The sequence below is a fragment of the Mustela putorius genome, unplaced genomic scaffold, assembly GCF_011764305.1.
Source record: "Mustela putorius furo isolate JIRA1106 unplaced genomic scaffold, ASM1176430v1.1 tig00000997_pilon_pilon_pilon, whole genome shotgun sequence".
NCBI lineage: Eukaryota > Metazoa > Chordata > Mammalia > Carnivora > Mustelidae > Mustela > Mustela putorius.
In genome coordinates, this window is record NW_025421527.1 from 3,360,215 (window position 1) to 3,499,490 (window position 139,276).

A 139,276-nucleotide genomic window follows, 5' to 3' on the forward strand; every position below is an offset into this window, starting at 1 on the left:
AATATGATCATTAAAACATGCCACGGCTCCCCCTTACCCCAGAATAATGGCCCGCCGCCTCCTACAGCAGAGCTCTCCCACTCTGTGTTCCAACCATCTTCACACATTGGCAGTCCCTTTAACGCACCAGGCTCTCTCTTCCCCAAGGGCTTCTTTCCTATAGAAGCAATTTAATGAGCATCCCGAGCTCTGCGGAGCGCCGTCCTGACGGGGTTTCTTCCAGAGCCTTCCACCACACTCTGGCTCAGATTCTATAGCTTTCTGCTCCCTTGGCTATCAAAAGTCCAGTCGAGTGAATCCGCTTTAAAGCTCCAATCTCATCCCACCCCGAGCTCCAGCCAGGCTTCCTGTAGGGCTTGGTTTGGAGAACTGGTGCATTCGGTCCTTCAGTAGAACTCTCACTAATTTAAACAAGTTGTTGCATTGGGAGCTGGAGGACTCATTAGGGAGGAAGGACAGGGGTTCCTTTACCTGACTGGGCACATAATTACAATCATCTGTTGGTTCTCTGCCTCTCAGGGTAAGGCTGACTGGTCATGGACACCTTCCACTGGAAAGATGCCCAAATGCCAGCTCTTACGGGCACACGGGTGAGTTTTCTGGAGGCTCTCCCCACTGCGTCATCCCAGAAGGGGAATCTGCTGCAGCTTAACTGTTTCCGCAAGCCCTCAGGCTCCCCTTTGGTGGTGAACAAGGCTCCCCGGGCTACCGGTTTTCTTGGGAGGAGAACCAGCAAGACGGCTCAGGCCCTGCTGATTTCCATACTGTTCACGTGACTTTCAGGAAACTCATAGATCCTTCTGCACCAGAGGATCTCCTTCCCACTGTGACTGCAGTAAGGGAAGCCCCAGCATCTCCTGTCCTCCACCACAGCCTCTGGATGTGACATCCTTCCTTCCTTTGTCCAATGAGCCACTGTTAACTGACCTGGAAGGAGTGAGGGAGCTGTGATGCGGGTCTGGCTGGGGCCCTTCACGCCGGTGAGGACAGGATGACGGGTGGACAGCTTCCTGGAACACATATGCCTATGCTGAGACACCAGGTAGAGTTCTCGGGAGCTACAGCCTCCTTCCTCTGTCCTCTCCCTCTCCACACCCCCACGATAGAGCAGAAAGGACAGGTTTGTCCCACAGGCTAACAGAAAAGTGCTGCTTGGCTTTCGGAGCCTTAGGATAAAGTTGAATATTGTTCCCAGGAGGCAGTTCCAGATAAAAGACCCTCCCATATCTCTGGCCCTGAATTGTCTGTTCTCTCCTTTACAACGGGGGCGGCAGTTTTGTCTGAAGAGCCAAGTTTCTGGGTTAACTAAAACTTGAGCTTACCCAGAGCATCACATTCTGCTGTTCACTCAACAAATGTATATGAGCATTATTTACATGCTAGTTTTCAGGGAAACTACGGCAAAGACAGTTCCTGCTCTCAAGTCACTGAGCACCAAGTACTCTGATGGGGCTATGCATGTATGGCTTGCAGGTTCAGGTCCAGGTCCCAGGGAAAATAACTGTAGCCTTAAAGCAGGAGCTGAGTGCACAGAGAAGCAGAGGGGAGAGACACAGAGCGGCAGGCGGAAGTGCAGAGGCCAGGCGGTGGCAGAAGCAGATCACCTTGCTGAGCGCCGAGCCTGCTGGAGGAGCCTTGCCCCTGGGAACGGGGCAAGTATTGCTTTGTTTGATTCTTACAACTCTTTGGGATCAGCACTGTGATGAACCCCATTTTATGGAGGCAGGAAAGTCAAGAAAACACTTGAACACAATCACAGTTTGCACAGTAAGTGCTGAAGCCAGGCCTCAAACCAGGAGTGTGAGTGCCAGCAGCAGCCGTTCGCCCCTTGGCCACCTGGCTCTGGAGGCTGGTGAAAATGCTCTTTGGAGAAAGAGGATGAGATACGTGGGAAAGGGGACAGGAGACTAATCGAGGCAGGTAGGCTCAGCAGGACGTGAATGCAGTTTCTACACCATGTGGGGCACTTGGACTTTATCTCAAGGTAACAGGAATGCAAATGACAGATTTTGAAGAGGAAAGTGGTCTGCCTTGTATGGCTAATACTCTGCTAACTCGAGAAGAGGGATGATCCTGGAATAAGGCTGCTGGAGAGGGCATGAGGGCCAACCGACCAACCCTGCAGGAGGAGCCAGGACCGGGAGATGAATGCTTCAACGGAGGAGGAAGCAGGAGGGTCAGGAGGAGGGGTGGGTATGGAGGGCCCTTCAGAAGTGGGGTCGAGGGGGTATCGAAACTGAGTGAGGACAGGAGCCAGGGAGGACGCGCAGGCCGGCTAGACTGCTGCGCTTCTTACTTTGGAGTGAGGACAGGGGAGAGGCAGACGGGAAAGGAAGGCCTAGGATGGGGTGGAGGGGACGGCTTGTGGTGCTCACGCTGCCCTGCAGGGGTGAGCAGGACAGGACCATGCAGTGGGACCTATAGCCTGGGGTCGGGGGTGCCATCTGGACGCAGGCACAGGACCACAGACATGCAGGCTGACACAGGAGAATGGATGGGACAAGCAGAGGAGACTCCAGAAATCAAAGCCTGGAGCTGGGACGGAGGGACCATGCAACATGCAAAAGGGCAGTGGATGAGGGGGGAAGGAGGGGCACTGAGGGAGGAGCAGTGTGCAGGGGTGCTGCTTCCAGAGCTGCGGGGCACAGAGCAGCTCAGCAAAGGGGCTGGGCGGTCCTGACGTGCCCAGATAAATGGGGAGAGGCTCGTACACTTGGGAGGACGAGACGGTTGTTGGCTCTGGAGAACACGGGCTGGGGGGTGGGCTTGGGCAGGGGATCAGAGTGGGTTTAGGTGCAGGGGTGCAGGGAAACAGATGAAGACGACTCTTATCGCTCACCTGGCTCTGATGGAAGGAGAGAAAACACAGCATCCGGGGAGGGTTTTCTGGTGGTTGGTTTGGTTTTTATAAGGTAAGAGAGACTTGGCTTGGCGTATTTGTTTCCCATGACTACGACACACTGCCACACACCTGGTGACTTGAAACTAAACGGATTTCTTCTCTTATGGCTCTGGAGATCATAGGTCTTAAACCGGGCTGGCAGGACTGCATCCTTTGGGGAGGTTGTAGGCAAGAATCTGTTTATTTGTCTTTTCTAGCTTCCAGACGCAGCCTGGACTCTCCGGCCCATGGCGCCTTCCTCTGTCTCCAAAGCCAGCAACGCAGCACCTTCCACTCCTCCCACTCTCTCCCTCCCTCTCCCTCTCTCTGTCTCTCTGCTTCTGTTGTCACATCATCTCTCTGTCTAACTCTTAAAAGGTCTCCTGTAATTACATCCAGTCCACTCAGATAATCTGGGACAATGCCCTCGTTTCAAAACCTTCAACTCAATCGTATCTGTAAAGTCCTTTCACTGTAGAAAGTAACACAGCCACATGTTCGGGGGACCAGCATGGGACATAAAGTCGGGTAACCGTCACACAGCCGACTACATACAGTATCTGCCTGGTGCATAGTAGGTGCCCAGCAATATTACCACGAATGGTAATATGAATATTCCTGTGCTGTGCCGAGAAAGAGCCATTGGAGACATTACAAATGAACGTGAGAGACTCAGAGGGAGAAAGCAAGAACCCTCGGGCCAGAAGGGTGTGCCCACACTGGAGAAGGACTGTGGATGGCATCATCATGGCTTCAGCCTGGCATGATGGTCGTGTGCGACATGCCAGCTTCCCCCAGATCTCCCTTCTGATTTATTACTGTTTCCCCCAGCCCCAGCCCAGAGCTCCTGGCTCGGCCTCTTCTGCAAATCCGCATTCGATACGTGTTTGGGATGAATAAGTAAATGAATTGGTGGAAGGACAAATGTGCAAACTTAGCAGGCCGGGGGGCAAGGGGGACTGTGGGTTTAGGTGATGAGGACAGAGCAGCTTCTAGCCATGAAGGCTCCCTGCGGGAAGGCCCGTGTCTGCTGGGTCAAGGGCAGAGAGCTGGAGGAGCAGGAAGGAACTGCTGCAGGTGGACACAAGAGGTGGCACTTGGGAGTCAAGTGAGTGCTGGCCGGACCGAGGGAGCCGGGGGCGAGCAGAGGCCATCAGCAGCCCCGCGGGTGAGCGTGCACTGATACCAGGTACATTAAGGATCATCTGGGCTTCCGAGAGATGTAAGAACAGAACCACAGTACAAAGAGCACTGGAGTAAGAAGAGCCCCAGGTTGGATTTTTTGTTTCTCTCAAGTTAAATGTCTGGTTCTGAACTGATTCCTGCATGACTTGGAGCAAAGACTCACACTCTTGAGCCTCAGGTGCCCGAGAGGACTGAGCAGGTGCAGCCCTTCGCCCCGCAGCCAGGGTAAGGAGAGACAGAGGCGCTAAGGGGTTGCTGCTGCCGTCTCTGAGTTACCGCTTTAAATAAAACGATGTCGAAACACTAAGGATGTGTCTTCATGGAGGCTCCGAGAACGTTCTTTGCTCTCTTCCCTTTCAGAAGTTTAAAGTGCTCTACACATACACAACAACAACAGTGACAAAAACCTGAAGGCTCTCGGTCAGCAGGGCTTGGGACAGGCCGGAAGCTGGGAGGTGAGAAGGCTCAGGGGTCGTCGTCAGGCTTTGCCGGAGAAGGAGAACGCGTAGGGGTGTGTGTGTGTGTGCGTGGATTATGGGAACTGCCTCCCTCAATCAAGTAGGCAGTAACGTCTCCCGATCTGCCCTTGGGAGTCAAGGGAGACCCAGGAGAGCTACTGCTGTCATTCAGTCCAAGTCCACAGGCCTGAGAACCGGCGTCGTGAATGCCCAAGGGCAGGAGATGATGGACGCCCCCGCTCCTGCAGACACCACAGAGATGGAGGCAGGTGGAAGGAGTCTCCTCTGTAGCAGATAACGCTCCATGTGCAGCCACAGTGGGCTTCCTCATGGGAAGACCGGGATCAGACTGACTCACCACCCCATCCTGTTGGTCGGTGGAGAACCACAGGCCTCTCCTTCATGAGGTAAGCTTCCGTAAAAGTCACGGGAAGGAGCAGACCCGGTGGGTGCTCTCTCACCGGGGAGAGGGAGTGAAAGCCGGGATGCCAAGAGCCTACGAGTATTGGAAACAGGGTCTCTGCTCCAAGACAGAAGACCCCAGGAGTGCGGAAAAAGTGTCCCTCAGTACCATGTCCGAGGTCTTGTTCTCTCCTCGGGCGTCCCAGGCCATCCAGAGATGCTGACCCAGCCAGTGGGAAGCCCAGTGTGCTGTGCGTCAGTAGCGTTTCCCCCGGGGATGCTGGGGGCCCTTCACAACTCGGGGACTGAAGGGCCATTTGGTCTGCACGTCTCTGATGGTCGGTTCAGGGAGTGGTGAGTGGCTTGGCCATTTCCTGCAGGTCAGCTCCCAACCAGGGAGGTGAGGGAAACCGGCAGGCCCAGCACTCCACCGAAACCTCTCAGGACCCCTCTAACAGGGGTACGGGGCAGCCGGTTAAACCACCACCCTGAATGAAGCCACGGACTGGGAAATGAGAGAGGAGTATGAGAAGTAACAGACGGCGCAGCCCAGTCTGGCTGAGGAGTGGAGATGAGCCCAGTGCCTCTGAAACGAGGAGGCAGAAAAGACAGACTAGAGTGCTAACAGGCAGGGCCTTCTTTTGCGGGGGATGAAGAGATCCTCGTATTGGACTGCGATGACACTTGGACAGTCCTGTGAATGTACATAAAAACATTGAGCTCTGCACTAAGTGGGTGACTTGTAGTGAGTCATACCTCATTGAGGATGTCTAAAAAATAACAACACAACAGAGATGGTGTGCTTTAGTGGGTGGACTAGCGGAGGAGAGGCAGGGTCCCAGGCCTTCCCTTGTTGGCCCAGTGGGTGTGCGCCCTCGGTCACTCCCCTTTCTCGTGCCTCAGTTAGCTCCTCCGGTAGGTGAAGGACGTGGACACATGGTCTGCAGGGTTCCTGTATCCGTTTCCAGAGGCTGCTGTAGTAAGCGACCACGAGTGTGGTGACTGAAAACAACACAACTTTATTTTGTCCCGGTCCTGGAGGCCAGATGCCTGAAATCAGGGGCTGTGGTCCCTCCAGACACTCGGCGGGGAGAATCCCTTCCTGGCCTTTCCACACTCAGTGGCTGTGGTTGTTCCTTGGCCTGTGGCCGCCTCTTTCGCTCTGTCTTCCCTTCTCCTTCTCGTCTGTGTGTCTGTCTCTCCCACAACTCCTTCCTCCTCTTTCTTACAAGAGCACATGTGGTGCTTGGGACCCACTACTATAACCTCTGCAGAGTGCCTCCTCTCGAGACGCTCAGCACAGTCACGTCTTCTGTGCATTAGGTAACATCTGCACGTTCCAGGGAGCTGGAGCTGGCACAGATCTCCCGGGGCTGGGGATCCGTTCACAGCACTTTGAAAGTTCACAGTGCCTGGACAGAACCAACCTGCCCTGCCTTGTCCCTCTTCCCTTCCCTCCCACTCACCCCAGCTCTTATTTAAAAGAACCTTTTTTAACTGTAACATTGTAGCATTTGTATACAGTTGCACCGCTTGGAAGGTTATTAGGCATTTATAAGCTTGTTTCAGTCCCATGGAAACCTATAATCTTGCCTTACCACTATCATCGCATCCCTGAAGAGTAGATGGAGGCTCAGAGACATGACCTGACCGAGGTCACAAGCCCTGGAGAGCGAGGCCTGGGCTCCACCCTGAGTCCTCAAGCCACAACTCGTGTGGCTCTCACTGCCCTCACCTGTTCTGAATCCTGATGGGGCGTCAAGGTGTTCTGAGGCCCTGAGGGAGGAAATGCGTCAGGAGTGCATTCAGTTCTTCCAGTTCCTCCCGTGAAGCACAAACCCTGGATGTTTTATAGGAAAACAACGCAAGAAGTTTCCAGAAGGTGAGAAGGGGAAGGCAGACTGACTGGGACCTTCGAACCCGAGGATGGACGTGGCAATGAGTTCCCTGAGTTTGCTTTTTGACTCCTACGTGCTAGATTGGGTGTTGGAGGAACGACCCAGGAATGCCCATGGGCACAAACAAAATAAAGTCTTGGGAAAAGCCTGCTTGTCTTTCTGTAGCCAAAAAACCAGGGGGAAGGCAACCCAACAAGACCTAAAACTTTTAGACAATAGTTGCCAATAGTTACTCTAGCCAAACACCATGGAAAACCTTGTGGCCCCACCCCCACCTCTGAGCAGAGCCCAAGGGGAATCCCAGGTCCCCACCCTTGCCCAGCTGGAATGAAATACCCTTCCCCATGCTCCACCCCAGGGAGTATCTAGTAGTATCAGAGAAGACAGAGTGGGGATCCAGGACTTCCATTCCTGCCCAGAGACAATGAGCTCCCCATCCAGACATAGCAAAGTGGCCTTCCCTGTCTTTGCCAAAGTGTCAGAGGAGGCCACCTTGGGGGTCTGAGATACCGTATCCACCCAGCAGGGAGGCTTTACCTCTCTAACCCTGGGTTCATAAAGGAGGCTAAGCAGAGAACCCAGACCTTCACCACTGCCTGGCCTTAGTGAGGTGACCCCTCCCCACAACGGGCATGATGTCAGAGGAATCCTGCTAAAATAGAAGATTTAAATAAGATCCAGAGTTCCATAACACCTAGATGCCCAGCATACAATCAGAATCATCCATCACACCAAGAACCAGGAAAATCTCAAATTTAAAAAAAAAAAAAAAAAAAAAAAAAAAAAAAAAAAAGATGCTAATACCAAGATGGGCAGATGTTCGAATTACCCGACAAGGATATTAAAGAATCATAAAAATGCTTCAACAAGCAATTATGAATACACTTGAAACAAATAAAAAGTAGAAAATCTCAGTGAGGAAATTGATGATACAGAGGAGAACCAAACGGAAATTTTAGAACTGCAAAATAGAATTACCAAAGTAAAACACTGGGGACAGAGGAAAAGAATCTGTGAACTCAAAGACGTAATAAGCTGAACAACAGTAAGTGGGGTCAACGCAACAGACCTTCCTTCTCCTCTTGTGTTCTGTAAATCATGTCTGTTGAAGCAAAGAGCATAACATGGCTGGAGGTCAACGTCAACATATAGAGAGGAAATATTTAATAAAATTGTACTGCAAGAGGAGGAGGGTGGAAGGAGCTTGATGAAGGTGGGTTTTCTGCAACGTCTCCAACTGGTAGGATGTGGACACCATTAGTCTTTCTAGTGACAGAGTAATTCTGTGTCGTGATTTCAGTGGTGGCTACAGGAACCTGTGTGTACGATGAAAGACCATAGAACTACACGCGCATGTTTGTTCCAATGTCTGTTCACTGGTTTTGATTTTGTGCTATAGGTACTCACGATTAGCCATTGGGATACATGGGTTTTCTGTTATCTCTGCAACTTCCCATATGCCCCTAATTATTTCAGAATGAACAGGTCATGGTAAAAAGGGATTGAAGGGGCATCTTTGCAAGCAATTGGGGAGCCCTTTCCAATCTAGAGGCCGGACATGAAGGGAAGTGGGGCTCAGAGGATGGAGGTCTCTGGACTAGAACCTTCAGTCCAGACCCTAGGCTCACCCTCAAGTGACATCACAAAGCCTCAGACGCCCCACCCAGGACCTGGAAGTCTTACCAATCAAGCCATCATCTGAGCACTGTATTTGTACTGGAAGCAGTTGTTCAACATCGCTGAGCAAACTTCCTTGCCCACTCAGTTGACATCCAAGGAAAATGGTGCCACGTGAGCAACAGGGTTGAATAGATGTACGACGTAGCTCCACACCCAGTTCGAGGACATAACAGAGAGCCGCCTGGTTCTCTTGGTGTGTAGCCACTGGGGCAGTCTGCGCAGACCACATAGCCCAGCTGTCTTCAAGAAGCCCATGTCTTCCTCACAACTCCCAACCTTCCTATGGGACAAGGGCACTCTCACCACCACCACATCTGATCCTGCTTACCTGGTGAAGGTTCTCTTCTTCTTGGCACTCCTGATGACGCTCGCCACTCTACTCATCCTGGTCTGGAAAGTAACCAAGGACAAAGGCAACACGTTCAGAGGGCCAGACCCAAGAAAGGAGGAAACTCTGCTGGCATGAACATGGACAGCCCCTGGCGAGGACTCCATTGAGGGGAAGACCTGGAGACTCAGGAGGCAGGGCCGTCCGGGAGCCTTCTCAGAGCCAGAGACTGAGGAAGAAGAGCTGCTCTGCCCCCCCAGGTCCCCCCGCCCCATGCCAGAGCACCCCCCTGCCTTCCTCCCTCCTCCTCCACTTCAGCTATAGTTCACGCTCATCTTGCTGTTCTCTGGCTGGTCCCCGAGGCCGGGGTTGCACGTCTTCTCTCTGTGGATCTTCTCGACTGAAACTATAAATGGCTGTTGATTTCTGCATTAACAGAGGAAAGAAACAAACACGTGGAGGATGAAAAATTGATTACAAAGCCCAAGTTTTCGTTTCTGAATCGGGCATGTGTTGACTCTGGGATGTAGAAATCACTGGGAGCTCACAGCATCTCCGACACAAAACGATGCTATACCAGCAGTTCAGTTCCAGAAGATCCTTGACATAGGGCAGCTCACCTACCCCCAAGTTCTAGGTAAAATGCTCCCTCCTTTTCACCTAATTCTGCAAATAAAAAAAGTATTGCCTCTCCAAAAGTGATCTGAAGCATCAAATACTTTTCTCTCCTATCTCCCATCCTCCAATTTTGTGAGTCGGCAAACTTTAAAAATATCATATTCTAAAATAATGATTTTATTTCAAAATATCTTTTCTGAGGTTGGAATGAATTCCCTTTTCAAGTCAAATCCAAATTAAAGAGGCAGTATTTTGAGAATCCATAGTCTCACTCAGGCTTGGGTTACCCTAAGGAGCATTTGACGGTTTGCTGGGAAAGAGTTAGTAATTTTTTGGAGAAACACGTCTATATCCAACCCCACTGTTAACCCTTCCTCCTAGAAACACCCCATCATGTGTCCCCTTGTCTCCGTCCACAGGCGCTTGACCCCAGGCAGTCGCAAGCCAAGAGCTCCTTCCTCAAAAGCTTTGCATTTTGCTTAGAATCATGGGACTGTGTTAGTTGGGACCATGTTGAGTCTCCTTGGAATCTGGGCTGTGTATTCTGCATCTCAACCATGGGCACCCATAGACTTCGACTGCAGCTGCAGAAGTTGAGGAGTTTGGTCATTCAGTGCTGAGGAGAGGCCAGGATTGCTGCGAGACCCATGGGGAGCCCCTCCTGGTCAGGGAGCGTTCCCACCTGCCTCCTCCAGTGGCTGATGGGGGTGTAGCGTTTGTCTCGTGGTTGACCAGCTCCAGCGGAGACCCATCACAGCTGGCCAGCAATGGGACTGAAAGCTTCATGGCCAAGGAAGATGTACCCCTCTCTCCTCGGCAGCATGGGCCCCTTTCTCCAAGGCCAGCTGGCCTGCCTCTCCATCTGGTGACACACCCCTTCTCCATCCGACATGTCAGCTTGGGAGGGAGAGGACGGGGTGGGGTGTTGCCTCGAGTGTGCATGTTTTCCACACGTTGCTCACGGAGAAGGAGCTCAGAGTCGGCAGCACGGTCCTCAGCACCCCAACACCAGCAGATCTTCCCCTCCTATCCTGCAGGCGCCTGAGTTCATCCATCGGATGTTTACTGAGCTCTTGCCACCAATCAGGCTCGGTCCTGGGTGCCGGGGCTACAAGAGGACGGGGCCCTGTCTTCTCTCTTCTGGACCCTGTACAGCACAGTGAGAGATGGATGCCCATGAAGGGGTCATGTAGGTTAAGTGTAAACTTCCATACAAACATTACAATGGAAAAGAATTGGGCGTTATGGGGGCAGGTACAGAGGCAGGTTTGGAAGAGCCTGGCCCGAGCTGGAGAAGGCGCGTGGGAGAACGCCGGCAGGCTGAGGCTGCGGGACAGGCGGACGGTCCGCACGGCACAGGTACAGGCAGGCAGCCCTGCATCCCAGAGGGAGACCAGCGTGGGTAAAGACCCATAACGGGAGGAGTAGAGAGAGCAGAGAGACGGCAAGCACGAGAATACTGAAGAAGGAGAGCTGCGTCAGAGGTGGGAGTGGAATTCACAAAACCCCGGAGGGCAGGCCTCTGAGCCCTCTGAGGTTCCTTTGGTCAAAACCCATGTTGCGTGTGTGACAGGCCACTTCCTGGGGCCCTAAGTCACCCTCCTCCCCACTCTTCATGTTCCCCAAATCTGTTTTACCGACAAACCAGCTGGGCTGCATGGCAAGCTTACGGCCACCCGATGGCAGCAAAGGGCCAGCAAACCCAGTCCTCCGGCCACACTGGGCCCAGGGACCCTCCGTTCCCCACTCAGGGCAGCAGAGACCCTAAGGGACTGTGACCATGTTCTCCACCACAGCGGGAATCTCTTTTCCTCAAGATCTCCTGGCTGGTGATCCTTTTTAAAACATGCTGTATAACAAGGATCAGTTATATGCTGGCTCTTAGCATACGGTGTATCTGTTCTGCCTAAGTACGCCGAGGACAGGACTCTGCCCCGCATACAGACCAGAGGGTGAGGCGCTGAGCTCAGAGAGGCTGGTCCTGCCGGAAGTCTCACAGCAGGGCGGGATTACCGCCCCCTCCGTGCATTCATCCGGGAGTAAGACACCGGGCCTGGAGGCAGTCCTTCTTTCCCTATCAGACGCTCCTGCTCTGAAATGCCACCAGCATGACAATGTGTGGTCCCTCGTGATGAGGGCAACTGTGTCCTCCTCGGCCTCTTCCACCTGCAGAGCGGTCTGTCTGCTGCCCCAGGCCCTGTGCCTGCAGGGACCAAACCTACAGATACCACAAACCCCATAAAGCGTTCAGAGGGTCATGGGGACCGGAGGGAGGCAGCCATGAAAGAGTCTAGGATGCTGCTTCCTCCTCCAAGGAGCTGCCAGTCCCCATGTGGCTGAGGACCGCCCTCGGGACAGTAACCATCTGGGCTGATTTCTGAGAAAGGCCAAGGATGGGTGCTAATGGGTTGCTCTAGGCATTCTGAAGCCTGAGAGACCCCTGTGGGCTGGATCAATCAGGGAGGGCTTCCTGAAGCAGGTGACATGTTAGGGTACCAGACAGGTCTTAGAAGCAGAAGGAAGCACGTGACATGCATGACAAGGGACAAGTAGGAGCTGCATGATACATGTAGGGACTCTGGGCAGTTAGGTCGAGAGAGAGCACCAGCGGTGTTAAAGGTCTTGAATGCCAGACGAGGGTTTCCACACTGGACCCCTAGGAGTCAGGGAAGATGGTCCACAAGGGGACGACAGCACAGCTGCGGTGCAGTGACAGGAGCAGGAAGAGGCTGGGAGAGGGTCCTCGAAATGCCCACTGGACACTGACTCTTCCGTTCCCGGGCCTTCCCTCGTCCATGACGTCACGAATCCCGCTCCTTCCACCTGAAATGCCCTTCTGGGGAGGCTCTGCTCAGCAGTGTGTGAGCGGGGAGGGGGGGATTCCCAGCTTCACAGGGTCTGGGACCGCCGACCGCAGCCTGGTCCCCAGCCCCCCCACCCCCCTGTCCTGGGGACGGGAGGCTGAGTCCACAGCTGAACCTGGTGACAGCACGGGTGGGGGTGGGTAGAGGCTCCTTTTTCCTCGAAAAAGTATAGAACCCCGAGCTCTCTTCCCAAGAGAAGGAGGGTCGCTGTTCTAGCCTCGTGGCCGGCCCGGGAGCTGCCCCAAGCTGGGTGAGGGAGGCTCAGAGCCAGAGGGCTCTGCGCCATGGAAAAGTCCACCCTCATCTTACAGAGGAGCCCCTGATGCCCCGAGGGGTGAGTGGGGGGCCGGGATCTGGGGCGGGGGCCACTGAGGCAAGCCCGGGTGCCTCCCAGCTCTACCACCTCAAACGGGCTGGGCAGCCACATGCACATTCGTTAAGCCAGGGACTCTCAGAGTTCCATCCGGGGTGCCTGGGGGTCCCCCAAGACCCTTTCAGGACCTCCACAAGGTTGAAAATTACTTCCATGCAAACATTACAATGTTATTTGCCTCTTTATATTTTTATATTTTTGGTTTTTTAAGGACGCACTATGCCTGACACAGGCTAGAACACAAGACCCTGAGCTGGAGAGCCTCGTGCTCGTCCCACGGAGCCGGCCCGGTGCCCCCGGGGCTCCTTTCCTCCTCCCCTTCTTCCTGCCCGTCTTTCCGGGGCGCAGCGCTTCGCCCAACGCACCCAGTGTTACAGAGATTTACAAAAGCGATACTGTTCTCCTCTCAAAACATTTTTCATGTTAATATGTAATAAGTTTAGTAATGTTATTTTTAAATGAATTAAGTGCTTTTTGAAGTTTGTTGTTACTTTGTAATACGGCAGATATGGGTACATACAACCCGGGAAACCAAATCTCCTCCCGGGGGTTTCATAATTTTTTAGAGTGGACAGGGATAGCGACCGCGAAGTCTAAGAACCGCAGATTTGAACTCTGCCTCTGTTTCCTTATCGGCAAAACGGACATCGCACTTACCTCATGGGATGGCGTGACCCCTCAGGTCAAGTGTAGAGTGTGTGCTCCGGGCGAGGACAGGTGTTGGGTTTCTTGAACCAGCACTGGGCCAGCATCCCCTCAGGGCTGCCCGCGGCTGGCTGAGGTCTGGGGATGTAGCATCGTTGTAGCCTCTTGGGCTGGGAAGATGGTGAGCGGCTGGAAGCCGAGGCCACAGGCACAACATCCCGTCTGTGCCTGGGGCGGAACCCTCAGGCAAGGTCACCGTGCATGAATGACAATCCTACCAGACCGCCTGCCTGCTGGGACCCGTGAGAACCCAGAGGGTGTGCGCACCTGTCAGTCACACGCTCACCACCTGAGGGCAGCATCCCCTCGAGGAGGACCTCGGAGGGGGCCCAGGACACAGAACGAGCTCCTGGGGCTTCTCTGGAACAAGAAGTCACTTCAGTTTCCCCCAAAGCCTGCTTTAGAGCTGTGACATTTCCCAGCCTAAGGAAGTACAGGCAGCCGACTCAGCAGCAGGATGATCAACCAAGGATAAGGAAAACACCGCCAGGGAGTTCCAGCGACCAGTTGTCCTTCAAGTGAGAAGGACTCCGCTGTTGTCTTACCTCCCCAGGCCCTTTGCATCACTGCGCCCTTCCTGAGCCTGTCTTCACTGAGACGGAACTGAGTCCCAGGAAGAGTCAGAAGGTTCCTGCGTCCACGCGATCACCGACGCTCTGTGTGAATGAGCCTTAGTTTCCTTATCTGTGCCCGTTTCAGAGGATTCCGAGACGTCAAGTAGGGAGATTCGAAGGGTATTTGTCAAGTCCGAGGTGCTGTGGGCCCTTTAAGAATGAAACATCTCTGTGAGGAAACGCCAATTGGGTCAACCCCTTCCTCCCGGAGAGGGAGCTTCTCCAGGCTCTGCAGAAGACGCCTGCTGGCTTGGGTCTGAGAGGTGAGCCACGGAGGAGGGGCAGGTTCCGTGGACTCTGCGGGTCTCCTAGAATGAGAGCTCCGTCCAAACAAGACGGCTGCCGAGGACAGCCACACACACGTGACCCGGGAAAACCTGTATTTTCCTGTTAAAAAGAACGAACAGCTGTACCCCACCCTAGTACTTACAGACGACCCCTGAGAACAGAGGGGAAGGAGCTCATTCTTGGTGCAGGAAAGAGGCTTGACGCAGGGAAGGAGCGCTCCAGGCCCCACAGCGAGTCAGGGGTGCATGCAGACCCTGGGGCCCCTCTGTGGGGTCCCGAAGAGGGGGTGAGGGAGCCCCTCCACCTCAGCTCCCGTTAGCCAGCCTGCGCATGGAGAGCCAACGGCTTCTGGCTCCCACTTCCTCCCCCCTTGTAAGTGCAGTGGCTTTTCCACATCCCCCTTGACAGCAAGCCACCCTCTCTCTCCAACTTGAAGGAGCCGCCCCCATGCCTCTGAGCCCAGTGCCTGCCGGCCATCAAGCCCAAGGCCTCGAGAGCAGAGCCGTGTGCACCCACGAGCCACGTGGAGCCACACAGAACCGTGCAGGTAAAGCAGACACGCGCACATGCAGTGTGGAGGGATGAGGAGAGCCAGCCGGACAGAGGGGGCCGTGTTCTCCGCAGAGGAGGAGGGCGGAGGGCGGGGTGGAGGCCCAACGAGGTGGAGATCGCCTGGAGCAGGGCCAGGGGCACCAGGAGCCCGAGCCCTGCTTCTGTTGTCTTTTCCTTCCGGTGCTCAGGCGGCTTGTTCAACCACCATGGTTCTTGGCTGCCGTGCTCAGAAGGACACCCGTATGATCCAGAAGGCCCTCGTGGGCAGACCCTCTGTGTGTCCATCTCTCGGCTTCCAGCCGCTCTTCATAATGCACACAGATGTTTTCAGCCAATTGCATCTCCTCTTAACCCGAGATGCCTGGGTAGGTTTTGGGGGCGGTGGTCTGGGGACTTGGGTGATGGGACATATTTTCACCAGCTCTGAACGCATCCAGGATTTCTCCACCGCACGCCCCGTACTGCCAACAATACCTGGGATTCTGTCACTAGTAACACCCGTGCTGCCAAAATACCTGGGGTTCCGTCACTAGTAGACACCCGTACTGCCAACAATACCTGGGGTTCTGTCACTAGTAGACACCCGTGCTGCCAACAATACCTGGGGTTCTGTCACTAGTAGATACCCGTACTGCCAAAATACCTGGGGTTCCGTCACTAGTAGACACCCGTACTGCCAACAATACCTGGGGTTCCGTCACTAGTAGACACCCGTACTGCCAAAATACCTGGGGTTCCGTCACTAGTAACACCCGTGCTGCCAACAATACCTGGGGTTCCGTCACTAGTAGACACCCAGGTGCATTCGTATTCCACCTGCAGCCGCAGCCTCCGGAAACTTCCTTCATCTCCTCCCGTCTCGCAAATTACGGCAGTTATGAGATCCACTGCTAGATCTGGTCGTTGAATGCGTCGTTGAAGAGCGTGGTTGATTACTGGGTCGTGCATTTGTTTGTTTTGATTCTTTCAGGAGTGGTTTGTCAGTAGAATTGGGTTCCTTTGCAAGCCCACATATCTCAGTTCACGCATTTGGCAACATTATGATGCGGGAGGCAAGGGCAGGCTGCCCCGAGATGGGCCGCTTTGGCGGACGGACTGCTCTGCGCTGCAACTGTGACCCTGCAGGGTCAAGAGAAAGTTTCACCCTTCCCTTAACTACACAGAAGAATCTGAACTGGGGGTCTTTCCCAGAATAAGGGTTACTAGCAGAGATGAATTTTATCTGAGTGACCCTTCTGCACGGCAGGGCAGACCTCTAATCACCGAACATCTGCTCTTCCCCGCACTGCCCTGTGAACTACCTCCTTCCCTCAGAGGTCCCAGACCCCTGCCGCCTTCTCCTTAGTCTGGGATGACATAGATACCTCATTTTGCCCCATGGTTTTTGGAATTTCTGTGTCTGTGTGGATTCCTCATATACATGCTATTAAATTTGATTTTCTCCCGTTAATCTGTCCCATGTCAGTTGGACTCTGAGTCTGGCTAGAAGGTCCTTGAAGGGGATGGGACAGTCTTGCTTCCCAACAGTGTGAAGGAATCCGTAGACTTCAGTGGACTGCCAGAAGGCTCTGGCTCTAAGCCCCCTGTGCACAGAGGGACGCGGCGGGGAGGCCGAAGGGGGAATCACCTCTCTTCTTGAGCTCCTACACGTCTCAAGACTTGCTTTCTCATTACACCCCCATGAGGATCTGGAGAGGAGCAGACCATGCGCACTTTAAAGAAAGAGGCACCAAAGCTCACCCAAGAAGTGTCCACCCCCTGCCCCTCTGGGGCTTCTCGGCCTCCCCACAGAGCCCGGTCTCAGGACGTGCAGAGCTGGGCTCTGGCGGGACACAACCAGCTGTGCTCTCCTCTCCACGGTGAGCAGAAACGCCGATTCCATGGGCTGTCTCATGGGGACCGGGGAAAGCACCCATGTGCAGGGCCTCCCAGGGTCCTAGACCTGCTGGCTGGATCCTGGAAAGCAGCCCTCCTCGCTGCGGCAGACGTGCAGCCCGCGCCCAGCCTCTGGGCTTACGGTGCCATCCATGCAGGGAAGCCAGTCCTAACGCCTCCCCCCACCAGCAACCAGGAGCTCAGGCTGGAAGGAGGCGGTAGAGGTCCGGCGGGGACGTCTGGCGGATCCAGGCAGGTGGGCCGTCCAGGGTGGCCTGGCTGAGCGCCTGGGGCGGAGGGCAAGAGCGCAGCCCCGTGTCTGTGCGTGCGGGATTCATTTTCCTGCGTGGTGGGGGGCGGCTGGGGCCTCCCCGCTGTACCTGACAGATAATTACGCCAAGATAAATGTCTGCCTTACCCTCTCCCGCTGTGTGTGCTGGGAGGGGTGCAGGCAGAGAGCTCAGGAGGGGAGGCCTGGCTGGTGGCCCCTTCCTCACCTACAAGCCTGGGGGTGGGGGAGGATACAAAGGGACCCTGACTGCACAGCCAAGCTCTTGGACCCGGGAGCGGCCCTCCTCCAGGGTGACAGACAGGGACAGCCTCTCCCACGCAGGCCCCAACCTGGTGGCTCTGTAGGAGGCCAGAAGCCATTCCCCACACAACCCGGGCTGTGGGGGCCAGACTCGAGGTTCTCTGCTGCACCCCTGAGCCTGGAGGAGCCCGACGGTGCATGGCCCGGCTCCGGGAGCTGGTGGGAATCCCAGTCCCTCCTGGGGCTTCTCCCAGGCTCTACCCCATGCCTCCGCCTCATACTTCTTTGCCTCTTTCCTTCTCTTTCCGATTAAAACCTTTTCTATTGCGTGACAGGATTTTTGTAATGTTCCCAGGAGAAATATGGGAGGCAATATATATAGGCTATGAACCTCCTACACTGTTTTTTTAAATTAAAATGGTAGTGGTTTTCACTGTAATCTTGAATTTATAATTATTTTATGTTGACCAGCATGGAAGCTAATAACAATAAATCAAACCAATAAACATATTAAGCTAGTTTTTTTTTTTTTTTTTTAAGAGAGAAACCGACTGTTCCGGCTGAGGGATGGTCCAGCCTCAGTTTTACATCCTCCTGGAGCCGGAGGAGAGCTTGATGCCCTCATCAGTACGGTGGGAAAGGACCACACTCCCCAGAGGGTCTTCCTGGAGCTGGACATGCTGCTACCTCCGGGGGCTTGTCTGTGGGGCGTCCACAGGGCCCCTGGCGTGTCTGGCTCCAGACATGACCTGGCCTGGCCCGTATCCTCAGAGAGCCCAACAGGAAGGTGCTGCGGCCCCACCCAGGCAGGGAGCATCCCCGCCTCCACCGAGGGGCCTGGGGAGCTGTGGCGAGGGGCTTCTGGGGTCCACAGCTCTGTCCTGGGCCGAGCCCTTCCTGGCCCTTCTCACAGCTGCTGTGTGGTGCACCTCAGCCTCCAGAGGGTTCTTCCCTCCGCGTCCTCGGACCCAGGGAGAAGAGCGGCTCCCCTCAGAGCCACCGTGAAAACACCTGCGGTGGGTGGTGTCCACTGCCCTCCCCGGGCTGGTCTCACAGGGGCACCAAGCAGGCCCCCACCTGCACGCGGGCCACCGGCCTCTGCTTCTCAGAGCCATCTCCATGGGCTCCGTCATTGTCCAACCTGCCCTCCTCTTCCGCCCTCCTTCCCGCATGGCTGGCTTCTGCTCGCCCTCCTCTCTGCCCCTGCCTTTGGCCCTGCTCCTTTGTTCTCTTTCCTGAATCTGGGGCTGAGGAAAGGTTCCTCCTCCTTGTCAGGCTCATTCATCCTCCTGCCGCCTCCCGCCTGGCTGGCTCTGCGGCTATCACTCACCTCCCCCGGGTTTCCTGCCTTCCCTTGGCTCCTACCTCTTTTCCGGAGCAGTGGCTGGGCCCTGGCAGGTGCACCTAAGACCCCCTGGGCCTCAGCACCAACCCCGGTGCCCACCCTCGTACCCTGGCCCCTGCGTGTCCCCACCATGATACAGACCTCTCAGGCGCTCACCCCAGGAGACCCCCGCCCGGCAGGGTCTGGACTTCACCAGGGATGCGCCTCTGGTGAATGAGAGGGCTGTGGGCAAGCCCTCCGCTGCGGCAGGTGCCCACCTGGAAATGAGGGCAGGATCCCGGGGGTGTCTTCCCACGGGCATCGGGATGGAGGTCAGGGTCAGCGAAGAAACGGATCAGGAGGGAGAAGAAGGGACAGAGATGGCCTAGGGTGGGACGGAGTGAGCCGGAGTCCCGAGGCCGCGCCCCCGCAGTGAGGGGTGGGGTGGTTGCCGCCCGCCCTCCAGCCCTCCCACCCCACCCCGACCCAGCACTGAAAGGAGCATGGTGGGAGAAGGAGCCACGAGGCTCAGGAACGAGGGGCAGGAGGACAGAGCGCGGTGGGGGAAGGGAAGCCGCAGGAGAGGAAGAGTGAAGGCCACAGAGACCCCCTCCGTGCAGCCCCAGCCCTCACGCCCGCCCTGCCTGCCGCCACACTCCAGCACAAGCCATTACAGAGAACAAACTACCTTCTTGTCTCCGAGATGGGTCCCCGGGGCGGGAGGCAAATTGCCTGCCTCGTGCATAATAAACCAGGCGTGGAGAGGAGGCCGCAGCCCGGTGCCTGGAGCCCCTGCCAGAGCCTGGGTGCCTGCGGGGGCGGGGGCGGGGGCGGGAGCACCTCTGCCAGCCCGGGACACCGGGTGGCGCGTCCCCGTCCCCACACCCAGGCCCCCCCACCAGAAGCTGGGTGACTGCAGCTTATTCCAGGAACACCACAGCAAGCGCTGGGAACCTGCCTGCAAAGCCTTCCGTCCCCAGGAGAAAGTGGGCAGAGCCTCTCTCATCCTTCCCGTCCCTGCTCAGAGGTTACCTTGTCCTCGCTTTGAACCCTCAACAGTTACGAGTAACGGCTTTCTCTCCCTGCTAAAGCAGCTCTGTGTTCAGAGTCCTAGGGTCTAGAGACCACCCCGCAGGTCCGAGGGTTTGCAGACAGGTACGTCTCTGCTCTTGGATGGCACATCCCCGAAGGACGGAAACCGTCGTGTATGTGTCTCCACACCTCCAGAGACTTGGCATAGAGTCCCGGGCTGAAGGGCTGAGTGTTTAAACAATGAAACCGGATGCCTGGGTCGCTAGTCCGTCACACGTCCCTCCCCTCCACTCACGGCCGACTTCCCACCTCTCCTGCTGTCCCGGGGCCGAGGGGCTACCTGGGGGGAGGGGCTTCGCTCAGGTGCTCTCCCTTGGGAGGGAGGCTGGTCACCCTCAGACGCTGTGCAGGAAGAGGACCCTGATGGGGGAGAGGAGGGTGTACCGAGCCCAGTCCCTGCCCGCAGTGGGCTTCCAGTCTCCTGACAGAGAGAGAAAGAGAGACAGCAGCCAGCGCGCCACGTGCACAGAAAGAGAAAAGCAGGGAGCCCCAAGCTTTTCTCGCGATAAGGCAATGGCCACGAGAGTGCCTGGGACCCTGAGCCCAGGGAAGGATCACCTGCGCAGAGCCCGTAATTAGACGGAGCGGGCGGGGAGAACCTCTTCAGGGAGGAGGCCAAGCCCAGTAACGGGACTTTTACAACGAGGAGGAGTCAGCGAGGGTACGAGAAAGGGAGAGGGACACTGTTTTGAGGAGAGGACCACCTGTTCCAAGGAGGCAAGAAATGGGGCGTGCCTCATCCCCAGGAACCGAGGGCAGACTCACAGCTGACATCCTTAAACCCCGGAAAGGGACTCGGGAAGCCGTGAGACTGGACAGAGCGGGGTCAGGTCAGGGAGGCCCTTCACCCAGTTGTTAAAGGGCTTAATTTTGTCCCGACCTCGACGGGGAGCTGTGGAATGACTTCAGGGACGAACGTATCACATCAGATTTGCATTTTGGAAGGATTATTCCCGCAGAATGGTCAAGTACGGTTTAGACGGGGTCAGGCTGGAGACGGGAAGATTGCATCGGAGGCTGTCCCGCTCATACAACAGGCAGGAGTGGAGAAAGCCAAAAACCCGTGCAGAGTCATGGAAGGGAGAGGAGAAGCCGGTTGGAGCATGCGCGGGGAGGGCAGAGTCAGCAGGTCCGGGTGGCGGATCCGGGAGGGTGAGGAAGGGCAGAGAGCTCGACACGGGGCTCGATCCCAGGACCCTGAGATCACGACCTGAGCCGAAGGCAGACACTTCACCGACTGAGCCCCCAGGAGCCCCGATATTCATTTCTCACAGATGAAAGAGGTGAAGGTGTCCTTGGGGCACGTCAGCACTGCTGGCAGACCTCAGGTCCCGGACTCAGACCCTGCAAGCAGCCCTAGGGCCTGAGCTGAAGCACAAGACTTTTCTCCTCCGTCCTCCAGAATGCCAGTGTTTCTACACACGCCTTCAGGTTCTTTCCCTTGCAAGATTTTAAATCTGGGAGGCACCTGTGCCCCGGGGCCGGGGTCCATGTCCTCCCGTGAGAACGGGGCGTACCTGAGCAATGAGGTCTCAGCCTCTTTCTCTAGCCTGGGGAAGGGCCGCCCTCTCAAAGGGGCATCTGGGATGCCGGCTACTTTTCATGGCATGGAGCCAGGACCAAAGGGACAGGCATCAAAAAAATGGTTTTAATAACTGAAGAGACTGTTAATAGCCTTTAGGTTATTAGAAGGGGAGCTGGAGCCCCAGGGGCTCTGAGGCCAGAGCTTCCGGGGCTCGGGTGCGAGGCTCGTCGCTGGGCGTCCGCCGGGTGCTGCATGAAGGACAGGTGTCCCCTTAAAGGTGTGGCTCCAGGGGCCCATTCCTCTGAACGCTGCACACAATCATACGTATGAGATGCCTGGCATTTTACGCAATATACAGTAACTTCTTCCCCTCCTGAAGCATCCCCAGACTCTCAGAGGTGTCTCTGAAGGAAGGGGTCCAGCATTTCACTCGGAGACAGGACATCCCTGAGAGCAAGGAAGGCAGTCATGGGAAGTGACAAAGGCTGGCAAGAGGTAGACGGGCGGCCAAGGTGGGGGGCCCGGGGGACCCGAGGAGTGTGGACTGTATCCTGCACGTCGTGAAGCCGTGAGGTCCGAAGCAAGGGAGTGACGGGGGGTCATTTACACTTCGAGAGGCTTCCTTCGGTTGTGTGATTTTGGTGGGAGTCCGGATTTCTGGCCTTGGTGGTAGATTGAAGATCGGGGGCCTTTTCAGGCGGGAACAACTCCTCAGAGAACGGGTGCTGCGGAGGACAGTTTCTGGGGCACAAAGTAGGGAAGCAGGGAAACCGCTTAGCCACTGCAGGGGTTGGGCCGCCCTGAGGGGCCTCTGGGCGAGGAAGGGCGGTGGAGGCGGTGGTGGGACTTGGGACACATGCTCATTGAATACTGTGCTAGCTCTCCCTTCGGCGAAGGAAGGAGGTTGTTATCCCCCTTCAGGGATAAGAACACGGAGTTTCGGGGCGCCTGCGTGGCTCAGTGGGTGAAGCCTCTGCCTTTGTCTCAGGTCACGATCCCCGGGTCCTGGGATGGAGTCCCACATCTGGGCTCTCTGCTCGGCAGGGAGCCTGCTTCCTCCTCTCTCTCTGCCTCTTCTCCCCTGCTCGCTCTTTCTTTCTCTCAAATAAATAAATAAAATCTTGGAAGGCAGGCAGGAAGGTGGAGGAAGGAAAAGAAAACGGAGACTCGGGAAGTTCGGTAACTTGTCCAAGGTTGCATGGCTCAGCAGCGGAGGTTGCTCTAGAACCCTTGATTCCTGAAGCTCAGAGCAGGGAGCACAGATGGGATCCCGGCAGCCGGGTCTGGGACAGTGTGATGCCAGCACCCTATTAAAGCGTTCCACGGAGACCCACAGCCCAGAGCACTCCAGGTCTCTGGACAGCCCGGAGAACCGAGGCTGTGGTGCTGGGCTCAGCTGCGGCAGCCCTCTTACTCCGTGTCCCCGGGGGTTTCTGTCTGAGAATCTGGAACGTCCTCCTGCTGCAGTGGGCAGCGGCTCTCAGGGCGCTGGGGAGGGGAAGCGGCCCCCTTCCCTCCTGGGGAAGAGCCGGAAGACAGCATATTCACTGGAAGTGAGCAAGTGAAGGAACCAGAGAACCCTGGCGGGGCTGGGGGGGCCCTCCTTGATTAGTGGGGTGCAACGGGAAACACTGCCTTCCTACGATTGTTCAGAACTCACTCTGCGGGCAGGGCGTGGGAGAGGAGGGGACTGGGGGAACCCTGTCGCAAGAGAGAGGTTTGCAGAATCAGAAATGTTGAACTCCGGGAAGAGGTGTCTCGGGAAGAGACATGACGTCATGGCAACAGCTACGGCTCCATATCAAACGGGCCGGTGAGGAAGGGGGCTGGGCCCCCAGACAGCGGCGCCCTGAAGGCTGGACTGTAGCCTCCGTGTAAACGGCAGGGAGACGCGTTGACGCTGCACAGAAAGAAGAAACGTCTTCCAATTAATCCTGCCAAAATAATAGAAAACCCTGTTTTTTATAGTGGTGATAATAAATTAGCAATACTGCACGTTTACATCTATTAGGCTGAACCGTATAAAATGCTGATGTTCAACCATTCCTGACCTAGAAAAACAGTCGTTTCATACGGCTTGACTTACTACATTTTCCCATCTCAGAATAATTCCCCAAGTCCTGTTTCATGGCCTGCGAGTCCTCCCAAGGTCTGTCCCAGCCGCCTTTCCAACAGGATTTGCTGCCACTCTCAGGACGCCCACAGCAGGCTCCTGGCTGGGTCTTGAACCCCCAAATCTCCTTTCTGTTCCAGGGTCTTTGCAAATGCTGTTCCCTCTGCCCAGCCTATTCTTTGCCCCAGCTCACCCTTCCTCTTCTCTCATGGCCACGTCCCTCCTCCCGGCGCCCCTGCCACCCCTCCACCTGCCACTGTCCATCCCTGTCCTGTGAGGGCAGGCACCCCGTTCCCCCACAGCACCCCCAGGGTCTGGAGTAATACCAGACATGTGGTAAATGTTCAATAAATGTTTTTGGCATGAATGACGGAATGACTTCTTAACCAATGAGCAAACCGAGGCCTGGAAGGGTCAAATGATCTTTCCCAAAGACTCAGAGCCCGTGTCTGGAGAAGCCAGAGGGACATCTCAGCATTCGGGTCCCCAAGGCCAGACTCTGTAAAAAGTCAACCCGTTTTCCAGGCTCAATGGTCTTGATGCAGAGCCTTTCTCTGAGACCAAGTAGGGGCTCCTGCTTCAGGTCCCTAGTGGGACCAGGTGCCCCAGAGGTACCCTCGACTCCTGAGTGTGTGACCCATGGGGCCACATGCTTCAGAGAAGGCTCTGAGAAGGACAAAGTGTTGACCACCTCCCGGAGTCGCGCGGCTGGGGTCCTGGACCAGGAGTGTGGGCACGATGCTGCCTGAAAAGAAGAAGTCCCAACCGGTGTCTCTTTTGGGAAGCTGGCGCATTTATCTGAGCCTCCAAATACGAAATATTCCTCAGTTTGCAAATGAATGCAGGATGTGTTTACATAGCGACCACCAGGAGAGCAGTATTATGTGGAGAGGAACAAAAAGACAAAGCTGCCCGTTCAATTCTGGGAGCTGATGGCTCTGCTCTCCCCGGGAGGCTGCCTCTGTGCAGCTAATTACAGTGAGTAAGGAAATGGAAAAGTGAGGAAGTGATCCTTTCCTCCCCCAGGTTCCGGCTTTGCAAAGAGCTGGTCTTTTGGTTTCAGAACCCCGGGGGCCGGACGGACGGGCTCTGCCAGGCACGTTCCCTGCCATCAGGACACTGCGAGAGACAGTATCCAACACGCGTTGGGGCGGGGGGGGGGGCGGCCTGAGGGACGTTGGCGGCAGCAAGGTGTGTGGCCGGATGTTCCTGAGCGGGGGTGGGGTGGAGGTGGGACCCCGCTGTGTCAGGACCAAGGCAATCGAGGTGCAGAGGGTGTTGTGCATCTCACTACATTGACAGCTCACAACATTTTGCAAAGAAAAGGAGCTCAGAAAGTGTGCTGGCCTGCAGGGGGACGGGGCGGCACTGCTGGGGGCCAACTCGTGACCGCTCACGATGTCCCTAAGGAAAGGGGCACAGACAGCTCCTGGGGCAGCTGCCCACTGCTCCCCTCTCTCCAGGCCAACAAAAGCTACCATTTGCTGAATAGTCATGTGCTAGGAACGCTGCTAGGCACTTTGTGGTGCATGGGAGCCGTTGTCTGTGTCTCAGAGCAGAAGAGCAGGATGTAGGGACCTGAGGTCAGGCAGGAGGAAGCAGAGAAGGTCTGCATTAATCAGGATGGGTCATGTCGTGTCTCACTAACAAGCAGCTCCACACTTTCCTGATCTTAACACAACAAAGACACATGTCCCCCGCAAACTCCACGTTCATCATGGCCTCGGGGAGTCACCCAGGGACCCAGGCGGAGAGGGACCCACCATCAAGAAGCCGCACCATCTGGAATAAATGAGCTCTTGTTGCCAGACAGGCAGAGGAAGAGCCGGAGGGTCTCACACTAGCAATTAAGTGCTTTGGTCTGGAAGTGACATGTCACTTCTGTTTGTAGCGCACTGGCCCGAACGAGTCGGGCTGACCTCCTCCAGCAGTCGGGGGCTCGGGGAGACTCCATGTCCGTGGCTGTTGGCAACGTCCAGCCTTGGGCAAACTCACGTGAGCGCCCCTGCGTGGAGTCCCCACGCTGTCCTGCTTCACGAGACACTGTGTCCTCGAGGTGCTGTCCCCACTCGGTGCCTGTGTGCACAGGGCTGCTGGCTTTCCCCTCCTGCTCCCCATCCATGTCCCTCCAGCCCACACGGAGCCACAGAATGCCAGGCCCTCTGTCGGCCGCTGAGGGTACTGAAATAGAGCATACACGGTCCCTGTGTTCGAGCAGCTTTACTTTAAGAGGACAGTGCGAACGTGTCCCACACATAACCCTGCCATCGGAGCAGACAGTGCGAGTGAGTCAGCCCCATACAGCCCACCTGTCCCAGGACCTCCCAGACGGAGCGAAGGGGAATCAGTAATGAGTCCGGCAAGGCTTCCAGGAGGAGAGGGCCTTTGGGCTGGGTCCCCAAGATGAGTACGATCTGGAAGTGAGGAGGATAAAGGACAGGCTGGCGCATCCCAGGCAGACAAGGAGACCAGGGGCCTCAGCGCAGAGGCGGGGGGAGCAGGGTACGTCCCCAGAGCAGCACTCCATCTAAGGGCAAGAACACTGGGGGAGTCACAGGGAGAGCTGAGTGAGCCCGTCCTCTGGGAACATGTCTTGTCGTAGATCAGTGGGGACCCTGAACTTGACATACGGGTGAGGAAGGGCAGACAGGAGGCTGTGTGTGCCTCGGGCCAGAGCTCGCCAAGGCAGAGGACTTCACAAGGAGGGGGCAGCTTTCCAAACTCGGCAGAGCTTGGCGATTACCACTTGTGCTCAAGCTGGGGGTGACTTCAGGGAGTGGCTGGGGCCCCCCGTCACAGGCAGAGGCCTCGCACGTGGGACAAGCTCCCGTGGCCTTTCTTCTGTCAGGAGCAGAGTGGAGCCCTCTACAGCTCACAGGCTTGTCCCCAGGACCCTGCCGGCCCCGTGCTGGGCTCCGAGGATGCACAGAGGAGGCGGGTGTGCGGACCCAGCCCACAGCAAGCAGCCGCCGCTCACCGCTCACGGCTCTGCCCGGCGGACTCACCTGCGTCTCCGAGTCTGCACACTTGCTGCTTCTCCTCTGCTTCTCTGCTTACTCTGCTCCGTTTGCTTCTGCCCCCACCCATCAGGCCAGGTTTTACCTGCCACAGTTCAGCTTACCTGGCTCCAGCCCCCTGCCCCACCCGAACCTGGGTCTCCCATTCCCACCCAGGAGGGACTCGCCTCCAGCCACCGACGGGCTCGGGTCCTGGACACGGCGTCTCCCCACGGCTCGCAGGGCTCCAGCCTCTCTGGCGGTGGGGCCTCTGACTGGGACCTGCCACCGTCTCGGAAACGGGTAGCATTACCTCTCAAGTATTTTCAGCTCCCCCATCCCTACGTCTGTCTCTGGCTGTGTCCTGTGTCCCTTGCACACAGAAAGGCTCCCGTGGACCAGCTTCCGTTTGCTCGGGGGTCACATAGGTGATGCAAACAAGAAAACCTTGTATCTCTCTGATGATTTATAGCTTTCAAAAAACAGGATCTGAAAACAGCCCTTTCCCGCACCCCCCACCCCCGGTGATCCTCAAACAGTCCTGGGACATGACCAAAGAGAAATCCTTGCAGAGGCCACTACACCCCAGGCCTCCCAGGTTCTCAGCGGGATGACCTGTGCGGGCCTCCCCTCTCCTCCCTCAGAGCCAGAAGGCCACGGGCTTGGGAAATCTGCTGTTGACCCAAACCTCTACCTCTTAATAAATGGAACCCATCTGGCTCCCACCCTCACCCAGTTCCTTCGGGATCTGGACCCCGGGTTCAGTCGCCCCCTGACCTGCCCCATCATCGGTTTTGGCCCCAGAGTTCCGGGTGCATGTCCCCGTGGCGGGCCCTCCCGCTGTTTGTCTGTCCTCTCCCAGGTGCCAGCTTCTGTCCCTCAGGGCCCGGGACAGCCACAGATATAAGTAACTGCCCGAAGGACCACACAGATCCTCTCTGCAATGTCCGCCCCAAAGTCCAATTGTCTTCCCCAAATGTGACCATTTCACCCCAAATCAGGCAATCTTTTAAGCAAGAACTACTCATGCCTTCAATAACACAAAACATGGTACTTTTAAAAACATTTATATTTATATATATAAAAAAATTAAATATATATAATATATAGTGTGTTTGAGACTAAAAATATAGTACATAATATTTAAAAAAAAGGAAAATGAAAACAGGCAGAATAGGAAAAGGCGTGAGGACACACAGACACACATTGCTAAAAACCTACGACGGTTGTTCTAACAAAAATAATATTTTTTTCTCTTAATTGTCATCATGGACCCATTTATTATTGGGGTTTGGGAGCAGAAAACTCAACCGCAGCCCAGAGTGGAGGCTGTGACCCCAAGGGTGGTCGGGGCGGAGAGCGTGACCACCGGGCCGGGAGCTGGGGGTGTTCCCGGGGCAGCATCTGGTCTCCAGAAACAAGTAGAAGGCCCCGCGGCCTGCCAACCCTCGAAAAGGCCCGTGGTTGTGGCCCGAGAACAGCCAGGGGCGGGACAGGAGGCCGGCGGGAGCGGGACGGTTCTACGATTATTATTATTATTATTATTCCTGTTATTATTTGCAAGGGCAGCTCCTACCAGAGCCGCCCATATGGCCTGTGACTTCTGCGCAGCCTTCTCCAGGGACGGGGCCTGGAGCTCCCTCACAGTGACGCAAGGAAACGGGAACCTCCCCCAGCGCCCGGGTTCCGGACTCTCCCCGGCCGCCTGGAGGCAGGAGGAGGCCAGGCGGATGGAGGCTGGCCTCCAGGAGAGGCAGATACTGGGGGGCGGGGAAGGCAGGGACAAAGGAGGGGGTGTTTAAATACTAGTTTCCCAGCCTCTTCACAAAAACAGATGCCTTTCCAAACCACATCCCTCGGGCTGTGGAGTGTCTGCTGACCACCTCTTCACTGGTCCTGCCAGAGGCAGGGGCTTCACGAACGCCTTCCGGGTGACTCCCTAACACGAGGCACAGGGCAGCGACCCACCAGGGACGCCCAGCACTGGAGTGGTAGGGAAGCCTGGGTTTCCGAGGTCGTGGCGGCCCCGGAGAGCAGCCCTGTGGACGGAAGGGTCCACCCAGCCAAGTGAGGCCGCGACTGAGCCGTTTCAGTCCAAGCGGGGTCTTGACTTTGATGTGCTTTTCTTCTGACCTGAATGGCCCAGCACTGCTGCCTGCACGGGTCAGGTGGGCTGAGGGACCATTCGGTTCCATTCTAAGGAGCCCAGAGCCTGTGGTGCCCCACAGAGCGTGGGAGGAAAAGGGGCTCCAGGGCAGGGCCCTCCCTCAGAGCGATGGGCTTGCAGGTGGGGGGTCAAGCTGACCCTGTCCACCCCGGGCATGGCGTTCTGGGGAGCACCACCGTTCCTGGTGGCCCCCGTTCCTGACCCCACAAGGACTCTGGGGCTGGGCTTCGAGGGATCCAGGAATCAGGACGCAGTCTGAGCCCCCAGGAGCTCACCCACAATCACCAGAGTCACCTGCTCTCCCCTCTTCTCTCTACCAGCGGCCTCACAGAGGGTCAGCCTTGCTCACGCTCACTACCTGCCTTGAGAAACCCTGGCCGGCAGGTTCGCCTCCTCGGCGAGAGGACAGGACAGAAGGTGGCTGCCCCGACTCCCCCCCGCCCCCGGCCCCACGCTCGAAGCTGCCCGGAACCAGGGCACCCTGGAGGACTCCCCACGCCCCGCCCGGGCCACAGACACCTTTGCCAACCCCGCAGAATTCTGAGAGGGCTCCCGTCGAGAGCGACTACTCCCAATGGTCAGAGGACAAGCCCACAGCCATCTCAGGGAGGCCGAGGGTGAGCTCCCGTCGCCGTTCCGCATCCAGCAGACCCTGCGGGAAACCCGCTTGCAACACCTGCGACAAGAGGCCCGCAGCGCAAGCTTTCCTCAAGAGAGAACCTTCCACCGCTCCTCCCCGTCCCTGCTCACGTTCCGCTCCCAGCTCCTCCCCAGGGCTGGCTGGGCCGCCGCCTCACCGAATGAATACAGCAAGAGCAGAATCATTCTAGGGCTGTGCAGCCCTCCCCCTGTTATAAGGCCAGAACATCGGGGGTGGCAAACATGAAGAGGTTAGGCCCAGGTCACTCAGCCAATGGCAGCTTCAGGAGGAGGCTCCTGATCTCCTGACCCCCTCGTGCCTCACTCTTCCCACTAAGATGAGTGTATCAAAGGTGCTCGGGGTCACCGAGACAACCACACCACGCACTCGGGCACCTTGCTGGAGGAGGCCCGCCTCCAACGGCAAAGCTCTCCTGTGTTCAAGGGCGCCTTCCCCTCCGCGGAAAAGCAATTCTGTCTGGCCCGACAGGCAGGCTCCAGTTCTGGGGGTGATTGGACGAGCGGTGTGCAAATTGCAGAGGGCAGAGAGGGCCTGGGGCGCTGGTGTCTCTCTGTGCCTTGCCCTGGGCACGCTCCATACCCAGGAGTGGCCGGTTACGGCGTCCAAGAGCAGAGAGCAGAAAAGTAAGCTGTGTTCACAGGCTTCTGAAAACTAACGGTCCCCGTAGCGTCAGCTGAGCCGGCTGGTGACCTCGGGCCCTCCTCTTCATCATCTCCACAGAATGGGCCCCGCACGAAAACAAAGCCAAACAAAAGGAAACAGAATGTGGCCAAACCCCAAATACAAATGAATATTTTTTGGAATACTCTTGTTTAAGAAGCCATTGCCATCTTTAGACTTTAACTGTTCGATTACCCATGGCTTCTGTTTCTGCGAAGAGAATCAAAATATGCGTGAATTCATCTGCATGGGAACCTGCATCCTTAGCAGACCTTCTCCCGGGGGCTCACATAAAGGACTCAGTACGGAGGGGTCAGCTCCCAGGGGTAGGGGTAGAATGCAGCTGGAACCTGGGTGATGTCCCCCCACCCCAAAGAGACACCCAGGATTTGCCCCTGATGCCGCAGAAGGGGATGTAGAGGCAGCCTGCCTGGCTGCCACGGAGCTGCCTGCTTCCTGGGCATTCGCTGGACCTTACCAGCAAAGATGGGGAGGAATGTCACCCCACAGAGCCATCCGCAGGGGTGGTGATGGCCCGTGGCTGATGAGCATGTAACTCATTAAAGCAAACACGACTAATGAGTGGTGACCAGGAGAGAGGGCAAAGCGCATTCCGGGGATCGCCCCAGAGACCCCGCCTGCCGGGAGAAGGGGGCAGGGGCACAGTTCTCTTTGGTCAGAGGTGGCGGCTGAGAATGGCCATGTGGAATGTGTGTGTGGGGACAGCATGGGCAGGAGTGCCTGCAGTGTCCTCCCGGGCCACCTTCCTTCCTCTCCAGGCCCCCCACCCGCCGTCCCCGAAAGTCAGCAACACCTAGCGGCGTGTCTGGGGCTCGCGATCCCAGTCCCCCGGGGCCCCCTCCCACAGAGCCAGTCAACCAAAGCTGGACACTCAAGGCACTGAAAGTGGAAGGAATCTGATTGGTCCAAGAAAAAAAAGACACTTAACAAAAAAACCTGTCTGCAGAGACTATCTCCCATGCCCCCGGAAGGGGGCCTCCCCGACCCGCTGGGGGGCAGGACAAGCAGTCTGAGAGCGAGGCACCCTCCCTAAGCCTGTCAGAGCCCGTGGGGGACAGGTCTTACCACCTGAATGTTTAAAAATGGATTCAAAGTGCTTGGAAATTCAGAGTAATGGACGGTGCTAGGAATCTGGTGAACAGGTGTCCCCTTCCCTTCCCATTGGGACTTTGGGTGGGGGATTCCCTACAGCTTTTGTTTTTTCCTCCCCAAGTGAGGTTTTCATTGTTTTTTGCTGTCTTTGAAAAATAGCCTGAGGCTTCCCACCCTCTCACCACTCGCCCCAGATGGGCTCAAGAGTGAAAGCCAGGATGCGGGACCGGCTGGGGAAGGAAGGGGCTCCGCTAGAGGGGGTTCTGGAAACTGCTTTGTAGCGCACAGCCTTCCTGCTGGTGTGTCAGGGCAGGGTTCCCCCACCTTCTCTTCTCCATGGGGACCCTGATCTAACCTGCTGGCCCTGCACAGAGGACAGAGAAGCTGGGTCCTCTGCCCACAGGTGTCCACAATGAGCAGCCAGGACAGCTGGCCCTCTGATCCCAGCTGAATGAGGGCTGGATCTGAACTCAGCGCCAGGGCTGCTCGGTGGACCCCTAAAATCAATCCGAGGTCCCTTCTGCAGTCCCGGAAGGAGAGATGCTGCCCGGGTAGGAATGGAGGGGGGGCGGCGGGCAAAGGCGTCTCCGCATATCTGCGCCTGAGCCTCCCCCCATCGCCCCACTGCGTGTCCCCCAGGCCAACCCCTGCTCATCGCCACACACCCCTGCCCACTTAGGGGAGACCAGAGGGGTGGGGCAGAATGGGAATGCTAAAAAATGTCCCCTCCGCTCTCCACAACCTTCGCTTCCCTGTCCGCCTGCTGCGGCCAGGAGAGAGCCCAGGTCAGAAGAGACATGTCCTCCCGAAGAAGAGGGAAGGGCAGGCCCAGGAGGCTGGGGCATGCACAGAGCACCATCCTCGGGACGGGGTGTTTCCGGGAGACCTGCTCCCCACCTGCCGCGCCGGCGGAGGAGGACGAAGGCGGGGCCGGGCCGGGAGCGACGCGCAACGCCCCTGAATATCAGGGAACGGCTGTGACAGCCTCGTCCTCTGCCCCGCAGAGGCGCCCGGCCGGCCCCGGGCCTACACGTGAGTCTGCATGCGCTGCTGGAACCGCTGCCCGTAGTCCGAGTGCTGCGAGGTGTAGGAGAAGCGGGTGGCCGTGGCGTACTTGCCGATCGGGTCGTACGCCTCGAACGGGGTCCGGTCCAGGCCCGACGGCGGCGCCTGCGGGTAGCCCAGCCGGTAGGTGGGGTAGCCCGCCGCCGCGGGGAACGGGTGCGGGTTGAACTTGTCGTAGTTCTCGTAGGACAGCGTGCTGGCCGAGTCGGCGCCGGCCGGGGCGGCCGGCCCGGGGGCGGCGGGCTCGGGGCCGAAGTCGGACGCGGGGGCGCGGCTGTAGGAGCTGAGCTGCGCGTAGCCACTCGAGTGCGAGAGGCGGGAGGCCGGGCGCCCGTCGAAGCGCGCGGGCCCGGGGGCGCGGTAGTCGGCGTAGAGCACGGCCCGCGACGCCGGCCGGTCCTCGTGGGCGCGCACGTTGTAGTAGCCGTTGGTGGGGTCCTGGGGACGAGGGACGAGGGGCGCGGTGGGGGCGCGGCCGGCTGCCCCTGCCGGGGCCCGCGGGGAGCCCGCGCCCCTCCTCCCCAGCCCGCCCGCGCCCACCCCGCGCGCACCTTCATCTCGTACTCCTCCCGCGTGTCCAGGGCCTCGCAGCGCAGGTCCTGCTTCAGGTCCACGTCGTCCTTGAAAGACTGCGGAGCCGCAGGGTGGGCGTCAGGGCCCGGCGGTTCTCATCCCACGCCGGCCCCGCCCCAAGCCCAGGGCCGCCCGAGCGGTATGGGGCCCCGGGCACAATCGGGTTCTGAGTGTGCGCCCAGCCCGGGAGAGGCTCTGGGGCGCGGGGCATGGCAAGAGGTCGGAGATCCGACCTGGCAGCGGTTTTATGGCTGACACACAGTGTGACCTTGGGTGTGTCACAGCCCCTCCCCGGGACGGTCTCCTCCTCCCCCTCTGAGCTATGCGGCAGTTGGATCAGAAAACTTCTAGGGGTTTCCAAGTCTGACTGTGTGGGAAGGACCAGGCCAAGCCCCGGCCCAGGGAAGGTCCCACTTGCCTGTCCTTTGCGGCACAGAAATTAGCTGGGGAAGAACGTGTGCGTGCCCGTGTGTGCGTATGTGCACGAGCATGTGTGCGCCCGTTTGTGCACATGTGAGCACGTGGGAGTGTGTATGTGGGGGGGGGGTGGCAGGATCAGAGCCCATCACCAGAGGGAAGACAGACGGTGGTTAGCAGAGCGGGGGGTGGGCCAGGAGGAGGGGACCCTCACCGAGTAGATGGCCTTCATGACCCGAGTCGCCGTGGACACGCTGGCAGTGTCCTCCTCCCGGTCTGAATGCATCGTGAGTGGCTCCCGGTTCACAGTCTCCACCTTGATGTCCAGCTTCCTAAGGGTCACGTCCTTGCGACCTGCACAGGGAAGGGCAGGTGGATGCACGCTGCTAGCTTCTGCCGGCCAGCCCTGGGGCCTGGGGCGCCGCGGGGCTTGTCTGCTCGGGCAGGGCAGTGGGGGAGCCGCGTGCGGGTGGGAGGCCCGGACTCACTGCCTTTGCGGCGTCGGTAGAGGAAGAACACCAAAGCGATGAAGAAGAAGGTGAGCAGCGCGCCCGCGCCGATGGTGGCCCCGGCGATGATGCCCACGGGCAGCACCTCTTCAGAGAGAAGGGAAGGCTGGGGTGAGGCCGGCGGCTCATGCGGACCCAAAGGCCAGCACCAGGGCCCTGCCGGCACCCATGCATGGGAATGGCATTTGCCTCAAGTCAGGGGGAGTTGGAGAGGAAGGTCTGCATTGGGTCTGGGGTTAGGTCTGAGCTTCAGCTTAATCCAAGTTGGGAGCATGGTCATGTCCCCTCCCTGCAGCTGTGACACAGCATGACCCTGGCCCTGGGTGTCCGCCCACCCCTCTGCAGCCCACCTGCCTGCGAGGCTTGGCTTCGCTTCCTGGGCTGGGATGGTCTGAGCTCAGCCGTCTCCACAAACTCAGACCCGCCACCCGTGTCCCCTGCATCTCTCCACCACGCCACCTCCTCACCCTGGCCAGGGCGGCCCCGGCACCTGCCTTCCCAGGGCTCCAACAGTTCTCCTGGGCTGCCCTGCTCCCCAGAGCTAAGCAGGACCAGGGAACCTCCTCCAGCGAACTCTCCCTTCCTGGCAGTCCTGGATGGACCAGATCTGCGGGACGCCCTCACCCTCCTGGCTGGGTCCTGCCGTACTCCCTCCACTTCGTTCTTCCCCACCACCCCTCGCTGGCGCTCTCAGCTAAGACACACTGGACGGGAGCCCCCACTTGTCTCTCCCTCCTCAGAGCGTCTAGCAAAGTCAAAGGCAACGCCTCCTTCCACATGCACTGTCTTACGGGAGGAAGCGCGTGCCTCCTAGCAGAGGAAGGATTCTCGAAGAGGCGGGAACCACTAGCTGCGGCCGCCCACCATGTGCCTCCTCTCTGCACGCTCATGCCACCCCAGGGAGGTCACCCGTCCACGAAGCATCTGATTTTTCCCCACCTGAAGTCCTTCGCTTCCCCACTCTGTTCTGACCCAACAGCCCCTCTAGGGCCGGGGCGGCGTCCTGTGCGCAGCCTTTCCTGCCGCCCCGAGCGCGCGGCAGACCCAGAGGGGCCGCTAGTGCACTTTGGGAAAAGGGGGTGGGCTTCCCCAGCTGAGCACAAGCGCAGGCTCTGGAGGGCAGGCCCCCGAGAGGGTCATCTCCCCGCGAGGACCGCCGGGGAGAGAGGAGGGAGCAGAACCCCCAGCGGTCCGCACCCCAGCCACAGTCACCTCGCTCCTCCAGCTGGATGATGGCCGTGCCGGGCCCGAAGCTGTTCCAGGCCGTGCAGTTGTAGTGCGTCTGAAAGTCTGCTTCCATGACGTTGTTGATGGTGAGCGTGGACAGCACGCCGCTGCCCGAGTTGGTCCTCTCCACCGTGTAGCGCTCCAGAGTGCCCGCCTCCAGGAAGTTCTCCTTCCAGGCCCAAGCCTGGGGGGACAGAGCGGGGGGGGGCACGGGGGGGGACAGAGCAGGGGGGGGGGCACGGGGGGGGACAGAGGGGGGGGGACAGAGTGGGGGGGCACGGGGGGGGACAGAGCGGGGGGGGCACGGGGGGGACAGAGCGGGGGGGGCACGGGGGGGGGGGGACAGAGAGCGGGGGGGGGCACGGGGGCGTAAGGAAGGGCTGGTGGCGGAAACACCTGGCCCACACTCCAGGCGTTCCTGTCCCATGCGTCTCGTGCGTCCCTCAGCCCAGCCCAGCACTCACCCTGCAACAAACCCAAGTCACCCTCTTGCCTCAAACCTTGGCAGGGGCTCTCCAGTCTAAGGGAAACAGCGGCTCCCAGCGTGACGGAGATAGGAACGTGCCGATATGCCGAGGGACATTCTTTAAAATGCAGATTCTTGGAGCTTAAGTCTTAAATGTGCATCTCCAGAGGAGAGCTCCAAGATTCTCTATTTTTATAAGAATCCCACCGATGTAGATGTGGTTGGGCTGGTGAACCAGCGTTTGGTAGCCCCTGATGTCCTGGATGGGGGGTCCACCCTGGGCCCTGAGCCTGGCTGTCCCTTGAGCCCCTGTGTGGCCTCCCTCCCCCTCTCTGGGCCTCCGGGTCCTCATCTGTGAAAGCAGAGGACCAGGCTGGAGTTGGACGCCCAAGATTTGTCCCGCTCATGACTCAGACTTTAGCCTCACCTCTAGCCAACCCGCAGGCATCCCCACCTGAACCCACCTGGGAGGTGCTGGAGACCCATCCCCAGACTCTTAAAACAGGGAAGATCCCTCACAGAAAAGGGGTATCCGCATCCTTCTCCGTCCCTGAGCTCCCAGCCGGGACACCCCCTTCATGTCCCCTCCCTGAGTGGAGCCCGCGGGAGGGGGAGTGGCTGAGCACTGGCTCCTTTCCAGGGATCAATCCTCCTAGCTCTGCACGGGGAGCCCCCCGGGAGCCGAGCCGCCCGCTGCCCAGGCGGCCGTGGTAATGAAGTGTCCCTGGGCAGCCCTGGAGTTAGCCAAATGGTCATTAAATGTGATGAGGGGTTTGACGGTTAATGGTCACGGGAGGAATTAATGGCGCATGGTGTGGGGACGAGGAGAAAGCGTCGGAGGAGGAAGACAGAAGGGGGCAGAGGGCCAGGGAGCCCAGGGGCAGGGTGGAGGCCGGCGGGGGGGGGGGCAGGGAGGCTGGGAGAGGGAAGGAGATGAGGCAGACAGAGCAACCCCGGCCTCTGGCACCTGTCGCGACGGCCGCCCCACAGCCACCCGACCAGGCGGGGACACCGACCCCATTTTGTGGATGACAAAACGGAGGTTTGAAACACTAAGTAATTGGCTCAGGGCCATTGACAGGTGAGGGAGGAGGGGCTGTCCTGTGAGCAGGGATGGGGGCAGGGGGACGCAGCCCCCGGGGCACTGGCCGGGACGCAGGCGGCACTCACGATGCGGTCCGGGGGGGGCGTGCTCCCGATGAAACACTCCACCTTGCCCCCGTCGCCCCTGACAGCATACTGCACCGCTTCGCTGGAGATGATGGGGGGCCCTGTGAGCAAGAAGACGCAGTCAGGCCGGCGGGACGCGGCAGCACCTGCCCGCCCAGGCCCAGCCCCGCAGGCCGCTCACCGTTCACGTAGAGGGGCACCTCCCTCTCGGCCACGCCGATCCGAGGCACGATGGCCCGGCAGGTGTACGTGCCCGCATCGGCCTGGGTCACTGACTTCAGCAGCAACTGGTTGCTGTTACTCAGGACCTGGGCAGAGAGAGCAGCCTCGGGTGGGGAGCCAGGAGGCCTGGGCCCCTGGGTCCAAGCGGGGCCCCGCATCGGAGGCATTGGGAAGAAAGCAGGAAGGGCCACAAGTGAATTCCCGGAAGGGCAAAGGCTGCATCCCCTGACTCTAAAAAGGGCCTCACTGGGGCCCTGGGTCTCCACTAGAGTGAGCTGCGAAGGGCAGAGGCCGACGAGGGCAGCCGGAGCTGCGGTGACTTCAGAGAACGCAGCCTCTCGGTCTGTTCTAGAACTTTCCCTGCCAAGCAAGACAGGGAGTCTCACCCTGACATCCCTCTTCCTGCAATTCCAGCCCAAACTATCTCATGCAGGGATCTAGAGAGCTGCAGAAACCCCTCCCTCCACACACACCTACGTCCCCGTGTCCCTCCCACAGGCACTGAGTCGCCCGCTGTTCCACGGCAAGAAGGGGGTTGGATCCCAAGCACTGGCCTCCTCCTTCAAATCCCAAGACCCTAGACACACCGTGGCTCCGACCGGACAAGCCACGGTGCACCTGCCCCGCCCCAGCCCGGCTCTCCCACCTGGGACCGACTCCTTCCTCCGGGCGCTCGAGACGGGCCGCAAGCGTCTTACCATGTTTGAGTCCTTTTTGGTCCAGGTGAGGGTGAGGGGGGGGTTCCCCACCCAGACGCAGGTGAGGGTCACGTCAGAGCCAATGTCTGTGGTCGTGGGCTTGGGGTCAACTACGATCCGGGGGGCAACTGCGTGGAGAAGAGCCCTGGCTAGGGCCTCGGTCTCGTCGGGGCTCAGCGCCGGCCGCCCTGCTCTTCCTTCCGCCGCCCTGCCACCCTCCCGGCCTTTCGCCTGTCCTGAGCTTCACGGAGCCCCCGCCCCTACCCCTGACCCTTCAGGGGTCCCTGCCCGGGCAGCACTCACAGTGGACGTTGACTAAGGTGCTGACGTTGGTGCTCCCCACTTTGTTGTGGACTTCACAGGACACGGGCTCCGTGAAGAAGGAATAGTCGACGTTCGTCTCATAGCGACTCTCGTGCGCGTCTTCAATCAAGAAGCCGCCCTTGGCCCACCTGGGGTGGAGGCAGCGCGGTGGGGATCAGGCCCTGGGCGACTCTCACCCGCGGCCGGGGCGCGATGCCCCCGGCAGCCCCCACGCCCGGCCCAGGCTGACCCCAGCCCCCACCCCTTGCACCTGTAACCCAGAATCTCGGGGTTGGCTGTGGCCTGGCAGGTGAAGACGACGCGCTCCCCCTCCTGTACCGTCTGCGGCTCAATAGACAGGGTCACCGTGGGAGGGTCTGCAAGGCAGGGGACACGAAAGGTCTTTTCTGTCCCTCAAGTGTCTTTCTCTTCGTAACCCACACACCCAGCCCTCGCCCTGGGCAGAGATCTGGGAATTGGAGTGAAGGGAGCACCAGGGCCAGTAAGAAGGCATCTTCCTCACCTTTACCCCGGGGAGCCTCCAGGGGGCCGGGCTAGGGGCTGCCTAGGGGGCGGGGACCCAGGCTGCCGCCTAAGGGACACTTAGGGGATGTAAAGTGCACATTGGCTGCAAGAAGTCAGGGCAGCCTGGCGGGGCCCACTGAAAGGGCTGCAGGTGGGGCATCTCCGGCCCCTGCCCATTCCCTCCCTTTTCTGGGTGGAGGGGCTGTACCCCCCCCCTCACCCCACGGCAGTAGGCTCCATGCTGGCTGCTCTGACACTGTCCTGTCCAAGTGCTCCCTCAGCCCCAACAGACGGCAACGGGTCCCCAGTCCCTTCTCTGAGCCCCAGGGGATTAGATGTATTTCAGAATTTGGAGTTTTCCCCATTTTAGAAAGGTGCTGCTGTGCACAGACCATTTTGCTACGTAAGACCCCCAGCGGGGTCTGGGCAACACCTCATAGTGAGATACCGGTTAAGTAAGAGACTGTGGAGAACCTTAGTCCATGTTTTGCCAGCAAACAGGATTTAGTTTGGGATTTCAGAGAAGACCCCGTAGGGGTCTTTCCTCATGTACACAGAGTTGGGAGCTGAGGCTCAGAGAGGTGAAGTCACAGCCCAAGTCTCATGCCGGGTCTGACCCAAGAGCTGCCTGACTCCCAGCCCGTGCCTCCCCCACGCCCCCGGCCCCTGCAGGATCGGCATTCGGGGCTTCTCCGAGGTCGCCCCACACTCTCTCCCCGAGCCCAGTCCTCCCCCCGGCGCCGCGGCAGGACCCCCGCTCACGGTGCACGTCGAGCTCGATGGACGTCTCCTTGCCCGTGGGCGTGGCCTCGTTCACGCTGCGGCAGGTGAAGACGCGCCCGATGTCCAGGTCTGTGGGGTTGATGAGCAGCTGGCTGACGGTGGTCTCCCTCTTCCCGTCCTGCAGCAGCTCCTGGGGTGGGACAGCGGGAGACCGGGTCAGGCTGCACCCCCCACACCGCGACCAGGGTGACCCCGCAGAGACGGGCTTGCACTGGGGAGGCAAGAGGACTTTAACCGGAGCTGCTGCCCTCCCCGCCCCAGCCCCAGCCCCAGCCTCTTAAAATAAATAGACTCTAATAAAATAAATAGACTTTATTTTTTAGAGACGTTTTAAGTGTATGGAAAAACTGAACAGAAAATGCAGTGAGTTCCCATCTGCCCTCCAGGACCCACAGTTCCTGCTCGTGAGCACGACACATGAGGGCCGAGCACACGACTGACGGACCCGGGTCGGGCCACGGCTGCTAAGTGCTGCGCCGTCGGAGCCCAGGCTACATGGCCTGCCGTTCCCCGTGGTTCGGAGCCTCATTCCGGGCACTCAGGACGGCCCAAGTCCCTCCTCTTCTGCACCGTCTCTGCAACCCTCCCGTCCCCAAGACCCTCCAGCTCGGTCTGTCCTGCTCTGGGCACAGCAGCTTCACCTGGGGGGCTGTGCGTGAGCTGGGTGCTGGGGTTCTCCTGCCAGACTGCAGGCCCCTGGAGAGCCGGAAAGCCCACGGGCTGTCTCCCCGGCTCAGCGAGGGCCGCTGAGGCCCTGAGGCCTCCAAACGTGGTCACCAGAACCTGTGAGCTGTTTTGTGTAAGGCAAACCACACCACTGCTCTCCGGCAGCAACACGCAGGCCTCTGCTGGGCAGAGCAGGGCTGGAGCTGTGCAGGGCGCAGGCTCCCCCTTCCCCCGGCTGCTCGCCCGGGACCTGCGTCTTTAGAAAACCGGAGAAGGGACGTGAATGACAAATGGCTGTTAACAAATCAGCTCGTTTGGTTGCCAGAACATTTCAATATATGAAGCCCTACAGGAGAAGAATTACAGATATCTTGTGCTAAAAGGTTAAGCACCACTGAAGCCGGAGTGTCCTGAGTCAAATGGGGAAACCAAGGCCAGAGAGCAGGGAGCTGTCCAAGGTCACCCAGCCTTCAAGGGCAGGGCTAACCCGGTTCTGCCTGGCACTGCTCTCGGAGGCACACAGGTGATTGGGTCTCCCACAGCACCCAGCAAAGGGCTGGGCACACCTGTGTGTTTGCCCGCAGCTGGCAGAAGCACCTCACACTGGAGAGGTGGATGTTCACTCCAGCCAGCGCCACCCAGAACATCCCCTGGTGACTCTGCCATAGCCTGCTCACTCAGTCGTGCCAACCAGAGGCTGAAGGAGAAGGCCGAGGGGCTCAGTGGAGTGCAGCCTGAGCCACGTGCAGACCCCAGCTCCGCTGTGCACCAGCCCTGTGACCCCGGGCAAGGCATCAGCCTCTCTGACCATCGGTGTCCCTCTTTGGTGAGTTGGACAGAACACCAGCCTTATGAAACTCCCTTGAGGATCCAGAGGGACTGTCCATTAGGAGCTCAGCATACACTGTGCCCAGCACACAGTAGGCGTTTAATCAGTGTATCTGGCATTAGCATCATTCTTCATCTCTGCTAGCCACTGAACGCAGCAGCGCACCATGAACGTGGACGCCCCGTCCTTTCCTCTGGATCCGAGCTACACAACGAGGGTTTTACCAGATGACGTACGAGCTCCCCCGTCACATCTGTGCCCCCCGAGTCTGGGTCAGGCCCACCTGGGATGGGGCTGAGGGGTCTGGGGGAGCAGCAGGGTCTCACCGTGCTGGCCACAGCGCCCTCTTGCTGTGTCCCATCCCGGAACCAGATGATGGTGGCGGCCGGCTTGGCGTTGAAGGCTCGGCATGTGAGATTGTGGGGGGTGCCAGCTTGCAGCAGAATCACAGGGCCGCCATCGATCCTGGTGTCCTCTGGGGGGACTGCGGGGTGATGAGAGCCATCAGTCAGGGTGCGGCTAAGCCCCTGACCCTGCCCGCTGCGCGTCTGCTCCGTGGACGGCCGCTGCCGCCTGAACTTGCAATCTGTACACCTGTTGCCACCAGCGCAGCCCCCAACCCCAGCAGGTTCCTTCCCAGCCCGTCTGGTGGATGAGGGGTACTCATCCGCAAACTGGGGAAGAGCTAGGCTCTCCAGGACCGGGGTGCAGCTCACACTCCGGGGGCCGCACGGGGGGGGCCTCACCCTGGGCCAGCCCGGTGAGCCGGTCTATCACAGCCGCCTCCCGAACCGACTCCCGGCCTCCAGTCCCCCGGCAGACGCATCCATCACCACTGGCAGGTTATTTTCTCCCGCGCAGCGAAGACGGCGCCCCCTCCTTGCCCAGACACTTCGGAGGGCTATGAAGTGCCGTGGGGGTGCTCACTAGCGTCTCGGCCTGCCGCTCAGGGTTCCCCCAGGCAGCCCCGCACTTTCTCGCGTCCTCACCTCTGCTGTCCCTCCCGCAGCCTGCTGCACGGGCCCTCCCGCCACAGCCGGCCCAGCGGTGGCACCAGGCAGGGGGTCTGAGCTCCTAACCAACCTCATATTGGGGTCACTTAGGATGACTGCTCGGGCCCCCTTCCCAACCAAAGCTGTTGTCCCCTGCTCCCTGGTTTTCTACCAACTCCAGGCCTAGAGGCGGCCACCGTCAGCTCCTGCTAACTGCTTGAGGGATTGAATGGGTCCAATTTCTGACGCCAAGAAATAGGCCTCTTCTTGTCCTATCCCCACAGGCTCCAAAAAGCTCAGACGGTGAGATGACACGTTCCTTGAAGGCAGGGCTGCTTCTTTCTCTGAAAGCCCGAGGTTTAGCCGAGCTCGGCTGACAGCAGGTCCACGGGGAGCGCAGCTGTAGGAGTAACTAAGGGACTGAAGCGGCAAAGGCGGGGTTTCGGGATTTCGGTGACCGTCCTTCTGGTGCCCCGGTTGTCGTCAGGCCGGCAGTGGGAAAGGGCTTGGTTTGCCTTCTGCTGGGGAGACCCAGGGAGGGCTCGGTGAGGAAACCGTTGAGAGCAGGTGCTGGAGGCCCACAGAGCCTCACGGCGGGCAGGGCTGCCCCGGGGTGTAGGAAAGGCAGGTCCTATGCTGCAGTTTCTTCTAGAAAGGAACCACCTGCACCGTTTCTTTTCCACTCAGCTCACACACACAGAGGAGCAGAGTTTCCGAGCAGGCTGCCCTGATGTTACACCCCTGTGTCCGGCTGGTCACCTGTCGTGTGATCTTGGGTGAGGCCTTCAGGGGAGAGTCCCTCTTCAGCAGGGATGCGGCACTGCCTAACCCGGGGGCCCTCGTGAAGGTCAGCAGGGGTGCTGGGTACGGACTGCGGTGTGCAGGCCTGGGTGACCGTGTGCTGCGTTCCCGCTGCTGCTCGGACGAGAGCCAGCAGTGCCCCCGGCTCCGGGCCAACAGATCAGCCGAGGCCCCGCCGCCTCCTCTTTGCTTAGGGCTCTGCCCTGTTCCCCTGTGCACATGTGGAAGTGGGGTGAGAAGGAGAGGCGTGGATATAGAGCCCCCACTCGGGGTCTGCTGGTCTGCATGGGCCCCTCTGAGGTCACACCTGCGGTCTCACCCAGGAAGGACATCCTGGATGGGCAGAGATCCTGTCCAAATGCGGGGTCAGTACGCCCTGGGTCGGACGGAAGGCGCCGCCTCCCCTCGGCTCCCCCCTCCCTGGAATGCTGGCCCTTTCCCCTCCTTCGGGCAAGACCATCCATCTGTCGCTGACCCGTCTTTCTCTCCGTTTCTGGGGCAAAGGAGAATTGTCTGCTCTGCTGTCAGAGGGCATGTCCGTGCGGCTGCTTGTTTACAAACACATTTTCCTAATTTGTGGCAAATCTGTATGTAGGTCTGTGGCCTCAGTTTCCTCGTTTGTAAAGTTTTAAAAATAACATAGACGACTCTTCCCCAGCGGCGTCGTTGACTGGAGATCCCAGACGTGCAGCCGATGAGCTGTGACGCGATCCAGTGTTTCCGCCGCTCGTGGGAAGCCGACCAAAGGGCCCAGTTCCACACGTATGTGACCGCGTCTGACACTCTCTGCAAAGCATACTTCATTAATCCTTTCGCGGTAAATACCTGGACCCCAAATGCCAGACGAGGTCCCTGAGGCTCGGAGAGGTTACGGAGTGTGCCCTGAGGCAGGAGAGGGAGTTAAGCGGCAAGGCTGGTGGGGGCCGGCCCACCGACCCTGGGACCCTAGAGCCCTGCCACTGTCCCCACGGGGCAGGGGGTGGGAGGGTGGGCTGCAGGCCTGCGTGTGGGCGCTGTGTCTGCAGGGGAGTGGGAGGCCGCTGCTCAGCCCTGCCGCAGGGAGAAGGAAAGGCTGCTGCTGCACGAAGAAGGCAGACTGGAGCGGGGCGCGCAGACAAGGGCTGCGGCTGCAGATGGGGCGGGTCTGCCGGGCACTGGTCGCAGGCCACTGTCCACTCTGCTCAGTCTCCAGGACTGGTACCGTGAGCACCGGCGTACAGAACCGGGTGAGCAGGGAGCGTGCGAGACGAGGCCTGTCTTCTTAGCCTGCACATGGCTGCCGGTGGCAGGGGTCTAAGAGAGCAGAGCGAGCACGAACCTCTCATTCTTTTTCTTCTTGGGGACTGTCCCTGCCCCCCAGGCCCCCCAAGCCCCCCAGATAGGCTGGGAAGTTCCACACACTGCACACAGACCATGCCCTCCTAATGAGCCACCCAGCGTCCCCACCCCCACCTCGGGCTCTCCCTCAGTGGCTTGCAAGCTCTTCAACAAGGCACTCTTCCGTTCATATTCCTCTTCCAGGAAGCCTTTCTTGAACAAAACAAGCCACTGGATGCCATTATAAGCCCCATTCCTGCCATGCCTAGGGGCTTAGCTGTCGTTTTCTCATCTTTGCTGCTCTGTCTCTGGGGGTCTGGGGCAGGAGAGGGGAGGGGGGCCAGGGGCTCCTTGTTGGGGTGGGAGTCCGCTGGGTGAGAAGGAGGACCTCCAGGATCCACAGCAGAGGCGGTTAGGGAGGGAAAAGAAGACAGACGGGCTGCCGAGAATCTCGGGGTTCCCTTTGATGGCCTGGGCTGGCGCGGGCTCACACTCACCCAGGAGGGATAGGAGGTGCTGTCACCCCCGTGGTGCCCCATGCTCATCCCCGCCAGCCACCCGCCTCTCGCCCTGACCTCAGGCTTGCACCTTGCTCACGAGCGAGGAAGTGCGAGCCCCCTCCCCCCAGGCTAGAGTCCTTGCTGCCCTGACACCTCCCTGCCCAAGCCCCAGTGGTTCACAGCTGCCTGGGCAGAGCGGCTAAGAGAAGGCTGATGTCACCATGCTGCCTTACCGATGAGCAAACTGAGACCCAGGGTTCGTGACCCCTCGGGGTCCCAGTGCCAGAATGGGCCAGGGCTCCTGACCTCCAGCTCCCAGTTCAGCCCTTCCAGACACAAGGACGACTTCCTGCGCCCCCCTCACCCCCACTCTCCTGCTGGGTAAAACCTTCCTGTGTGCAAGCTCGCGGCCTCAGTCCCGCTCCCCCCCAGCCCCTCCAGGGGCTTCTCCCACGTTGCAGGTTTCAGGCAATAAGATGGAACAGAGCACACGAAGGCAGCGGAAGGACCGGGCCAGCACGGACAAAAGGGAAGAGGGAGGTCCCGGGCAGAGGAAGCCCAGCAGAGGCAGAGGGAGAGCACCAGGCTGGAGGGAGCCAGAGGGCGTGTCCCAGCCTGTCTCCTGCAGGGGCCAGTCCCCGCATTATGCAGATGGCCCCGGGGGCTCTCACAGAGGGACCTCTGCTCTGCTCCAGCAGGACGCAGCCCACCACCCCAGTTCTCAACCCTCCAGCTCATTCCTTCTGGTCTTGCTCCCCGGCTCCCAGAAGGGCCTCCAGGGGACTCTCAGTGGCCAGGGAGGAAGAGTGGTGAAGGGGAGTATGGGCTGAGTGAGGAGAAAGGGAGCCCTGGGGCAGCGGCTGGGGCTGGAGGCAGCCGTGGGGAGGGCGGGAGAAGCTCTTGACCGACAAGCCTGGGCCAGGAGCAGGTGCATCTCCACCCCAACTCTTCTGCCCTGGGGGAGTCCTATGTCCAACCGATAGAGCCCAACCCACTGGGCACAGAGGATGCCAGGCCTCACACGCCCTCGGTCCCACCGTGGGGGCCCACAGCCCGCTTTACCCTCTTCTGCTGGACTTGGCTTTGCACAAAGTTTAGAGAAAGATGCGGGAGGGCCGTGGGGACGGACAAGCGGCCAGGAAGAAGGGAGGGGACACGGGGATAGGAGGAAAGAGCGGGAGGAGGGCAGAGCTTTACTGAGCACGGTGAGCTTGGCCCGCCGCGAGCGCAGGGCGGCCTCTGTGGCCTGGCACTCGTAGGAGGCGTCGTCAGACAGCTCGGCGTCCGTGATCTCCAGGTTGTACTGCCCGGCATCCGCGGAGCCCACGACCCGGTACCGTGGCCAGGCTGCAGGAACACAAGGGTGAATGAGGTGAGCCCTGCCCCAGCCTGGGACCCGGCCTACCAGGGGCCCCTCTCTCCCCACGGCTGCACTCCTCCCGCCACCCTGGCCTGGGACCCCGTCCACAGAGCCCCAGCTGTCACATTCCCATGTCACAGCCTCCTACGGACAGGCTGGGGGCCCTGGAGCAGGAGCGATGGGGGACACAGAAGGGGCAGAAGAGCGGAATTTCTGGAGCTGTTTCCAGACCAGCGACCCTTGTAATAACAGGAAAGGAGCAGGAAAAAAGCTGAGGGAAGGGGAGACGGGGAGAGCATGTGGGTGCTGGAAATATAGGGCCTCGCAGCACAGACGGGACTCCCGGGGGCCGGGGGGGCGGGGGGGCCGAGGCAGGCCAAGGCCATGTCCGCACTGGCCATGCCGGGGATGGACGCGGCAGGGTCCCGCCCCTGAAGGAGGCCTGACCCACACAGGCCCTGGAGGAGCCACGGCTGCTGCGGCAGGTGGGTCTGGGAGCCGCTGGCCCCTCCGCTCTGCCCTCCCCTGCAGGCTCGCCGACCCTCTCCCCCGGGCTCCCCACCGGCTCGCTCCCACTATCTCCTGCTGTCCACAGCTTATCGATCCTTCTCACTCCATATCCATTGATCTCTCTCCCAGTTTCTCTTTCTTTTCTATCGTCGATAGAGCCACTAGCCCGTCTCCCGCCTCTGCACGGACAGACTTCCCTCACCTGTGCTAATATGCAGACCCCTCAGCAAATAATCTCAACCCCTAGACAACAAAAAGAATAAGAATGTGCAGCCCTTCCTGGGCTTCTGGCCTGACGCCGCTTCCCGGCGGTCTCTCATTTGGCCAGAACTCACGAATGCCGCGCTGGATCCTGAGTTCTACGGCTGTTTTCCACGGTGGTAAACCGAGACCCAGAGAGGTGCCGCGACTTTCCTAAGGTCGCCCAGCTCACCAGCCGCAGAGGCAGCCCCAGAGCCCAGGGGACATCCTCCTCCGCCGCGGCCAGGAAGCCTTCCCCAAACTGCCCTTCCTTGTTCTGGAATAGAGGTCATTGGTTCGTTCTGTCTCCCTGAATCGCCTCGTAGCTTGGGCACAGGCTGCCCAGCACCCGATAAAGGCTTCTCACACAAACACGGACATCGGCGCCCAGGCTGACGCTACCCTGGGGTTTTGGCCTCAGAGCAGACGTGGCCTGGGCAGGGGCAGGAGGGAGTCGGGAGCAAAGCCAGCCTGGCAGGAGGGACAGAGGGTCTCCTGCCCTCTGGTCTCCTGCCCTCTGGCCTCGCCTCTTCCTGCCTGGAGCACCTCTCCCGGTGTCTGTCTGTCTGTCTGTCTCAAGCTCTCTTACGTAAAGGCCTCTCGTTTCCCCTCAGTCTCTCCGGTTCCTGTTGCCTTTCTTGAGCCAGTCGGCAGCCGGAGGAAACGCAGAGCTTCAGGCGAGGCAGAGCTTAGGAGGGGAGGGCAAAGCTGGCCTCACAGAGATGGGGCAGGAGAGGCTGGAGCTCGGAGAGGTAAGGGCCACGGCCCCTGTGGGGCCTATGCTGGGGAGGGGCACAAAGACAGGACGTCCGAGGGCTGGGCCGGTGGGCCACCCACTCACCTTTGAGGCCCTGGCCCATGCCCAGCGCCAGCCCGTCCTTGGTCCATTGCACGATGCCGGAGTAGTTGAGCAGCACACAGGGGAGCACGGCCCGCTGTCCTGCCACCACCGTCTGGTCAGCCGGCTCCTGGCTGAAGCGGGTCTGGGTCCCTGGCAAAGCCAAGCCGGCACAGAGTGAGGACGTGCGGGAGGGAAAGGCTCCACGAGGGGCCGCCCTCCCTGGGCCCCATCCCTGCCCCCTGTCCCTGCCCCACTCCAGCCCAGCCCCTTCCCGCCACGATGCCCTATGCTGGCCCCGGATTCCTCCTCCTCACCCCCACCCTGCCCCCGAGGGACGGGTTTCAGGGAGGGGGCGCTCAGCAGCGCAGTGTTACGGAGGGCTTGAGATGAGGCTAGTCCCCTCCTCCCGTGCCACAGACAGGACACTGAGGACTGGCGTGGGGACAGGTGAGGGGGAGTGAGGGGCAGAGTGCGGAGTCGAACCTGAGCCTTGGCCCTCCAGGTCCTGGTCCTGCCCCGCCCCCTGCCGCCTCACCCCCAGCCCTGTTCCCAGGTGCTGCACCCAGGAGCAGAGCCGCTGGCCCTGCACCACCCCTGCAATCCCAGAGTGGGGCTAGGGCATAGTACCGCTGCCCGCACGTGTCCTGTGAGCCATCGCGGGCAGCACACGGGTGCTTCGGGGACGGCGCACCCAGCGGGCGCACAAGGGCAGACTCTGGGCGGGCATCGCACAAGGGTGAACACCAGCGTCCTGGGGTCGGAGCGTCCACAGCAAACCTCTGAGCCCACTTCTTGGCACTCCCACCCCGCCCCGCGCGTCGGCCCCTTGCCCCCGAGCTCCAGGGCACGCGTGCGAACACGCGGACACACGGACCGCACTGTGCCGCCCGCGCGGTGGGAGCCAGGCGCGCGTGTGACTTTGTTCGATCCCCCGCCCCCCCACCCCGTGGCTGTGGAGCCACACATGGCTGCCCGGCTGGCAGCCCGGCCCGGAGCGTTTGATTAGAGAGCTGCAGAGTAATTGCCTTTAATTGTGGGGCCTAAATGGAGCAGGGAATTGGATTGTGGCAGCTCCTCCCCCCTGGGCTCCCACCCCCTGCGAGCGGAGCTGGTCTGCTGCTGGGGCTGTGGGAAGAGGGGAGACAGCAAAGGGAGAGGTCTGGCGCTTCCGAGCTTCGTCTCAATCTGTCACACTGCTGCGACCAAAACCAGCTTTGTCCCAGCTCAGGGGACTCTGCTCTCATGTTTCCCTCCCCAGCTCCCGAGGCTCTGTGGAGACCACAATCCCCAAATCCAACCCTTTCCACAATTTCTCTGAACCTCCATCACTCCAGTGTGTAGGCAGAGGGAACTTGTCGCTCCCCCTCCTGCGACCTCCCTCTGAGCCACCAGCCACAGGACCCAGGTCTCATCCCCTCCCTTCTGTTTCCTCCTCCAGCTCCATACCCCCTCATCTTTCCAAATTGGCCCCACATTCCCTTCTTCCAGGAAGCCCTCCTGGATTGATCCCTTAGCTCCTTGGACAAACAGCTTGTCCCATCTCCCAGCCCTGCTGTCACAGCTCTATCCATGCATTTCCTGTCCCAGACTCTAAGAGCCTATGCCCATGTTTTCACTGCGAGGTAGAACGCAGTGGGCAGGCGAGCGTGTTGGTCCTCTCCATCTACCAGAAGAGGAACCTGTCCTCCACAGCCAAGGCCCACATCTCCTCCCTCTGAATCCCCCTGGAATCCCCTGACATCCACATTGTCTGCTGCGCACAAAGGGGACCGAGAGAGGGGGCAGGGCCGGGAATGATGGCCAGCGTATGATTTAATACAACGAGGCAGCCTCTTTACTCTCGGCGAAGCGCACAAATCCAGTTCCTTGGGTCTGCAGGGGCCGGGAAGTTAGCAAGAGGGTCCCTCCCCACACTCCACGGGCTGCTGACTCGGGGCCGACCGGACATCCTTCCGTGGCTCCTGAAGAGGCCAAGGATAAGGCTGGCCCACATCCCCAGGGATTCCGGGGCAGGTGCTGAGATCCTGGGGGAGGGGCGGGTCAGGTGAGCAGGCAGCATTATTAATTCAGGCATTGCCCTCATTATTATTCAAATTTATTCATACCCTTGCGCATTCTCTAGTGCAGCTCCATGCTGCAAGGTCCCCGCACGTTTCTCCTTCCCACGGCCCCAGAACCCAAGTCAAGGGCTTGGGAGTGGGCTGGCCGGCTGTCCCCGGCTCAGAGATGAGACTCTGTTCTCGGCTTTGCTGCACAGGCCCGGACACCCTGGTCTCCTGGCGACGTCTCCAGCAGACACTGAGTTGCTGCTCTTTGTCCACAGGGCACAAGCAGGCAGGATGGAGGGGGTGCCCTTGTGGTCAGAGTCAGAGACCAGGGACAGGGAGCGGCCCGAGGGGGGAGCGTTATGGCTGGGGCGTGTCACTCACCCACCCCCCAACACCCCGGGTCTTGCTCACCTGCACAGCCAGGAGTGTGGACAAGGACTGCAGGGGGCCTTTTAGGAGCTCAGGTGTAGGAGACAGACTTCAGTTTGCATAATGCCTCTGCCTTTTCCTGACCATGACCTTGGCCAAGTCCCTCTCTGAGCCCCACCTCCAGGGCTCCCTGAAGGTTAATGCGATGGGGAGTAGGACGGGCCTGCGACAAACCCTTGCCTGTGCCCACTCACTGGTCGCCATGCCCCGTATCTATCCCGGGTGGCTACAGAGTTAGGCGTCCCTGGAAACCCCCACAAGGACATGAGAGAGAAGACAGTTTAGTCGGGAGACGGGTGGAAGCACAGACTGTGAAGTACCCAGAGAGGAGGGCACACCAAGAGGTCTTGGGGACTGTCCTCAGCGGCAAAGACCCTGGATCCTGACCCTGCAAAACTCCCAAGTGAGTTTGTCCCCAAACAGTCCCCACAGTCAAGATGGTGCCGAGACAGGCCCGGCTCTGCGGGTTGGCTCTGGGGAGGGGAAGGCCCCACGCTGCTCTCTCCTCTGCACACCCCAGGCTCCTGTCACCCTTCCAACGCCTTGCACAGCCGTTCCAGGGCTGGGGAGGGTGATCGGCTGCCCCTATTCCCTTGGGATTCGAAGAGTTACTTCCTCTGGGAAGTTCTCCCCGACTTCCCACGTGCCCCGAGAGCCCCTTTTACTCATTTCTTACCTCTGCGGTCATACATCCCCCCGCGGCACTGCCCATCCCTGCCATGAGCCCAGGGGACTCCAAGTCCAGGTTGGGTCCCTCAGAGCTCTGGCTCCTCACCCAGCACAGGCCCGGCTGGCAGGCCCCTGGGTGCTCTGAAGCAGCGAGCGACCCTGCTATGTGACCCACGCCCCCACCGCCCCCCAGTGAGGGACAGGAGGCAGAGGGGTAGTCACGCTCCCAGGCTGCAGCGGAGGCACGGGTAGGGCAGGGACATAGAGGGACAGGCTGGGCTTCTCCCTGCAGGAAGCTGGGTACAGCGCTGGGGGCAGGGGTGCACAGACAGTCCTAAGAGGCTCCCTGGTGGAGGGAGTGTGGAGCCGAGCTGGGACCGGAGGGGGAGGCAGGACCCACAGTTCTACTGCGATGACGGGACTGCTGAGGAAAAGCCTAGGAAGTGAGCAGTGAGGGGAGACACTGGACAGGGCACCACGGCAAGGGCAGACGTGTCCTGGTGGCCTGACGACAAAGAAGGAGGTAGGGAGTGATGTCCCCGCATGTCACAGAGGCACCAAGAGCCCATCCTGGTGGCCTAGCAAGGACACACACGCGCACACACACACACACACACACGCACACACACACACACACACGGACACACACACACATGCCCCCAAGGCCCTGGGGCCTTGGGCCTCCACCATCTGTGCCTGAGCAAAGCCCGCACTGCAGGTGGGGGCCAGACGGCAGTCCCGCCCAGGGCCGGCAGGAAATAAAGCCGGCAGGAAACAGAAACACAGGAGCATGGCTCAAGGCAGCAGCGGGGGACTCGGGCGGGCCTGAGCGCAGGCAGCCCACGACCACAGTCCTGCCTCGCCCACGCTGCTCGCCCCAACTGGCAGCCCTGGCCTGCCCCCCCCTCCCCCCGCCCCACACGAATCTGCGGGTGGGCTCTGGAATGAGTTCCCACGGGCTGTGATCCGTGGCCACCCCATCTTCACAGGCGTGGGGAAGCCTTAGCAGCCATCACGAAGACAGGTGGGGAAGGACACGTGGCCACGGGCACCGAGCCACACAGACGCACGGGAGGCTGGTGGGGCAAAGCCAGACACCCACACAGAGGCTGGGGAGAGCCAGGGACCGTCCTGGGACTGGGGAGAAGCACCAGTGAAGGCAGATCTTGGTGAGAAGGAGGCCGGGAGAGGACAAACAGGCCCAAGGCAGTGACCCGGGGGGAAAGGCAGCAGGCGAGACCCGGTGACAAGAAGACCCTGAATGTCACAGGCCAAGGCAGAGCAGCAGGAAGGCTCAGGTCCTTAAAATGGAGGGAGAGAGGTGGCGAGCAGGGGCATGGGAGCCAGCCTGGCCACGGGACAGGCACCCCTACATTCGGTGCACTTCTCTCCTTTAGACATGCACAGTGAGGCTGGGGTCTCAGACTCCTGGTGTTCCCCTCCCCCAGGGGCCCACGGGACGGAAGCTCCCAGGAGGCTCAGCCAACAGGCTGGGGAGAGCAAGGGCAGCACGGAGGGGCCTGGGGAGAAACGAGGAGTGTGCGGGGCGGGAGCATCATGGGGGGGCTGTGCTTTTCACACAAGCTGAGGAGGGGTCAAAGCTGCAGAAACCCCCATTCCCACCTTCCCCACACCCCTTCCCCCATCACTGCCAGCCCCACCCTGCCCGGCCCCCACCCCAACTCAAAGCTCCTGGGCCAGACGGGTCACAGCTCCCTCCCCCATTCTTCCCGCATTGTTTGGGCTCCTGGTTAGAGCCCTTCTCCCAGCCTGCCTTGGATTAAAAGTTACTCATGTGTGCGATTCTGTCTCTCCCACTCTGCTGGGAGCCCCTGCAGAACAGAGACGCTTTGATTTACCTTTCTTGTCCCCTCAATCCGAGCAGCGCCCCTTAGTAATGATAACTCCCAATTATGCGACGCCCGCTACGTGCCGGCACCAGGCAGGTGCGCTACAGACCTCACTCCCAGCATCTCCGGCCCTGCTCGGGGCGGTGCTATGTCCATTCCGCACAAACGGGAAATGAAGCCCCGGGCGCTTAAGACAGAGATGTTATTTAGCGGCGGAGATGGGAACAGACTCGGGGCTTCTCGGCAGCAGGGCCACCGAGCCACGCCCCGGGAGCATCCAAGAAGCCTTCCTTGGAGGCACCGGGCTCAGGCCCCTGCCCACTACTTCGGGTCCCCACTCAGAGACTCCCACTTCCAACTTCATCCTGCTGGCCTCTGGGGGGTGGCCAGGACCCCGAGGCCACGAGGGAGCTGATCCGCAGGCTGCCACCGACCGCAGGAGGAGCTTGACCTGAGCGTCCTGACGCGGAGGGACAGTGGCTCCCAAGGCCGAGACAATGCCAGTGGCATCCGGAGAGGTCTCAGTGATTGGAGAAACCGTGAGCGCTAAGAGCCAGTGTCCACCTTCGGGAGTTGCTCGCTAAGAGCCAGTGTCCACCTTCGGGAATTGCTCGCTAAGAGCCAGTGTCCACCTTCGGGAGTTATAACAAACACCCCTGCTGACCCAGCCAGTCCCTGGGCCCAGTGCCGCCCGGGGCACGCCACAGCCTGTGAGGCACTGCCAGTAGCCTCCCCAGTAAGGATCTGAGGCTCAGAGAAAAGCAAGTTCCCTCCAGCCACATAGCTGGCGAGTCGCGTGGCCAGTAAGCAAAGCAAGGGGCCGGGACACCTGGCTCTCGGGAGGCCACCACACCAGCCAGGCTCCCGCTGCCTTCCGGCTCTCACCACCCCCAGGACCTCCTGGCCCAGACCAGCCACTGTGCAGACTGGACCCCTGGTGCCTTGGCAGCCCCCCTCGATGCCGCCCCCCTCCCTGGAGAACCTGCCCTCCTCCCCGGCTCAGCCCACATCTCCCTGGGGACACGGCCTTCCAGCTCTGCTCCCAAGAGTGAGGCCAGGAGAGGCTGCCTGCCCCCAGGGTCCTCTCTCGGTCCTGCTGGGCCTGGTGAGGACAGAGGTGGAGTTGCACTTCTGATTCTGGCGGAGAAGTGATCTCCAGCTCTGTCCTAGAGGATGGAGATGCTCACAGATCCTCAGACACACCCCACACACGTCTCGTGGGCACGCACGTACCATAACACGTGAGCACCCACGTCCCCGGGTGCACGCACGTGTGCATACCCGCTCTTGCACAACCGCATTCGAGTTCACGCTTCGGCGCTCACGTCCTGGCAGCCCATGCCCTGGTGGTCACATTCCCAGAGCCCTGCCCGCCAGGCCAGCCAGGAACCAGAGAGGGACTGGGGCCGAGTGCGGGAGGAAGCTGAGGAAGCCAGGCTGCAGGAGAGGGGTTGGTGGAGGCCAGGCCTCGTCTCCCCGGATTTATCAAACGCGCAGTAATGAGCCCCCCGGGCGGAGCGGTCCCCACGTTCTGCACTCCAGATTGCTGCTGGTTCAAAGGAAAGCCTTTGATTCGCACCGACAGCTTTCAGATGGAACTAAATCTCCCCACACTCCACCCCTCCTCCTGCCACGCGGCCCCCTCCCCGCTCTCACATCTTCGCCGCCTCTTCATCCCCCTCCCTGGACGTTCTCCCCCAGCCCAGCCATTCCCTTCCTGATCCATGAAAAATACAACAGCCCGGGAGAGCCCCCCCCCCCCCACGGGCTTCTCTCATCTCACGGAGAAAAGAGGATTGCGATTCTCCAGGCTGGGCCGGCAGAGGGGAAAGAGAGATTTGCACTTTCGATAGAAGAGAAGATGGGAGAAGGGGGGGAAGGGGGGGGCAGGAGGGGCCCCGGCTGGGGCGGGCAGCGCAAGGGCACGGGGAGAAAGACCGAAGGCCAGGCAGCACACAGGGACACACGGATGCAGACAGGCGAGGCCTCGGGACCCTGGGACCAGAAGTTTCCCGCTGGCGCTGACGGGCGTGGGGGCTGGGCTCTGCTGACCTGGGGCATTCGGTGTCCAGCCCAGAATCAGACAATGTCAAAATGTGGTGTGGCTCTCGAGAAGCTCTGACAGGCGAGGAACCAGGGGTCAGGAAGCGCCCCCGCGGGGAACTCAGGTGTGAGTAGACACCAGGTGCTACGGAGATCGGAGATCGGATGAAGCCCCAGGCAAGTTGGCGAACCTTCTGCCTGTCACCACCCAGCCCTGCCGCCGGCCAGGAGTCATTTCACCACGTGAAGCTAAAACGTCGCCCTGGGCAGCAGGAGCCCCTGCCCTGACGACCGACCCACCAACTTTCCCCACCTTCCCACCTGGACGCCAAGCCACAGGCAGAAATGGTTTGTCTCCTCCGCCCGCCCCCGCCGGCCGCCTGCCTGGCCGAGCCAGCCGGACGCCCAGCTCCAAGGCTGGGGTATGGTGGGGACGGCCGAAGGGGAATCTTTCCAGGGACCAGATGGGATTTTACAAGTGGCCACAATCTGGCCCGGTTTCCTTGCATCTGAGCAGACAGCAGAGGCTGGTTGCGGAGACGGGCCCCGGGGCCTGGCAGGTACTCCCAGAGACGGGGAGCCTGAGCTTACTGGCCTGGGCCACTGGCTTAGTCACGGAGAAGCAGGAACAGAAATCCGAAAGAGGCAGGGGAACTGGCCCGGCACCACCTGCCGGGGAGGGACAGCCATGCTCTGGGCCGGGAGTCAAGAGATGTGAGCTTATCTGGTCCTGCCTCTGCCCCCATCTGGCTGTGTGACTGTGGGGCGGTCACGTCGCGTCTCTGGTCTCGGTTTCCTTAAACTGTGAAGCGAGGTTGCTGAGCACTGGGCTCCTCAGGGCCTTTGGTTCTGACATTCGAGGATTCTCCGGCATCGCGGGCCCTCCTGGGGCCTCAGCCAGACCTCGCCCACCCTCACTTCCCCCTGCAGGTGTGGAGGGAGGTCTGTGGGTTTGTGACACCAGGACAGCGGCTCAGAAGACCCAGATGGTGACCCAGCAGAGGGAAGGAAGGACACACTTTGCTTCCCTCGCCAGGCGTTCCCCGTCAGCGTTCCTGAGCTCCCCTCCGCGCGGTTCGCTGTGGGGGAAGGGAGGGGGAAGGGCAGGCAGGCGTCCTGGTCTCGGAAGCGACCTGCCAGCCCAGGCCCACTCCCAAGGACTTGGAGCTCCCGGACTAACAAAGACTGGCAGGTGCAGCTGGAAACACGCCCCTCCCCCACTCCCATTTGGACCTCCAGCCCCCTCCGTCCTGCCAGCCCGGTGACACCTGGGCCAGACCTGATCTGACAACTCTATGCAAATGTGCCCTGGCAGGGGCCCCTGAGAATGTTTTACGGGAAGGACAAGGGCACGGGGAGCCCAAGTGGGGTTGGCTGGAGCAGGTATGACCGCGGGAGCAGGAAGGGGGGCGGCGGGCGGGGGAGGACGGTTCTGCTGAAAAACCGAATTCCAATCTGGCTTCAGTGGGAGAGGGACGGGCAGTGCGGGAGAGGAGGCAGGTGGCTGGCGAGGACTTAGCTCTGATAGGAGACAGAGGATAAGGGGAAGGCACACAGACAGAGGGCAGGAGGGGGACATCAGGCCTGGACAGTCTCGGAGCCAGAGGCCGAGGACACGGAGCCAAGCACCAGGAGCTGGGGGCAGGGCAGCAGAGCAAGTGGGCCCTCTGCCCCGGCCCCGGCCCCGGCCCCGGCCCCGGCCCCGTCTTGCACCTGCTGCTGCCCGCCCCCCACCCCCCCGCAGTCCCCAGGCCCGTGCGGTGGGAGGAGAGGAGCAGAGACACGGACCGCGACAGAGGACGGGAGCGGAGGACAGCCACAGACAGAGAGCGGAGAGCAAGGCAGGTGACGTGGCAGCTGGAGGCAGGAACGGGGGGCGGGGAGGACTGTTTCATGGGGCGGGAAGGAAGGAGCTCAGATGCCGCCGGGGCACGACAGAGAAGGGAACGAGGCAGGAAAAGGAAAGGAGAAAATCACATCCGAAAGAGAGTCCGGAGTCAGAGTAGGACAGGGCCTTGATCACCAACGCCACACCTTCATTTGAAGACACGGAGGGTCAGCTAAGACAGGTGCTCGGGGGGGACCTGTTCCGAGTCCCCGGTGGCTCGTGAGCCAGGCTCCCAGCTACCGAGGCCGGTCTGCCGCCGCCCAGACCCTGCTCATCCCGCGTGGGCGGATGGCCGAGCAGGAGGGGGCGCCCAGCCCTTCCCTGGAAACCCTCCTTCCCTAAGCCAAGGGAGGGAAAGGGGCAGTGAGAGGCAAGTTACGGGAAAGAAGGCAGGAAGACGGCTGGAGCCGGGGGTGAGGGGGCAGGAGAAACAGTCCTGAGACATCTGGGAGAGGCAGGTGGCCGGCCGGTCGGCGAGGGGAGGGTCGGAGCCCATCCTCCGGCCTTGTCTGGAGGCCTTAAGCAATCAGGTCAAAGGAAAAGAGGGAAATCCTTGAGAAAAGGAAGGGATTTCTGAAGAGATTCGCCAGGGAGGTGGAGGGCGAGAGCATGAGGCGTCTCCGGGGCGGCTGAGGGCCAGGCCTGGTCTCTCCCCACAGAGCAGACGGTCCCAGTGACTGAAGCACCGTCTCCCTCCTCAGGCCTCCTCGGGCACCTTCTCTCGGGGAGGGCTGGTGCACCAGGCCTCACCCCCCATGCGCCAGGCCTCACCTCCCACCACGCTGCCTGTCCTGGGGTCCAGCCCCATTCCCTGCCCAGGGCCCTCCGGCACGCGGCCACAGGGCCTCCCCACAGACAAGAACAATCTCTACTTCTCTGCCGACTGCAACGTCCTGTTGCCCTCTTATGAACGTGGCTCCTTCCGAGTACAGTCTGCGAGCAGCCGGAGTGGGGCCCCCAGAGCCCCCGGCAGGCTCACATCCCAGGAAGACACACAGGCTGCTCCCCAGACCCCCTCCAGAGACGTCTCCTGGGCTTTCAGGAAAGGTGTCCAGACTCAACAGCATCCACTCAGAAGCCCAGAAGACAGGGGCGGGCGGGGGCAAGGGCGGGCATTCCCCCATCACCCGGACATGGAGAGCCGGAGGGACCCTCACTCTTCTGTCACCAGGGACGGGCTCTTTGGTCAGGACACCTGTCCAGTTCTAAGTGGAACGAACTTTATTGACCCCTGCCCCCCTCACACCCCCTCCCCTCAAAATTAAAAAAGAAAGAGCCCAGCAGATCTCAGTGTTAGAGTTTATCTCCGGCCAGAGCTGGGCTCCTCAGGGATGACCTCGCACATGCCTCCAGCAGCCCCCGAGGGACTGTCTGGCTCCAGGAGCCAGGCGGAAGGCACAGGGTGTGGACATACACCCCCAACCCGGCCCCGGCTCCCCACCAGCGTCTCTGAGAAAGGCTGCCTCCGCAGACACAGGGGTCTCCCAGGACCCCGCCCAGGCCTTTGCTACCAGCCCCCACGCCCAAGTTGAGGGACTGCGGCTCCCAAGAGAGGTTTGTATCCGCAGAGCTTGGCGCCGGCACACGGCCGTGTGCTCCCCCGTCTGGAGGTGTTCAGACAAGGGAGGGAGATCGCCTGTCAGCCACAATCCGGAGGTGCTCTGGGTCGTGTGTAAGGTCTCTTTCCAGTCCTGGCGCTTTAGGATTCTAGTCACACGCTCACACATCCCCTCTTCGACGCACACCTATCAAATGATCAATTCGTAACGGTTCGATCAAGGTAGACTGAAATGGTTTGCAGTACCGAAGTTTAGAGGAAGAAATTCTGCACAAAGCACAGGGACAGGGACAAGAACAGGTCCCTGAAAGGGTCTAGGAAGGAAAACTTCTGTCCCAGGGCAGTTAATCGTGAAACTCAACAAGTCAGCGGTGGGTGCTGGACACGCCGTCGTGTTGTCTGCAGCAATACTGTATTTTATTCTGGTTCCTTTTCGACAAGACTAGGTTGTCAACTCTCAGAGACAACAGATATAATCTTACACGCACATCCCTTCCAAAGAGACGACTACAAAACGGCTTCGCACAGAGTAGGTGCTCCATAAATGCTTACTGTTTGATGATCTTAACCAACAATTAGTGGATAAAGCAACTAAGCCCAAAGTCAATGCAATTCAATTCAATATTTACCCATTCATTCCATAAATGTGTGCTTAGTGTCTACTGCAGAGCGAGCCCTGTCCTGGGCTCTGGGCTGGTCCTGCGCCCCCGCGCACAGGCCAGGAGACGCATCCAGCCATCCAGGCAACGCAGCCTGTTGAGCGCCGAACAGAGGAGAGGCAGGAGGGAAGCAGCGTAGAGCAGTGCAAACACTGCCTTTTCCACGTGTCTGACGTCCACACCCGCCTTCCCTTGGGACGAGACCCACACTGCGTTGGCCTTCGTGAGCTCTGGCCTCCTCCACTCATACAGGTTGGATGTCGGACGCCTCGCTTGGCACACAGTGGCTATCCAATAAATGCACACTTACTGCCTACAAGTGCATTGAGCCCTGACGACGAGAAGGGTTTCAACAGCCAGGGAGCCGGGGGAGGGCACTCCAGACAAAGGGAGCAGCGGGAGCCAAGACAGGGAGACATAAAAGACCAGCGAGCAGTTGGAAGTGGCTGGAATTCAGGCACTGAAAGAAATCAGAACTAAGGTCGTATCGCTTTAAAAATTAAACAGTGTCTCCTTCTGGGCATGTCTCTCTCCTCCAGAAACTTCATTGTAGAGAGTGACTGGACATAGACAGAAGAGAGGTCTAGACAGAAAGACAGAAGCAGGCATGGTGGCAGCGGGTCCGAGGGCTGCAGGGTATCAGCCCCGTCAGGTGGGTCAGGGGGCGTGAGGCGGCTGTCTGGGGGGCGTGGGCGGGCGTGTGCACGTGTGCATGTGCGCTGGGGGGGCACGTGGGTCCTTGCGTGTGTCCACGTGTCCCATGAGCTCGCTTCTGTGTGTCTTACACCAGTGTTGATATGCAGCCACCATGACTAGGACATTCTAGGCTTTTCCAATTAATCTCCATTAAAAAGATTTCCCGCAAAGTTGCTTCTGGAGCCCCAAGCTGGGGTCACCTGGATCAATCCTGCGTAAAGTAAAGCAGCTCCAACTGGCGGCTGAATTGATCTAACGTGGTTCATCCCCCACGTGCAAGGGGCACGGAATGTTAATTTGCTGCAGGAGCCGAGGGAGTCCAGAGGCTCAGGCTCTGTAATTAATGGCTGGGGGCGCGGGCTCCCAATATGGCGGCTGTCAGTGGGCGGCAAACTCTGGGGTCTGTCTGCTCCCGATGGCTCCTGTCCTTCCTGCGTCAGTCTGCTTCTCAGCTGGGACACAAATGGCCACAGACAGCAGAAGCGGAGACCCAAGCCAGTCCTCTAAGCCTGCCGGAAGTTCACAGGACATTGGTGGGGAACGCAGTGGTGGTGGCCAACTGGGAGGCCACGACAGGGTCCGTCTGGCTGTGCACACTGACTGCAGAAGCCAGAGCAGCTCTGAAGGAGGCGAGTGCTTAACAGAAAGGGGGAGCAACCCGTGTACATGCCAGTCATCCTACCATCGCCTAGTACCCTTCACGTCCCCTCCTCCAGGCAGTCCTCCCCGAGGCGCTGTAAAGGAAGTGCGGCCTTCTCCATCCCACCCCAGCCAAACCAGCCACTCGGGTCTGGGTCCTCCTCATCTTCCCACATGAGCCCTTCTCAACTCCTTGCTCACTTGTCTCTTCGGTCCGTGCTCTGTGTCTGCCTCAGGACCGCCCCGACTCCGGGGAAGAAGCCAAGAGCATGTCCCGACGGAGCTACTCATAAAGCTTCACCGAGGACCACGGAAAGGAGGTTGGTGGGGTCTGCGGCGTGAGGTAAGGGTAAGGCATGCAGGCGTAGGGGTGTTGGAGAAAGCAGCCTGCCTCCTCCTTCCCACGCTCTCGGCTCCTGATTCCCTCTTTCCCTTTTCGGTCTCCCTGTGTCGCCCCCGTCCAGGGCAATGTGGGGTGGGGGGGGTTCTTTCCTTCCTCTGCCTCCACGGCCCCTGCTCTCTGCAGTAACATGACGATCCCTCACTCTGCTGCCCAGCCCTCGCCGGGGAGAAGTTCCCTTTGATTGCTTGTGACACCAATCTCACAACAAATTTAGCACCTCGTTTCCCGGATGAGCCAATATTCCCCCTCGATTATCTCCCAGTGAGGGGGACAGGGCGCCGTGCATGCCAACAAGCAGCTTAGGCCTCCCCTGGATATCAGAGCCAATCAAGCTCACCGTCCCCCCCAGGATGGATGGGGTGGGCGGGAGGAGTTCTCCGGGGAGGAGGGCTCCGAGAGTGACGGGAAGGTCGGGGGGGAGGGCAGGAGAACAGTCGGGGAACAGAGAGGCCCCCGGAAAGCCGGCCCTCAGCGGCTCTGTGTGCAGGTTCTGTGACGTGGAAGGTGGTGGTGGGAGCAGAGTCTGGCTTGTGTTTCGGTGATTCTAGATGTTTCTTCCCAAGGCTCTCCTGAGATCTTGGCATGAGGCTAATTGGGGGGGGGAGGATGACCTGGAATGGGGAGGGGTCCCTGCCCCGCCACGGACCGAATCGGTGGGGGGAGGCATGTCCCTACTCTGTGCCCCACGCCAGCAGTCCCTGACACCTCGTCCGCCGCGGAAACGACTTTTCCTAACAAAACTACTGGCTCCTGGCTGGGCAGCTGGGAGGGGCCGGTGTCCTCCGAGGCATATGCCCCACAGGGTTGATGAGGGGCAGTGAAAAGGAATTTCTCAAGGAAAAGGTGGGGAGGGAGCAGACTCAGGTAGCCGAGGAGGAGGAGGAGGAGAGGCAGCGTTGCGGCCCGGGAGAATGGAATAAAGAGGAAGGGGCCGGAACCGACAGCTCCACGGAGGTCAGAGAGATTCCGAGCCCAGAAGACGGGACAGAGCCCGGGGCAGGTGGGCAGCTGGTGCAGAGGAAGGGCTGGGGCTCCTGGCTCACCCGTAGTGACCGGGACAGGGGGCCGGAGAAGGCGGGGTAGGGGTCAGAGGCTCCAGAACTGAGCTGGGGGAGAGCAGGGAGCGGGAGTCGGGAATGCAGGGAAGGCAGGAGGAGGAGCCGCGGGCCAGGAGCTGCGGCGGACACCGGGAGGGTCAGCAGATGTGCGCTGTCATTAAACGGATTCCAGTCCGTCCGGGGGGGCCTCGGGAGCCGGGGTGAGCTACGGCGGGGAGAGGCCAGCAGCAGAGCCCAGGAGGAAGGAGGAGGCTCACACCGGGCTGTGTTGGTTTCCACACCAGCCCCACACATGACCGCAGCACACCTTAACGCCCACACTGGTCCCAACCAGAATCTAGTCCCAGCAGCCACTCAACCCCAAGCTCCAGCTAGAACCCCAGCTTCTAGAAGGCCGACGGCTCAGGCTCCCTCGGCGCCCGCCCAGCACAAGTGAAGTCGTCAGCAGGGGGTTATTGACTCCGTGAGGGCACAAGCCAAATGCAACAGTAGCCCTTAACGGTCACCCGCTCAGGCCTGACCCCCTGCAACCCCCGTGCCGCACTGAGCAGGGGTCAGCTCCAAGCCCCGGCTCCAGCCGGCGCCCACCTCAATCCCGAGGGCCGCCGACCCTCGTGCAGCTTCATGAACCGTCTGACCTCAGTCTGCTTCTGCCTCACACCCCTGGTCAGGGGACGATGCATTCGGGTGAACGACGGGGTCAGCTCAACCGGGGGCCGCGACACGGTGGGAACGTGGGCACCTGAATCCTCAGGCTAATTACGGAGGCTTATGCTTGTCTGGAAGCCGGCTGCCCAGAGCTCTCTGCCCTCGGAAGACGGGCTGAACAAGGCTTAGACACAGGACGAGAGGACCCGGATGCCAAGACCCCGGATGCCAAGTCCCCAGGAAGAGTGAGTTTGACCTTGAGAGGTGACTTCGCAGACAGGAGTCCACGGATCATGAATGGACTGCGGTCAGGACGCAGTCTGAACGGCTTCCCATGCGATGCTGACCCTGCGTGTCTGGCCCAGACACAGGGCCTAGTGGCCCTTCCTGGGGTGCCCAGTGGAGGCACTACAGTGAAGAGGGTGCCCCGGAGGTTCTGAGTGTCCCAGAGACCCCACCGTTGGCCCCCTGACTCAGGAGCGGGGCCTCCCCCTGGGCCCTGCCCCTCCGTGCTCCTCCCGGGACCCCAGGGCCAAGGCTGGGACAGGAGCTGAGTGTTCTGTTCTGTTCTTGTAGCAGCCAAATCTGGTTACTGGCAGGGGTGATGGACGAGCTGGCCCTGGAGCCCCGGCTCAGGCCGCGGGAGGATGGAGTTGCCCTGTCACTCCTTCTCCACGGGATGAAGCGTCGGGTCCCAGACATCATCTGCAGCAGGCACGCCTCCGAGGTGTCTCTGGAAGCAAGACGCCGCTCCAACCAGGTCTTGAGAGAACCTGTGCACCCACACACCCACAGCAGCCCCCCGAGTCCTGCCAGAGTGGGGTCAGGAACCCAGCAGCACGAGTCCCTGGGCCTGGGTGGGACACCACCACCCCCCTGCCGGCCAGCTGCCACTTCTGCAGGGGACGCCCTTGGAGGGGGAGTGGAAGAGGCGGCCTCCCCCTGGATGGGGGCCTCGGGGCATTTCTCAGTGACAGCCACAGGCCTCGCAAGCCTGGGGCAGGGCAGGGAGGGAGGAGGGAGAGAGACAGCACGGAATAATAATGAAGGATTTTTAATAACTCGTCAGCCATGGTGTCAGCTGAACAGCCGCGCAGGGCAACCCACTGGGAAAACTTTGTGAGGAATCGTCTTCCCAGCAAGCGAGAAGGGAGAGGAGTCAGGACGGCGGAGGGCGGGCAAGCGTCCGCGGGCTCCCCGGCCCTGGCCCTCGCGGCGCTTCCACTCGGGGCCAGACCCCCAGGCCACAGCCGCGCCCAGGGCCGGAGTCGTGTCGTGACGGAGGAGTCACAGAGCACGGGCAAGCCCTCCGCCCCCAGAAACACAGCCCCCTACTCGCTCGAAGGCAATGATGTGCTTATCAAAGGGCTTCTTCTCTTTCCCTAATAACTCACCAGGGGGTTGTTGGAAGTAGGAGTGTCGTCAAAGGGTAAAGCCCCCGCTGACCACCTTTCCAATGGCCTCGTTTGCACACAAGGACACCAAGGTCCAAACTGTGGCGAACACAGTGCTGGCAGAGCGGGGCCTCTGGGACCTAGAAATCCAGATCTCAAAACGAGCACAGTTTTATGGAGTGAGAATTCCCGCGACCTTTCCCGGGGCCGGTGCCGCAGAGAGGGCAGTACCCAACTCTCCAGCAGGCCAGGGCCGGGAACGGCAGCAGAACGTGGGGCGACCTGTCGTAACAGGACACGTCCTGCCTTTCCCTCTGATCATTCTTGGCAGGCTTCCTGGAAGCGGTGACTGTGGATGTGGGCTGGGAGATGGAGAGATTTTCCAAGCCTTTGGAGCAATAGCTGGGAAAGAGCTCAAGGACAAGGAGAGAAGGGAATATTCTAGGTCTGTGCAAAGCCCCGGGAAGCAGTGAAGAGATGAGGGTCCTTTCCTGCACATCTGTGAAAGCCACAGAGGCTGGGGTGGAGGGGCTGGAAGCTCCCGTTCTTGGGAGGTCAGGGACCTTGCAGGCCTAGGGGCTCCGAGCAGACCACCAAAGACAAGGCAGGGCGAACCCTCCAGGTCCAGAGAGGTGAGCTAGCTGGGCTCCCCCAGAAGCCCTGGCAGCCTGCCCACACCCTGCACATAGACGCGGAAGGAGGGTGTGCCTGGGACGCAGGCCCCTACCCCAGCCAAAACCCAGAGCCCCCCAAGTCAGTGGCAGCTCTGCCGACACCAGGCGCGTGGCGAGGTCTTGCGAGTGACAGCAGGAGTGCTGGGGGCTTTCTGGGAGAAGAATGACACAGGAGAGGTGCGGGGGGGGGGGGACGGGGGCTGGGGGACAGGGGAGGCACCTCCAGGCCCTGGCGGGAGGCCAAGTCCGAAGGCTTCCTTCCTGGTTCAGAAAGAGAAACCGAGGTATCAGGGAGCAGACCCGTGCTCCTGAGAAGTCCTGCAGCGAAGCCGGCAGCCAGCCCCCCCGGCCCCGCCAGCCGCTCGGCAAGATGTAAAGTGCCATCCAAACGCGATGCATTATTAACACTTCAGAAATCATATTTCACAGCCGCCCGCTGGAGCTGGGAAGGGGCTCTTTGCTCCTGCTCCCAGGCCGGGAGTTATTGTTAGAGCCGCGTGTGACAGCAGCGACACGTGACCGGGGCTGAGAGGGTGGAGGCCGGGGGCACCCGGGGGCGCCCGTACTCCCCTGCCCCCCGGGGCTGGCCCGACCAGGCAGGCAAGCGGACCCTCCCTCTCCCACCTTCTGGAAGACCCTGGCAGAGGGCAGGCTGAGCCCCCCACCCGGCCCCTTAGCTCCAGGCCACCGGTCTTGCCCCATCCTGCATGGTGAGGAGGAATTCGAGGGTGGAGGAGGCTCCAGCCTGACGGAGGAGGCAAGTCCCCCGGATGGACACAAGGGCAGGAGATCCAGAAGGTCACGACGGCGGGGGCTTCCCAGGAAAGGAGGGTCCAGGTCCGCTTGGGGAGGAGCAGACTGTGCGGTCCAGGGTGGGTAGGGGCTGAGAGGCCTAGCGGTGGTCCGGGCACACGAGGGAAGGGCGTGGACTGGCAGGGACTGGCTCTGCCCAGCTGGGCTGGGAGGGGCGCGCCTCGGGGCACAGGGAAGAGGAAGCAGGCCAGGGAGCTGGGCGCTGCCCCCACTGCAGGACGCCAGCCACGGTACCAGGGGGAAGGAGGGTTGGGAGGGACGGCCCTGCCCGCCAAGCACAGGCCCGACTCTTGGGGAAGAAACAAGAAGGGCCCAGGGGTGGATGTGGGGGACGGAGGCTGCCTGTCCTGGCCAGGCCCTCCCGCGACCCATCCCGCTCCCGCCTGCAGGCGCTGGGCCCCCGTCCGGGCGCCGCGGGGCCAATGTGGGCAGCTTGTAATTAGGCAGAGGGAACAGACGAACCAATTTTCAATTAAAACCTTATCTACAGGGTGCATAGATAGAAAGGCGGGTGGGTTTGATTCTTTTCTAGGCCAGCCTTCAATATTTGCCGTGCCTGGAAGGAGACGCGGGGAGGGCGCCCAGCAGCCCTGGCGACATATAAATTCTGCTCATAATTACATGACTTTCAACACCACGAGATGCCAATAAAGTATTTGCAAGGCCCACAAATGAACAGCGTGCTGGCGTTCCCGAGCCGGTGCTTGGGCAGCCCGCGCACAGGGAGGGGTGGCCACGTCTGGGTGGGGAGGGGGCTTCTGCAGGGCGGGGGGGGGAAGGGGGGAGCGCTGAGGCTGCGGATTGGCCTCCTCCTCCTCCTCGGTTTCTCCACAGATACCAGCCTCAGGGCCCCGGGCTCCCTGCCCCGTCTCTTGAAACCCCAGCTCTGTTAGGCCCGCCAAAACACAGGATGTGAGCTCTGCTCTTCCAGAAGGAGGTGGGGAAGCCTCCCTCCCCTTCCCGAGCCCGGGCCCTCTCCGGCTCCCACCTTCCCGACTGTGGACTGGGCAGCCCCTTCCCACCTGCCGGCCCGGTGGCAAGTACCAGCCCCACCTTCCAGCACGGTCTTCTCAGGGGAAACCCACGGCAGGGGCGGCAGGAGCGGGGGGTGGGGGCAGCAGGAGAGCCCCTCTGACCCGCGCGCAGACGCCCTCTGCTAAGGGGAGGCCCCCGTGGGCCCCATCACACCCACCCCCACCCACAGTGTGGGCGGCGAGCGGGTCAGGAACCTGGTCCTCCCCCCGTCTAGGCCCAGCCGCCCCACACGGGTCCTCGCAGGAGGCACTCGGTACAAGACACATCTGCAGAATCGGACAGAACGGAGGAGGCAGGACGACCAGCAACGCTCACAGCTTGGCACGGGACAGACGTTCCTAGAGATGGCAGCAAAAACTACCTGGGCTGGAAACCAGAACGGGCTTCGACTCCAGCTCTGCCCCTTCCTCCCTCCCTGCGCCCCCAGCCTCTTCCACGAAGTGCATGGCCCGGATGGGACACGGATTTGGCACCGCCCCCTCCCGAGAGGGTGGGGCCTTCCAAGGACCGGTGGGGGCCCTGAGAGCCATTCGCAGAAAATGTCCTGTGCCACGGGCCCGCCACTCTGCGCTCAGCATGCTTCTGCGATACTAAAACACTCAGTAATAGCAATAATGGTGCCTCCACCGACATCCACTGGCAACTGGTTGGCAAGAAATCTCGTAACTTATGCGGGAGGATTCCCAGAATCCGACCCATTCTCACCACGAACAACTTTCTGCCTCTGGTTCCAGCCAAGCCAGAGAGAACCTTGAACGCTAAACAATTCAGTTCAATTCTGTTCCACACAAAGCAGCAACAAGTCTTGGGGACCTACTGTGTGCCAGAGTTTCTACTGAGTTCCGCGGAGATAAGGGGATTAATACGGCGCAGCCGAGCTCCTGGGGCGTCTCTAATAAATAGCTTCAGTTAGAGATAAGGCTCGGGCCAGGCATGGGCTTTGGTGTTCAGGAGACACATGATTAATCCTGATGGTGGGGAGAGAGGAGAGGGACTTGGGCAGAGACTATGTAAGGGGCACAACAACCCCCCCCCCCAGCAGATACGGAGGTGAAGCGATTCCAGGCAGGAAGAACACTGGGGACAAATGTGTGTGGCGTGTGTGGGGAAGAGTCTGGGAGGGCGGGAGCTCGGGGGACTTGTGCAAGGGTAGGTTGTCGGGATTAAAGTGATAATCCCCTGCATTGTACTTGCAAACAACATGTGCACGGCAACTACAAGGTACCACATTTTTACGGCTTATGGGACCCACGACGGGGCAGGTGGACTGGGGTCAGGTTGTGGCAGGTCCTGCATTCACCCCTCTGCACCTACCCTCCGGGGCCTCAGCCACCGTGCTGGAGGCTGGGGGTCCGCCGTGGGATCCCACCGCTTCCTGCTCCCCAGAGAACGTACATGGGAGCACGACTGCCACGGGTAAATGCCTCGCGGGGTTACAGGCACGGTGATAACATATGGAAGGGACATCGTGGGTGCACAGAGAGAAAAAGAGTCCATTTCACCTGGGGCGAGGTGAGGGAAGGCCTCCCAGGGAGGCCAGAGCCCTGGGACCGGGGTTGGCAGAGTGGGAGGCGTCCCAGGGACAGAGGACGGGAGCCTCACCGCGGGGCTGGCCTGTTTCCCCCAGGAAGACCATAAAGGAGAGCAAGACTCCGAGGCAGGATGTCTGGGGGACGGCGGCATCGGCAGGTGGCTCTGATGAGAGACAGAAGACACAAGCAGGTTGGGCCGGGTCCGCGCTGCCCTACCCAGTCACAGGACGGGCTCGATCCTGTCAGCTGGAGGGGATGATGGAGCAGGAGGCGGGCGGCCCCGCCAGCAGCCAGGGGCCGGCTCCGTGGGGAGCTGCAGCTGGATGCAGGATGGAGAGTACGCACTGCCCGGAGGACGTGGGATCCGTGGGGACGGTCTTCAGCCGGGGTCACTGGGCGGTGGGAAAAGTCCAGACTCCTGGAGGGGGGCGGGATCGGGGCAACTTGGCAATCACCCAAGGTCATCCCAAGGAGCATCTCATCCCCTGGGCCACCGGCCACTGAAGGGGGGATCTGTTACCCATATCGGGGGAAGAGTAAGCAAGACGGGAGCCTGACTTAGGCTGTGGCTCTCAGAGGGGAGGGCCCTGCTCCCATGCTGGTGCCCTTGAGGCCCCAGGGTGGCTGTTGGCCGCGTTCAGGTGCGGGCATGAAGCGAGCCGCCCAGCCAGTGCTTCAGCCATCACTCCGCGGACGACGGCGCCGCACCTGTAGGCCGTTTGTTGTGTGACCCTTAATCAGGACGGCTTATCCTCCACGACTGCGGGTGTCAGGAGCTGGGGACCGGCGCCAGGGGCCGGGCTGGGCATGTCCCCTGCTTCAGGAGGGCCGCCCTTCCAGGCAGAGGGAACAGCATGAGCACAGGCTCAGCGTGTGAGCGCGAGCGGACTGCCCATGGGCCCCTTGCCCAGACCCGGCCGGGCTTCCTGCTGTCACGTTGTCAGGAATCCGAGAAGGGAAAGCTTGAAAAAGATAAGATAGCGAGAGCAGGGGTGGGCGAACTGGATGGCCGCCGTCCGACCGCTGCCCCACGTCCTGGAACGTTATGGCTGGAGAAGACCACAGATGACGTCACCCAACCCTCTTGTTTCACAGATGGGGAGACTGAGGCCCAGAGAGGTGAGGCAGATCCTCCGAAGCCACAGAGCTGGACACCAGGAGCACAGCTCAGGGACCGACTCCATCCCGCCGGCCGCCACGAGAGTCTTGTGAGCACTGGACGCCTGGACTCTTGCGAGTGGAGTGGTCTCTCATGGTTAAGTGACTCCTGCTGTCGTCAGTAATACCGTCCTGCTTCTGGTGGCCTCCGAGCCCTTTCTCTGATACCCCCGGGCCCTGCAGAACCCGGGACCGAGGGCCTTGGGATTCATCCTCTACTCCCGCCAGGAGGCCACAGCACACGGGGCTGAGCTGCTGCCCGGGGATCCGAGCCCCTGGGAGCCAGGAGCTCCCGGATGTGTGTTCTGGACGCTGTCTCCAGCTACGCGGCACACCTCTGCACTCCCCCCCACCCAGCCCTCCCTCCCCCAACCCCTCCTGTGGACAACGGCCAAGGGCCTCCATCCAGGGCCTGCAGAGAGTGCTCCCCAGCACGTGGACCAGCTCGGTCCGTGGTCACAGGCAGACCGTGGCTGCTGTGGCCCGAGCACCTTCCCCCTGGTGTCCTGGTCCTTCTGCGCACTGGCCCTGCCACGTCTCCACCCACAGTCCAGGTGGGTGCTCACCACAGGCCCCTCCTTGCTTACCTCGTGCCAGGGACCCTCTGAAGCGGCTCGGTCATCACGGCCAACCCGCCCCCCCGGCTGAAACCCCATCTTGGCTCCCCTGGCCTATGGCAACAACCCCTGATCAGTTCCCTGCCTCCAGCTCGCACCCCTGAAATGCATTCGCCACACAGTGGCCTGAATGATCTTCCTAAGACACAGATCTACTATCACCACCACCACCAATGGCTCCCCAGTGACTTCAAAGGAAGCTCAAATTAGCTGAGGGACTGGCCGGCCTCACTGCCGCTCCGGCATGGTCCTCCAGAAACTCTGGCCTCGGCCTCCACCTTGCCCTCTCCAGCTCCCCCTCCTCCTCCTGGGCCAAGGCCCCGCCTGAGCTCCCAGCCCTGTGACCGCAAGCCCTGAGGACGGCGGCTGTAATCCATCCTTACCTCCCCTGGCAAATATATTTTTATTCATTCTGTCTCCTCCTTTGCTAACCAAGTCTTCCTCTCCAACGTACCCCAAATGCCCCCTCTTCTAGGAAGCTTTTCCGGCGTTGGGGCCACACGCCGTAGCATCTCGGCCTTACCGGACACTTCTCTCCCACGAGGGAGCCCCGCTCCCCAGCTGGTCTGCTCGTTGCTTCTCAAGGCAGCCAGTGCCCTGGGTCGATGTCCCGCGATTTCCTACCCCTGCCCTTCCCCCCCCAGCCGCGGGGCGAGGACCGTGCCTCCAGCCAGGGGCGCCACCCCACATGCGTATTTGCTGTGACAGGTGCGTGGCCACGTTGCTAAGGGCCCGCACTGAACTGCTGACTTGTGTGTTTTATGTTATTTTTGTCTGCGAGCAAAGGTGAGTGTTCCCTTTCCCTTCGTAGGCGTTTCTCTGCGCTCTCTGTGTCCCAATTTGGACGACAGCCCCGAGATGCCTCCCCGCTTTGAAGCTCCGCGAGTCTGCCTCTGGGCCTCTGGGCATTCACTGGGGGCAGCGGCTCCATCTATTTCTTCCCTCGAGGCTCAGCACACCAGAGGCTCGGAGAGGCCACGCCGAGCGGGAGCCTTTCCTAGTCAGTTCCCTTCCCATTCCCTCTCGGGACAGGCAGGAGTCCGGGGGCTGACCCGGCTGACTCGGTGGCCACCTGTGCAGCCCGGGGCCGTGTGCTCTCCGTCTCTGAACCTCGGGGTGCGCCTCTGTAAAACGGGGGTGACGTCAGTGTTTCCTCACAGAGCGTGAGCCTCAGCACGTCTTCCATTCTGATGGTTCCTTGTCCCCCGTCCTAACGCTTTCCTACTCAGTGTGCGCGTCTCACACTTTCTGACCCGGGGTCCCCACAGGTGTCCTGAGCACCAGGGAGCCTGCGGACCGGGGGTGGGGGGGCTGGTGCCGGAAGCCCGAGGACGCGCGGTGCTAAGGCTCCCTCAGGCTCCGAGCGCTCCAGGCAGTAACAGCCCCGAAGCAGGGTCGAGGGAAAGACCGGGTCAGGCCGTGCGGAGCCACACTGGGGAGGGGCCACGGGTGACGGATCATTCCACCGCAGACCCAAACCCTGGCCCCAGAGCACGTGGGTGTGTGGGTGAGAGCGGGTTCTAACCGGCGTGGCTGAGCATGGGGCAGCCCTGGGGGGGTATGCGCTGGGGACTCTGAGCGTGGTCACAGCCCCAGCCCCACCTCTGTCCCGGTAGGTGACCTCGAGCCAGGCCTCCTGCTCTGGGCCTCAGTCAACCCACTGTACAACAGAGTGATCGTGAGGTCGTGCGGTTGAGGACAAAGGGCCCCCACCTCTGCCCTGGGTTTTATCACGAGGGTGTCTACCTGGCTCAGCCACCCATAAAACAGCCTGATCTCCCCAGGCGACCCCAGCCCTGTTGTGCTCCCGCTGCCAGCCGGAGAGGCCGTGTGTTCCGTGGGGCTGGAGCCGGCTGCCCAGGTTGGCATCACGCACGTGGCCAGCACACGGCGGGCACTCGGTAGGCACATGGCGGGCACTCGGCCGGCACACGGCGGGGACACGGCAGAGCTCTCTTCAGTGAGTAAACAAGCAGGTGCTGGCCCCTGTCACTCTCACCCCTGCCTGCACGGCTGCCTCCTCTCTGCGGCTTCGAACCACCGGCCCCTGGTCCCCTCTCTGGAGTTACATGGAATGAATCTGCTTCTCCCGACAGAGCTCCCGGCCCTCAAGCAGAGCTGGGGCGCGGCCCGCAGGCTCCTCTTCTCAGGACCACACAGCCCAGGGACTCTCCACAGGCGCCGAGGCCCCGCAGCCACCTCTCCATGGGCCCAGCCCCTGCCCCGTCTCTCCACTCTGGTCACAGCAAACCCTCGGAGAACAGCTGCCTCTGGGGTCCCTCCCACTCTCCCAGAGAGTCGCGCCCGGCTTCCCTGCTCAGTGTCACCCAGGACCTCGGGGGGCCACATCCAACATCATCCGTCGCCTCCGTCCCCACCTCGCTCCATGGGTCAGCACCGTTGGCTACAGCGGACGGCTGCTCCCTGGGCTCGCGGGTCGGGCACTCTCCCGGTCCTCCTCCCCCCGCCTCATCCCAGCCCCCCGCTGGCTGCCCACCCCTGTCCTGCCCCTGCCGTCTCCCCGCAGCACACCTCCCCTGGCTGGCTCAAACCTCTCCCTCAAGCTCTGGCCAGAGCCGCCAGTCGGCTTCGCTCCCAGCTGCCCCTGGGTGTCCGATGGGCATCTCACACTTCTCTCCAAAATGGAACTCGTGATCTTCGTCCCCTGAACCTGGTCCTCTCAGCAACCTCTAGTCCTAACACAGCGGCCCGAGTGACCCTGTTGAAACAGAAATGATATCACACTTGTCCGCTCAGAACCTATCCCGCACTGCCCGTCGCGTTCAGCGAAAACACAAGTCCTCCTGATTCCTTCAAGGTTCTTGTCCCACAGTAACTTGTCCGACCCTCTTCCTGGGCTCCCGGGACAGAGGCTGTAAACCCTGGGGACTTCTCCAATGAGAAGAGTGTCTGTGGGCTGCTGGACCACAGCTGGGTTTGTGCTAAGAAAGTGACTTTGGACGGGGGCTGGTCCTATAGGTAGACGAGCCATGGGGCTGGGGGGCTGCGGCTCAGGGCCACAGGTACCAGCCCAACCTGCTGGCCTCAGGGGCAGGAGGAGGGCTTGGGGGGTTCCACCACAGGCCGGCGAGCCACTCACAACACTCCAATAAACACTGGATGCTGAGGGGGGGCTCCTGGTTGGTGGCCTCCTCCATGTGCCTGGAGGGAGATGGCCTGACTCCCCAGGGAGCGGATGTGGGGCTCCTCTCCTCTGCTTGGTCCCGACTTGTCTCCTTCCCAGTGAGGTTCTGTGAGCTCCTCAGGGAACCTGAGGGTGGCCGTGGTCAGAAGTGCGGTGCCCGGGGTCTTGCACACTCATTTGGGGCCATGCCCTCCGCCTGCGGACTGTGCACCAACTCAGGACCCCAGAGCAGTGCACGTGGGCCCTTGTGATTACACACACACGCGCCATGTGCACACGCACACACATGCCTACTCCTACCACTGTTCCCTGCTCACTCCATTACATCTACACTCGATTTTCCTCAAACGCAGCAGAAACCCTCGGATCTCAGGACCTTTGCATATGCTGTTCTTTCGGCCTGGAACACCTCTGCTGTCTGCATCCGCTCCCTCCTCTCCTGATTCAGACCCGGCTCTACCGCCTTCTGGGGGGGTTCTTCTGGGACCACCCCACTTCAGATCAGGCCACGCCCCCTGACGTTCCACGGTCCCTTTCTCTGGATTTATTATTCCACCAACACATACCAATCTCCAGCCTACCTTATGCCTTACTTCCTAATTTACTCCTGGTCTCTTTCCCTGATATGAGCCTTCCAAGATCCACAAGGTAGAAAGGGCCGCACTCAAACTCACCCCACCCTGCTGGTTGCTGTAAGCTCGGCACGGAGAGAGGGCCTGGCACTTCAAAAACATGGAACACATAAGAACGAGTGTTGTGATTTCTAGAAGCTTTACTGCTGCCCTCGTCTAGGGAAGCCCACTCGGTCCACTTCCCATGACAGCGGGCGTCTCCCGAGGATGGATGCTGCCGGGCACGGCCTTCCAGGACAGTGCAGCGGGCCGCCCCACCCACGAAGGGTCTCCACGGGGCATGGGAGGCACACAGTGGGCTTCACCTCCCGCCATGCCACCTTGGGTCCCGTCCGTCGCGCCCACTCGTGTGCTCCCAGCAGGGGGCCTGGTGCCTATGCCAGGACGACGTCCCATTCACACCGGCCCACTGCGTGAGTGTCAGATGTGGACTGTGCCACCGAGCCCTCCGCACGCTCCCTCACAAGGCCTATCACCAGCCTCGCTTCACGGACGGCAAGGTGGCAGGTGAGAGAGAAAGCACACCGTTCGCCTCACGTCAGAAGGCCTGCCGTCCACTGCGCTGTGGCGGGAAAGCCGAGCTGAAGTCTAGGTCTTCCAGCGTCAAAGAGCAGGCCCCCGACCTCGGAGCCGCACTGCCCCCACGGCAGCTAGGCGTGCCCCAGCGAGCCAGCCCTCTGCGCCCCGTCTCTTCCTCCACGCGATGCACCTGCCGAGACCGGACCGGGACGGGCCAGCCGGGGCTCAGCCACCCTGCAGGCTGTGCAAGTGGCCGCGGGTAGGAGAGCGGCAGAGAGCTGCCCGAGCCTGCTGTCCTCCACACGGGGCTCCCTTCGCCTGAAGCTACTGAGGACGGCTCCCTCCCGCCCCGGGGAGGCGTCCACGGTGCTGACACAGAACCGCCGGCAGCCCACAGGCACGGGCCGCCAGGGGCTCCCACACCCGCGGGCGCTCCATGGCTGGTCCTGGTGGGAGCTCGGGGAAGCAGGCCAGGAGGCCCCCGGTGGGTCCTGAGGCTCACAGCCCCCTCCCCAGCCTCGTCCGTGTGTCTCCAGGAGGCCTCCTTCTACTCGTCCCCTCCGCTCCCCAGGAGGACAGAAGCCTCCTCTGTGGCCCCTGGACCTTCACTGTGTTGAGGCGCCCGGGCTCCAGGAAGGCGGCGGAGGAAAGTGGCGGCAGCCGGAGAGAAATGGCGGGAGCCCCGTCCGACTTCCCAAAGCTGCCCCCTCGGGTCCCCTGAACTGTCAGTGTTCCCAGACACGGAGGCCTTTATCCCCTGAAAGGGAGCAGCCAGGCAGAAAGACAAAGGCCATATCTGATCCCGGCTGGGGCGAGGCCACGGGGGGGTGGGCAGGGAGTGCAGAGGGGCCCAGCCCAGGCTGGAGGGAAACAGGAGCACGACCGGGCTGCCTGGACCCCTGTGCCATCCTCCCCAGGGAGAGAGAGGACAGGCACCGGCTGGCGTCCTGCGTGTGCCTCGTGCTTGTTTGTTAGGGGCCATCCATGCACCCTCTCCCCCCGAGGCTCTGCAGGGCCGCTCAGCACGCAGTTCCGGCCTCCCCACTGCCCCTTGCCCAAGGTGGGCGCATGGCGGCCCACCAGGACGAATGCCAGTCCCTGACAGGACACGCACGCCAAAGAGCCCACGCACAGCCCGTCGGGAAGCGTGAGCGCACAGACCTGACCCCCGGTGGAGGTGAGGGTCTGACGAGGCTGTGTGCACGGGTCAAACCAGGGCAGGGCCTGGCACTCAGGGAGCACCAACCTGTAAATACCGGCTGGTACGGCCCCGGGCCGACTGCAGACTGCGTAGGAGAGAGCCCAGACCCTGTCCCACCTGGCAGCAGTGTCCCCCAGCCAGATCCTCGGCCGGACCATCATGCCTGGCCTGCAAGCCCAGCACCTTCCTGAGGGGTGGCCTCGGAGGAACCGGATCCCTCCTTCCCCCAGTCTTTACCCCAAATGGACTGTCAGCTCCAACTCCAAGATACTTCCCGGAGCTCCCGGGCTCTAACCTGTCTTCTCGCTCCGGGACAGTTTCAACACCAGGACCACCGGCTGTGCTGCTGTATTGTCACTGAGCGAAGGCCCTCTGTGCGGACGCAGGACAGCCCTGCCGCAGCCTTTCGCCCACGGTCCTCCTTGGGCTCCCTCAAGCCATGCGTCTCTCCAGAGCGTGGACCGCCCCCGCTGTGTTCTCCCTCAGGGACCCTCCCTGACTCACCCTGGCAGACGGTCTGGCACAGAGGAGCCCTCCATAAACGTTTGCTGAATGACTGACGGCCGGTCGTTCCGTTCCTCCCCGTGCTGCCCACCCCCCCCACCTACTTCCTGGCTTCCATGCTGCTCCCCAAGTTATTATCCCAAAACACAAAATCGATTCCATCACTTACTGCTTCAAAACCTCGATCATGGGGTCGCTCGGGGGGCTCAGTCCGCTGAGTGTCGGACTTCGGCTCAGATGGTGATCCCAGGGTTGTGGGCTGGGGTCCCGTGTTGGGCTCCCCGCTCAGCAGGGAGTCTGCTTCTCCCTCTTCCTCTCTCCTGCTCCCTCCCCTGCTCGCTCTCTCTCTCTCAAATAAATAAAATCTTTAAAAAAAAAATCCATCATGTCCTTGCTGTTTACAGGAAACTTCAGAATCTTCAGCTGGAGCCCCAAGGCCTTCATGACCAGGTTCCCGCCCACCGCTTGCCGCCTACCACCCACCCCCAGCACGGGGGAGCCCTCGTCCGTCCTCTGAACAGGCCGGGCCTTCTGCTTAGGAGGACTGGGCTAAGGGAAGGCCTGCTGGAAAGGCCGCGTGCTGGAGTGACCGTCCGTCCGTCCCCACCTGGTCCGCGCTCACCCCTCCGCTGTGAAGCCCTCCAGACAGACAGCCGCTCCTGTTACATTCTCCCGGACGAGGGGAGGAGGGACTCCTGCTGATCAGGTGCTGACCACGCACTCTCTAGTTGAACTCCTCCTCACTACAGAGTTAGAAGACACACGTTTCCATTCCACTAACCAGGGGTCAAGGTGGTCCCAAAGCTAGTAAGAGCGGGAGTCAGGATTTGAACCGCGTCTGTGGGACCCCAAAGTCCCTGGCCCTGGCCCTCTGCCTCACTGCGTCTTCCTCTCTCAGGGGGCCTCCCTGCTGTGCCTTGCAGCCTGCACACGTCTGTCCCTTGGGCTCACAGGAGGTCCAGCTCCTGATAAAGACAGTTCGTGGAACAAACACGAGGGGGCGGACAGCCGCGCCGGGGTGACATCACTCCCGCAGGAGCCGCGGTGCGGAGCGGTCCGGAGGGCACCCTCCTGGGACCCCCGGCTTCACGCTCCGGGCGGGAGGGCCCCTGGTGCCCCGGCTGTCTTCTCTCCTCGGAGCTCTGCTCCACACGCAGGAAAACGGCCCTCGAGGAGACAGCATGGTTGCCAAAAAACAAAGCACCAAACACATCAAAACAAACCAAAAAACATAACAACAACGCCCACAGGTGACAAGCGCGGCTCCCTACGAAGAACGAGACAGACACCTCCCTTGCCTCCCGGGACCCCCCTCTGAGACCAGCCGTCCCCCGCAGGTGGCAACCGCGGGCCACTCGCAGAGAAGGGCCTGGAAATAGAAAACCCGCCCTCGGACAGACAGGGTTCACATCACAGGCCCGTTAGGAGACTCAAGGGGTGGGGAGTCCAGGGGGAAATGCTCAGGCCCAGCCCGTCCCGAGCCCCGTGTTCAAGGGCAATCCACACGGTTGGAGGAAGACCCTCCCCATGAGCCCGTGCGGGGCACGGGCCAACAGCGTGAGTGTGTGCTTGTTCTGGCCAGGGCCACCCCAGCGGCCCGGCCTCCTCCTGCCCCACGCCACCCCCCAGCCCTCACGGCCCTCCTCCGGTCGGCATCGCCCAATGCCACTAATTGTTTCCCCCACTGGCCAGCTGGTGGGAACGAGGGGTGCCCAGCAACGTTACTGTTGGCGAGTTGATACAGAAAAATAAAATAGGGCAGAGCTGCAGGGCCAGGAAAGGGAAGCCTATTTCCAAGTGATTTTCCCTCCTAACGCTGGGCAGCCGGGGAGGCCCCTTCTCCACCGACAATCCTATTGCAAGACACAGACGCCGTCAGCAACGTCCAGGCATTCGTGACGCAAGGCCGGGCAGGCTGGGCGGGGGGAGAGGAGCAGCAGAGCCTCAGTCCGGGAGGGGACAGTGAAGGCCACCTTGTCCCACCTCTCTCGTGATCAGAAGTCCCAGTCCAGTAGTCCCCGGTCCAGCAGGCCCAGCACATGGCCCTCCGGGCCCTTCCTTTCAAGATTTTATTTATTTGGACCGTCCTGGGCTGCAGCTTTGCTGCCTCATGAAGCCAGGCCTTCTGGCCCTCGAGAAGCTTTACAGACCCTGGAGCTCTGCCCCTCCGCCCCGTCCACACCCATCCAACCCCGCCGGACCCTCTGGAGCCGTCGGGACTTCCTGAGGACCTACTGCGTACCACTGTTCACATTCCGAAGTTAGAGCAGCCAACGCCACCACACCCCAGGGGGACTTCTGCCTAGTGGGCCCGTCCCGCTTCCTCCAGGGCCACGGACGTGCCCTCCTCCCCAGACCCTGGGCTCCACGTGTGTTTGTTCAGTCTTCACTCTGCAGGACCTCTGAGGGCTGAGGACGGATTCTCCTACTGCACAGCAGGACGCGTGCCTCCAACGAGGGAGAGGAAGCTGTAGGAGGACTGGAAGACGCTGCTTATTTCCAGCATCGCAGCCCTTACTCCTGCTTGGCCTCTATATTGTCCTCCGCCGGCGGCCAGCCCTGCCAGCGAGCCCCGCCACCCAGGGCAGGGTGGCCTCCTCCCTCCCCCCACCACGATCGGCAGGGCCTAGAACAGTGCCTGGCACGGGGCACCGAAGCGGACATGTTGCCGAGTTCACGACCATGTGGATGGAGGCACGAGACTCAGCTCACACACGGCCTCTGCAGAGACCGTCCTTGGGCACCATCACCTGCCCAGGAAGAGAGGGATGCCCCCCACTGGCCAGGCAGATGGGCAGATGGGCGGCAGCCTGAAGAGAGCCTCCCGGGGGTTTGCGGGCACAGAGCCAGGCCACGACTTCACCAGAGCGTCTGAGCAGCTGTCACGCTGACCCCGCCTGGTGTGTAGCTGACACGGAGCCCGGACGGTTTCCTGGTGAGGAAGCGGGATGAGCGGCAGCCGGGTGCGCCGCGGGCCCTGCGGGCGGGATCCGCTCTGGCCCCCGGGGACAGATGTGGGGAGGACAGGAGCAGGCCCTTGCTCTGGAGACCGTGTTTCTAGGGCACTCGGGAAAGCAAGCCAAAGCTACCTGGGAATCCAGAAAGAGGCCAAGAGCCCAGGTTCAGCGCATGGGGGTCCTGCGAGCTTAGTCAGAGAGTGCTTCCTGGAAGAGGGGCTGCAAACAGGGACTGGATGGCCAACGCGCATGACCGAACACTTGAGCGTCCTGGGCACTCTGCTAACCGCTCGTGGACACCGGGGCCGGTATTGCTCACAACCCCAGAGAAGGGGATATGCCCTTCGATAAGTGGAGAAGCAGAGCTCAGCGGGGATGTAACATGGCTAAGGTCCTACAACACAGGGACTTGATGGAACCCAGGGTTTGAGGACCCCAAACCTGAACTTGTTGCTGCTATGGTGTCAGCAGGCCCCCAGGCCCCCAGACTTCAGCAGATCCCCTGGCCTCTGAGACCTTGGCCTCAGCGGGCATCATGGCCATGGCGAGACGTTGGCCTCAGTGGGTCCCCTGGCCTCAGTGGCCCCCGGATGACATGGCATCTTCTGGGTCTTCTGTCATAGGAAAGCCAGCTCCCAGGGGCAAAGCTGAGACGGAACGTAGCCCCAACCCCACAGGAGTGCGCAGCTCGGAGAGGTTCACTGCAGACCTGCTGGAGTTCGGAGAGGTGCCCACCCAGCCTGCTGGCCCTCAGAGCCCTCCCCCAGCATCCCCTTGCTGCCTGACCGCGCTCACAGGTCTGTTCCCACAGCCCCTCAGTGGCCGGCCGGCTCCCCGGCTTCGAGCCGAGGCCAGGATATACAAAGCCATCCCCCAGCCCGGCCGCCTCACTGGGCGTGGAGGACGTCAGCCCCTGCGGCAGACCCAGGTGGCACCAGGTTTGGCCCTGCCTGGGCTGCACTGCCCCGGGGAGAACCAGCCCAGCGCCACTCTGAGAACGCACCTGCAGCAAGACCTGGGCCTCCTCCAGCACTCTTGCTCTCTGCCCTTCGCTGGGGCTGCTGCCCCCCAGAATCCGCCTGAAGCCCGTAACACCTGCGCCCCAGAATGGGACTGCACCCGGGGCCTTTAGGGAAGCGATTCAGATAAATGAGGCCGTGGGGGAGGGCACTGACCGATCTGACGGGGCCCATGGGAAGAGGGGGTGTCAGACCCCGTGGGGACCCGGGGAGGGGGCGGCCCTCTGCAGCCGGTGGACACTCCAGCCCTGCGACCCCTTGACCTTGGACTTGCAGCCTCCCGAGCCCTGAGGAGGTGACTTTGTTTTCCAAGCCGCCAGGACTGTGGTGCTGTGTGATGGTGGCCACGGGGGACGGACACAGCCCAGTGCAAGGCCTGCGGCCCGGGCGTGACGTGTGTGCCATCCTACGCGGGGTGGCTCCCGGGGCCCCCTCGGCCACCCCCCGCCACTCCAACGCCGCCGTGGAGGCACAGGCCACGCCTCGCGCTCACCTGGTGCTTATCCCAACGAGCCCAACAGAAAGTTCGTCTGGACCAGGGATTCATTCATGCATGAATGGACCAACGCACCTTCCGAACCCCCCATTCCAGCTCCACGCTCCAGGGGGCGCCGTCTGCCCTGCCGACCTGGCCACCGACACCCCGGCTCCCGACACCCCGGCTCCCGGTGTCCCCACAGCTTCCCTCCCGTGAGAAAACCAGCGGACCAGAGCGCCTCTGGCCATCCGAGGACCTCTTGGCTTTGACTGCTGGGCTTCGGGAAGGCTCTGTCTGCACCTGGGTCTCTGCGGTCACAGGACAGCGACAACAGGAGACTGTCTGCGCATCGGTCCACCCCTGAAACCCATGGCTCCGTGGGGCTCCGTGGGGCTCCGTGGGGCTCCAGAACTCTGGGCTTTGGGTGGCAAAGTCTTCCCCAGAGGCAAAGGCGTGTTCCTCCCAAATCCCTGTCCCGGTTGCCCCCAGAGTACAGACCGCGGCTCTGGCTCCGTGCAGGGGGACACGGCTGGCCTCCCTCGTCAGTGTGCTGCCCGAGGCCCCATGACCAGGACTTCGGGGTCAGACAGGTGTGGGTTTGAACCCACCTCCACTGTCAGCAATCTGGGCCTTTAGACCTCCTCCGGAAAATAGGATTAGTAATTTTCATTTAACAGGGCTCTGCGGGAATTCTGTAAAATGGGTCAGCAGTGAGATCAGCCAGGCTGAGAGTGTCTAGTGCAGGGCAGGACTCACGACGCGTTCATTCCCTGCCTCGGGGCCCTCCATCTCCTGGAGCTGCCCTCCTAGCGTGAAGGGCCTCCTGCCCCCCTCCCGATGCCAGCGCCCCTCCTCCGCGGGCCCCACGTGTAACCGTGAGCCCAGCACACAGCATCTGGACCCCCTTCTCTGTGACACTCCCTGCCCGGGACCCCATCCCCGGGGCGCCGCTCGAAACAGCTTTCCTTCCAAAAGAAAAAAGAAACCGACGGACGGGGAGTAACTGATCCCTTACAAGGCGCCCGGAGGGCAGCAGAGCAGCGACTCGCCAGGAGGCAGGGAGCACGGGTCCCACCAGGTCTGCGGCTCACGCTGGAGGCCGAGATGGGCTCCCACCCTGAGAGGTGGAAGGAAAGGGTGCCAGGAACACGAAACGGTGGTGAGCGCGCACAGACACACACACGCACGGGCACGCGCACACACACACGGGCACGCGCACAGACACACACGCACGGGCACGCACAGCTGAGAGAACCTCGGTGCTCCCTTCCCCAGCGTGCCTCGGTTCCTTCCGTCTGCCCGTAGCGGGATGAGAAACAGATGCATGACCTGTGACCTGCAGGAGCTGCTGGGCGGCCCCACGGGACCCGAGGGTCCGTCCATACCAGCCGCCTCCCCTGTGGCTCCTCCTCCCCGCCCGCCCTCGTGGGGGACTAAAGGAATCAGCGAGAACCAGTCCCCCCGACATCTGACGAACGGCTTCATCGTTCACAAATCATCGTCATATTTGCCTCAAGGTTAGGACTGTGACCCCTCGGCGCTGGGAGGCTGAAGCTCAGGGAGCTTCCGAGCGGGTGTGCGGCGGGACCCGCAGGATCGGCTGCCTGGGAGGCATGGACTGGGATGGAGATTGGCAGAGAGGAAGCTATGGGAAACGGAGGCACCCAAGACCCGAGAGGGGGAGGACGAGGTTCTGTCTTCCAGGCGTTGGCTCCGCGGTGCCCCGTGGACCCTGCCAAGGGCCGGACAGGAGAGTGTGGGCTGGCCCTGCGGCAGCTTCCAGACGGGGCTCCGACAACTTCCCGGTGGGGACGAGCAGAGCGAGGGGAGAAGACGCTGTGCGCAGTGACTCACTCCACAGGCCCTACCTACAGACCCCTGAGGTGTCGTGGGTGAGGGCAGGTGGCAGCTCTCGGAACCTGGGCTTGGTTCCTGCACGGGGAGCCACGGGGGCAGGGCAGGGGTCCTCCCAGAAGGGGACAGGGAGGCCCCGCCCCTGGCTGGGGATGGTTGGTAGAGACACGGGCACCTAGTGGAGGGGTGCTTGGTGGGGGAACTGTCTGGGGCTCGAGCAAGGGACAGCCAGAGATCCACTCCCCTCGCACAGGCCTGGAGGCTTTGAACAGACGTCTACCTCTGTAATGCACCCCTGCATCTGGTTCCTCGGGAAAGTCTTCTAGCCCCTGACGCCTGATAGCCTCAGAGGCCACAGGGTGCGGCCCACCTCCCAAGCAGCCGATCCCAACAGGTCCAACCATACACCCACTCAGGCACGCTAACCCTGTGCTGGGCCGCGGGTGCTGGGGAGTCGGTCCTGCTTTTGGGGGTCCCGCAGACCTGCCCCAGCCTGCTCCCACCCTCAGTGCACCGCCAGGTGCACGAGCACGGCCACTCGGGTCTCCCCAGCCCCCCGGCCTCAGGTCCCGCCATAGCCGAGGACCTCACAGCTACTCTGCGGTCTTGTTCTCATCCGCCCGTGCTCAACAGACTGCAGGCCACGCTGTCCTCTCCCATCTCAAGCCGGAGGCCTCAGCTGGGACTCTGCCTGCCTGATCCCCCACCCTGCCCCTGGAGGGTGACCCACACCAGGACCTCGCAGCCCGGCATACAGTGCTTCCCGGGGTCGCCCAGCCATCGGGACGGATGCAGCAGGTATCACTGAGTACCCAGTGCACATCCCCCAGATGCTTAGGTGTAACATACTCTGTCTTCTGGTCAGAGATAGGGGTGCTCACCCACGGTGACAGGCGGTGAGTGGACAGGGGAGGGCGATGGGAACTGAAGTCTCCCGACCGGGATGGCCTCTCCACCTGCACCCTGTCCCAGCCTAAGGCCCAAACAACAGGGCAGCAGCAGACGGGGACTCCAGATCTGTGTGTGCGCGCGTGTGTGCGTGCGTGTGCGGCTCTGTGCACGTATGTGTGTGTGCACAGGCGTGAATGCACACGTGCGTGAGTGTGCACGCATGTGTGCACACGTGGTGCGGAGAGGGATAGAGAGAAAGGAGCGGGAAGGCCGAGGCGGCGGAAGGACAGAGGTGTGCGCCTTCACAGAACCGGTGCGGCACGGAAGGGAACCTTCCTGCTTATTTTTCCATATTAGGGAAGACATCCTACCGCCGGCTTCCCATTACCGCCTTCATTCCCTGCTCGTTCAGGGACCCGAAGCGCAGAGCTGGCTTGTTGATTGGTTTGAGTTTAATTCATTTGTGTAATATCCCTGTTCAGAACGATGTCTAATTAACACTTTTGTTGGGGGGAATAAAACCTCCCATAATCATTAATGAGCGGGGGAGGGGAGGGGCCGCTTTCCCGGGCAGACTCCTGCCGAGGGCACCAGGCGGCTCGCTGGCTGCGGCTCCCAGTTTTTCCAATGAGACGTGTCCTCATAACGGAGCCACCGCTCACTCTGGACCGGGACGAGCGGACGGAGCTGGGGCTTGACCAGGGGACGCGTGGTGCTGCGTGAGTTGGTCCTCACACCTAGCCCCGGGGCCTTGGTTCTGGGTGTCGCATCCGAGAGGGTCACGAGGCCCCACAGCCTCCACCCGCGGGGCAGGCGCTCTCCCGGCCACGGGAGGAGACGCCAAGTATGAACCTACTTTCTGGGTTTCTTCACTTCCTCCAGGCTTTGGAGGGAGTACTCAGATCTTGGGTTTGTTTGTGACTTAACAGTTTGCAAAATGACTTTATGAACATTAATTCACAACTGTGTAGGGACAGAGTGTGAACCCCATGTAATGGACAAGGAAGCCCAGAGGAATGGAGGGACTTGTCCAAGGTCACGAAGCTGAGACATGGTCCCCAGTAGAGACACCCAGGTGTTCTGATTCCAGAATCCTGGGCTTCTCGGGGAGCAGGCCATGGCTCTCCAGAGAGGCCCCTCAGGGTTAAAGCCCCATCGAGGACATAGAGAAGGTGTCTCGCGGTAGAGAAGCCACTGGAAATCCTGTGTGTGGGTCTGGACGACTTGGTGTGGTGGGGGGGATCAGTCGCCCTTGTGAGATTTGCAAGAGATTATGGCCCCCACATCACAGGACACAGCAACGCGGGGTCCTCCTCTGACCACGCCGTGCCCCGGAGTGGGCACTGCAAGGCGGGCTTCCATCAGGACGACCTCAGGTAAGCCGCTCAAAGTCTCTGGGTTTCAGCGTCCATTCCAGAGAAGCAGGGATGCCGGGCGTGGTCCCACCCCCACCACGCAGCACTTCTGGGAGGCCCAAGATGCAGCTGGGGGACAAAACCGGGAGGGAGGCTTCACCATTTACCCTTCTGCATTTTTTAAATTTTGTGCCATGCATACTACATACTAAAAATATAAAATTAAAAATATAACAAAAACACATGACATCATCAGGTTACGGAGTACTTGGTGCACAGTCTCGCTGGGTTGTCTGCACAGCCCAGTGAGGTACAGAGAACCCTCCCCACGGCACAGAAGCGTGCAGGGCTCCACGGGCTCAGGGCAGTGGCCCGGTGTCACCACAGAGACTCAACGTGAGGTCGAGGATGAAACCCTTTTCTCCCCGATGTCAGAGCTGCTGTCTGGTGCCCTCGCCCCGACCTTACAGGTGCTCAGAAAAGCTCCGCATTAGGACAGAAACTGGGCGGGTGTGGGAGGACAGCGAGTCCCCCCCTCGTCACCTGAATATAGGACCCCCTCGCCGCCTGCCTCGGCACCCACCCCGCGGGCGCTGGGCACTCGCACGGACACACACACGGGCTTCGTGACAGCAAGATGGGCAGGAATCAGGACGGCTGCTGGAAACACACCCGCGTGGTTGGGCGCCGGGGAGCTCCGCCGAGCGGGCCAGGCCCCGGTTGCTCCTTCAGTCCCAGCCCCAAACGGCTCCTCCTCGCCTCACACGGCTCATGTTAGGGCCCTCACGTTAGAGCCCCCTGCAGGCTCCTCAGAGTCCTTGCGCGGCGGAGTTGGCACCCCCAGAGGGCAGGGACAGCCAGGCGGACCTCGCACACCACACCCGCACAGAGCCAGCCACGATCCTGCGCTCAACAAAGGTTTCCGCAGATGACCGCAAAGATACAGGTCCATTATCCCACCTTGAAGCGCAGCGAGCCCTCCGGGTAATGTTTGCCAGGCAGTGCCGCGCAGGGGAAGGCAGGCTACTGCCCTGCCGGGGAAGCGCGGATGCGCATCCGGCTCTCCCCGGCTGGAGCCGGCTCCAGAGCAGGACAGCCCTCTCTCAGGGCCAGTCTGGCCACCTGGACCTGGACGACGGGGACAACAGCCACTTCACCGGCCTGCAGTGAAACCCAGATAAGGGACCGACATGTGCCCGGGGAATGGAGAAGAGCTGTAGATCCGCTGTTCCAGAGAAAGGGGGAGGAAGAGATAAACACGACAAAAGAGCCAACCCCTCCGAGGCCCAAGTATCGGGGGTGCCGCTGGGAGGTCATGGGGTGCCGTGGGCAGGTCACGGGGGTGCAGTGGGCAGGTCATGGGGGTAAAGTGGGGAGGTCACAGTGCTGGTCTCTGGATTATCATTCTTTCCCTGAGATGCCCCTGCCCTATGAACTCCTGCTAGCTCTCCCTGGCGGTCAAGCCCCCCGGGCACCCTGATCAAGGTCATCTGTCCATGCTCAGAGCTTCCTGCCTCTGCCACGCCGCGGCAGCTCAGCATCTCCGGCCTTGCTCTGGGATGACACAAACACCAGAACCTACCATGTGCCCAGTGCTTTTGCTGGACCCACACCTCCCCGCGGCCTGTGCCCAGTGACATCATCCCCACTTCCCAGAGAGGCCCTGGAGCGAGGTTGTCGCAGTAGGACCTCCAGGCCGGACTACCGGACTCCAGCCCCAGCAGCTCTGTCCAGGCTGAGCTGAGAGACTCTGGACAAGCAACTCAACCTCTCTGGTCCTCGGCTTTCTCTTCTGTCGGATGGGAGAGATACACACCTCCCACCACAATGCCAGTGGGAAGGCCAGTGACGTGCCACACGTAAAGGCATGAAGGTCACTTAGGACAGGGCCTGGTGCACCGCTGAAGCTCGGGAACTTGCCCGGGACCTCCCTCATAAGCTGGGGTCAGAACTGAGTAGGTGTGACTTCCGTCCACCTCCCCAGGGTCTCCCTTCCTTGGATGTCTCTCCACACAGTGTCCCCATCTGTGGCAGTCTGGGCTGCGTTATCAAGTGCTCGCAGGACACCGGTGCTGTCCTGTCCACCCCCTGTCCTCCAGGGCTCCTAGAGGCCGCGGGATCATGTGAACCAGTCAGTCTGGGGCCTGCGTGTACTAAACTCAACCACCAAGTCACCCTGCAGGATGGGAACAGGGAGCTGCTGGGCCTGCCCCGGATGTGCCTCCTGTGACTGTGAGATGCGGAGGCGAAGCGTCACTACCAGTCAGTGACCTGGGCACGGGGCAAGGCCCCAGGGAGGTGCTGCGGAGAAGAAACCCCGGCTGGCAGCTCCTGCCTCTCCTGCCTCTTCCTCACAAGGCTCTTGGCTTCCCTAAGAGGCCAGCAGGGCCAGGGGGCCAAGCGGAGTAGGTGCGCGCATCCAGGTCCCGCGCCCCGGTCTGGCCGTGTGCCCGCCACCAGTGCACCGGAGGCCTGCCAGCCTGGGCCGGTCCCCATTTGCTATCCTGCCGGCTCAGCACTTTCCCGCCCTGCGGGCTCCACCCTCCCCCCCCCCTGCGTTCTGCTGGCTGAGGGCATTTCTTCAGACCTCCTGACCTCCTTCTGCCCAGGAGGATGGAGGCATAATGAGCGGCTCCTAGGGAGGTGGGGGGAGGGCCGCAGACCCCCGGGGTCCCTGCTGCCTCTGCGGTCCCCTCCTGTCCCCTCTGGTCCCCTCCTGTCCCCTCCGGTCCCTTTCCCCATCCCACCTTGCTCCCGGTTCGCTTCTCTGGCCGGCCCGGGCCACGCCTCCCTCCGCATCGTCCCCCTGTCCGGTCCCCGCCCTTCCCTTCCTTGCCCGCACCCCCGAGATCAGCTTCCCTTTTTTTTTTTTTTTTAAGATTGTATTTATTTATTTGACAGACAGAGATCACAAGCAGGCCGAGAGGGGGACGCAGGCTCCCCGCGGAGCAGAGAGCCCGATGCGGGGCTCGGTCCCGGGACCCTGGCATCACGACCCGAGCCGAAGGCAGAGGCTTTAGCCCACGGAGCCGCCCGCAGCTTCCCGAGGTCTCCCCATGCCTCTCCCTCTTCCCGGACCTCCTCCTTCGGCCCCCGGTCCCCCGTGCCCCTCCCAGCGGCGGTCACGAGCCCCAGAGCCCTCACCCCCTCGTCTCACCGGCTGCGGGCTCTTCCTTCTGCTCTCCCGACCCTCCGGCTCCCCGATCTTGGCCGAGCCCCAAAGTTCTCTCTCCCCTCTCCTACCTGTCCCCTTCCCTGGTTCTCCTCCTCCTCCTCCCCCTCCCAACTGGAGCCTCCGCCCAGGAGAAGACCTGTGTCCTCTGAGGGACTTGTGTGCGGTCAGTCCCTTCTGGCTGGGAGGAGAGAACGGGGGACATGGGGGCGGCGGTGAGTCTTCCTCTCCTCGTGCCACGTGCAGCTCACGACCACAGGGAGTCTCTGCTAGGCAACCCGGGGCCGGGCCGGGAAGAGCCTGCGGGGTCCGGGCCAGGGACAAGGATGCCTTCCCCACACAGCAGGGGTGGGACCTCGGGGGCAGGCCCTCCGCCAGCCACACCTGGGCTGCCCACCGTGGAGGAAATCCAAGGCAGGGCCTTTTTAAGGTCTGGCTTCCTTAACTTCAGGCAAGCAGCTCCAGCCTTTGAGGAATTCTGCCACGCCATCTCCCTTTCTAAAATGCAGCTGGCAGCCAGCGGCCTCCAGCTCTGAGGTCAGGGTGGATCACCTGCCTGACAGAAAACCCCCGATTCCCTCCGCCAGGTCGGTGTCCAGGTCCACGCTACAAACCATGATGCCTTTTGGTGCTGTCTTCTACCACTGGGTCCAGAGGCCGCCCAGACTCCTCCTCCAGCTCTGAGAGTCCCTGCACTGTGTGCTCATGGCGATCCGTTCAAAACCCTTTGTCTCTGTTTACCCGCCCCTGCCACTCACCCCTGCCCCTGTTTCTCCCAGATGATGCTCCGCACCGCAGGGATGCCTTTCCCAGCACCAGAACTTCAGGTCTCCCAACACGGACATTGCACTTCCTCCAGGAAACCTTCCTGGATTGATTCTATCTTAAAGATGAAGAGAAACTGTTTACGGTTAGTGTGAGGGCACTGAGAGCCAGAGCAGTCCAGGGCATGGTCCGCTGCTGCGAACGGAGTCTGCAGGGTGGCCCTGGGAGAAGCTGCTGCGAACGGAGTCTGCAGGGCGGCCCTGGGAGAAGCTGCTGCAAACGGAGTCTGCAGGGCGGCCCTGGGAGAAGCTGCTCTCCCTGAACTCCTCCCCCTACACTCTTTCCCTCAAGGCAGAGGGGAAAACTGAAGGTCCAACCTGATGGTGGGGGATTTCCAGCACTATGCCGCTCAGTCTGGATCCCCAAATACCTTTCCCTGTAGTCACTCTCTTCCTATGTCTGACACGGGTGCTGTTCTCCAGTAAAAATGTACTTAACTGTGCACTGCTAGAAGTAGGTACCCCTCCCGTGTCCCCGGCCTCAGCACCAGCAGCGGCTGGCAGTCCATAAAAGGTTACCGAACCAGACCCATGTGCCTAACGGCAATGAGACCACTCTGTCGCCTGCCTAAAGCCGCAGGGCCCTTACTTTGGTTAGAAGGCCACGGGGTCTTCGGTAGCGGAGGGCTTCACAGCAGAACTGCCCCCCTCCCCGCTTCAGCCCTCCCACCATGCCCCACCATGCACCGCCCCCCTCCCCAGGGCACGACTTGAACTTCTTGCCCTTTCCACTGTGGAGAGGGCAAGGCACAGGCTCCCAGGCTGGGGACTGCCAGCCTCAGTCTGCTACATGGCTTTGGGCCAAGCCCGTGGAGAGAACTGAGCAGGAGCCCCACGGGCTCCACAGAGAACTGTGGAAGGCAGCTGAGGACCCCAGGCCCTCCTGGACCAAATCCTCGCTCGCACCTGCACAGGGTCCACGCAGGTGAGAGTCCACAGAGGAGAAGCGAGCTGGACACGTCCGCGAGGCCCTGCTGCTGCCCACACACAGGAGTCCAGATGTGGACAGGCGAGGGACGAGCCCGCTGAGCGGCACTTGCGTGGACACTGGAGCCTGCTCCAGTCCTCCTGCTGCAGCTGTTGTGAAATCGGCGCCTGCGTGAGGGTTAAGTCCCCGGGGCCAGGATTCGGGAGGCTGGCGGAGGATCTGGGGCAAGTCCTGACTTCTGACCGTGGCAGGGGTAGGGCGGGCGGCGGGCTGGGCAGCACCTCTGGAGTAGAGCTCCTGGGGTGCATGAAAAATCCATCGATCCCTGAGGGGAGCCCCTCAGGCGCCAGGCGCAAATTTAACAGGGAAACTGAGGTCCAGCAACGTGGGTGGTCCTTGGTGGGTCTGGGAGTCAGGAATCAGTCATGTGGCACAGGGCAGGACCCGCAGGACAGACCCTTCCTGCCCCAGAACACGGGGAGTGTTTAGCACAAGTTAGATGGCCGAGAGGAGGCATTGCCGAGACCCCCTTCCCTCTAGATATTGCCACGTCCATGCGCTACGGTCTCATCTGGCTGATGAGGACCCCCGCCCAGCCTCCTGCCTGCTCCGTGCCTGCGTCACCTGCAAATGCCCAGAAGTCCGCACACAGCCCCCAAACCGCATCCTGGGGCCGCTCCTCGTCAAGAACCCACAGCAGCTGCCCACCGGGAGCCCAGTGCACAGAGCACCCCGCGGCGCCCCTCCCCTCTGCTGCACCCACCCGCACGCCAGGGGGGCTCTCTTTCTCCCCCTCACCACCCGCCCACCTTGTCCCCTCCTTCCGAGCCCTGCTCCAGACCCGCACCTCACGGAAATAAGGGCCAAACCGGAGTCATCGGTAACCACACCCCGCTTCATTTCCTGGCCGATCCGGCTTCGGGCCTCGGCTGCACTGCATTTACCCGCGGCGGCTTAGAGCCATACCCTAGTCAGTACAGGCGTAATTTACCCCTGAAACCCTGCAAGGGAACAGAAGGGACCAGGGACAACCCCTTTCCTAAAGCCCACCACAGCCGCCAGGCCCGCAGCCTCCGAGGCCTCCCTCTCCATCCCGCAGGTAAGAGAAGAAAACAGGGTAATCTTACATAGAAACACAAAAAGCCACAGCGAAAACGAGCCTCTGCTTTTACCCACCCCTTCCTCATGCTAGGGGAGACCGAGGCCAGAGAGGCTAAGCGACCTGGTCCAAGCCGCGAGCTCACTGAGCGGTCAGGAAGGACACCCAGGCGAGGGCAACGCCTTGCGCACCCCGATGCTTCTCCCAGCTGACGGAACGAGCCAAACCCAGGAAGCGCCGGGCCCTCGTGGGGCCGGCCAGATTCTGTCACGGGGGCAGCACCTGCCCTGAAGCTCAGGAAGAGACCTGCCCTGGTCTCCCCGAAGAGAGCTGTGGCCACAGGAGGGCCACAGGAGGGGACGCCCAGGTCTGAGGAAGAAGTGAAGAGATTCTGAAATGCGATCCCAAGAAAGTTTAACAGTCCCAGAATGAAACTCAGACACAGCATTTTGGGGTTTTGGTGGCGACGTTTCCTGAAGGCCAGCCCATCTGGGCCATTTTTAGGTATCTGCAGAGGGCGGACCCCCCGCCCCCGCCGGTGCTCTGTGCACAACCCGGGCACTCAGTGTCTGAGCAGAAAGAATCCCACAGGCTTCCTCCTCCAGCCCAGGACACCCAACTGCCCTTTAGGGAGGCCCCGTCCTCAGTTATGGGGAAAACAACACGCCTCGGGCCCCTCTGTCCCTCTGAGGAAAAGCAGTAGTGTAGATAAAGCAGAAGTCATTTCTTCAGGCTTTAGGAAGCATGAAAATGAATTTTTAGCAGCACCTAATTATGTCCTACTGAAGATAATATTAAAACGCTGTCTGCATTCTCTGAGCAGATACTAAGTGATAGTGCGAGAAGTGGCGAGCTCGGAGAGGAACCCGCCTCGGAGCTAAACCTCCTCACCAGGGCGGGCCGAGGGCAGGAACCGCCCTGAGCTCCCTGGGACGGCGGGTTTTATAAGCACTGCGTGTCCGTGTGCGTGTGCGTGTGTGTGTGCATGCGGTGTGTGCGTGTGTGCAGGTGAGGACGGGCGTGAGTATGTGACCTGTGCGGGTGAGGACATGTGAGTGAGCACACGTGTGTGAGTGCGTGGTGTGTGCGGTGTGTGCACGCTGGTGTGGACTCACTGTGTGGCAGGCCTTGGGCCACGTGCGGTGCCGGGAGCAGAGGGAAGAGAGACCCGGTCCCCCCCCCCCCACGGGGATGTCCAGTCCCGCCCGAGAGGTCCCCGTAAACAAGCCACTGTGATCAGGACAGAACTTAGGGGCCCCATTGAGTTTTAGGCTGTTTCCTTGGGAAGCCGGAAGGAAAGAATCATTTTTGTGGGGGCCCAGAGGGCACAACCGTGAGAGAGACGCACTGAGATACACTCAAGGCAAATGCAGGTTTCCGAGGAGGAAGGATGGGAAAGGGGCTCACTGGGGACCTCGTACGCTCTGACCGAAGGGAGCATGGAGGTGAGAAAAGGCAGGGCCGGTGCAGGGGACGTGAGGGGACACTGTAGCCCCACTGGGTGGGGCCAGGATCTCTGCGGGGAGGTCTGCCCCATGTCCCCCTTAGAACAAAAGGAAACACACGGCAAACCCCAGGACCCCTCCCCACGCACCCCGCGCTCAGCCACGGCTCAGGCTCTCGCTCGGGTCCCCCCACAGGGAACACAGCTCCGGGGAAATCCCTGCCCCGGCCCAGGCTGCCCATCTCCGAGCCCAGACTCAGCCCACCGAGGGCCACCTTCTCCAGGACACCCAGGCAGGGCCTTTCTTCACAGGGGCTGAGAGCCTTGGGGCCTCCCTTTCGGCCCTTCTCCCGCGCTCCTGCTTTCCAGCCGCGGGGAAGGAAGACGGAGAGGAGGCAGCCCTGTCTGCCTCTTTCCCTCGCTCTGCTCTGCTCTGCGGTTACACTGGGCAATGATCCTACAGGCCTGGAATCCCAGGAATTTCCTGCCCCGTGCTCCCTGGAAGAGCTGAGAGAGACCCGGCAATTAGGCCTGGAGTTTCCACTCCTGCCTCCCTCCACCCGCGGCCTGGGGCGTGTCTGGGGCCCCAGCAGTCCACACTGAAGGCTGCCCCCCAGCCACCCTGCCCTCACCCCCTGGTCAGCCACCCGGAGTCTCTGCCAAAATGCACCACACCCTTTCCTCCGCCCTCTGGGATCCAGTAATAGTGCTGGACACACACCAGGTGGCTCCTTCCTCATCGGCATCCGTCTCGGGATAATTCATTCTTTCTCTCTTTTTTCCTTTTTTTTGCTTTCTTTTCCTTTCTTCCAGCCCTGGAGCCACGACCACAGGGCACCTCAGCTCTTTCTTCCTCTCTACTCCAGCCTGTTTCTCCCCGCTACCCCCACCCCTGCCCAGTCTCTCTCTCTCTCCCTCTCTCTCTTTTCTCCTATGCTTACGCGTTCTTCATTATGCACTGACTTGATCTGTGCCCTTGTCCCAGGCCCCGCTCTCTGCAGCCTGAGAGTCTGACCTGCCCCCAGCAGCATGTCTGTGGCTGCGACTCCCAGATCACAGGGGGGAAGATCTGGGCTCCTATTTTTTGGTGCAAGCCAGAGACATAGGGGCCAGAATGGGAAAAGATGCTCCCAAGTCCTTTGAATGAACCCTTATGTAACTTCTTTCTGCAGCAGCCAAAACAGCAGAAGCAGATTTCTCTTCCTAATTACATTTTGTTCAGGCGAATATTAAAATCCGCTCCTAGTCCCCCATTGCACATGGGTCGAAGGCTGGACACCAGGTGCCAGGACACAGGCAGCCTGGGATTTAAACACTTGCCACAGATAGTTCTGGCGCTGGCCGGCCTCCTGGGACTCCTGCGCCAGTGAGCGGTGGACTTCCGGCCTCTCTTCACTTCCCCCTCAATTCCAGTACTCCTTCTGGTCCAGGCCTCTAGTTCTCTGTTTTCTTCCCCGTTCTAGACTCCCCTTCATGGACGCCCATGCCCCCCTGGGTTTTCATGCTTCGTCAGATCAGTGGATGTTTCTGGATCTTTTCTGCTCAAAGTCACAGGGAAGTTATGACCCAGTTGTTACCCGGTTTCCACACTTCCCATCTCAGTGCACGTAACACGCTCCGTTCCCAGGAGGGCACCCCTCCCTCCCCCCGCCCCGGCTCTGCAGTAGCAGGGCCTCCTAGGCTTCCAGCAGCCGCTAGACCCTTGGCCTGCCACGGCCCTCCCATCGCGCCTCTTGTGCCCACTCTCGAAAAGCAGGGAGGCCAGGCCCGAGGGCGCATCTCTCCGTGGCTCGAGGTGTTGAGGCCTGGGCCTCCTCTGCAATCTTCCTGACTCTGACTCTTAGTAATGCCGACCCAGGACGAGGTTCATACAGGACCTGCGGCACCTTCCCGATCTCCGCGTACTCCACAAGCCTCAGAAGGAGAAGACTGTGGTGGAAAAGGCCATCAAAGCCATCTCAGTACTTCCAGGGGAATGTGCGCTACCCCAGCTCTCCTCAAGATATTTGCCTTTTGAGGTTGAGAGTTGCTACTTGCCAGTCCCCTCCCCCCCCCACCACATTCCCTTCAAACAAAGCTTTTCTGTCAGGTTTCTGACCCTGATGAAGATTTTTAACTGGAATCCTGCCCCCACCCCAATTCTGAAGGATCCTTTGTCTTTTGAGTAAAAGAACTGAGGGATTGGAAAGGCTGCTTTCTCTCTTTTTTTTTTCCCCTTGTAAGTAATTGGGGAAGAATTTTAAAAAGAAAAAAAAAAAACCTGAAGGATAAAAGACAGAAAAAAAACAATATGGAGCTATTTTCTTTCTCAAAAATTTACTTTAATGGAAAACAAGAGAAAGACCTTGAGGAAAAGAGAGGAGAGGGGCTGGGAGAAAGGTAGGAGCAGGGAGGGGGAAGGGGACATGTGACAGGGCACTCAGGACGACCATCAGGGGAGCACCGGGAAACCCGTCACTGGGAGCACTCGGCACCCGTCACCAGGAGGACTAGGGACACCCGTCACCAGGGGCACTCAGGCGCCCATCGGCGGGGCTGCATATCTACTGAACGGTGTCTCCCACTTAAAGAGAAGAGAAAGAAATGGAAACCCATGCTGAGGCAGCAAAAAGAGCCTTCCTCTCCACACAGGCACAGCTCCTAACAGTGCCTCACATTCAGTAAGTGCTCAATAAATGCAGGGTTGAACAAAACAGGCCGCCCTGGGTTCCCGGGGCTGATTTTACTCTCCTCCAGGACCAAATGAAAGGTTGGCTGGGACGGAACGGACAGGGAACACGGAGCTCGGGCCCGTCTCCGCCGACGCGCTTGCACAGGGCTCACAAACAGGGCTCACAAACAGAGCTCACATCCCGCGACCACTTCTCATCTTCCTCTGCTGCCTTCCCTGGGCCCAGACCCTGCCCGGTCCGGCTAGACACAACCGATCCCAAGAAAGGCGATCAGCTCTCAATTACCAGCCCATCGGTTTCTCACTTTAGAGATTATCCATGGAAAAATCTTAATCCCAGGCAGGCTGCTTCCCTCTGCCGCCCAGAACGTTTCGGTTGTCAGTCTTGGTGCGAGCCGGGAATTAGACCTCACGTACGCAGCAGTTCGAGTCAGCACTAATGAGCGAGGCAAATCTGATTATTACCATCATGACCATCACCATCAAGCATTCCGATGTTAAAAAAAAAAAAAAATTTAAAGCGTTGGCTGGGTGGGACCCACGATAAGCCTTCCACTCACTGCATCCACTAGAGCGAACAACACTCACAGATTTAACCCGGGGGCTCCAATAGCTCCCCACAGTCCTGGGTCATCTTGACAGCACCTCGAAAGGAAGATCACTAACAGTTTATGTATGTGCCTCACGTTATAGAGCTGCTCCCCTACTGCTTGCCGGGCACTGTGCGGTGTGTTTTATTTGTCTTAACTCAATTGACTCATTTGTTCCATAAAAGATTTGGGGCAACATACATACATCGCCATTCAGTCAATGATATAAACCATAAATTTTGGGAAGAAAGTCGGCATCGGGTGAGTGGGGGTGAGTGCGCAAGGAGGGAAAGAGAGATCGAGGTCAAGTTCGTATACGGGATGCTCCCCAGGAGCTCCGGAACGCCCACCAGAGACAAACCGGAAGGCTAGCCCTGAGCTTCCGAGCAGCCAGTGCAAAGAGGACACGTTCAAAACCAGTGACACCAGGTACAGCGGCAGTAAAATGAAAACCAACCGACGGCTTAGGGTAAGTAGCGCCATAGAACTTTCTCCACGGATTCTGAGGAGAGGACACGAGGAGGTGCCGAGCCACATCCTGGGGCAACGTCCCCACCACAAACACAGGCTTCGAGGGCTGCTTAGCACATGCTAGGTGGGCTGGTGGCTCAGCTCAGTGAAAGTCTTGGAGGGGCCAGGTCTGGTCAGTCTCGGCTGACCACTCTCGCAGGGCCTGGCTCCGTGTGAGGATAAAATTTACAGTGTCTGGAGGTGTGGACTGTATGTGGGCCATGACAGCGGCGGGGGTGGGGGAGGTGGTGTCGCAGCACAGAGGAGAAAGGGCTCTTCGGGTTCTCAGTTCAGAGCTGCTTCTCGAGGCGAGGAAGAAAAGAAGGCCACCTGCTCGGAGAGTCACCGTTTCTTGGGAAGCATCAGAACGGAGGGAAGGTGGAACTTGAGACTTGCCCCGTGGGAGGGGCGCAGGGGGCCGGGGCCAGCCAGTTATTGTGATATCTGGGGCCAGAGTGAGGTAACAGAGCAAAGCTCCCTTAAAAAATACAAAAGTACTTTGGCATTTAAAAGAAATTTCAACAGAGTTCACGGAACCCCCAAATATCAGCTTAGCTCTGGGACGCCCGAAGGCTCAGGAAGATGGCGTCCTGAATGAGGGCCCCTGCGGGGCAGCCAGGTAAGGGTCCAGCAAAGCGCCCAGCGAGACAGTACCCAGACCCTGGAGGCAGAACCTGGGGACCCGAGCATCTCGGACCTGGAGGGTGGCGGTCAGCTCAGAGGTTAGCCTGCCGATGACCTCTGCACCCTTCACACTGGAGATGGCCCCAGGGAAGAACGTCCACACCTCAGGTACCCATCGAGGCATTCGGGGTCCAGAAGTCCTTCCACGGATCTGACCAGTCATTCTTGCTGAGTGCCCTCTCCTCCCAGTGCAGGGGACAAAGCCTGCCCAGCCACTGTCCAGGGGGCTGCCCTGGTGCGCAGGGCGGTCCCCCAGCAGAGGGAGCCGGCGGGAGGGCTGGAGCTCCGGCTGAGGCTCCGAGGCCGAGCCCCTGGGCGCGTGAGGAGAACCCGGCTGGGGCTGGAGTCTCGGCCATGCCCTGACAATGGGCAGGAGTCTGGAACCTGCAGCCTGTTACTTAATTATCTCTGAATGGTTTTTGTTCCTGGCTTTAAACATTTACCCCTGTTGGGTTTTCACGGCCTTCGCCAGGGCCTCTGTCTCCTTTTCTTTGCGGTTGCCATGGCAACGACTCCAGGCGTACAACTGCTCTCTGATTTTAAATAAAAGTTGAGGTTTCTCTCTCTCTTCCCTCCCCCTCCTCCCTCCCCCTTCTCTCTGGGATGGATGAGGTTTCGCTCGCCCCGCCCGCCCCTTCACCTTCCCCTCCGCCTGCGCCCCGCACCCGGCTGCTTCCTTATCATCCCGTCTTCTCCCATTTCCTCCTTCCACCGGCCTCCTCTCTCAGCTCTCCCCAGACCTGGGGGCTCCAGGCTGCCCCCCCTACCCAGGCAGTCAGGATGGAAGGGGCAGGCCCCCGAGGGGGCGCTGCCAGGCCAAGGCTGGAGGACACGGGCCCCTCTGGGGAGCCTCTGTGAGCAGTGGGCTCCTGCTCTCATCACCCCAGCGAGGACCTCCTGGTCTGTGCAGTGGGGGCAAGTGGAGAGAGAGGTGTGTGCTGGGGGCCGGGTGGGGGGCCGTGGGGGGCAGGAATCGGGCTGCCGTGTCTGCTCAGGGCAGGGCTCGCTTTCCTTCCCACCTAAGCCGCCGAGGCGGAGCCGTGTGAGGCCTTGCGGCCATCCTACAGCAGCAGCAGACTCGGTGTTTCCAAGCCAGGAGCTCCCTCCGCTCGCTGCTAGTAGGCTGTTGGGGTGACTCTCCCATCTCCTGCTGCCCCTTCCCCAGCCCCAGTCCTGGAGACAGGATGGCCATGGCTCAGGGGACACCTAATCGTCTCTGAGACATCTCTCCAAGACACTGGAGGTCCTGGTCTCCAAGGACTTTGCATTAACTTAAACTCACAAATCCAAGCAAGAGGGGCCGACAGGCTTTATGAGCTCAGGGCTACCATTAGGGAAATGGACTTGTGCGAGGTCACACGGAAAGTCAGGAAGGACAGGACGCTGGAATCTGAATGAGGTCTCCTGACTACAGATCCAGAATGTTAGGATTCGATTTAACAATAAGAGCTCACAAACACCGTGGGCTGAACGCGTCCCAGATACCTTGCCAAGCGTCCACACGGGCCAGGAGGCGGTCGGTCCCACCCCCCTCCCCACAAGGCAGAGGCACTCGTCTAGAGAGGCAGTGACCCGACAAGGTTGAGCTGGTGGGAGGCAGCAGGTCCTGGGCTCGGACAGAGCTGTCTGAACCCCAGATGCTGAGGAGCCCGCGGGGGGTCTCAGACACCATCACACCCGCTCCCTTACAGCCAAATAAACCCCGAACAGCCACAGGACAGGCCCATGAAGAGTGACGCTAGAAACCCAGGACACCCGGCCCCCGTCTGAGATCAGCTCCGACGTACCCTTGGCTCTCACTGTTTGCCATCTCACCGGGGACAGGGGTGGGGACCCATACAGAAAAAATGTCCCAACAGCCAAGGGTCAAAATTGGAGGGACAGACGGAGAAACAGCTAGTGGTCAGGAGCCTGGCAAGAGCTGCGTCCCCATGCATGAAGAACTAGAGAACTCGGGCACCTGCCTGGCCAGCCGGTCTGGGGTGTGTGCAACGCTTGACCTCCGGGGTCATGAGTTCAAGCCCTACAACGGGCGTGGAGCTTGCTTAAAATAAAAAGAAAAAAACTGGGGGCCTGGGCTGGGGGTGCTCAGAAAGAAGAAAGAGGCTGAGCACTGGAGAGACCCAGACTAGGAGGACGGGGCTGAGGGCGTTCTCGCCGCCTCTTCCTCCTCCCAGGTTCACCTGGGCCCCACATCACCCGGCCCTTAGGACCCACCCGGTCTCCCGGCCAGGGAAAGGGAAGAACTTGGCACCCCTCCAACACCCCAGGGTCCAGGGGCTTCCCCTGCTGCTGTTCCTGCCGAGCAGCCCCCGTGGAGGAGGGGGCAAGCCAGAGCCATGACCCAGGCCTCTCACGGGGCAGACCCTGACTCGGCCCGGGGCTCCTGCAGCCAGCACGGAGCGGAGCACGGGGCCGGGGCCGGCACGCGGCGGCGCTCTAGGCCTCCCCAGGCCTCTGGAGCCTCTCTCGGGCTCAGCCCGTCTCCTCAACTCGGTTCCCAGAGGAGGAAAACAGGCCCAGAAGCTTCTCCGGGGGCCCTGACCCTCACCACAGAGGAGGCCCAGGCACGACGTATGAAAGAGGTTGGGGTTTGTTATTTGTTATTTTTGTTTTGTTTTTAACAAAACATAATCCAGGGCCTTGGGGAACTTGCAATCCGGTGGAAAACTGAAAGGTCAGTGCTTTAAGTGGAGTCTGAGAAATGAGATAAAGGGGAGGTGAGTCAGGAGGGCCCCGGCGGGAGTCGGTGCGGGGAAGCCTGGAATGCGGGGGCGTCGGGCGCGGGCCGGGGGCCGGGACTCGGGGAAGGGAGAAGCCCAGGCCAGGGGCTGCAGTGCAGTGCTCCGGCTGCCAGTCCGGGTCCTGGTTTTCATTTCTCCCTCCTCCCCACAGCCGGGCTCCGGTAGGGCTCTGAGATGATTAAAACCAAAAGAATTTTAAATGTCTGGAATTCACTTTTCGCTGCGGATGCTATTTGCTTGTTTTCTCTCTCTCCCTCCCTCCTTACAATGTCTCCTCCCGGGAGAGCTGTTTGCTTCAGTCCTTTCCTCCGGACCGGTTTGCAGGGAGGGTTCCCAGTGCCCACCAGCCCAGTCTGTTTTCACTGGGGGGGTGAGGAGGGGTGAGTCGGGCCGAAGGGAGGGAGGAGGGGGGGGGCGGAGAGGCCTTGATCTCGCGGGCGAAAGTTCCCAGAAAAAGAAAAGAGAAGAAATAGCTTTCAGGGAAAGAAATCTGTCAAATGTTTATGTTCCCACAAGACTCTGCAAAATCTTTTCATAGACCCAAGCCGAAGTTGAGGGCGAAGCCAGAGCATGTTCCTTCAGGGAGAAACTAACTCTTCCGTGGGCCCAGGAGCCCAGGAGAACCCCAGCCCCAGTCCAGGGGCCCCTCACCCTCCCAGAGCAGCTGGACCATCCCCAGGACAGTGGATACTGTGCATGGGCGTGGGGGGGGGGTCACACCCGTTTTCTCGCCCCAAGTCCAAACCGCGTCCCACAATGTGGGAAATACGTGCTTCCTGCCCCTCTGCCCAGCTCCACCCTGCCGTCCCGGGGTACCCCAGCTCTGGCCCTCTGAACCCAGCACCTCTGCCAACCAGATCGGAGACCCTGGGCCCGCCTCCCTCAAGAAGAAACAGCTCTGACCGTCAACTCCCACAGGTCGGCCAGGACTTGGAAAACCATGAAGCCAGAAAGAATCCTGGAGATCAACCTTCTCATTTTACGATAAGGAAACGGGCCCCGGTCACTAGGTCACAAACAGGGCAAACATCCACAGCTGGACTCGGAAGCCAGTGCTCGTTCCTCTTTGATACAGATGTTCCCATTGTGGTGCCCCGGAAGCCCAAGGCCGGGTCGGAAGTTGGAGCCACAGGAGACACGCCACGCGTAACCCTGGAGCCCACGGGCTCTGCTGCGGGCCGCGGACTGTCTGAGGCCCGGAGGTCCCCAAGGGAAGGACCAGCCCTGCCTGGGGCTGGACCCCAAGGTGAAGCAGCCCCCGCCCCAACACACGGTTGATACGTAGACAGAAAACCCGTCCGGGGGCAGAGTGGCCTGGGCTGTCAGGCTTTGCGCACACCCCAGAAGGAGCCGAGGGCAGCTGGTGAAGGCAAGGACACCAGCTTCCTAAACGTGACACGGTGTCTCCTGCAGCTTCCCTGGGCACAGGCTAAGTGCTCTCCGCTGTGGTGATGACATTCCTAGCCACAGTGACAGAAAGGCCGGCACTTCCGAGCTCCTGTCCCAGGCCAGCGACGCCATCTCGCTTAGACTGCCTGCGAGCTCTTTAAGGTTCCCACTCCCCAGAGAAGCAGTGGCTCAGCCAGTTTACATGACAACCCCAAGGTCTCACACCTAGCTAGTCACACACACACACAGACACACACAAAAGGGAGAAGGATCCAATTTATTTCATCCTGAAGACCAAGCACATGGTGCCCGGGTCAGGAACATGGAGAGGGCAAAAGGGGTGCTCCCCTGGTCCATCACTGCCCGCGGGGCCAGCAGGAGGCCCAGCCGGACGCCCTATGTGCTGCAGCCCAGCCCCGTGTGCCGCCCTTACCAACTCCTCAGTGTCTGAGCCCCACGAACCCACCCTCTGGACACGGCTCCCCTCTGCCTCTCGCTGGGGCGGAGCCCAGGGAAAGGCTGAGGCCTGCGGTGATGCCAGGACTGAGGCCGGGCAGCCTCCCTCAGCCCCCACCGTCTCCCTGCAGAGGAAGGGCACCTGGCAGGTGTGAACAGCTTGGGCCTTATGCTCATCCTTGTCTGGTCATTCTCATGGGACAGAGCTAAGCCCCCCGGTGCACATCCTATGCTTCCCTGAAACATAAACGTGCGGGCCCAGCCCCGGGTCCCGCCTGGCTGGTGGCCTGGCCTGCTCTTGCCCATCACAGTAACAGGTTCCCAGCCCGCCAGCCCCTCGTCCCAGCACAGGCGGGAGGGACTGCACTTGTGACCACCTCCCGCTCCTCACCTAGCTTTCTGCCCAGCAACCTGTCTGTCTGTCTGCTCCCGGACGGGCCGATGGCCCCAGCCACGCACAGCTCGGGAAGGCAGGCGGCGGGGAGCAGGCAGGCGGCGGGGAGCAGGCAGGCGGCGGGGAGCAGGCAGGCCTTCCCCGGGGAGCCCCGCGGCCTCCCCACCCGGCCAGCGCCTCCTCAGGGCCCAGAGCCCGGCTCCCACGGCTCCAGGTGGTGCCCGCGGCTGCCCCAGATCCCCCCCCCCCACCCCGCTGCCCCCCTTCCTCAGCATCTCTCTCCCCTTCCCCCCACCCCTGTGCTGCCGGCTTGGAGCAGGAGGTTATGAAAATGAGCTGCGTGCCCAGGAGACTGTAATTATCTGCTAAGTGTGAAAGCCAGAGTGATTAATTAAGAGATAATAAAAAGGAAAGGAGGAGAGGGGGCCTCGCGGCTTCGCTTTGATGATAGAACCTGAGGTGAGCCCAGCAATTAGGGAATCTTTATCGAGAGTTAGCTATAATCCACAAATTATCAAGCACCAAATGCTTCAGGAGCAGGGCACACGTCACTCCCGCCGAGGGACAGACCTGCAGACAGGGAAGGACCGCGGGAGGAAGGGGCCGGGAGCATGGGCTGGGGGCGTCCCGTGCCAGGCCGCGGGCAGACCTTCGGGAAGGGCTAGCTCGGAAGAGGGCGGCTCCCCCCAGCACCACGTCCTGAGAGCCCGGCCCCCGGCCCCCGGCCCCCGGCGGCTCCTCCCAGCGGGAGCACACGCGCGCCGTCCATCGTGCAGGGCATGGACCCGCCGTGCCCCCCGCCCCTCCGGAGGCGCCGGTGCCTGTGCTGCGGGAGCCTGTCAGCCACTGGTGCGAGCGCCTCAGGGTTCACACCTGACAAGGCGACTCCGCAGCTCCGAGCCCCGCCAGCCCCGCTGCCACCCACGGGCCCGTCTCCCTGGCTTCCTTCTCACAGGGTCCTGTCTCCCCGTCCCTCCCCGCTGCCCGTCCAGGGAGCCTCCCTCACGGTCCCTCCAGCACCCCATCTCTTTCTGTCTCCTCCCGTGCACGTGCACGATGGGGTTCAACCCCCTGCTGATCCGAGATCCCTCCTTCTCTGCCCGCACGGAGGTCCCTCAGGATCCCCACGGGCAAGGCCGGACTGGGGACACCCCGTGTGATGCCGAGAGGAAAGTATTCATGCTCTGAAGCTGGAACAGGTGCTGCCTGGGGGGGCGGCCTCCCTTGGCCATCTCCTCCACCCCTCCCTCCGCACCCATGCCCAGCCACCGTTCGCGCCATCCTCAGCCTGGCCCCCGTGGAGGGGGAGGGAGGGGCCCCCCGGCCACAGGCAGAGCCTGTGGGAAGGACACCAGAGCCCTCCAGCCCCCTGCTGCTCTGAGCTTCTGGGAGGGGGACCCTGGACAGGTCAGGGCAGGGGGCTCTGCCCTGAATGGGGTCACTGGGAGACCAGCCTTGGTGCTTTGCTGGAAAGCCAATTTGAGCCCTAAAGAGACAACCTGCTCGACTCACGTGGGGCCTTAGAGGCGGTCTCGCCGATGGCCTCCCTGGGCTGGCTTCTCTCTCCCCCAGGAGCTCTGACTCCGAGCGAGAAGATGAACGTCCTGGGGAAGATGCAACTGACCCCCACACGGAGAGCCCTGGGCATTGACTCAGCCACAGCCCCTAAGGAGACACCCTCCGCGCGGGAGCAGGAAGGGTCAGGTCGGACACGAAGAGGGACTTCCCACTTGTGGGGCTTCCTTGCCATGAGATAGTGAGCGGAGTGGATGTCCCTTCTCCTCCCGAAAGGACACGGAGGTCCTGGTGAAGTCAAGTTAGCCCGGCCTGAAGAGCGGCATCTCGAGAGTCTCTTTACCCCCTACCCACCCCCCACTTTCATTCCCGGTCCTCACTCCAGAAGGGTAGCCTCACCTCCATTTACCACGAAACCCCCAGATTCACGTGGGTGGTTTGCGGTGTCCCCGTGCCCTCAGTGGGTGGCATCCTCCAGGGGAGAGTGGAGGATGAATGAGAAACGGGGGGAACCCCTGCTTCCCCTGCTGGCTGGCGTTCCCTAGAAAGAAGGCTTGAGCGTCACCCAAGGCCTCAGTGGAACTGTGAGGGCAGACGTTCCCCCTTCTCCAGCCCGCAGACCCTTCTGCACACAGCCGGAGCCCTGCACACGCATCCTGACATGCGGCCAAGAGCGTGTCAGCTCGCCGTGTTGGCCCAACAACCACCGGGTCTCCTGAGAAACGGACCTGCCCAGAGATGTCCTCACTGCCCCCTAGACCATGCCTCACGGGTAGCCCATGACCCATCTTGCTTCCCAAATCACACCATTTGCTCACAACCCAATATTCAAGCCAAAGCCAACAGGGTCAAGTTCCCCGTTAGATCTCTGTCAAACCATCTTCCCCAAAACTCCACCAACCTAGAGCTGGATAACAGCTTTTTTCATAAACAAACAAACAAAACAGAGTGGGAATGACCCACTGGCTCAAGCAGGGAGGGGTCCCCACCAATGCCCTGGCTGGTTGCTTTTCTTTTCAAGATTTTATTTATTTATTTGACGGAGAGAGATCGCAAGCCGGCAGAGGGGCAGACAGAGGAGGAAGCGGGCTCTCTGCTCAGCAGAGAGCCCGATGCGGGGCTCGATTCCAGGACCCTGAGACCATGACCTGAGCCGAAGGCAGAGGCTTCACCCACTGAGCCACCCAGGCGCCCCTGGCTGGTTGCTTTCCAATTCTGCACCTGGCAGCTGCCGTGCTGGTGAAGACCGGGCGGTGAGGCGGGAGGGCTGGGGCCTGGCGAAGCGCAGAACGGGGCCCCGGCGGGTCAGTCTCCACGACACAGGGAGCACCGGCAGACACTGCCCCTCTCCTGCCCCACAACAAGTACATCGAGAAAGCTTTGGGATCAGGGACCCGCCCAGGCTCTGTTATACAACTGAGCAAGCCGACAAGTGACTTCGGTCACGTGGGTTCTATTTTCTGGGGCCTCTCGCTAGAACGTGGAAGGCCTGTCTCCCCAGGGGAGGGATGCTCTAACACGTGCAAGTGTGGTCCTGGACCCAGCGGCACCAGCGGCAGCCGGGAGTCCAGTGCCAAGGCAGCATCTCACCTGCCCCAGACCTTCTCACTCAGAATCCACACTTCCTCCAGACCCCCGGGTGTCTCGGAAGCACGCGGAATCTGAGAAGTGTTGCCACGGCGCGTAGAGGTGAAAGCGTCCAGAGAGACAGGGGTTAAGGCGGTCACACTTCCTGCACCCTGGGCTGAGGGTGCCTTTCCAGGCCTACAAGAGGTCCGGCTCCACCCCGCAGATGCGGAAACAGAGGTCACGGACCCGAACCAGGGTGTTCTCCGCTAGGCTCCGCAGCCGCCTCAGAGCTCCCTCCACACTGTGCCCTGGAGACCACAGCCTCAGGAATTACCGGCAACGCGGCTCACGTCCCTTGGCAGCGAACCCAGACTCTTGTCAAAGAAGTCCTTCGGACGAGGTCTTCTTTGCTCCCCCGCACATCCGCCAGACTGGGGACTGCGAGAAGCAGGCACTAGGCCATATTAATGCTAACTATGACTTATTGACTATCTACTGTGTTCTGGATTCGGATCCTCTATACACATTCCCTCCCACTTAGGGAGCTACTACTGCCCCCATTTCACGGACCAGAAAACTGAGGCTCCCGCCAGGCGGTTTAGTCCCACAGACCTGCTGGTAAGGAAGCCCCAGGGCCCTCCAGGGGTCACCCAATTCCAGGGTTGTGTTGCCAGGGCCCAGTCTCCGTGACCTGGCCCTGCAGTAAGACCAAGGCTCCATGCACACACTAAATCCCGTAGGTACAGGCGCTGCGGCCCCCGCGCTCCATTTTCTGCATAAATGGAGAGCGGCAGTGGTGCAGATAATCCTGAAGTCATTTCAACTTGGCTTTGCAATGCATTAGTTGTTTTTTTTTTTTTTTTGCAAAGTCAGATTTTCCTTTCTAATTATATTTGGCTCAAACTGACATTAAAATGAGTTTGCATTCCCACTTCACCCACTGCCTGGCGAGAGGCGACCTCCCAGATGTGTGCAGGGTGATAGGCACATGAGGGCAGGATCCGCGTTGCCCAGAGCAGCTGACAGCAGCAGGGGCAGCAGCCCAGGCCACAAGCGTGTGCTAGGAGAGCGGGGGGGGGGGGGGACACCCCGTCCTAGTGTGGGCAGCTGGCAGAGTCCTGGGAGGCTGGGGCAGGCAATGGCTTGGGACTTGGGATTAAAACCCAGGAGTCCTGAGGAAAGTCCTTCTGGAGAATGAGGGTACCGACGGGGCGAAACCTCAACTTCTCCCAGGCTCTCCACCCGCCAGCCTGTCCACCCCTGGGTTTCTGCTCCTCTGAAAATGCCTTCGTCCCCTCTGAGGTCCCCCTCTCTGCCCCCATCTGCCCATCTCCGCTCCTTTCATCGTAATAACCTCCCGGTTAAGCGAATCGACTGGGAAGAAGCCGTTCAAAGCTCCTCCTGGCTTGACAATGCTGGGTAATGGAGCGAGCAGGGCCCCAGGCTGTTCCTCGGAGAACTGGGGGACGGACGGACGGAGGGAGGAAAACTCGGCTAAGCTGATTACAAGGACAAAGTTAATTTAGAGATGAGCTCCGTTGGGTGGGGGTGGGGAGGAGGCTGCTGGACCAGGGGGTGAGGAGATTTGGGGCAAGTGGGCTTTAGAGAAACAGCCTTTGTTCCTGGAAATCATAATCCTTGGGAGGGACCTCGGCTCACTCCTTCGGATTCCTGGGCTCCTTCCGTCCGGAGCAGGGGCCACAATCGGGGATTGTCCAGAGCCGACTATCTTCACCAGCACAGCACTGCATTCCCAGGGCTCCAGCCGCAGCCCCTGAGCCGCACATCTGTGGACGTCCCCTCCCCCAGCCGGGCTCCCAGCCTCCCAGGCGGCCACTGTTAGACCTCAGCATTTTTCACATTCCTCCCCCACAACCTTGATCCTATAGGACTGTCCGTGTTTGTCCAGGGACTGAGAGTGTGAGTCCCAGGGACCGCCACCACACTTCACTTACCTTCCCATCCCCAGTGCCTAGAAGAGAGCCAGACCCAGCCCAGCCCTTCAAACAAGAACACCTGCTCAGGGGGACAGAGGCTCCCACCCCACTGGCAGGAGCCTTCTTCAAAGGTTTCCACTGGAGAAAGGGAGCTTTCGAGCCCGCCACCCCCCCACACACACACGTATCGATGGCCAGCACAGCCCTGAAGTCACCCCACAGGGATTAAGTCCAGACTGGCCCTCAGATGCAATCAGAGGGTCCCCCTAGACTCTGGGAAGCCCCCACCCAGGCTCCCGGGGAACAGCACAAGGCGCCTAGGATCAGGCCCTGACACTGCTCTGCTCTGGGATCCCTCCACGGCGCTCGGCCCCCACACACCTTTGTGTTAAACCTGAGGACTCTGTTCATCATCTCAGGGGATCCCCAACCCAGCTCACAGGTCAGGGAGAACTGGTATCTCTCTTGGGTTTTTTGCTCCGTCAGACCCTGACTATCTGTCTACCTCACCTTGTTGTTTAACTGAAGGGCTGCAAGCCTCCGTGGCTGCCCCTGCCCACAAAGAGGGTAAGAGAAGAGCACCTTTCGGTGAGGAGTCAAGTAGGGATCAGACTCAAACAACAGAAGGCCCTGGGGCCACACTTCCGACAGGACAGTCGCTGGGCTGGCTTCCCAAGCCCTTCCAGGTCTGGTCCCGGTCTGCTCTGGGTCCTCTTGCCCGTGTCCCCCGACACACTCTCCCCCTGCAGCCAGGCTCCGTGGACCCCTGCATCGGGCAGCCACACCTTGGCTCCGGAAGTCCCACGGGTCGGGTAACGCTCTCCCTCTTCCTGCCACACGCACGTCCTGTCCATCCTCAGACCCACTTCCTCCCCGAAGCCCTTCCTGGCCTCTTCGGCCCACGCCAAGTCCCCTGGCGGGTCGCTCCAGCTCTGCGCTGAACGCCGCACTCCCGGCACGGCAGCGTCCTGCCCAGCGGTTCGGGGAATCCTGCCGCGCGCACATCTTAGCTTCCTGGAGGGGACAGACCCCAGTGGCGTGTCATTTCTAAAAACATTTTTGCACAACACCTACCAGGATGTGTTGGATAGAGTAATACACATTTGCCGATTTGGAAAAAAAAAAAAAAAAAAGTTAATTCTCTCCATTTTCCATTTTCCCTGAGGAAGGAGGCCTCCTGAAGCTAAGTGACTGACACTTAAATCCTGAGTGAGACCCCGCAGGGCAGGGAGAGGGTTCTGCTGGTCTGCAACAGAGATGTCTGGCCCACAGGAGGCACAGGACGCAGGGCCAGAGTGCCCGCTCCTCCCACACGCCTTCCGGGGCGTGCGCTCGCTCCTCACAGGGCTTCAGGAGGAGATGGGGGCAGAGAACAGCATCCCACAGCCCGGTCCAGAAGGAGCTACGAGCCTCACTTGGCTTGTGGGGAGCGGGGGGGAGAGAGGAACCAGCCCTGCAGGCACAGAGCACCTGACAGTGGGCTTCTGCTGTCCCTCCTCTGTCTCAAAATCCAGGCTGTGCTGCCTTCGGGGAGAGCCCAGCACTAGGTAGGGGAATTTTCTAGGGAGTGCTAGAGATTTCCACCCCTGGATTTAAGACCCTTCATTCTGAGGTGGGTGATTGGCTGCGAGGCCCATTTATTTCAATAGGATCCCAATTTTGTTAAATGGGCTCAGGAAGGGCAGAAAGGAATGAGGCATCAGCCCCCAGAGACTCCAGAGGTTAATAAAAGTTGCTGGAGAAATCAAACATGGAGGGAGGGACTGGGAGCTTCAGGAGCCGACGGAGGGAGAGAAGCAGGGTGGGAGAAGAAACAAGACGTGATGTCCCTGAGGTCCTGGAGCCAGAGCAGCCTTCCTCCTGGGTGCGCCGGGGACCGAATCGGGGTGCAGGATCTGGGAGCCGGGCAGGCAGCTGTACGGGCTCGGGCTGCAGCAGGGAGCGCCCCGGGCCGCAGACTCTGTCCCGGAGTCAGAACCCGGGAGCCACAGGTTCTGACTCCCTTAACCTTGCCAGCAGTGTGTGCGTCTCTCACGGGCGATACGCGGGACCAGACGAGCAGCGGTGCCTCTGGAGACTCAGGACGGCCGCCCTGGCCGGACGTGGCCAGCCACCCGGACCCACGGCAGCACGGCACACCCAAGCTCTGCCGAACGGACGTGCCGGGGGAGACGTGGGTCTGGGACCATGCGCGTGAGGGCAGGCGAGGTGAGTGTGCGTACGTGTCGGTGGGGACAGCATGCACGCGTGTGGGCAGACGCACACTTGGAGTACGGGGCCTGCGTCCACACACTTCCGTGCGGCAGCAGAAGAGATGAGGGGCTGGCCCAGGGGGCTTTCTTCGGAGAGTCACCTCCAGCCCCCACCCCTACCGTGTGCCAGCCCTGCCTCTGGCACGGACCGGCTGCTTCCTTGCTGACAAGCTGCTTCTCTTCTTTGGGCCTTGCAACCACACCGCGAGGGCCTGTCCGGGACGGCTGTCCATACTAAGTTAGTCACTAATACACACAACACACCCAGGGGGGCCTCCACACACATGAACGACCGTGTCCGTCACTTGAAGTGAACCCATTTTCTTTCCTGCCTTGCCCCGGCCTCACGTTTCAAGACCAAAGACATGGCTGGGTCTTCCCCTCCCCTGCGGACCACCCAGCCCCATGCCCCCAGGCCCTTCCAGACCAGAGCCTCCTCCAACAGATTGCCCAGTAAGACCAGCTGGAGGTACTGGGAAGAAACCACACCGGGGCTGGCAGGTCAGGAAGGGGCGGGGCTCCCTCGGCTCCCGATGCAGGGGAGGGAGTTCCCCACCCAGGCACCAAAGACCCCCAGAAATTGGAGATTAAGGAATTGGCCCCCAGCCCTTCCGTCCAGTCCTGCTGCTACCCTTCACAGGTCATTTCAGCGCTTACGGCCCGTTGGCTCATCTCCTCAATGGAGAAACGGGCACTGCCCTGGCTGTACCGTGGGCGGCCGTCTGCCTCTCTTAGATGAGATGGAACAGGTCAGCAGGCTGAAACTGCAAGGCCCCACACAAATACACAGAGACTCTACGGGGTAGGAAGAAGCGGGGTTGACGCATCACAAACCTGCTTCTGCTCGTAGATGGGGCAGGAAGCTCCCACCCGCTCTGAGTAAAACAAGTGAGGCAGGGAGAGGGCGCAGCCCGGGCACCAGGAGCAGCCCGCCCGCCACTGTGGGCAGGACAGGGAGGCCGCTTCTCCCCTCCAAGGCTGCCTCAGCTCCTCGGGGGGCCGGACACCCATCCTGGAGGTGCCTGGCAGCGGGTAGGCTGTGCGGCCACACGAAGCAAGTTTTAATCTGAGATCTAACACCCCAGGTACGGCCTTGAGCAAGTCAATTAAACTCAGCTTTGGGTTCCTTATCTATAAAATGAGGAGGAAGGATTTACTTCACAAGGCCATTAAAAGGGATAGGGGATGGTATGAAAAGCATACAGTAGGAATGCGGGAAGCACACAGTAGGAATTCAATATAAAGCAATCTGCTGTTTGGGTGTGGAATCCACCTCCCGCGAGCACTCCTCGCCCACGCTTGACCAGGCAGAGCATCTCTGGAACAGGCTGCCTGAGCCCCCAGCCTCTCTGTCTGCCGGGAAGGGCCTGGCTTGGAAGTGACCCACCGCCCGGTGCTCAAGTCTTGCCTCTGTCTGCTCTGGCTGCTCCCGAAGTCAACCTTGCGTGCAGTTCCCAAATGTGCGGTTCAGGGACCCGTAAGTCCGTGTTCAATATTAGACACAAACACAGGGTTCCAACCGTTCCTATTTGCCAAGCACAGTCCTTTAAAGAAAAGCCACTTCGGAGCATGGAGCACCATCCAAGAAAAAACATCCAATGCTAAAAAAAAAAAAAAAAAATGTAGAAAGACAGAGTTGTGGAATAAAAGATTGTTTTGAACATGTGAATGAGGGGCGCCTGGGTAGCTCAGTGGGTTGAGCCTCTGCCTTCAGCTCAGGTCATGATCTCAGGGTCCTGGGATCGAGCCCCGCATCGGGCTCTCTGTTCAGCAGGGAGCCTGCTTCCTCCTCTCTCTCTGCCTGCCTCTCTGCCTACTTGTGATCTCTGTCTGTCAAATAAATAAATAAAATCTTTAAAAAAAAAAATGTGAACGAGTTTACCTTTATGGGATGCTGCTCACTCCCTTTTCTCCCTAGTCCCCATCCGACTCTGGACCAGGAAAGATCTGTCCCAGTCCGGCATCAGTCCCTGGGGGCATGTGGGGTCCCTGGACAGGGCAGGTGGAGGCGTGGGGTGAGGGGAGGGTGTGTGTATGTGCAGCCTTTGAGGTCCGCTGGTTTCCACAACTACCAGCGAGATATTTAAGTTGTCTAAAACTCAATTCCTCATCCATGAAAGGGGACAATTACAGAGCTGATCTCGGGGCCCGTTGCACAGATTAAACTAGCTAATGCGATAAGACGTAGTTAGCACTAGGGCTCCATAAATGATCTGTGTTATTTCCAGCCTCAGGAAGGCAGCCACCTCAGGCCAGTGTCCCCTCCTCACTGCCCATAAGAGCCCCGCGTCCTTCTCCCCGGAATGCCAGCCTCTTCCACTCTGCTTTCCTCCCGGCCCCAGAGCTCCTGAGCTCTCCAGCCCACAGGGGCTGCTCAGTTTCCCTCCTGGGTCTGCCAAGACCCCGTGCTCTCCAGGAGAGGTCCCCGAGGAGGCGCTGAAGGCCAGGACGAGACACGGAGCAGCCGGAGGGCGAGGACGAAGCAGCAGCAGGAGGACGCAGACCGCGGCCTGCCGCCCTCCATGGGCAGCCCCAGATCCTGAGGGCAAGCACGGCCGGGCCCCCGTCCCGGGCCGGACACCGGTCCATGCACTCGGCACACAGCACGTTTCATGGCCATCGCAACCCTGGGAGGTATGATTTCTATCCTCGCTGTCCAGGCAAGCAGAGTGAGGCCCAGAGAAGGCGCCTGCCTCGCTCAAGCTGACATGACACGTCTACCAAGTGACCGAGGGGATGTCACCAGGGATGGACTAGCCTGGGGCCTTTCCCACACTCTAGCGCTTGCATCAAACCAATCAATTGATCAGAGTCAAGCGCACTCACCGAGCGCGCCGTGCTGGTGTCAGAGACTGAGGGGGTGGAGGAGAAATGAAGACCTGGTCCCCAACGGTACTGAGGCCAGAGGAGCTTCCGTCCGTCAGAGGTCAGGGCTCTGGGCTCTCAAGGCGAAGGGTGAGAGCCAGACAGTGCTGGCTTCTTGGTCCCCGCCTCACCGGAGAACCCAAGGCAGAGCCAGACACCTCCAGGCCCACAGCCTGATAACCAGCCTAAGGTAGGAGCAAAGGCCTCCAGGCCTCCTCTTTGGGATCCCAGATCCTTTAGGACCTGAGAGTAATGCCCACAGAGCAGCGAGCTCAGGCTCCCTTCAGCTCTGAGGGGAAGCTGGAGCCCAGTCAAGGTCAGAGGGCGACCTGCCCTCCTGATCTCTGCCATGTCTCCCAGCCTCTTCTCTAGCCTCCAGGCCTGCTCTCGGCTGGGCAGGCAGGGGTTGGGGTGGGGGGCATCTGCAGCCCGTGTGCAAAGCGGAGGAGAGAGCTGGTCCCCCACTACGGGTCCTTCCACACTGCTGCTCTCAGCCAGGACGGAGCTGTACTCAGGCAGCCGAGTTCCTGGGAATTTAGGAGGTTCTTGACTCTTCCTTGGGCTCCTCACCCCAGCTAGGCCGTGGCAGGGGTAGCTGGGGACCTCTGGGGGCAGGAGGGACAGATTTTCCCCTGCCCCCGCTCCATCCCCCAGAGGCAGCTCCCGCCCTGAGCCAGCCTGTCATCCCACATTGCTCTGATTAGCTATAATCTTTCTTTTTCAATTTCTCCTCCCAGAGACTGGGGAGAGAGAAAATCTCCCAGAAAATGAATAAATATTTCAATTTTCGGCGCAATCAGTCTGAGGAGCCGGCGCATGATGGAAACGGGGGGAAGGATAATGGTTTTCATTTAGATAAGATACAGAAAATTATTTAGTGAAAAATGAAGATTGATGAAGCCCATTGAAATTCTTTAAAACGCGATTTTTATTTCTCTGCCTGGGCTGACTCTCTCCCCCTGGCTCTGCCCCCCTCAATTTGACTGTCTTCTGCCGCCTTCCCCTTCTCCCCACCAACAGCCCCCCTCCCCGCCACACCCCCTCCCCCTTTTCCTCTCCCAGGACCCCAGTCCGACCTGAAGCTCTCTCTTTCTAAGGATGGAGGCCGAGGAGCCGAGGAGCGGTCACCCGCCCCGTGAGTCCCCCAGCCTCCCTAGGTCCCTGCTCCCTCCGTCCCGGCTCCCCAGTCCCTCCCAGGAACCTTGGCAGGGACTTCCTCTTTCCTCCCCTCCCCGTCCATCTTCCCCCCCTTCCTTTCCTTTGGCACCCCTCCCCCACCCAAATACTTTGCACACTCCTAGGGTCTCTGGTCTGGCTCTCAGCCCCTTGGGAGGCCGCGAGGTGGAAGCCCGGCTGACCGACCCTCCCCCTTCCCAAAGGGAGGACGGCACACAGCACACGCCTCGCCTTCTGACCGCTTCTGCTCAGATTCAATCCGCATGTCTCTCCTGTTTGCTAACTGCAGCTTTTGTTCCTTGAAGCTCATTTTGTTCCATACTGCTGACATGCCAGGGCTCCAGGAAAGGGACAGACCTAAGCTTGCCCCCAACACACGCTGATAATGACCCAGCGCCCCCCCCCCAAAAGCCAGGCGAACAAAGTCAGAACTTGCGTCCTCTTCCCAACTTTCTGCCAAGCTGCTGCTTGGCCTGCCAACCCCAGGGCCAGGCCTCCTTCCCCAGCACCGCCTCCCACCCCACTCACACGGGATGCACACCCTTCCCAGATCTTAAGCTTGTGTTAGGGGCTTGGGTGCCTTTCCAGGAAAGAAAGATCAAGACCAGCCCCCCACCAACTCAACCAGGCTTTGCCTTGAGAGCTGGGGAGGGGCCTGGTAAGGAGAGGAGGGGTCCAACACAACACCCCACCCCCTAAAACACACACACACACACACACACACACACACACTCCCCAGCCCCGGAAGGGAGGGGAATTAAGAACAGGGCAATGTCTGAGGGTGTTCTACCCAAGCAGACTTCCCTCCACCAGATTCCCCTCCACAGGAAAGGGGACCACTTCCTCCATGATGCAGTCTGTCCACCTCCATAGGTGTCTGCCTATATGAACGTCTGCTCAAGTTTCTTTGTTTGCTGGAGGGTTGGTCTCCGTAGAAGGGTTTCACTGTGTGTGTGTGCGCGCGCGTGTGTGTGTGTGTCTCTCACGTCCTTGTAAATGCCTGCCTGCATCCATGCCCTGTGTCTGGGTGAGTTTTGATGTGTTTGGGTGCATGAACGTGCAAGCCGACGCGGGGGAGGAGTCTGTGTTCCTGGGGGTGTCAGTGCCTTTGTGTGTATGTGTCTGTCTCCGTTTGGGGATGCTTGTGGGTATATCTGTCTCAGTAGGTGAGTCGTCTGTCTCCGTGTCTATGACTGTTTTTTGGTGTTTGTGTGTCAGCTCCATTTTTGGAAGGGGGTGGCTAGCTCGGCAGGATTAACTCTTCCCTCGAGGGAGACCCAGGAGACCAGAATGCACACCCACGGAGCCCGGCGCTGGCTGAAGCCTGGGCCCTCGGTCTCCCCAGCTCCCCACCCCCAACCCCCAGCCTCAGGAGACACTAACGTCCTCATCTCTCTCAACCGCTCCCTCATCTCCCAGCTTCTTCCCTGCCAGTTCCAAATACGACCCGGACATCCACACTTTCCCGCCCCCAAGCGGGAGGTGAACCCCCCCTCCAAGTGCCCCCCCCCCGAATATCCAGCCGGCCCGAAGCTGCCTGTGGAAGTCCACTCCCCAGCCGGCATCTCCGCGAGCAGCGGTCCCGCCAGAGGCCCCCAGGCCGCCCTCCGGGTTTCCAGAGGGGGCGACCCAGGCGGGAGGGAGCGCCCCCCCCCCGCCCCCAGCAGGGCCCGGGCTGCAGCTGGGATTCCCTCCGCGGGATCTTCGGGACCGGGTCCCCAGCTTTCCGCGCACCTCCCGCCCCGAACCCGAAATCCCACCGTCCTCGCAGCCCTCAGCACCCTCGCGTCCCCCTCCCGCAGGACCCGGGCGTGCGGACTCCAGGCCTCGGCGGGCAGCGGGGGGGGGGGGGGGGCTGCCCGAGGCTCCGGGGGGCGCCGTGGGCGCGTTCGGGTCCCGCGACGGCCCGACCCCCGCGCTCGCGGCCGGGGACAACTTGGGCGCATCCGCGGGAAAGTCGGGCCCGCGCCCGGGGTGCGGGCTGCCTGCCCGGAGGGGCGGCGAGGGCAGGCGGCCGGGCTTACCTTGGGAGAAAGTGTCCGAGAGAGTGAGGATCCAGACGAGGAGGCTCAGCATGCTGCCCGCCGCCCGCCGCGCCGGGGCCCCGAGTTGGCGACGGAGCGCGGGGCGCGGGCGGGAGGAGGGAGCGGGGCCGGAGCCCGCCCCCGGCCCTGCACACGCGCGTGCACACGCGCACACACACTCGCACGCGCGCACCCCCGCGCGCACAAACTCACTTCCCTGCCCTGCGCTTTCCTGCGCTCTCGGCCCCCAGCCGCGGCCCCCGCCCTCCGGGCCGCCCCGGCCCCCGCGGTCCCGCCCTCGCCCCGGCCCGGCCCTCTCCCGCCCGGTGCTGCCGCTCGCCCAGCTCGCGCTCTCCGGGGCTCTTCCGCTCTCCGCTCCTCCGGGCCCTCCCCTCCCCTCCCTCCCTCCCCGCCCCTCCTGACGTCTCCTCCCCCAGCCCTCCCTCGGCCCTCGGGCCCCCGGCGCGCACGCACACCCCCCGCCGGACTGAGATGCCCGCGGCGCGGGACCCGGGGGGACCGAGGAGCGGCCACGCGCCCCGCCCGTCACACGCAGCTTGGGGGCCCGCGCTGCCGGGGGGGCGGCGGGTTGTGGGGGCGGCGGGGCGAGGACCTGCCCCTGGGCCGGGGCATGGCGGGGATGGGGAGGCAGCGGGAGAGCTCCTGTGCGTGTTGGCGGGGGCGGGGGCGGGGGCTGGGGGGCGCGGTGGGCAGGGGGTGGGTCTTGGAGTCAAAAAGCACAAAATCCCTGTTTTTCTTTTTTCTTTTTTTTTTCGTGTTGATCCCACACCCAGAATCTAACCCCTAGATTCCCGAAATTGGGAATTCTCGGTGGATGACTGAACGCTGGGGCGGGGATGCGATGCGGGACTCTCCCCACCTACAGAATCCGGAGCTGGGCACTGCCGGAGGCTTCTCCGAGCCGCCTGGAGCCCCTGCCCGGGCCACGCAGTGGGGCCAGGCCAGCTGTCGCAGCCCTCAGCCCGCCGGGAAGGGGAGCCCTCGCCTCCTGCCTTTGTTCATCCTGGGTGGCACCGTCCAGGAGGAGAAAGTAGCCAACTCCGCCGCTGGGCAGGGCCAAGGGGAGGGCGGCCACCGGAGGATCTCTAAGCGCGGAGGAGTTTGAGATCCTGTGGGGTTGAGAGGTGCGGGCACTGGGACGGGAGGGAGTGCCCGGCGAGTGCAGCGAGGGCACGGCCGGGGTCCGGCCCTTCCTAAGAGCCCAGCTGGGCCGCCGGGCCCCCTCCCCACGCGGACCAGATGCGTCTGCTCACGCTGTCGCTGGGGGTACCCGGAGTCCCGGGGGATGAGCGGAGGAGAAATCACAGACTTGCACAACTTCGCAGGACTCCGCTGGTCTAGAGAGGTCTCTACTGCCGCCCGCTCCCTGGTCCCCGGGGTCCCTAACACTCCCCGCGGATTCTCGCGGTCGGGCCTCGCGGTCAGGCGCGCGGCTCTCTGGAGCCCCCTGCTGCTCAGAGGCTGTTCCTCCGCGGAATCTGACACGGGGCGGGGGCGGGGGGCGGCGGATGGTCCAGACCCTGCGCGCATCCAGAGGACGCAGGTACGCGGGCTGAGACGCACACGAGCTGCTGTTCAGAAGCATGCGGTGCACAGACCCGGGGGTCCTTCACACGTGCGAACACACGTGTGCACAGGCAAGCGCGCGGCTTAAGAGGCGAGAGCCAGAGGCAGCCCGAGAAGGAGGAATGAAATCACAAACACGTTCGCACAGCCGCACACCAGCCGCACGCAGCACGGACACACAAGGGCTTTTCATTTGCGCGCTCATTAATCATGCATTCCACAGATATTTCTTTAGTGTCTGCTTGTGCTGCACTCGCAATTCTAGGCCTTGGAGATACAACCATGAAAAAAAATTTTAAAGAGGATAAGTCCCTCTTTCCTCCTGTTCCATTCTGGAGGGGACGAAGAGGAGTTCTTACTGCCTCTCTCTATACAAACGTACATAAAGTATACCACGCTGCAGTAGATGCGGCGAGAGACAAGTGTAATTAGGGAAAAGGGCTCTGCCAAAGCACCATTTGAGCAGGGACCTGAAGGCACTGAGGGATTCAGGTACCTGAAGGGGGGAAAAAAAGCAGGTAGGTGGCAACAGCCAGTGCAAAGGCCCTGAGGTAGAGACGTTCTTGGTGTATCGGTGAGACTGCCTTTTCTCCTTCTTAACTCTGCTCAAAGGTGCATGGAAGAGAGGCCCATGGTGGTGGTTATTTAGGAGAATGTTAAGAAGAAAAAACCCAGAAGTGAGAGAAGAGAATATTCTAAGCTTAGAGCTTCTTACCCACCTTCCTCCAGCTTCAGTTCAGGTTTGATGGTGATTCTTCGTGTTAGGCGGACTTGGTTATCAAAAGTTATCTCATTATTACCTCGAAGCGCTAGCAGCGGAGGAACCCAATTTCTCCAGTGCCTCAACAGCTGAAGCAGTCACCCCGTCTGTCTCACCCAGTCCCTTAACTTGCTTCCCACTTTTCTTTCATCTCAAGTCCTTACCAGCTGCATTCATCCGTAGCAAACACACTTCTCCAGAATCCCCTCCAGATGAGCCACTCGACATCCCTGATTCCAGAGCTGAAGACCCCAACTCCGGCCAGCGGTCCTCGACACCAGCTGCAGATCATAATCTCCTGAGAAACTTTTTCAAAACACCGGTGCCTTGGCCTCGCTTCCAAAGATTGCTTGTTCTAGGGTGAAGCCCCAAGCACTGGTATTTTTAAACATCTCCCCAGGCAATCCTAATGGGCAGCCAGGGCTGAGAACCACTGAACTCCCCAGGCATCGCCCCCCACAAGCCTGAGTGTACCTGCCCCCCCAGCAGTGCTGCGGAGAGCCAGTCCTGCGACACCTCCCCTCCTGCAACGCCCCTAACTTTGCTCCATTCTCCTCTCTCCTGCACGGGCATTCACAATTCTAATTAAATTAACGGAGGAGCCTGGTAGAGTCTAATCACAGAACTCTCATCAAACTGGAGGCTTCCTGGGGCTGCGTCCCCCGTTTCAGAGGGATGCTCCCAAAGGCAAAGCCTGTGTCTTTTCCGTCAGACCAGACATACTTCCCCAGGACAGAATATCTGCCCCCCCCCCTATCAAACTTGGGGCTGCTTGGAGGCAAGTGCTGTTCATGCCCCCTTCAGTCTGCAACTTCCGGAGGGCAAGCTGGGGAGCCCCTCTCCCATCAGAGGGCAGCAGAGAGGCTGAGGACCAAGCACATGGACCCTCATCCAGGTTCTGTCCTTTACTTCCTGCGAGACCTCCGCAGCTTATTTACCTGACCTCCCTGTCCTTGGTTCCTTCATCTGAAAACAGGGACAGGAGCACTTGCTGTGTGGGGAGGTGTGACGCTTAAGCGGGTTGCTTCCGTCCAGCTCTTAGTGCTAGGCACAGAGTGAGCAGGAAATGCTAGCTGTGATTATTTTCTCTGTGGGAGCTCCCCGAAGCAGGGACATTCGAACCTTCCTCCTGCCGGCTTGGTCTCCGTCCACAGGCAGAGGGCCTTGCCCAGACAGAAGTATGTGTGCCTGGAGGCGGGAGGAGTAATCCCCGAGGACACTTTCACCCAGAAAAGGGAGAGAAGCAGCCAAAGGTTATATATGGAGTTAAGAGAAATATTAATAATTTTTTGAGCACAAAAGCAGAAAGATCAAGAGGTCAGAGAGTGAGCAGGAAGGCAATTTATGGCCATTGGCGGGAGAAGTCACCCTGAGAGACAGAAATGAATTCTTTGTCTCAATGAGGGCTAAGAACAGCAGAACAATTCTATAAATTGTCCTCTTTCCCCCAGAGGGGGCGGAGGACTGTGTTCCTGCTGCTTCCCAGAGACGCGCAGAGAAAGGCCAAGATCCTGATTTTCAGCTCGGAAGACGGGCCTGCCCGCGGAGGAAACCTGGACTCCCCGGAGCAGAAGTCGCCCTGTCTGCACCCTTCCGCGGGAAGGGTAGCCCCGAGGGTGAGCGGTGCTGTCCTGCTCCCAGCTCCTCCCTGTTCCTTCCCCTGTCCTGTCTGCCCACCCCAGGGGCTGCAGAAACCCTTCCAGATATCAGGCCTGGGGCTTTCCTGCTGCTACATCAGCCCATTTTCTCTGGTTCTCAGTCTCCTTAGACACCCAGCTTTGGGGGATATACAGGAATGAGAGCAGAGCCAGGGGATGGCTTCACCGGCCATGGGGAGAGACTCAGATCTGTACCATGAGGGGAGCCAGCGGGGGCAGAAGAGCGGCCTCAGGGGTCCCTTGGAAGAGCTGGACAAGGCAGGCTCTCGATGGGGCTGGGGTGTCAGTGGATGCCTGAGGGAGCCGGCGCTGCCAGTGTAGAGGAAGGACTAGAGGCCAGACCCCTAGAGCGATGCCTACTGAGAAGCAGCAACCACAGTATTTAGGGGGAGGTTTGGACAGGGCGGGGCGGCGGGGGTCGCGGGGGAGCTGCTTCCAGGCAGGGCTTAGGAAGGATGGACTTGGTGGAGACAGGCTCCCGCAGTGTGTTTCCTGTGTGCCAGCCCCACTCCCTGCCCCATTCCCTACCCCATTCAGCCTCAGAATCCAGCTGCAACATGCAGAGACAGTTTGCTCTAAATGGACCCGTTATCTCGTCTTTGATGTCATGAGGATTTTGTGGTCTGAGTTCACAGGGGTCAGGAGACCCCCGTCTTCAAATGAGCAGCCCAGCCAAGCTCAGAGAAAGAGAAGAGGGTGGGGGCGTGGCATGGGCGTGAGGAAGGGAAACCAGGGAACAGACTCATTAGGAAAAAAACCAGAAACAGTAAAGTAAGCCCATGGCACCAACCTCTGGCCTCAGAACCAGAAGGGCCTCAGACCAGGGGGAGCCCAGCTCCCCTCTGAGACGGTGAGATGCTCCTTCAAGGCCGCAGAGTAAGTTCCAGTGGGGCAGGGACCAGCACCCAGGCCTCTTGCCTCTTAGGCCAGGGTCCGCCCGTCTATCTGGCTAACTCCTACCTCTGCACCCCAGAACCATCCCAGATGCTTTGTCAGCAGAACCCCTGTGGTCCAGCCAGCTCTGATCTCCTGCGTGTAGTTCTGGTCTCCTGTCGGTATCCGAAAATGGGAAGTAAGGGATCAGAAGTGGGGGATCCCCAGGAGTAAGGGGGGCTCCTCATCTCCCTTTGGTCCTTGGCTTTGGCTTCCTTGGGTCCTACTCCCAATCCCACAGCTGCCAGAACTTCAGCATTCCCCAGGGCTCCTTTGAAGACCTAAAGCCCATCGTCAGATCTGTTTGTACAGGAAGGGCACACAAGTGGCAGCTAATGTTTGCACGGGAGCCAGGGAGCCGATCGCATCAGCAGTGAGCATTAGGCCCAGATGCTGCATTAAGGTCACTAACGTAGGTTGAAAGGTAAAGGTGAATCAAGTCCGCAGGAATGGAAAACTTAACCTGTACTACAGGAAGGGCTATGAACTTAAAGCAAGACCCTTACCAATGTCAGAGCAGCCCTGGCTGAGGGTTCGGGTCCCGAGGAGCTCCTTCAGCCATTCGTGCCTCTGCCCACCAGACCCGTGCTGCAAGCTGACTCTGTGGCCAGGCACAGGCGAAGCCTTTGGAATGCAAAGAGGAGGGAGGCTCACCCTCTTGCTCTCTGGGAGCCAGTCTGGGGGGAAAGACAGACAGTTACCGAGAGCTGAATTGGGAGGTGCAGAGAGAGAGAAACGCCCGTGTTTTTGAGGGCAGAACAGAAGAAGCCTGGAGTTTCCTGGAGTTGAGTGTTGAGAATTGGCATCTCCTGCCACAGTCTCAAGTTCTCTTCTCTAGACCTCTGTTTCCTGCCACATCTGCTTCCCCTGCCCTGGTGGCCTACAGCAGGGAGTTGGGGGCTCTTCCCTGCAGACGCCCACGGAGGCCTTCCCTCGGGCGGACGGTGGGCTCTGCAAAAGCTCCCTGTCTGAGCACGTTCCCTCTGGCTCCCCAGCTTCGTCCGGGCCCGGGACCAGGCCCAGCTGTGCCTGCCAGGCAGGGTCCGGCTGCCGGCTTTGGTGGCATTTCCGAAATGGACAGATGGAGAATGTTGATTTAATGTCCCTCCGGTGCCTCAGTTCCAGCCTCCAAGACACAGCCAGCTCTGAGCCTCTGCCATCGCGTCCGCCCCTTTAGACCACGGCAGGCCCTCCCCTGCAGCTCTTTTCCCTGACCCTCTGGCTCCTCCAGCTCCATCCCTAAGTCCTCCCACATAAAGCAGGGGTCTAGGCTTTGGGAAGAAACCTGGGGGACGCAAATCCAGAGAAAAAAGTCACATTGCCCATGAAAAAGAACAAACAACAAGCTGGCCACTCCTTCTTGGGCCCTCCTTCCCTGGCCTGTGACCAGGGAGGGGAAGTGGGCTGCCAGGGGGCTGGGGAGGGGGGCGGGGAAGCAGTCGTCAAGAGGTAAAAGGTTGGAGATATGCAGGAGCGGTGGGGCCCAGAGAGGCCGGCCCAGCGGCACCGCGCCGGGAGGTAATAGGGCGGTATTGCACACGTACACACTTGCTAAGACTGCATGCTACGTTACGTGTCCTCATCACAAAGGAAAATAATAAGAAATAAAGGAGGTTGGAGGAGACTGTTGGAGGGGACGCATCTGTTTCTGGCATAGACTCTGGGGATGGTTTTCTGTGTGCACGCCCGTCTCTAACCTCTCCAAGCTGGGCACATGAAATACATACAGCTTCTTGTGGGTCAGTCCCTCCGCAGTGTGGTGAGAAGGGCAGCAGCCTTCGTCCCGTTTAAACCCAGGAGCTGCTGGTCTGCACCTGACCGCTCCTCCCTCCTCACCATCCACCTCGGTCCTCAGTTCCTGGAAGGCGGGATCGCTTCCTGCCACATGCACGGTCACCCCCACTGTGGCCCCCAGGGTCTGCTCCACCCCACCCCGCCCCCACAGCGCGGCCCTCTGCAGCCCCCATGCTCTTTCTCAAGCTCAAATCCGACCACTTGACTCCTCTACCTGAGCCTCCCCGATGGTTCCCACGGCCCTTAGGATCAGACCCAGAATTTTCCCTGGGCTCCGGGACAGAGCTGCCTTACCTCCCAGCCCTTGCTTCTTGCCAACCGTCTCGGCCTTACCTTCCAGCTCGCTCCGCATCGCAGCTTCCCTGCTTCTCCGGCGCCCGGAACTAGCCACAGGTCTCGGTTGCAGCTTCTCTGCTATGGCCTTGTCCACAGCGCTGATTTCCACCAGGCCTAACCCCATCTTGTATCTTGTCCCCTAGGCCAAGCCGCCTCCTCCTTCAGACATGTCCCTTCTCTAGCAAGCCTCTCTAATTCATCCAGCAGGGGAGGCCACCTTGTTATGGCCCTCCTGCACCCTGATTTCAACCGGGGACGTCAATCACACGTGGGATTAGGGGTTCAGTGTCTGTCCCCTGCTGACTGCGAAGCCGTCCCGTGCGGGCCAAGACGGTGCTGGTCGCGTCCGCGGTGGCGATCGCAGTGCCTCCCGTGGAGTCGGCTCCCAGGACTGAGGAAGAGAGAGAGACGTCCCTTTTCTGGGTTGTGCAAAGCTTCCATTTCACAGCGTCAGGAGCCCCAGGGCCGACCATGGGAGCAGGCGAGGAGGTTGGGCATGTGGTGAGTTGTAGGAGATCACCCCTCCAGGGCGCTGCAAGAAGAGCAGAACTGGCAGGAAAGTTTATCTCCTCTTGTTCAGTGTGAGTGTGCGGTGGGGAGACACATATTACCGCGGATGTGCAAAAAAAAAAAAAGAAAAAAAAAAACAGGAACGGCCAGCGAAGCTATAAATACAGCCGAGCGTTGGGTGACATCACCTGAGCACAGTGTGGCGATTTATGGCCCAGTCACAGGGCCCTAAAGTGTATTTATAACGGTGTAACTCACTAGGACTTCCCGGGCCCGCCTGCCCTCCCTTGTTCTCGGGCTGCACTGTGGCCCCGTTCCTCCTCCTTCTCACAAAACAGCTTGGCGGGGGCCCTGCTCTGGGGGGACGAGCAGGAGAAGCTCTGGAGAATGGAGCTTCGCTCTGAAAAGGAGCATCCAAAACCCGTCAGTGGTCCCCATTTCCTGGTGAAACACAAACACGTAGCCCGGGACCAAAGACGTGCAAAGCCACGCCTCTCTGGCCTCGACTTCCCTTGCAGCCAGGGGCAGCGTTATTGGTTTCCAGCCTTATTCCTACGCCGCGTGGCCCCTAATTCCAATTCTTCACTTTCCCCAAAGAGCATCTGGTTTCCACCCTGGTGCCCTTGCTCCTGTCTCCCTCCACGGGGCATGATTTTCTGCCATAAATCTCCAGCCAGAACGTCTCCTCCAAAGCCCAGCTCAGAGGCAGCCCTTTCACGGACCTGCCCCAGGATGACCTTTCCTGCCCCAGGACGACGTGTTCCTTGCTCCTCTCCTTCCAGTGCCGCTGGCTTCCCACCCTCTGCTCCCTGGGGCCCCCTGCTCACTCCCCCAGGCAGGCACATGGGCATGTCTCATCTCCCCCTCACACTAGGAGCACCTTCTGCACGTCTGAGCCCCTCCCTCGGGTTCTGCTCAGCACCTAGCATGGGGAGAAGCTCAGAGAACGTTTCTTCAGTCAAATATCTGTCCCCTTTGTAAGCCTGGTCCCCGCCGAGCATCTACGGTGAGTCCAGTGCTGTGCTAGAAGCCATCCCAGCATTCTGTTCAATCCTCACAGCGACACGGAGGGCGTCACCTCCCCCACTTCTGGGCACAGGAACTGAGGCAGAGAGAGGTTCGGGGGCCTGCCCGGAGGCACACAGAAGGAAAGGTGACCGCAGGATTCACAACCAGCATGGCAGACCCCGCTGAGCTTCCTCTGTTCCAGGAGCCCCGGGGCTGTGTGCTCTGCAGCCTGGCTTCTGTCGGACACCCCAGGACGGACATTCTTTCCTAAAGACCCCGCACACCCCCTGCCTCCTCTTCCCTGTCCACAGGTGCTTCCAGACGGGCTCGCTGAGGTGCTGGGTTGTCAAAGGTCGCCACGGTGAAAGCAGCAGCCCCAGATCGAGCCCTCGCCGGTCTCAGAGCCCGTGGAGACACGGAGAGGAACTGTCACCCAGCACCTACCGCCCTCAGGACACTGACTCTCTTCTCCCTTCTCCCCTCCTCTGCTCCGGATCTTCTCTGGTGATCTTGCCACCACCCCTCAATGGAAGGAGAAGCGGAGTTGACCTGAGAGGCTCCCTGTTTGCACCAAACCACTAAATGCTCACCTCAGGGCAGGTGAGAGCTAGAAATCACCCCAGGTGGGTGAGGTAGGTGTAGGCGATGCCACTCAGCTGGGCTGGGACCTGAGTCACGGTCTCCCGCAGACAGAAGTGCCCCAGGGGGAAGTGGGGCGGGGAGCAGGTCATGGTGGGAGCAGCACGTTGGAGCCAAGCAGAAAGACCGTGCGTCTTCCCAGTGCGTCTGCGGCCGGTCGCCAGCACGGGGCTTGCTGCCCTGGGTGGGATCTAGAACACCTGCCGAGCAAAGTGATTCTGTTGAAAAATCACTGTGAACACTGTGAACACTTTGTATCTCTTCTATTATTGCTCAGGTTTGAAAATTGACTAAAAATGATGCCAGGATGCTGTCGGCTTTCTCCCCCACTCCACCTTCTCCCGTGGGCCACTGGCGTCCCCAGAACTGATGGCAGAATCAAGCACATTCATCCCCACGCCACATGTGAACTGAAGAAATTCGCCTTCCGTGATTTGGTCTCTCTCTCGAGTCTTTATCACAATCCCGAGAACTCTCCCTTCGCTCTAAACCTCCTCTGGTAAATGAGTTTATACTAAAACATGAAGGACTCTATATTCCCCACCACCACCACGCCCACCCCCCAGCCCCAGGCGTATTTTCAAAAAAAGGTAGGGCTTTATCCAAAGGAGCACTGTAATTATGGGCAGCTTTATGCTTGATAGGAAGCATGCCATGGAAGTCCAATAGACAGAGCTTCTAGAACCCCTAAAGTAACCCCTAGCCAAGAGTCCACAGCCAGAGGTAGACTTACCATCAAGTTCCCTGGGTTCACTTGCTCAGGGCCCTCTAAGGCTCCGGGCGGCCTCTGCCGGTGTGCCTGTGTGGCTCCGCATAGAAGAGGCAAGAGTGAGTACCACAGCCACGAGCGGTGACGTCTACTGTCTCTTTCCACTAGGACTTCCCCTCCAGCCCACCTTCCTTCGTGGCGGGGGTGGAAAAGCCACGGGCATTTTGGTGGGGGGTCTGCTAAGTGGAAATTGAATTGAGAGTCCACTTAGGTTGGATTAAAGGCTTATGTGATGTGGCTCCCTGTCCCTTGCCTGTGTGATTAGAGCAGGGATAGCTTTCAAGAGTGCTCCAAGGCCACCACGCTGACTGGCGCGGCATCGGGGCACGTGGACACGGAGACCCAGGGGGCCGTGGTGGCAAGAGCTTGTCCCCTAGCACGCGGATCTGGAAGCAGTGCCTGAAATGTATGGTATGAGAAGCTGGTCCATGGAAAACACTTCTCAGCAAACGTGTAACGCTAAGCGGTGGGTTTGTTTCTCACAGATGCTGTGTGGACATGGAAGTTCTGCCTGGGATGTGTCTGACAATGCCACATGGGAATTACACACTGCTGGAAAATGCTTCCCGCCTTCGATGTGAAGAGGTGAATTGTAATGCAAAATGCAGATGATTCTCAAGGAGACATTATTTAAGTGGAAGAGTTAGATTTCTGATAATCCAATTAACGATGAGGCATACATAACCTGTATGATTACAGTGGGTAAAGTTTTACATTTCTTGATGATTTGACAAAGAACGTAACACTCACAATAGGGCCGCCAGGACAGGGGCGATCTGGCTAATAGCCACTGCTGTCCTTCACAGCCAGTGTTTAAGACTGGTGACAACATGAGAGAACTCAGACTGTCCTGAAATCTTACAGCTCAGTTACAAAAAACAGTGTCTGGTTCTTTTTTGGATTCGACAACAATCCCAAGATTACATACGGTATTATCTGTACAGCACTTTTAAGGTTAAAAGACATTTTTAAAGACTATCAGTCTTTAAATATATTTCGATCAGCCACACTGGAGGAAAACTGAACTATCCTGCTCTTTTGATAAAAAAAAATTCTTAAATCATTATGAAGAACCAAAGGGTATGCAGCCAAAAAAGGAGAAAAAATACGACATGGTATCTTCGACAGTTACTAAAAACGATTATGTTATTTTTCCGGGTTTTTAATGATTTTTTAATTTGCCAACTTTTAAAAAGGCATAACTTGTTATGATTCCTTTTCTCATTTTTAAAGTACAACTTCACTTCTGTATCTACTTTTGCATTTATAATTTTGTATTCCTTTTCTTTTTTTTTTTTTTTAAGATTTTACTTATTTATTTGACAGAGGGAGAGAGATCACAAGTAGGCAGAGAGGCAGGCAGAGAGAGAGGAGGAAGCAGGCTCCCCGCTGAGCAGAGAGCCCGATGTGGGGCTCGATCCCTGGGATCATGACCCGAGCCGAAGGCAGAGGCCCAACCCGCTGAGCCACCCAGGCGCCCCTTGTATTCCTTTTCTTAAAGGGGGTTTCTTCCCCAGCCCACCAAACAATGTAGGCTTCAGGTCCCACAAAAATGGATTCACTCTGTCTACAGAATCAGTATTTTATTGAGAAAATGATGAATAATGATGATGATGGTGATGGAGGTGATGGTGATGATGGTGGTAATGACGATGGTGATAGTGGTGATGGCGGTGGTAGCAATGATGGTGGTGGTGGTGGTGATAGTTGTGATGGTGGTGGTGATGGTGGTGATGGTGATGATGGTGGTGGTGGTGATGATGGTGGTGGTGGTGGTGGTGGTGGTGGTGGTGGTGGTGGTGGTGGTGGTGATGGTGATGGTGGTGGTGGTGATGGTGATGGTGGTGATGGTGATGATGGTGGTGGTGGTGATGATGGTGGTGGTGGTGGTGATGGTGATGGTGGTGGTGGTGGTGGTGATGGTGGTGGTGGTGGTGATGGTGATGATGGTGGTGGTGGTGGTGATGGTGATGGTGGTGGTGGTGGTGATGGTGGTGGTGGCATTTTCCTGGAGTTTGCTCTGTGCCTACTTTATTCCAAGGCTTTGCTGTAATTTATCCCATTCTCCCCTCTAATAACATCTCGTTTCCTCCATTTTACAGATGAAGGAGAAAAGTCCCCCAGGACGTTAGGTAATCTGCCCGCTGTTGCTCAGCGGGGAGGCTGCCAAGTCTGGACACAACCCAGAGACTTGTTTCCTTTCTGTCCTGCTCTAAGTCCTGTCGCCCCCGCCTTCCTGCTCTGGAGGGGAGCGGGGTCCCCAGACTCCCGAGCTCCTCTTACACTCAGAGAAGCCGGGCGACTTGCGGGGGACACACAGCGGCAGATAGCAAGGGCAACACTAGGTATTCCTTTGCCTCCCCCAGCCCAACCAGCGGCCACCAGTCCCCTCACGTGCACAGGTGGGCCACGATTGGCAGATGTGACCTGGGGCTCAGGCTGCGGCCTCCGGACAAGAAGCCTCTGGCAGCACAGCATCACCAGGGGCCGCAGAGGTGACTACGCCTCCCTCCGTTTCATTAACTGGAAAATAAACTGAAGCCACAAAGGCCTGTGGCGGGCAGGGCAACGGGCCAGCTGCCGCGGGGCTGGGGTTGCGGGGGGGGGTGGAGGGCAGGAGATGTCTCCTGGGGCCTAGGGACTTCCCAATTCCCATCTGCCCAGCCCCTCATCGCCCCCCCCAACCTGTGTCCCCTTCCCAGGCTGCTCCCCCCCTCCTGGCCTACACCCCCTCCTGGGTCTGCTGCCCACCCACCACCCCTTCCAAGGCCTGCTGTCCCCTCCCCGGGTGGAGGGGAGTGGGAGAAACCCCCCTCGCAGCGCCCCAGCAGCCCTGTGGGCACAATGGGCCGTCAGATGGTGGGGAGGGGCTGCGACGGCCCACGGAACAGAGGGACATTGAGAGAAGGGCTCTGGGGAAGGCCGGGGGGAAACGGGAATCCCGGAGAGAGGAAAGACTCGCGGCCTCCGGCCCAGGCCGTCGTCCCTTCGCCACGGGGCCCCCCCGGCCCTCGGTGCCCCCCCCCCCGCTTCCTTTTCTGCGAGGATCCCCCAGCGCCGGGACTCCCCCCACGCCACCCCTTCCCAACCTTGCCCGCCTTCCCTCCTGTGCTCACCCCTTCTTCGCAACGCTGACCTCCGTGTCCCCCAGTAGCCTGTGCTGATTGGCCAGGGCGGCCATAGCCGAGTTCCCCAGACCAGTGGCCCTAGCGTTTCTCACAGTCCCAGAGTCTGTAAGTCCCAGAGCCAAGCACCAGCAAGACGGGCTTCTTCTGAGGCCGCACTCCTCGGCTGGCCAATAGCCTTCTCCTCCCAGCCTGGGTCCTGACGTCCTCCAGCCTGGGTCCTGACGTCCTCCAGCCTGGGTCCTGACGTCCTCCAGCCTGGGTCCTGACGTCTCCCAGCCTGGGTCCTGACGTCTCCCAGCCTGGGTCCTGACGTCCTCCAGCCTGGGTCCTGACGTCTCCCAGCCTGGGTCCTGACGTCCTCCAGCCTGGGTCCTGACGTCCCCCAGCCTGGGTCCTGACGTCCTCCAGCCTGGGTCCTGACGTCCTCCAGCCTGGGTCCTGACGTCCTCCAGCCTGGGTCCTGACGTCTCCCAGCCTGGGTCCTGACATCTCCCAGCCTGGGTCCTGACGTCCTCCAGCCTGGGTCCTGATGTCCTCCAGCCTGGGTCCTGACGTCTCCCAGCCTGGGTCCTGACGTCTCCCAGCCTGGGTCCTGACGTCCTCCAGCCTGGGTCCTGACATCTCCCAGCCTGGGTCCTGACGTCCTCCAGCCTGGGTCCTGACGTCTCCCAGCCTGGGTCCTGACGTCCTCCAGCCTGGGTCCTGACGTCTCCCAGCCTGGGTCCTGACGTCTCCCAGCCTGGGTCCTGACATCCTCCAGCCTGGGTCCTGACGTCCTCCAGCCTGGGTCCTGACGTCCTCTTAGAAACCACCAGTCCTATCGATTCAGACCCACCCGAATGATGGGACCTTAACTTAATTACGTCTTTAAGGGCCTATTTCCATACACAGTCAGACTCTGAGGTACTGGGGTTGGGACTCCCATGTATGAATTTGGGGGACCTGGTCCAGCCCATAACACCTTCCCCAGGAGACCAGTCTGTCCCGCATCCTGCAGGTAACAGGGCTGCCCTAGACCGGACACTGTGACCTCTCCAAACTCGGCTGCACAAGCACATTAACATCTCCCTCATGCTCCGTGCCCCCATACTCAGGACCTCTCAAGTCGCCGTCACACAGACCCCAGTCCCCTAGCAAATGTCACCTGCACACAGGATGTCACCCTCTTGGTCCACTAACCCCTTCTGGCCTCCGGCTTCTTTCTCTGTGGCTGGGGGGCCATCTGTTGCACGCTTCTGGCTCAGCACCTTCATCCCCCTGCCCCTCCCTCGCCCAGCCCTTATGGGGGATGATGAATTAGCTTCTGCTGTACCTCCCCAGCTTCTGCAAGCCCTCACAACTGCAAGGGTTCGAATTCCTCCTTTCTTATGCAAAAGGAGCATGCATGGTTTTCCCACTTTGCTCACTTACCTGTGTACCTAGGAGGTGTCCTGTCACAGCAGTCAGGAGGCTCCTCCTCTTGCTTCAGCAGCTGTGTGGTGGGTCATGACTTGACGACATGACGACTTGACGTGGCTACAACAAGGTTTATTTGGCCCCTCCCCCGAGAGGAGCCCTGGGCTGCCCCCACACCTAGGCAAGAGGAGGCAGAGGGCAGGCAGCCAGGACGGACAGCTGGCAGGAGCTGCGGTCTCCGGCCCCGGGAGGGTTTCCACCCGCTGGGAGCTGGGAGCGGCTCTGCTCCGAGAAGGCTTCTGCCCGGAGGGACCCACAGGAGCCCACACTAGACATGTGAGGCTGCTCTGCTGGTTCAAGGCCTCTCCCAGGAGGGACTCCCCGAGAGAGGGGCTGTAATTACCCACCCCCCGTGATCCGTTCTTCCCGGCTCTGTATTCGTTATCTGTGGCTGTGTGACAGAGTGCCCGACGCAGAGTTCCACGGCCCAGGCTCACCCGCTCACAGCGTGCGGGTCAGAAGCCTGGGCAGAAAGGAAGGCAGGACGCCGCTGGCTATGGTCGTGGGGGTGGGCGGTCAGCCAGCAGCAGTGGGGCTCCGGAGCCCGGGCTGGGGGTCTGTGGGGCTGCGGCGTGCAGGCTGGGCCTCTCCGCTCCGTGCCGTGGTGGCTGAGGCCCTCGCTCCCGGAAGCAGCTCTCCAGAACATTCCCAGCAGGCGCGTTGGCTTCGAGGCCACCCCGAGATTCCATGCTCCTTTAGTCTCTCCTTCTTCGAAGGCTCCGGCCCCCCTCCTGGTGCCTTCATCTGAGTGAGGGTCTCAAAACCAGCCACCTTGGGACCTTAATTACATCTGGAAAATCCTCTTACCGAGTTTGCATCTGACCTGCCCTCGCGACTGCCTAACTGACTCTTACCCAGTTCAGCACCTGCTGAGCCTCTTCTCTGGACCCTGGCCAGGCCCCCTGGTCCCCAGAATAAGTGTGTCAGAGTGCCACTACCTGGCCAGCCCTCTCCCACTGACCCCTGTGGGATCAGGTCTGGCAGGCCGTCTCCCCGCCCCGACCCCACCACCGTATCCCAGCTCCCGTGGCTGTGCTGCCCGGAACGTCTTCTCAGTCCTTCCCCCGAGTCTGCCCTCTTCCCCACGTGCGTTTGCATTTAGCAGGTATATTTTGAGAGACTTCTGCGTGCACTGGAGCGCAGAGAGAGACAGTGCTTTCCGGGACCTCAGAAGTTTGCAGAGCAGAGGGAGAGCCGGGCAGGCAATCGCAATGCGCACGGGAAGTGTGGCGCCAGAGGTAGAGGTCAGCATAGGGCACAGTGAGGCAACGGAGGACGAGCAGGAAACTCGGCCCGGGGCTGAGGGAAGACGTCCTCGAGGAGGTGGTTCTTGACCCCCATCTCGTAGGTGGACCAGAGTGAGATGGGGGGGTGGGGGGAGTACGTGCCGTGCGTCCCCTGCAGAGGAGAGCGGGTGCACACCCAGACGTGTGAGCGCGCGGAACCCCCAGACATCGGCACCGCCAGAATGCAGGCTGGTCCGAGCAGACCCTCGGCAGGACTGAGAGGCCACAGGCTGTCCCACCAAGGCCACTGGTGGTGTTTGAAGGCGAGAATCAGGGGAGAGACCTGTACCATAATGAGGACATTGATCAGCAGACTGGCCGTGATGGTGAGAGGTCCGACTGCAGATCTGAAAAGTTAGGAGTAGATCCCAATGTTTCTAGCTCCACGTGAGGCCTGTCTCCTCCAGGAAGCCTTCCAGGAGTGCTCATCCTGGCCTTTCCCTTCCCAGAACAGTGGTTGTGTCTATGAGCAAGAGATGAAGCAGAAGTAACAGGAATGTAAAAGATGCCGCATTCATCCGTACCGACAACAGCCCGTCAAGCAGGCGGGAGAGGTCCTTACGCCATTCTGCAGGTGAGGAGCCCGAGTGTTCAGAAGAGGCGGCGATGGCCCTGAGCCCAGCGGTGTGTTATCACGGCCACAGTAAGCGCCTCTCGGCTCGCCTGTGTCCAACGCCTTTCCTGACTCTCCAACCCGTTGAATACGTGTGTATGTGTCGTCTGCTTACTTGCGCACGGTGCGGGCTCAGGGCTGCACTCTGTAAATGTGGGCTCCTGAAGATGCGGACCTTGAGGGATTCTGTAACGTGCCTTCTCCGATTCCAGAGACTGAAAGGATGGGGCACTCGCTCCTCCCCTCTCCCGGTACCTAGCTCGAGGCAAGGGGAAAAGCAGACATTCGACACCCACGCGTGCAACATACCTGACTGTTGAGGAGCTGGAGAAGACCAGGCCTTGTGTGGAGACCCCGGGAGGGAGGGGAGCCGCGATCCAGGCCGGGCCCGGGGAGACCGGCTTGTGGGACACGGAGCCACCGACCAGCGGCGCCCCAGCCCAGGCAGACCTGGCAGCCAAGTGGAGTCTAAGTAGCACTTTCCTGCAAAGTGCCCTGCAGGGAGATGTAATGTGTCTCTATTTAAAATTAATTTTTCAGAATTGGAAGCCCCACTCTGAAAGGCAGTGCTCCCTTGCTGGCATCCGGCAGGATTGGAAAGCCATAACTTTGGAGAGAAACACAATAAACCAGAAATTTCCTCCCAGGTGAGCAAGAAACCGCCTCTCTCCTCCTGAAGAGAGCATTTTCCAGAACTTTGCTCATCAAGTAGCTGGTTTCCCCATTGTTTCTTCTATTTGTAAGTGAACGACATTCCAGCCCAGGGCTGCTCTCTGCTCTGATGGATGGATCGGGGCTCTGCAGTGCGCATATAGGGGAGAACACAGAAGTCATTTCTCCTTCCCTTTGGCTCCGGGAGGTTCCTGTATTTACATGTGAATGGAGCGGAGTCTGATGCTGGGAAGATCTGCCGCCCTGGCTGCCAACAGGGAAACACCCCTGCGGGGCTCATGTCAGCAAGTGCTTCCAAGGGTGGAGGGTCCGAGCCGGGGTCACAGTCATTCATTCATTCAACCAATATTTAGGGAGCGCCTACTGTGTGCTCAGTGTTGTACCAGGCGTTAGAGAAACAGCAGGGACAGACACAGACAAGAAGAACCTACCTTTATGGAGGGGAAATAAGCAATATTATGAGCAAATCAATACTTGGCGCATTAGGTAAGGATACGTCCTACAGAGAGAAAGTGGAAAAGGGGAGCAGGACATGTGTGTGTCTGGGGGGCGGGGGGATTTGCCGGGGGAAGATGCGCCCCTGAGGAGGTGAGGCTTAATACCGACCTGAAGGAGGGGAGGGCGTCCGACGTGCGGAGACCTGGGGACAGCGCCCTACAGAGGGCCCAGCACGTGCAGAGGCTGGGAGGTGGGAACGCGTCCAAAGCGTTTGACCAGCAAGGAGGAGAGTGTAGGAGGCGGAGGGCAGGCCCCGCGGCCTCGGGAATCACTGCGAAGGCTCCGAGCTTTCAGTACCGACACGATGTGTTACCAGCGGAGGGTTTTGAGCTGAGGAATGATAATGATGCGGCCTGACAGTTGGAACAGGAGCATTTGGCTGCCGTGGGGAACAGGCAGCCCCGGGAGGCTAGGGGGAGGCCGCCGCGCAATCAGGTAAGAGTGATTTGGGGAGGCAGAGCAGGACGCGCGCCGCGCGAGCTGGGGAGACGCAGACCCCAGACTTGTTCTGAAGGCGGGACAGCTGGGTGCGGTTGCCGGGTTGGGTGTGAGGGTGACAGGGGCCGCCGAACCAGGCCCGGCTGCGGCTGGAGGAGCGGTCACGGACAGAGGCAGAAGGAGCAGGCCTGGGTGCGCCCGGGGGGGGGGGGCGCAGGGAAGGTCAGGAGCTTGGGCTCGGACAGGACGATCCGCTTGCGGTGCGTGCCGGACACCAAGGGGAGCGCCCTAAGGATTTGGAGGATGGAATCTGGAATTCAGGAGAGACTATTCTGAGCAGGAGATGTAACTTGGGGAGTCGTTAGCATATGGATGGTATTTAAAGCCAGGAGACTGGATGAGGTCACCCGAGACGCGCGGGAGTGTGGGTCAGCGGAGACAGCTGGGGCACGGCGGGGTTTGGAGGGCGGGGGACCCGCAGAGGAGGCTGAAGGGCAGTGGAGAGAGACCCGGGGAGGCGGCGTCCCGGGCGCCAAGGGGAGAGAGTCTGGGCGGTGGGGGGAGAGGGGGTCCGCATGTCCAAGGCTGCACGAGGGGAGAACCACACCAGGAGGTCACAGGTGACCTTGGCGGAGAGATGGGGACAGAGGCCAGAAGTGGGGCGAGCGGCCTGAGAATGTGGGTGAGGACTGACATTAAAATCAGCGACACACGGGGCGCCTGGGGGACTCTGTCGTTAAGCGTCTGCCTTCGGCTCAGGTCATGAATCCCAGGGTCCTGGGATGGAGCCCCGCATGGGGCTCCCTGCTCAGCGGGTAAAGTGCGTCTCCCTCTCCCACTCTCCCTGCTTGTGTTCTCTCTCTTGCTGTCTCTCTCTCTGTCAAATAACTAAATTAAGAAAAAAAAAATCTTTAAAAACTAAATAAATTTTAAAAAAGCAGGGATGCAGAAGCTATGCTGCAAAGACGGACAGCCGAGGCGAAGCGCGTCCTCCTCTCTCGCGGGTTGGACAAATACAGCCAGATGGTGCGGCCTGTCTTTAAGTTGCTGTAAATCCTGGAGGGGCGACAGACACCCAAGCAGAAGTACGAACATAGAGATGAAGACCGGGTGCCACAGCCCCTCAGTGAGACGATTTAAACACGCTAACCTAACTCGGGGCGAAAAACACTTAGAAAACGTGTCTTAAACCAGGTCTGGAAAGACCAGTGGGGAAGAAAGAAGGGAATAGTGTTCTTTCTTCCTTTCTTCCTTTCTTTCTCTCTCTCTCTCTTTCTTTCTTTCTTTCTTTCTTTTTTTTTTTTTTTTAAGGGTGTTATTTACTTATTTGGGAGAGACTGAGAGAGAGACAGTGAACACAAGTGTGGAGGCAGCGGGAGAGGGAGAACACCCCCTCTATCCCAGGATGGAGCCCGACGCAGGGCTGGATCCCAGGATCCCCAAATCATGACCTGATCATGACCAAGACCATGACCCGACGAAGGCAGATGCTTCACCACCGGAGTCCCCCAGGCGCCCCAGGACTGGCATTTCCGATAGAAGCAAGGACATGCGTCAAGTCGTGGGAACCTGAAACACCTTCTCGTGCTTGGGAATCCCAGGGAGCTCAGCATTCCTGTTCTAGAACGGCACCGCCCAGGTGCGACCGCCAGACTTGGCAGGACGTGTGACTGTGGGCCGACCACAGCAGAGCTCTGGGATCCGCTTCCTCCGACAAAAAGCGAGGTCAGCACCCGTCTCCCCAGCTCATCGTGAGGCTGAACCGATGCCCCGTGTGCACGGTGCTTGTAGGTGTGGGGCCTGAAGCAGGCGCTCCGTGAGCGTCCTTCTGGCTCCTGGCGCAGGTGACATGGCGGAGACCCGCGCGTAGTCTTCTGGCTCCTGGTGCAGCTGATGTGAGGACATCAGTGTGTACAGGGTGGGGGACACAGCCAGACGGGGGGACGTGACTTGGGTCCGGCACTGGAGCCATCGAGGAGGCTTAGGCTGAGGAACGACACGATTTGACTGGCATATCCTCAGCTTCACTGTGGCCGCCGTGGCGGGTGGCTGCAGGGGCTGCGTGCAGTCCTGGGGGCAGGATTCCGAAGACCGACGGGGTGCGCTGGCTCAGCTCCCGTCTGAGTGCCGGCAGCTCCTTGCTTGCGCTCCCTCCAGTGGTCTGGGAGGAAGGGTTCACAGCACACACCTAAGGGCTGTGGTGAGGCGGGCGGTAAGTGATGGGACCCCCGCAAGATGCAGGTAGACACGGGAGTTTTGGGTCGTCCAGTCACAGGAGAGGAGCACGGGGTCCATCTGTGGCCTGGCTCTCCCTGGCCTCTGGGAACCTGCATGATGTCGTGCCCTCCTGCGTCGCTCTCCTGCCTCCAGAGCGCCTGCGTCCCCTTGTGCGGTCGTCAGACCCAGCTTCCCCTAAAGTGTCTGCCATCCCCCAGGACAGGACCATGTCCCCAAGGCTGGACAGCAGGCAAAGAATCTTCTGACGTTACACATTCCGTTACCTGCCGCTCGCAGTCAGACCACCCGATGCTTCCTCCGACCCGTGACCCGCATCACTTCTTCTTGCTTTACATTTGCATTTCGCAAGACCTACGTCTCCTGGCACCATGTCCCGGAGTCGTGGGCTGCGGAGTAGATGCCCGTGAGCTGGGGGCAGCAGCTGGCGAGCATGTGCGGAAGGAAGGGCTCAGGGCGGGTCCTACACCGCCGAGCGCCTGTCAGGCTGTGAAGACGTGTGAGCTGGTTTGGTCTGGAAAGGCAGGAAATCACGTCTTGTCTTTCGGAACGGAACAGAAGGCCTCGCTCAGGTGGAGGACAGGCGGGGCCAGGACACGTGGCCCGAGTCGGGCCCGGGATCATGTAAACCTCAGTCTGCTCCTTGTACCCCATGGTCCCCAGGAACACGGCCGGGGAGGCAGGGAGCCTTGGCGGTCACCGACCGTTCAGGGCCCTCCTGCCAGTGATGGGTTTGGGCCTCTAAGAGCCGGCTTGAAACATTCCCCAAAGACAAGCCAATTTACATAATTTTCCTGCTCCCGCTCCCTGGGACACATTTTGTGCTGACGCGAGAGCTCCAGAAACAGATGTCTCTGGCCTCCGGGAAGGCAGAGGAAGCCCGGGTCCTGTCTGACGCGCCTCCTCTTCGTCCCGAGCCACGGGTGGTCCAGGCCTGAGCCGCACAGGACCCGTGCAGGAGCCGGCCCAGGTTGCTCCGGGCTGGCGTGGTGGCAGTCGGAGAGGACATTCAACGACCTGGGCCTGAAGGGGAGCGCGGTCATCCCAGCCCTGAGTGAGGGCATCCCGGTCCCTAGCGCTGTCCTTGGGTGGTGCAGTTACTCTGGCTCTGCTGTGTGGCAGTGCCCGAGGCCGAGAGCGGGAGTGTGACCGGACCAGGTAGACACTCAGTGTGTGCGCGGACAATGGAGGACAGGGGCTTTCCCCCCGTCCCTGCCTGCTGCCGGCTAAGGCTGGTGTCTGCGCGGGGGTCAGTGGGTACTGGGGGGGTGCTGTCACCGGAGCACACTCACCGAGCACGGTCCGCATGCATGTGTGCCTGTGCCTGTGTTCGTGGGTGTGACCCTCTCCTCACTGTCCCCCATCTGCTGCTGCTACTGCTGCCGGAAACTAGGGACGGCAGCCAACCAAGCCACCGGGCACCTGCCGCGTGCCAGGCACTGAGCGCAGGATGCGGATGATCCCACTGACCCCTCCAAGAAGCCATCGTTGTTAGGATGCCCCCATTCTACAGCTTAAGAAGCGGGAGGATAAGAAAGGTGAGGAGCCCTCTCCGGGCTGCACGGCCGGTGGGTTCAGAGCCAGAGTCTGCTCCTGGGGTCAGCATCAGGGCTGTCCGTACCCCTCTCTCTCTCCCCGTCTCTGCTGAGCTGGAGCGTCGCTGGAGGACCTGCTCCGGCCAGTGAAGGGGGAATGCATGTGTCACTCCGGCCGGCAGCTCTGGGAGCTGGGATGCACTTGGGGCAGGCAGCGTCCAGGTGAAGCTGCACCATCAGCCTGCATCCCCCGGGGTAGGGCCATGCCTCGGCCGACCTGCAGTCAGCCTTTGTGGGGCTGTCTTCCCAGCCGCACAGCTCAGCCTGCCTCAGCTGAGGGGAGCCAGCCCCCCACCCCTGCACAGTGGAGACTCAGAACCCCCGTGCTGGGCATGTTCCCCAGTTTCTTCGCTGACTAGAGCTCCCCCCGCCCGGTACTCCAGAGAGACACTGATCACACTGTGTGTCCATGCTTGTCTCTGTCATCGGACTGAGCTCCCAGGGGTGCGCGTCTGACCTCTGGCTTCCCAGCATTTAGCACAGAGCCCGAGGCACAGGAGGTGCTAAGAGCCTGTTCACCGAGCAAAGACCTGCAGGAGAGGACCCTGGGCCTCGCAGTTACCTCACAGGACACACCTCCAGGTGACCAAGAAAGCCTGTCCACCTCTGACCTCCATTCTTGGGAGGTGACACGGCAGGGGAGGGTGAGCCATTCCAAGAACCCGGCCCCTGGGGGGTCGACCCGGCTGGCCGGCAGGGCTTGCCCCGCACTCTCCAGACGCCAGCAGTAGATCAGCAGGTTGGGGGGAGGTTGCCCCGAGAGTGATCCAGCGCAGGCATGAATGAGTAATTTACAAAGCCCATTAAGGCGGCACAGAATTACTTATTTATGGGAACTTTTTGACAGATCTGTGGCTTAATCATTTATCCCTCTGAACATTTAGCTAGGGTCATTGGTAAATAATTCACTTATTACACACTCCGGAGTGGTTTATGGCCCTGTGACTTATGCTCTCACATGAGTGCACAGCCGGGGAGCCAGACGTGAAGGCCAGGGGAGGGGGGCGCTGAGGGTCCTCACAGATCCAGGACGCACCTTCTGGATGCAGCAGGCAGGTGCTCAGGCCCCAGCAAGAAGGAACTTTGCTCTGAATCAGGTTGACATTGGGTACGGAAGGATGCCAGTCCCTGGTCTAACCTTTGCAGGGACAGTGTGCAGAGGGGAAGTAGGTGTGCAGAGACAAGTCAAAAAATGGTAGGTCTTAGCTCCAAAGTGGAGACAGAGCCCAGCTTCAGGCGCTTTCCACTCACCCCGCCAGACATTCAAGACCCTCCCATGCTGCCTGGTCTTGGTCAGCACAGCCGCTGGGCCCCAAGGAGGCATGACTTGCCCCTCCTTCATGCATTTGCTCACGGGCTCCTGCCTGCAAGGTCCTACCTTCTGCTTGCATTGCCCATCTGTACTCTTCTAACTGCTACTTTGTACTCAGTTTTCAACTCAAAGCCCATCTCCTGCAGGAAGCCCTCCCAGAGTACCTGAGCCCTGTTTGCCTCCTTGAAAACCTACCAAGCGGCCGGCACACACTGAATACGTTATACGTGCTGCTGATTAGTCTGTGTCCCCCGCTCGACGAGGTGTCTCCTGGGGGCCAGGTCCCAGCCTAACTGAACGTGGCCCCCACTGTAGCTCGCTCCGAGCCTACCCCCCAGAGAGCTAAAGTGTGGGCCATTGATGCCAAAGACCAAAATGAGGATGCGAACGGAGGAGGTCGTGATGTTGACGCCCTCGGGTCCCCCACGGCTGTCCTTCCAACTGCGTGCCTTGCCTAGCCCCCAGAGACAGCGGAAGCATGTGGCTGCGTCTGTGAGCTGCTTTGGGCTTCTGAGCGGCTCCGTAAGTGGACACGGCGGCTCACACGGGGATGGAGACGTGTGTCCTGGCAGATTCACTGAAAGGGAAGCAAGTGGAGGGTCCGAGAGCTTGAGTCGAGCTGTCAGCTCTTACTGAAGCTCCTTCTGCAGCCACACCTACCCCATCTGGAGCCTTCCGGGGAGACGCTGGGATTCCCAGGGTGGGTCCCCCTGTCCCAGCCTTGAGGGGTAGGGCTGCTTTCTGTGCTTGAGGCTGTCTTCAGCTCTCCTCCTCCTTCGTGTCAGTCCCGGTTCCTGCCCAGACGGACAGCGAAGAAGGCTTGCGTGCAGCAGTCCTTCCTCGGTACGGACCTCCAGCGGGAAGAGAAGCGAGAACACGTGCCCCCTCCCACTTTCTGCCTGTTGGCTTTTGCCCACCGCAGGTGCTGCCTGGAGCCCAGTCTCGGGCCATCTTGCTGGGATGTTCGGGAAGAAGGCCTGGGGTGTCGAGGGGCTCACCTTCCCGGGGAAGGAGCCCCCTGCCCAGGTGGGGGAGGGGAGCACGGACAGACGCACCAGCATTCCTAAACATGGGGCTCCCTTTCTTCCCCGAAACCACTCTGGGCCTCAAGGAACTTGAATTTTAAACAGGCCTCTGGCCCAGGAGTGGACAGGCACGTGCCCTGTTATTAGACTCCCTTTTAGGCAATTCCCACCACCTCCCTCTCAGAACGCACTCTTGTTAGCTTCTGCTACAGACCGAGCTGCACCCCTAAAATCCATATGCTGGAACCCTAACCCCCAACGTCGCTGTGTTTGGAGACAGGGCCTTTGAGGAAGTACTTTAGGTTGAATGATTCATAAGGGTGAGGTCCTCACCCTTAAAAGGACTGGTGTCCTTTTAAGAAAGGAGGAGACAGCAGAGCTCCCCCTCCCGCCCCTATCACCCCTGCACCGTACAGGTGAGGACCCGCAAGGAGGGAGCTCTCACCAGCCGTCCACCCCAACGGGCACCTTGACCGTGGACTTGCGTGCCCGGAACCGCCAACAGCCGCCCGGTCCGTGCCCTGTTGTGTGTCCGCCGCCGCCGCCTGGATTCTCCCAGGGTCCTCCCACAGACGCGCCGGTGAGATGGCCGGCCCAAAGTCCCCCTCAGGGTGAGGCCCTGAACTAGGACTGGGTCCCACCGCCCCCGTCCTGGAGCCCAGACCCTGCCCCAGCAGTCACCCTGGTGACCCACCCTCCTGAGTTCCGGTCACATCTGCCCCACACTCCCTGCCGCCCGTCCCTCCTTCCCAAAGCCTCGGCCTTGGTGGTGGCCTCAGAGGCTCTCGGGGGACTCCGTGGTGCAGCTCTGCCACCTGCCGGCTGGAGCGGCCAGGCGAACCCACCGCCAAGGGCCTTGTTTCCCTCCTGCTTTTTGTTTCTGTTGGGGAAGAACGCTTGGCACTAAGCACTCCGTACAATACAGTTAACTGTAGGTCCCGTGTTGTACGGCAGACGTCCCGAGCTCACTCAGCTTCGTCACTGGAATTCACGGCTCTCGGACTCCTGCATCTCACCCCCTCCCCCTCCTAACTCCGTGGCTGTCCCTGCCCCCTGCAGGCACGCAGCGGGTAGGACGGGTCCTTGGCCACAAAGGATAGAGGCAGACACGGAAACGCGTCCCCGGGTCTGAGGGGAAAACTGACAGCACGTGGGGAAAGGTGACGGATCCCAAGTTGTGCAGAACTCCACCGGGAGCCCTGGAGTCCTCCCCCTGCGTCCCGGGAAGGCGAGGGGGGCAGGTGCGTCTGGGAAGCCTGCGGGAAGGCGCAGAGGGGCAGTGAGGACAGGCCTGTGGGCTGCTTTCTGGTGGGCGCCCCCTCCCACGGCCACCTGTGGGGGAAGCAATCCTGCCCCTATCCGACACACACGAGGGAACTGAGGTCAGAGAGGTCGTCAACCCACAAGCTAGAGTGGATGGACCAGACGCAACCGCCTATCAGTGTGGGTGTCGTTCAAGGGTATCTGAGAGCTCGGACCCGCTGGGCAAACAGTGTGA

General features: G+C 60.2%; 2 protein-coding genes across 3 annotated transcripts; one reads left to right on the forward strand and one right to left on the reverse strand.

The window, feature by feature from the left end:
* The first annotated feature begins 7,586 nt into the window (after nt 1-7,586).
* LOC123393734 (small integral membrane protein 42-like) lies at nt 7,587-9,586 on the forward strand. The gene has a single exon (XM_045086641.1). It carries the CDS (start codon nt 8,758-8,760, stop codon nt 8,968-8,970), a length of 213 nt encoding a protein of 70 aa, XP_044942576.1. The 5' UTR covers nt 7,587-8,757; the 3' UTR covers nt 8,971-9,586.
* A 17,768-nt stretch (nt 9,587-27,354) lies between these two features.
* Nucleotides 27,355-113,858, reverse strand: KIRREL1 (kirre like nephrin family adhesion molecule 1). 2 transcript variants are annotated; one of them, XM_045086644.1, is made up of 15 exons: nt 113,528-113,858; nt 46,919-47,068; nt 45,165-45,314; nt 40,684-40,841; nt 38,842-38,992; nt 37,826-37,931; nt 37,555-37,703; nt 37,252-37,379; nt 36,513-36,639; nt 36,332-36,432; nt 34,681-34,879; nt 33,448-33,555; nt 33,174-33,313; nt 32,521-32,598; nt 27,355-32,407 (listed from the first exon to the last, which is right to left on the reverse strand). In XM_045086644.1, the coding sequence occupies exons 1-15, from the start codon at nt 113,577-113,579 to the stop codon at nt 31,931-31,933; spliced, it is 2,274 nt and encodes a 757-aa protein (XP_044942579.1). In that variant the 5' UTR covers nt 113,580-113,858; the 3' UTR covers nt 27,355-31,930. The 2 variants fall into 2 exon arrangements, with proteins under 2 accessions (XP_044942579.1, XP_044942578.1); XM_045086643.1 differs by having other exon boundaries at nt 36,513-36,687.
* Nucleotides 113,859-139,276: the final 25,418 nt, after the last annotated feature.

Bases quoted from the DNA above. Each gene is read 5' to 3' on its own strand.
- LOC123393734 (XM_045086641.1), top strand. From the start codon at position 8,758: ATGTCTTCCTCACAACTCCCAACCTTCCTATGGGACAAGGGCACTCTC.
- KIRREL1 (XM_045086643.1), bottom strand. From the start codon at position 113,579: ATGCTGAGCCTCCTCGTCTGGATCCTCACTCTCTCGGACACTTTCTCC. The intron at 33,556-34,680 runs GTGACTGTGGCT...TTCTCTCTGAAG, and splicing joins CATCCAGCTGGAGGAGCGAG to AGGTGCTGCCCGTGGGCATC. The intron at 32,408-32,520 runs GTGCGCGCGGGG...CCTCGTCCCCAG, and splicing joins GGGAGGAGTACGAGATGAAG to GACCCCACCAACGGCTACTA.